Source organism: Nothobranchius furzeri, chromosome 11 (assembly GCF_043380555.1).
Source record: "Nothobranchius furzeri strain GRZ-AD chromosome 11, NfurGRZ-RIMD1, whole genome shotgun sequence".
Taxonomy (NCBI): domain Eukaryota; kingdom Metazoa; phylum Chordata; class Actinopteri; order Cyprinodontiformes; family Nothobranchiidae; genus Nothobranchius; species Nothobranchius furzeri.
The window spans coordinates 25,667,849-25,812,027 of NC_091751.1; the positions used below are offsets into that span (position 1 = coordinate 25,667,849).

The following is a 144,179-nucleotide window of genomic DNA, read 5'->3' on the forward strand; positions in this document are numbered from 1 at the left end:
CTGGAAGAGCTAGCCCAACTGGCTGGGAAGAGTTTGGGCCTCTCGGTTTAGGCTGCAGCCCCTATGACCTGTCTCCCGACTGTATATATGTAGAGGCTCCTACATGGTGAATAGTTGGATGCATGGTGAATAGTTAAAATTTTGCAAAAACTAGACAATTTATTTTAGGTTCCCTGCTGAGAAAAAAACAACATAGACTAGCACATGTTGTGTTTTGGTGCTGTTATACTGGTCCAGCATCCCATGAGCGATGTACCCATGGGGGATGTGGGTGTTTAAACACCCACAATTTTCCCGCAATTTAACTCAAAAACTTTACTATCAGTCCGGTCCCTCTGAAATGTTTGCCCACTCCCCCTGGCCTACCATAAATAATACAAAATAATGTTTGGAGTGGCCATGAAAGAAACCTTTTCATTTTGAGATATAAATTCAGACCTTGTCATGTAATAAATTATATTTATTTTGCTTAATTTGATCATAGAACAGAGTAACAACAGCAAAGTAACCTAGTCTGACAACTGACCCGACAGCGCTCCCTTCAGTTCCGGAACGTAAGCGTAGAAATTTCCAAATATGGTATGGGTCCGACAAGTGGCCCGACACCGCCCCTTTCTGCGTGCTGCAGCCAGGTGTACTTGGCAAGCCAACCTATATATGTGAATATATAGAATTTGGTCGAATTTACTAGGCTACATATTCACGCCCTGAGGTGCGTTTTGAGACTTTAGCCCGCCACAGACATATGGTGCCCGCCCCCTACAAAGGAATGCGTCGTCACGTCGTCACACGCACGAACGAAGTCCTGCTACGTGAGGCGTGTTCGGTTCGGCAAGGACACACGTTTTACCAGTGACGGTTGTTGTTAACTGGAGTCATTGGGCTACCTGGACCTGCTATCCTCATAGCCGGGACCCGGATTCTGGACCTGATATTCAGCAGAATTTTGAAGGTGAACGTATTCCGGAAGTGGAGTTTTCAACACCCTACTGGTTGTTTGCTAGCTCTTGCTAGGAGCTAGCAGCCGTCATTGAGTATCACCTTTGCTGTCTCCCAGCGGGTTGATGTTGGGTTCTGTTCGTTCCAGATCATAAACTGGAATAACCTGCTGCTGTTTCTGGCTCTTCCAGAACCCAACCGAGCTGCAGGTGATAACCGTTTAAAGATCTTATGTGTTTATACCTGTGCACCTAGAAATCCTGTCCATAAACGTTATAATTTATTAAACGGGTTTAGTACGTCGCTTTTCTTTTTCTACGATTAAACAATTACACTTGTACTGTTTATCATAGCCTCTAGGATCTCTACCCGGTTCTTTCGTTTGTGCCTAAGGCTTAAAACGCAGTTATGTCTAAATACTGAAGGGTCAGAGGTCAGATTTCTCCTGTCAGATTTAGACCCCAAACCAGAACTGCACAAAAAGTGGTCCTGCCCAGTTCAGACCTGGCCCAGATTGTAATTTAACCCATAAAAACTAATCTGGTAGGTTCTGATCTTGACCTGACATAAAGGATCCAGCAGAATGAGTCTTCTCTTCATCCCTTCATCAGCAACATCATGATTTAGAAGAAGAGTCTAATTCTTAAACCTGAGATTTTATTAAAATTGTTTAAAAGATGGAAGTGGCATGCCCAAATGAACCACCAGTTATCAAACAATACCGTTTACAAATAAATCAGAATAAATCACAAATATTAAAAAAGCAGCCACCTTTAGGTGTTTCTGTATCTCAGGACATGTGGACACAGCTCGGCTAACAGAGAACACCTCTGTTTCTGATCATTACAGAATGAGCTGGAAAAGCAACAAGGCCCTTTGTTTCAAATCAGTTCAGTTGTTTAAAAATGTTCTTCCCCACAATCAACATCCAGAGCATACAGTCAAATCCAAGTGCACACAGATATTTTACACAACCGTGTAAGTAAAGGTTTGCTAAATGATGCAGCACACAAAGTGTCAGTTTTATTAAGGTGGATCAGTTTTAATATAAAAATCTGTCAGCAGCTATTCAAATTTTTACTATCAAAGTAAAAAAAAATGCTACATTTGGCAGGACTGATGCATTTAATCATTATTTTAGAGTCCAAAAAAGAAATACTAATTAACACCCACATTATCTCAACTAATTCCCCAATAAGTGCAACTGTTACATGTAGTAAATTACTGTTTTATACGTTAGCCGTTTTCCTTTATTTATTTATATTTTTCACAGAAAGGGAGCTCTCTCAGGTGAACGTATCTGATCTGACAGGGAGATGATAAAGTGATGCCAGACAAATCAGGTCTGGTCTGCGTTTAATGATCAGCTCTTTATTTCTTGGTGCAAAAAATAGTCGACACATAATTAGACCTGAATTAGATCTGATTCACACCCAGACCAAATGGTGTAAAATTGAATGGACACTGAGAGCTCCTACTCATTGGTTCCACTCTCTCTTCCCACAGGTGTGTTTGGCTACTGGACTTCTGGACAGGTGTGAAGAGGGACTGACCTTTGCCGTTCCGTGGTCTTTAGGGGATGGTCAGTCAGTGACGGGTGGTGCAGATCTGTGTGGTGAATGGCTGTGAGGAGAGGAGGCGTAGCATTCTGGGTGGGTTTTGTGTGCAGCCACAGCGGAAGACAGCCCATCCTCAAACGAAGCTGGATTCTCAGTCAGGTAATCAGCTGGCACATATCACCTGTAGAGCTCAGTAGCAGAGTACAGGAGAGCAAGAAAGTCACTAAACAAGACTACAGGGTCTCGAGGATTCTGTGAGGAATTCTCTGGCTCTTCTGTCTTGCCATTACTGGACTGCCTGAATGTTGTAAAGTCCTGGCTGTCATAAAACTGAAAGTAAAAGTTTCATGCAGATGTTCCTCCTTTACTAGTTAAAAAAAGACCTCACTTCACGTGAAACCTCCGTATCCGAGGTAAACAAAACAGAAAAGAAACCACAGAGCTTTTTGGAAAAATGCTGCCATGTTCCCCCTTGCTTGTTATTGTGAAAACTGGCGAAATCACGTGTGATCATGCAATTCTTTGATCATTGCGTGACCAGCTACGTGGAACGCTTTCGCTGCTGTTTTGCATCTGAAACTGTCCAGGTGAGGAGGGGGCTTGCAGGTTAAGTGCATCTATTACGTTATGCACTGCATACACATTCAGTAAAACGCACGGGTAAGATCTTGGACTCTATAATATCTCAAATTTGTTTCAAGTGTGAAACAAATGTCCCACTGCTGCTCCTTCCAGGTGGTGAACGGGACATGGAGCTGTCGAATCCGTCCACTGAGTAGTGCTCCCTGGACCTTGGCTCCTCCTAACAGCCTGAGGTACCGGACCACCCCGCAGCCCCTGCTATCCCATCCACTGCATCATGCCAGCAGCCAACAGAGAAAACCATGCTACAAGGAGGACTGGGAGGGGGCTCTGAGTGTGTGTGTGCTGGTGCCTTCGGGCGAATCCAACAATGTCCTCTCTCTGCTGGAGCTCCCTGTGGTCATTAAGCCAGGAGACATGCACACTCTTGGAACTCAGCTGGAGTTTTCTTTCCCAGTGGCCATTGTGGATGGCAGCAGGGAGGATGACATCACGGTGGAAGAAGACATCGTGGTGGATGAGCTCCAGACACAACGTGGGCACCTCAGAAACCTGTTGGAAGCCGAGCGTAGTCCTGCTCCTGTGCTGTACGGCTCTCGGCTTCTCCACTGTTCAGGCTCACACACGAAGCTCCACAGGGTGGCAAAATCCAGCCAGGCAGGTGATGCCAACAGGACTGCAGAACTTCGGCTGTACTCAGGCAAAGCTGAAGAGAAGCTCCGCGAAGGGGAACATGAACTAGAGGAGAACTTGGCCCTGATGTATGAACGACTGAGGGTAGAGGTAAGGCCGGACCAGGTGTGAGCCCAGAAGGACCTGAAAAGGGGTTATAGCAGATTGCTGGTCTGTAGTTTTTAGGGCGTTCAGTTTTTTATTTTTCTTCAACAAACTTTTACCAACAAACTAGCAGTTGTGGCAGAGGAGTTAAGATCCCGCCCCGTGACCAAAGGGTTGAAGGTTCACACCCTGCTCAGTCTGTGTCCTTGGGCAGGACACTTTATCCTCCTTGCCTTGTGCTGGTGGTTAGGGGACCGGTGACAGTTAGAGGGACCGGTGGCTTATGTCACTGTGCTCCAGGGCAGCCGTGGCAATGATGCAGCTCATCGCTTTTAAGTCCAGGTCATCTATCATCTGATCCACATGTGTAAAATACACACATTTCTAGGGCTAAAACGAATATTCAAATGGTTCAATTCAATAAATTCCTTCAGTTGTTTTTGTCAGGCTTTGTTAAAGGCACACTTGGCTGTTTTGCTTGCTTTTAGCACCCCCTAGTGTCCGTTAATGATTCTCTGTGGTTAAACCGGAAATGAAACTTCTCCTTTCTGTGCGCTCGTCTTTTTAACACCTTAATCTACCTGCTGAAATGCTTCCTCCACCTTCATTAGTGTCTACAGGAGTGATTCATCACTTAATGAAACAAATTGGCTGTTTTCATGGCTTAAAACATGCAGGAAACATGCTGGAACCAGTCTGCAGTGCCAGGTGTAACATTTTTCTAAGTTAAAGCAAAACTAAACTGTTTCCAGCTTCTTCCCCCTACTGGTTGGAAGTGGAATCATGACTGTCACAACCAACCCTGCTGCAGCCTGCTGTAGCTAGCGCTAACGAGCTAACGCTAACATGAGCCAACTGACAGTAAATGTCATTAAGTAAAAACATCCACACTGTTGGACAAAAAAGGTATTACTACTTACAAAATCAGTAGCAACAAAGCCAGGTCAACAACAACAGCCTGTGATTTAATAGCCTCTTTTAGTTCCGCCAGGTAGCCAGGTTTAGCTCTTTGCTTCGCCTTCGTGATCTACTGTGATCTGAGATCAGCTGAGCTGTCAGGCTGAAAATGGAGTCCTTAAGAGCTTTTCTGGCTTTTGGGTCTCTGGGAGCAGGTAATGGGCCATTCCCATCTGTACCGGGTCGGCCCGGGCCGGGTAGCGTAGGTTGTTTACATATCTGGGTGGCCTGGTATTTTTCCGGGCCAACCAAGGCTCATTCTCAGCCCTCTTCTCGAGGGGGTCTGCTTCAGGCCGACCAGGGCCAACACACCCACTGCTGACAGCAAATTCACACCTTCCATTAGAGCAAGCCTCTGATTGGTGGGTAGAATCAGCCCACATGGGCTTTAGACAAGGATGTGTGGAATCAACCGGGCCAGGCTGGGGCCGACTGGGGCTACCCGGCCCGGGCCGACCCGGTACAGATGGGAATGGCCCATAACATGCATCGGTGGGCCAAGCGTTCTACAGAAAGGATGATTGCAGAGGCAGAAACTCCAGGAGGGGGTTCAGACTGCCAGATTACTGAAGATGAGGTTGTAGAATTGGTTCGACATCTCTACAGGTTCAGGTGTCTGGGGCTGGATGAGAGTTGCTCTGGGTTCTTAAAGGGCCTGGATGTTCCATGGAGGTCTTGGTAGACACGCCTGTTAAACATTGTACGGAGGTTGTGAAGAGTACCTTTGGATCTGCAGAATGGGGTGGTGGTCTATGTCTCTTCAACAAAAGAGAGGGAACTGACTTTCTGTGTGAACTACAGCCGCGGTAGTTTCGTGTTCTCAGCTGACAGAAGTGACACCTGGTGTGGTCTTCTGCTGCTGGAGTCCATCTGGAGCAGCTGTTGTGCTTCAGACGCTATTCTGCAGACCTTTCTTCATCTAGAACTAGTCTGACCATTCTGACCTCTTAAGACATTTTCATCCACACATTTCCTAGGAACAACACCCTCTAGTGGACACTTTGCAGCAGCACAGCTGAAGATTCTGTTCTCTGATTGGACCACAGGATCTCTGAAGGTTCTGTTTTGTGTTGCAGCTCCCAAATTTTTTCAGGACAAGCCATGACTACACAATGTATTCCAACAATGTGGAGTTCATCAATGGTCTCCTAAACACCAGGACCAGGTGAACGTGCATGTTTAGCGTGCTGCTCTGTGCTGCTCCGGTGAACAGATCTAACCATTTTAACGGTTCCTGTTGGTGCAGAGGTCGTTTGGTGTACCAGGTCATGCTGTCCTCGTGGCGCTTCTTGTGTTTGTGTTACTATGCTGACGCCCGGCTGGATGTTCTGAAGCTTACCAAGCACATGGAGGACGGGTCCATTAAAGCTCGCTGGAGGATCAAAGGTCTCCCCTTTCACTCCCTACTGCTGCGCTTCTACCGCAAAGAAAGATCTCACCTGTACAGGTAATGCTCCAATGGGTGGGGCTTGTTGACTTTGAATAATTATTAATAATTAAATGTATTTACAAAGCACCTACAGTGGGTATGTGAAGTATTCAGACCCCTGTCAATTCGTCACTATACTGCAGCCATTGGCTAAAAATAATTAAATTATTTTTTCCTCATTAATGTACACACAGCACCCCATACTGACAGAAAAAAATCAAAATATTAGAAATGTATGCAGATTTATTAAAAAATTAATAAGAATACAAATAATAACGATATATACAACCAGTGAAGAAAGTCCAAAGAGTTGGACACCATTAATAAACTGATTAGAAATACTAAAGTCAAGGCAATAATAAAAATGGATGAAAAGAGAAGTACTAAAAAAAATAAGGTAACCTTTCAGTACAGACAGTGATTAAGAAAATACATCATCAGACATGATTTTTAACTTTGCAAAGGGGAAATCTGCCTTTTGTCAAGAGCAGGGGTGTCCAATCCTGGTCCTGGAGGGCCGATATTCAGCAGGTTTTAGTTTTAACCCTTCTTCTACACACCTGAATTCAATCAGCAGGTGATTAATAGGCTCCTGTAGAGCGAAGTGCTGCACAGGTGATTCAACCTCTGAATCAACTGTGTTAGAGTAGAGAAATCACAAAACCTGCTGGATACTGGCGCTCCAGGACCAGGATTGGGCACCCCTGGTCAAGAGGGAACTGAATCCAGTCTCAGTGCAACCATGATAAATGGTGATAAACAGGTTGGTCCGGTACCTTCTAGACATTTAAAGCTACAATGGCAATTCTATAAAACAAGCTAGCTGAAGACATTTTTTAGTGGCTCTTAACAACGTTCTAACATAATATAGCTAGACATATACTGTAGAGATGAAACTAACAAAAAATGAATAAAGTAGTTCTCTCTCATTTGTCTAGAAATATCCACCAATAACACGACTCGGGTCGAATGCAAATGTTTGTTGTCTGTCTCACTGAACCGCTGCACTTCTGCATTCACCTTGATCCTCCACTCATCCCGTGCTTGTGCATAGTGAAACAGTGATTCACTAGGAATTCACTGTTTTGCACTTAAAGCTGCAATGGCAAATTTGGAAACCAGATTAGCCTAAAACACAATTTTTTCCAGCCTCTTAACAACATTCTAACACAGTATAGCTATAAATTTATTGTGGAGACCATTTGATTGCATTAGTCTAAAAACCTCCACCATTGACACGTTTTGGACCAAAATCAATTATTAGACCTTCTGGTTGTCTCTCAACCAACTGCCACACTTCCCTGGGTTCTCCACTCATTACACAAATTTATAAACAGAACACCACTGGTGTGAGAAGTTCATAAGTCAATAATATCAGAGAAGGAGAAACAGCCGGCTGCTACCACTTCAACTTTAGGACAAACTACCAGAGTCCCAAAAAGAAAACACCATTTGAAGTCGAGGACAACAAATGACATTTGGACCTAGAAAGCGGCGACTGGTGTTTAGCACTATCTCGTTTACTTTGGCAACGTGCATTCCCACATCAGTTGGATGTGGCCTAGGGATGATGGCCAACAGGAGGGGTGAGAGTTCCGTGACCGTGTTTGCTTTTCAAAGCTAGCTAGTTCTGCAGATTTGCCATTGCATCTTTAATAAACGTGTACTGGGAACCATCATAGCAAAGAAAGTGTCGGAGTTGCATGTACGCTGTACACTGTGGGGTAAAGTGCTTTGGAGTCCTCTGACTCTGAATGGCGCTGTACAAGTACGGGTCATTTATCATTTATGTTTGAACTTTTTAACCCCAGCAATAAACCTGGCTGCAGAGTTGTGCTCTATTAGCAGCTTTGAGTGTAATGCTTAATTTAGCCCTTATTACAGTGAACTGCAATAGCCCAATCTCCACAGAACAAATGCGAAAAGGTCAGCTTTGGAAAGCAGTGACTTTGCGCTTCTTCAGCTTCTGATAAAAAGAGACGGTGAAATGCTAGGATTTGAAAGTCCTCACATATCAGTGAATTTGCATTCATGGCCTCGCCCGTCTTGGCTCGCGCCTGCCCGCATCAAGGTTTTTTAAGAAAAAATTAGCAGCAAGGAGAGAGAGCGGAGAGTGTTTTCTTCGGGATAGCGTGGCTGAACAAGTTGTTAGCCAATCAGAAGCAAGTTGTGTGCATATCATTAATACATTTTGGAATACTTTTTTTGTTGTAAATGACTCATAAGGTGCTGATTTACACTCTTTGTTTAAAAGTGCTTTTCAGTCCATCGGTCCCAGCGTGCTCTCTATAATTAATGCTTCTCTGGTCTCTGGTAAGGTCCCTGCTTACTTTAAGAACGCTGTAATCCACCCGCTTCTTAAAAAAACGAGTCTTGACGCCTCTCTCCATAGCAGCTTCAGACCCATCTCTAAACTTCTGTTCATCTCCAAGATCTTGGAAAAGGTTGTGGCTAAACAGCTCACAGCTGCTCTTGATGAACATAACATCTATGATAGCTTCCAGTCAGGTTTTCGTAGAGCTCATTCTACTGAAACAGCTCTTCTTAGGGTCTCTAATGACCTTCTGACTCACAGTGATGCAGGAGACTGTTCTGTTCTGGTCCTGCTGGACCTGACTGCAGCCTTTGGCACTGTTGACCATCACCTGCTACTGGAGAGGCTGAGAGACTGGGTAGGCCTATCAGGATCTGCTCTGGAGTGGTTCTCCTCTTATCTTTCTGAGCGCTCCTTTTCTGTGGCCGTCTCCAAGTTTAGGTCCTCCACCACCTCTCTTACCCATGGTGTCCCACAAGGTTCTGTGCTGGGGCCTCTGCTCTTCCTCTATCTGCTTCCTCTTCAGCACATCCTGAGCTCCTTCAAAGGAATCTCCTACCATCTTTATGCAGATGACATCCAACTGTACATCTCCTTTAAGCCCCATGAGATGTCTAAGCTGCAGCTGTTACACACCTGCTTAGACTCTATAAAAACCTGGATGGCTGGGAGCTTTCTTCAGCTGAATGAAGATAAGATTGAGATCCTCATCTGTTCCCCAGACAAGCTGGTTCCCAAAGTCAAAGACTCTCTTGGTCAGCTTGCTTCTCACACCAAACCATCTGTCAGGAATCTTGGTGTGACCTTTGACCCAGCTTTCACCCTGGATTCTCATGTCAGTTCTCTTGTTCGCTCTTCCTTCTTCCATCTCAGGAACATTGCTAAGCTGAGTCCCATTCTGTCCTGCTCTGAACTTGAGACAGTTCTCCACACCTTCATCTCCTCATGCTTAGACTACTGTAACTCTCTTTTCACGTGTCTGAGCAGAACCTCCCTGAACCGTCTACAGGTGGTTCAGAACGCCTGTGCTCGGCTTCTGACCAAGTCCTCCAAACACACCCACATCACCCCGCTTCTCCTCCAGCTTCACTGGCTGCCAGTCAACTTCAGGGTTCATGTCAAGATCCTGGTTCTGGTCTATAGGGCCTTACATGGACAAGCACCATCTTACATCGGTGATCTTCTTAGTCCCTACACCCCCGGCAGGTTCCTGAGGTCCAGTGATCAAAGCCTACTGGTTGTGCAGCACACCAGGCTAAAGACCAAAGGTGACAGATCATTTGCTGCTGTGGCCCCCAGACTCTGGAAATCTCTCCCCCTGAGCCTGAGATCAGTGGACTCAGTGGTCTCCTTCAAAAAGCAGCTGAAGACTCACTTGTTCAAGCTGGCTCTTGTGTGACCTTCTTCACCACTCTCTCTTTATTCTGCTCTCCCCACCTATTCCACCTTCCTCAGGATCCACTGATTTCCCTCTTTCCTATTCACTCTCTCTCTTTCTTAACATTTTTTAATCACAATTGTCTATTTTTTTGCTCATTTTAAATATATTTTTAACAATTTTCTAATTTTTTTAAATATTTTTACATTTTTTGTTTTTGTGAAGCGCCTTGTGATTTTCATCTTGAGAGGCGCTATAGAAATGATATTGTCTTTCTTCTCCTTCTTCTAGAGAACACTGCAAATGTATTGAATAAATGAGTAAACCACACCTTTAAGTAACACAGTTTCCTCCTTCTTCCTCCAGCTGGTTGAAAGCAGAATTACAACAGTTCTAAACAACCCTGCTGCAGCCTGCCTTTCTTCTTCTTCTTCTTGTACTCTTTATTGGCGGTTGGGAAACAAAAAAAGTTAACTACTAGTCCTGCATTGGCTCCCGGCACTGTAAACAGTTAACAGCCTGTTAAAGAGGTAGAGGTTTCGAAGCACCAAACTGTAAGTGTCGTTACTTCACCTCCATAAGCCGATTCATCATCATCTGAGACAAGTCCAACCACAGTTGTGTTGTCAGCAAACTTATTCATGGCGTTGAATTGATGCAAAGAGCGCATTCATATGAACACTAGTAGCAGACTCAGTACACAGCCTTGGGGAGTGCCTGTGCTCATAGTGATGGTAGATGAGGTGTTAAGGGCCAATGTTTACTGGCAGGGACCAGTTTTTCAGAAAGTCTTTGATCCAAGAGCAGATATTCTGTGTAAGGCTCAACTGTGTCAGCGTAGCAGCTAGAATGTCAGGTATAGTTGCATTAAAAGCCGAAGTGAAGTCATTGGACATTATTCTCACATAAACTACAAGCCAAAAGTTTGGACACATCTTCTCATTCAATGTGTTTCCTTTATTTTCATGACCATGATCATTTACAAAGGGGCCGACAAGTGCTAAACATCTCTGGGAACTCCGTCAAGACTGTTGGAAAACCATTTCAGGTGACTACCTCTTGAATCGAGAGAATGCCAAGAGTGTACAAGGCAGTAATCAGAGCAAAGGGTGGCTTTTTTTAAAAAAAAAAAAAAAAGAAAATAGAATATAAAACATGTTTTCAGTTATTTCACCTTTTTTGGTCAAGTACATAATTCCATGTGTGTTCACTCATAATTTTGATGCCTCCAGTGAGAATCTACAAAAATAAATGGTCATGAAAACAAAGAAAACACATTGAATGTGAAGGTGTGTCCAAACTTTTGGCCTGTACTGTAGCTCTGTTCTAACTGGTCTGTAGTTGTTGGGATCCTGTTTTTGAGGAGTGGTGTTATAGTAGCAGATGGTAAGCAGGAAGGGATTCGGGGTCTGTCAAATGAAAAGATTGAAGATTTTTGTCAAATCCTCTGCAAGCATTTAAGCTAATGATGTGGTTCTGGGTGTCGGCAGCGGGTTTTATCTGGGTTCTGTTCCTGGCTGGTTATGGATCTGATAATGACCATGTATAAGTTTAATGTCTCATCCAGACCGTGTCCTCTTGCAGGTCCTTTGATGCCTTCTCTACATTCTACATTGGACCTGATGGACTCATCCACTGTCATAAGGTGGAAAAGGTAAACAGGACTCAGGTTCTGTTGGTTTTGTCCAGCAGAGCAATCCGGCCTCATGTTTATGTACTAAATGGTAGATGTGAATGGGCTGACCTGATGAGCATGTGGACTAACTAACCCATCCTTTTCTTTATTCCAGGTGATGCCAGCTCAGCCTCCTGTCCTCCCCAGATTCCCGTCCCTCCTAACGGGGGCTCTGGTGGCTCTGGGAGTTCAGGAGCACCGACCTGCCCTGAACCTGCTTCCTTATCTCCTCTTCTCTCGTCGTCGGAACTGAAACTGAAGCCATGGCAAGCAGCCCGGGGATTTTGGTCTGTTTCAGACCCAGTTATGTTCGGATTAAAGTTAATGGTTAAACTGTGTTTCTGTTCTGAGATTGGGTCAGGCCTCTGTTTGGAGTTTGGATTTTAATTTCTGCAGTTCTTAACAGTCTCGAAATTCAATGTAAAAGTCATCTAGATCAGAACCACGGGTCCACTTACTCAGTCCAGCGGCCATCATATTAGAACCAAAGGTCCAAACCCATCCTCCCCCACAGCCCCCACTCTAGACCAGCACCTCGAGCCTTGGGGTAGCTTGAACTGAACATTTTCTGTCTGTGACCATTTGTGACTGAAAAGTCTGAAGGCCATCGGTTATTTTGAGGGATTGCAATTCAGGTAAGTTGATAAAAAATTTAACAAGGCCAGACAAATGGAATCAGATGTTTTTGTTCATCTAACCAGTGTTACCATTAAGCTACACATTCTCTCCACACAGCAAATCTATGATGCGCATGAAATGAATGCTAACCTGTAATATGAATAAGATCACTTTATTCAAAACCACTTTTCAATGCAGCCCATTACTTAACGGGTGACAAGCTGTAACTACAGTTTAACAATGAACTGATCAGTCAATAAAATGACGTGGTTCACATGCAGCCAATCAGTGCTTCCTGTCCAATTACTGTAAGATGGACCATCCCTCCGTGATGCCACCCGTAGGTTTCTGAAGAGCCACATTAAAGCCCAGTGGGCATTTCCCACTGCCACCATCTTGGTTGTGTAACGCACCTTGTCACTTCCAGACAATACAAAAATGGACAAACAGCATGGATGGGAGCCTTCATCTGTCATCCATCAGAGGGCGGAAACACGCTCCTACACCGTAAAACCCTGGTTGGAATGACGCTCAGGAGGAACAGGAGACATCAAGAACATTCTCCCATTTGTTCAGAGACACTCCCATTCATAAACAGTCTGGCTCTGAAGAACAATGTCCTACTGAGACTCCAGATTAACAATGTTACTCCTGCAACTGTGGGTAATCATGTTACACACGCAGTGGCCTGCCAGTCAGGTTGAGTGATGATGGACACTTGCTGTAGTTCATGTGCTTGTTTAGTTGTGTCTTGATCGTAGTTAAAATATAAAAAGACTCAAGAGGAAGTTAAGAAAATACACTGACATTTGAAATGTTTAAACTGAGTATTGACATCATTACACAAGTACTAATAAAAAAGGAAGGTTATATAAGTTAGTTGTTTTGCATGGTTATATTAACGAAATTTTGTTCCATGAGTATAAACCAAAGTTTTGGGTCAATACTCAGAAGTAGGGTTTAAAAGTATCAATTTGGACTTTTTACTTGAATTAAAGTAAAAAAGCACTGGTCTCAAAACTACTTAAAGTATAAAAGTGATGTAAGTAAAAATAATGCCATTAAGGACAAAGATTAAAGGCACAATGTGATGTTTTTCTGGAGTATTTTTATTTACTTTTTGCCATTTTACTTGAAATTCCTAGAACTGCACTTTTCTGGACTGAGACATCTGATGTTTTTCCTGGGATCTACTTTAGTCACTCCTCCAGTTTGGGGGTTACTGCCCCGATGACCACGGGCACCACCGATGTCTTCACTCTACAGGCATTCTCAAGTTCTTCTTTGAGGCCCTGGTACTTCTCTAGTTTCTCGTGTTCCTCTTTCCTGATGTTGCACCACTTGGTATTGCCACATCAGCCACAACGGCTACCCTCTGTTGTCTGTCCACCACCACAATGTCTGGTTGGTTCACCCTCACCATTTTATTGGTCTGGATCTGGAAGTCCCACAGGAGCTTGGCTCTCGTTCTCTACCACCTTAGGGGGTGTTACCCACTTTGACCTTGGGGCTTCCAGTCCATACTCTGCACAGATTTTCCTGTACACGATGCCAGCCACTTGGTTGTGGCATTCCATGTATGCTTTCCCTGCAAGCATCTTACACCCTCCAGTTATGTGTTGGATTGTCTCAGGGGCCTCTACACAGCCTACACCTTGGGTCTTGTCTGGTGTGGTAGATCTTGGCCTCTGTTGCTCTGGTGTTCAGGACCTGTTCCTGGATTTGGAATGCCCCTTCCTGCACTCAATGCATGGTTAGGAGCTTCCGTGTCTTAAAATCTGGTCTGTATTTCTTCCTTTGACCAGCTTATTCATGCAGGAAGGTGCAGCTGTTTATTGCGCAGATCTTGTTTTTGCCATTGGCTGTGACTCCTTTCCTTGCGGCTTCATCAAGGTTGCCATTTGCTTGTGGGATACCAAGGTACTTGTAGCTATCCTCAATGCCTGCTATTGTTCCTTCTGGGAGTGAGACCCCTTCTGAGTTGATTACCTTCCCTTTCTTTGTCACCACCCGACCACACTTCAAGTCCGAATGACAATCCAATGTCAGTGCTGTAGATCCCGATGGTGTGGATCAGTGAGTCGATGTCTTGCTCGCTCTTGGTGTACAGCTTTATGTCATCCATGTAGAGGAGGTGGCTGATTGTAGTTCCATTCTGTTGGGGCGACGGTGGCACAGGAGTTAAGTGCTCGCCCCGTAATCGGAAGGTTGCAGGTTCGAGCCCCGCTCAGTCTGTCGCTGTCGTTGTGTCCTTGGGCAAGACACTTAACCCACGTTGCCTGTTGGTGGTGGTCGGAGGGACTGGTGGCGCCAGTGCTCGGCAGCCTCGCCTCTGTCAGTGCGCCCCAGGGCAGCTGTGGCTACATTGTAGCTCATCCCCACCAGCGTGTGAATGTGTTTGTGAATGGGTGAATGACTGATTGTGTTGTAAAGCGCCTTGGGGGGGTTCCAGGACTCTAGAAGGCGCTATATCAAATACAGGCCATTTACCATTTACCATTCTTGAGTCAGTGTCCATAGCCAGTCTTGTTGATTATTTGGCTGAGAGGATTCAAACCAATGCAGAACAACAGTGGGGACAGGGAGTTGGTATATGCCACATTTGATGGAGACTTTTGCAACTGGCCTCAAGGGTGGTTTTCCATATATGTATAATAATTTTATCACCTCTGAAACATAATGTTGGAAAAACTCATCCAATCAGTTCTTAATAATCGGACCATAATCCATCCATCAATCCGCCCTCTGAAAGTCTCTGCCCCCTCTGCACAAACCCCTCTTTTTGCATAAGTCATGAGTTCTCAGCTTGGAGCTGCTGAAAAGCAAGTGAAGCCAGAGCTTTGCTTCCTAGTGTAATGGAATGAATGTTCCATTCTGTTTGCAAATCTCATTTAAGGAGTTTTGGTAGCTTTGGGTAGTGACTGATAGAATGAGATTGCAGGTACAAGCGGCCAAATTGAGTTTTCTCCGTGGAGTGTCTGGGCTCCCCCTTAGAGATGAGGTGAGACCCTTAGCCATCTGGGAGGGGCTCGGAGTAGATCTGCTGCTCCTCCACATCGATCTGTAAAGTTGCTTATTGGGAGAAGCAGAATAATGTTTTTTTGTTTTCCAACAGTTACTTTGAATTCTCATATTGGACTAAGAGCCACTGGATACCCAATTGTTTACTTAAGTAAGGAAACAAAGTATTTGTATTTAGTTTTAAGACACCTTTGTCTATTCTGGAAAGCAGCATGTGGTATTGTACTGAAAATCAATGAATGCTGTAATGACTTTGACCACTAGGGGTTGCTAACATGACTTAAATGTTGTAATGTTACTTGGTGAAGACAGCTGGAGCCAAACTACAACATCTCGGCCTCCGCTACATGACCAAACTCACATTCGAGCCTCTAAAGTTCAAGGCTACAACAACGAGCTGCGGTAGACCAGTGCTTCCCAACTTTTATCATGAGGACCACCCAGCTTGTCCCCCCCAACTCAATCTCTTACCCACACACATAAAAATGAATCATTACAAACTCTTTGCACACAAGTGGAGTTGTAACTATATAGAGCTTTGATTATAATATTGGATGTGCTTTGGGGAGTTTAACCCTTAAGAACCCATGGTGATGCTGGTGTCACAGCCTATTTCAAACATCTGCAAAATTGCTTTTTGAGTCATAATCAAGTTTGACAACACCAAGTGACATTATATCCAAACATATATCAAAAATTATTTTACTTTGTTATTTTTTTACTTTTGAAGTAGGTCCCATTTATACCAATCTGTTTTCAGTTTTAAAGGGTTTGAGTTCTTAGGGGTTAAATTGTAATTTTTACAAATACTCTTACTAACCTGCCAACCTCAGCACTGACAGGGTTGTGGGGACACCCTTGGGGGGACAAGGTCCCTAGATTGGGAACCACAGCGGGTCTTATGGAGCTGAGGCCCCGCCTTATCCTTCTCGGTACGCCCCTTGTCCAGCGGAGAGCTGAAGTGGCGGAAGCCGTGCACGTGCGTGTGTGTGTGTGAGACGACAAGTTGAAGCAGGCTGAAGGTGTGGCGGTTGAGTGCGCGAGGAGGAGCTCGTTCTGAGTCACGGAAACTTCTGATGTTGTTCAGATTGTCTACGTCAGAACGACCGGAACCAGGACGGAGCGTTCAGCTGACCTCTAGTCTCCAGCTTTGAGGTTTTGGACTTCTTCTGATCCGCGACTTCAGCAGGAAGCGGGTGGTCTGTGATGGGTAGAACCTCCTGATCCTGGCCCATACAGGTAAACAGCATCCGGTTCTTATGTCAGCAGCGGCAGGGCGGGTTTACAACCAAAGCCTGATTAAACCACCAGACGGTTGGGCTGAGCTGGAGCTGCTGAAACTGGACTCTCGGAACCGGAGCTTTACCCCGGACTTAACCTGAGAGAGTCCGGGTCCAAAAACTCAGCGGGTCGTTGTGAATACTTATTCTAAAGTTGTCCACACATTTAGATTTGCAGATGCTGATTAGTAAAGTTATTTTTATTGGAATCAAGTCTTTATTTAAAAGCCATGCAGACACAAAATAAAACAAGACTTCGTTCATAACTATAAAACCAGTTGAACTCGTATGACGGAGCTGAGCAGATAATCAAAATACAAAGTTAGAAAAAGAGAAATCTCCGTTCTTAAAGTAAATTATTAATACGGACGATGACACTTGGCACTTCCTTAAACTGTAAACACGGCTGCTCTTTAAATCTGTTGTGAAAAGATGTAGCCGGGAGGATGAAAGTGGTGTGTGTGTGTGTGTGTGTGTGTGTGTGTGTGTGTGTGTGTGTGTGTGTGTGTGTGTGTGTGTGTGTGTGGATTGCATTAAAGGACAGCATCTGATGCCACTGAGTTAAAGAAGGATTTGTATTAAATTATGTTTAGTGGAAGAAAATGCATTGAATCCATTATTTTGAAGATGTTTCCTTGGAAAAGAGTGACTTAGGCTACTGGTTTCCTTAAATTAGCCTTTAACATAATCTGGTAGAGTTCAGTAATGGAGTTTTTCTCATTAATTAAATATTAAACAACATCATTTCTGATCACAAATGGTGCTTTTGGAGTAACTGCTGAATAAATGTCATAATAGGCTTTAACACTCTTGTGTTTTCTGATAAAAGCATAATCTGATAAAAAGCAGCCATAAGTAGGATCCACAGTTAAAATATGGTCTCTTGAACTTACTGTTCCGAATCTTTTCCTTGCATTATGAGCTACAAAAAACAAACAGTATGTTACAGTAAACCTGTTCCTTATTTATTAATCATTAATGAATTATCTTTAGCTATAAATTACTTTTTAATTATTGACTATCTCTAGTGCTACTCGTATGTAATAATGGATGTCAATATTAATAAATCATTTTAATATTGCCCCCTACATCCAATGACTTTCAATCAGCCCTTTCAAAATAAAAGCTTTAGCTGCAGTCTTACTTTAACAGTTAATAAACAGTTATGAACCAATTTAAATATTAACTGTTATTTGCACCACAAAAACCTTAAAACTTCCTGTTCACGTGAGATTTGCATTGGCCAGTGCCAGTGTGGGGATGTAATCCCACATTCCTGCAACCCTCCAGTTAAAGGACAGGCACTTAACTCTCTGCCACTGTCTCTCCCAAAAAGAACTAGTAAAAAATGTTTCTCTGTCAACTTGGCCTTTAAGGTGAATAAACTCTCTCTTCCAAGTTGTCATGAGAAACACGTGCTAATAAATTTGTGATTTATTGGACAATGTTTTCTTTTTTATTCAACATTCAGACATTTTTAGAAAGACATTTTTTGTCCTCATAAATTTTCTAGGGGACATTTCAGAGTTTATTTATTTATTCCAGGTTTGGCGTGTTTATAGAGGCAGTAGGGAACCATACAGCAGCACAAAAGATGTAAAAGGTGACTTATGCTTAATATGTCTCCTTTAAAGACGGCCCAAAAAGGCTCAGGCAGAAGCATAAGCTTGGTACCAAAAACGTGCATGATTGGTTCATTAATCAGCAGCCTTCCATCCATCCATCTTACACCTTTTGAAAGATGGGGATGTGTTACCACTCCAGGGCGGCAGCTTAGACCTCTATCTCCCAGTGACGCTCTTAAGCTCCTTCTGAAAGACCCTGATTTCTTTTCAGACTACAGAGGATAGTTAACTGTTCCAGACAGGCCTGGGTCTTTCCCAGGGTCTCCTCCCAATGCCCCCAGAGGGAGGCAATCGGGTGGTTTCCTAATCAAAAGCACCTCAGATCACTCCAGCTGATGAGGAGGAGCAGTGGCTTAGGGGAAGCTGCTCCTTCGATCTCCCAGGCTGAAGCCAGTCACCCTACTGAGGAAAATCATTCTAGCTGCTTGGATCAAGGATCTTTTTATTTTTTGTCATATAGTCTAGATTTTCGAATCTTAGCTGATGCTTGAATGTAGACGGACCAGTAGGTCCAGAGCTAGCCTTTTCAGGTCAGCTTCCTCTTTATCATGACGGATCGGAGCACAGTCGACAGTGTTTTGCTCCATCTTGTTTTCACTCATGAACTCAACACCAAGATACTTGAACCCCTCAGACATCCATTCCTAACTGAAAGGGAGAGATCCACTCTTTCAGATCAGAGGAACGGTTTCTGCATCACATTTCACAGCTTCCTGAAGATCATCGCTTGTATTACAGCTACAGGGGGTCACACTTCCTAGGTCTGCCTGGGTGCTGGAGAGGAGAGTCCTACTGGAACACTCCATTGATGCTTTGCAAGAATATTCTCAGAATAATTAGGAATGCAGATGTTAAGGCTATATTCTTCACTTTTGGAACATCTCTGATCTTTGACCTGTTTTTCCACTTCTGTTGCAGCTGTTCCTGTCCATCTGTTTGTCATTACTCTCCTTTACCACCATGCGTAGATTTAGTTCTGAGAGCTCCCTTTTGGATTTGGATTGCACACCGTGGAAGAAAGCACAGCTGCAAAACCCAGATCATGGCAACAGCCTGAAGTCTGGAAGTTACACACAAGTAGATAAAGGGGTGAGTGGTGTGATTCCTATAATCCAGGAGCCACAAGCAGCTTCCAGTAGAACCAGAAGAAATCAGTTTATCAGAAAGATTAGTATAAGTGCAGAAAACCTGAATGATCTGGGGAAACTGGACAACAACCACCTTGCAGTGAGCACAATCAACGAGAACTGCAGGGCATACAGCGACAGTAAGCTGGGTCCGGATGCCCAGAATGGAACAGAGAGTCTGGAACGAGGCCAAAAGCCTTCCTCATCTTCATCAGCCTACAGAAACCTGCACAAAGCCAAACTTTCAGCTGCTAAACTGCACCTCAAGAGCCTCTTTGGACAGGTGAGTTTGATAATTATTTAGTCTGAGCAGCTCCAATAATTAACAGACACCAGCCTGATAACTTTTAGTATACACAATTTATTGTGGGCAGTATAAGGTACACCTGTGCACTACTCATGATGTCAGATCAGCATCTTGATGTGGCACACCTGTGAGGTGGGATGGATTATCTCAGCAAAGCAGAAGTGCTCACTGTCACACATTTAGATTGATTAATGAATAATGTTTGAGAGAAATGGTAATATTGTGTATCTGGAATGAATTTTAGATCTTTAAGTCCATCTCATGAAAAATTGGAGCAGAAACAAAAGTGTTGCGTTTTTGTTGAGTGTAGGTATGTTTTGAGTCTTGATTTGAAAAGTGGGGAAGAATCAGTGGTGCAGAGGTAGGGTGGATTCCAGAGGTGGGGAGCAGAGCAGCTCAATGCTCTACTCCCCATAGTGACGAGGGTCAGGTCGGGGAGAGCTGAGAGGTAAAGAGTTGAAGGAGAATGAAGTAGACAGGAGAACTGATGTGAATGAGATCAAAAATGTAAGTTGGAGCCTTGAAAGTGATGAAGGCAGTGGAATTGTTGCAGGATGGGGTGATGAGATGAGTTGTAGGGTTGAGCTGAGTCTGTCTGACCTTTTGAACATCACCTGGGTCAGCAATGTTGCTGCACAGCCTGACAATCCCCTGCTGTGTGATCTTGGTTTTACAGGTTGAAAAAGTCCAAACCAGCAGATGAGGATAAAAGTCGATTTATTATTATTGACAGGGATTTAATTTCACAGTGTATGATAAATCACTACATCTTTTAACGAATTATTTCAAATTTCTAACGCATACTCACGTAAACCCCCGAGCTTTGCATCTCTAACGGGAACAGATTTCTGAAGATGTTCTCTCCACGATCCCCGGTTAGTGTAAAGGGCAGTCCGCCCAGAAGCCGTACGGAAACTGGACCACGTCCTTTCCATACTTGGTGTAAATGAGGTGTGAGGCAGGAGGTGAGATTTACAACACCAGAACAGCAGACTAGATCCAAAATATGATCTTTATGTGGGTTGGAAAATTTATGGATTGTTGCAATCCACTTTTAGATTAGGGCTGTTTCTATATTGTTTTATGATCTATTGATTTAGGAGCGGCTTTAGAGTTCTCAGTTTCAATCTGAACCCAGCCTGAGTGAGCCCAACTGGTTGGGCCAACTCTTTATGTATTGTATTGTGTAGATCAGCCCAAGCTGTTGTGTTCCACCTGAGAACTTTATACCTCTGTTAGTGAAGACCACCTGTTGTTGACATCTTCTAACCCTGATCAAGGCTTCAGCAACAATTATCTCTGTTTCAGAGTCCACCATCATCAAACCCCAACCTGTCTAATCCAGAAAGCAAAGAGAGGTAAGATCCCCCATGTCCTGTCCTGCTTGTACCGAGTTTAGTCTCCAAACCTCCAAATGAAGCAAACAAACTCAATGATATTGTGAAACAGAGTGTTCAGCTTTGATCACTGTTGAATGCTTCCTTTGGTTTGTGTGTTGAGAGCCGCCCGTCTGTGTGTAGTCCTACAGAGAAAAGATCTCGTCTGCTCTTCTTGCACCAGTGGAGTCCGGCGGGCCACAATAAGAAGGGGAAGATCAGCCGAGATGAGCTGGAGAAGTGGACGGTGTCTCTGAACGCCCTGTTAGCCAGTCCAAGTAGGCTCTTCTCCCTTCTGGAGTTACCACTCTTTAGTTACCTGACAAGTTATTCTATACATATAAATATATGGCCTGACCACGAGTCATTGAAACAACTCAGTGGTGGTATGTACAGTCTATGGTGGTGAGGCAGAATCCTCGGTTGTTCTTCAAACTGTCTCCACACGCAGTCGTACAGTAGGACCATTCAGAGCAACACACAACATGACACAGTCAACGGGGCAGTCTGTCTTCCACAAATAAAGAAACAAATACATCCTTTTTCAGAGTAAATGACCTTTATCTGCTCATGTGTCAAAGAAAAGCTCAAGTTTAAATAGTTCAAAGCTGATGCATAAGCCATTTCAGACATGTGCTGTTCCTGTTGCCATCTTTGTAGTTTTTTTCTCCATCCCAGCTCTAGGGTTAACCAACAAACAAAGTGCTGAGATTGGTGAGTCACAAAACTGCTCAGGCCAGTGGTAGACCTGCTGAGGCTACAACGATGGACCCGTCTGCTACTGTTCCGACTGGTCTAGATTTCTATGCTAACACTTTTATTCTCATCCAAAATAAAAGTAAAGATACAGAAAACCAGGCTGCAACAAGAACAATATATGTAGTTGTGAACAAACTGAAGGAGACATTGATCGTTTTATTTGTTTAGAATTTTTTATTTACTCATTTTGTGTATAATCAGCAATGCAATACATGGCCACAGGCTAAACTCTCCCAGAGTTACCACAAGGACCAATTTGGTGTGCCACCCCAAAATTTTCTTTGGCCTCGTCTGGCCACCCCTATCCAAATTTTCTGGAGGCGCCCCTGACTATTGATTCCAGGAATCAGAGCAAGCCATTTGAAAATGTCCCTTATTGAGCCGTAATTATAACTAGCATAGGAACACCCCTCTCTTCCCCACCACCACCATCTGTAGACACTTAGGGAGGCTTCCACTCTGGACATAGAGGAGCAGCGGCTCTCCTCCAAGTCACTCATGGGTGTCTGAACTCCCCAGCTTAATGCAGCCAATAAGAGGATGGGTAGGCGTAGCCATTGCTTGTTTTCCTTAAAGAGCAAGTTCAAGTGCCCGTCATCCTAGATAGCTTTGCTCCTGTTTCTTTGCCTGAGTTAACCAAACTAGTTAACTCTATGAAGACCTCTGCATGCTCCCTCCCCATCTTACCCTCATCTTTGTTTAAAGGTGCTTTTCAGTCCATCGGTCCCAGCGTGCTCTCTATAATTAATGCTTCTCTGGTCTCTGGTAAGGTCCCTGCTTACTTTAAGAATGCTGTAATCCACCTGCTTCTTAAAAAACCGAGTCTTGATGCCTCTTTCCATAGCAGCTTCAGACCCATCTCTAAACTTCTGTTCATATCCAAGATCTTGGAAAAGGTTGTGCCTTAACAACTCACAGCTGCTCTTGATGAACATAACATCTATGATCCCTTCCAGTCAGGTTTTCGTAGAGCTCATTCTACTGAAACAGCTTTTCTTAGGGTCTCTAATGACCTTCTGACGCCCATGGTGTCCCACAGGGTTCTGTGCTGGGGCCTCTACTCTTCCTGCTCTATCTGCTTCCTCTTCAGCACATCCTGAGCTCCTTCAAAGGAATCTCCTACCATCTTTATGCAGATGACATTCAACTGTACATCTCCTTTAAGCCCCACAGTGAGGCAGGGGACTGTTCTGTTCTGGTCCTGCTGGACCTGACTGCAACCTTTGACACTGTTGACCATCACCTGCTACTGGAGAGGCTGAGAGACTGGGTAGGCCTATTAGGAACTGCTCTGGAGTGGTTCTCCTCTTATCTCTCTGAGCGCTCCTTTTCTGTGGCCATCTCAAAGTTTAGGTCCTCCACCACCTCTCTTACCCATGGTGTCCCACAAGGTTCTGTGCTGGGGCCTCTGCTCTTCCTCTATCTGCTTCCTCTTCAGCACATCCTGAGCTCCTTCAAAGGAATCTCCTACCATCTTTATGCAGATGACATTCAACTGTACATCTCCTTTAAGCCCCATGAGATGTCTAAGCTGCAGCTGTTACACACCTGCTTAGACTCTATCAAAACCTGGATGGCTGGGAGCTTTCTACAGCTGAATGAAGATAAGACTGAGATCCTCATCTGTGCCCCAGACAAGCTGGTTCCCAAAGTCAGAGACTCTCTTGGTCAGCTTGTTTTTCACACCAACCCCTGTCAGGACCTTGGTGTGACCTTTGACCCAGCTCTCACCCTGGATTCTCATGTCAGTTCTCTTGTTCGCTCTTCCTTCTTCCATCTCAGGAACATTGCTAAGCTGAGTCCCATTCTGTTCTGCTCTGCACTTGAGACAGTTCTCCACACCTTCATCTCCTCACGCTTGGATTACTGCAGACTACCTCCTTGTACCGTCTACAGGTGGTTCAGAATGCCTGTGCTCGGCTTCTGACCAAGTCCTCCAAACACACTCACATCACCCCGCTTCTCCTCCAACTTTACTGGCTGCCAGTCAACTTCACGGTTCATTTCAAGATCCTGGTTCTGGTCTATAAGGCCTTACATGGACAAGCACCATCATACATTGTTGATGTTCTCAGTCCCTACACCCCCAGCAGGTCTCTGAGGTCCAGTGACTAAAGCCTACTGATTGTGCAGCACCAGGCTAAAGACCAAAAACCAGACTCTGGACCTCTCTCCCCCTGAGCCTGAGATCAGTGGACTCAGTGGTCTCATTCAAAAAGCAGCTGAAGTCTCACCTGTTCAAGCTGGCTTTTGTGTGACCTTCTTCACCACTCTCTCTTTATTCTGCTCTCCCCACCTATTCCACCTTCATGATCTACTGATTTCCCTCTTTCCCTCTCTCCTATTAATTTTCTCTCTCTTTCTTTACATTTTTAATCACAACTGTCTATTTTTGCTTATTCTAAACATATTTATAATCATTTTCTAAATTATTTTTTACATTTTAAATTCTTTGTTTTTGTGAAGCGCCTCATGATTTTTATCTTGAGAAGCGCTATAGAAAAGATAGTTTCTTCTTCTTCTTCTTCACTGTGAAAACAAGGAGAGAGAATTTTTCCTAAAATCAACGACCATTTCTTTAGTTTTGTTAGGGTTGATGTTCAGACAGGAAGACACCAGTCAGTAAAGTCTTCCTCCACAGGTCTGTGATTGGGGTCATTGCTACTAACTAAGTAAACAATAACAGTCATCTGCAAACTTTACAATACTACAATTTTCTTGCTTGCTGCAGCATTCATTTGTTTATAGGAAATAAATGAGGAGTGAACACAGGCCTGGGGTGACCCAGTAGAAGAGATAAGAGTGTCTGACTAAACACCTTAAACTCACACCATGGGGCCTCCGAAAAGTCAATGCTGTGGTAGTCCCTCAGGCGTTCTGCTAAAATATGCGGTCGAATGCGAATAAAAGCAGGTGAAAAATCAATGGCAAAAAAGGTGTGCAAAAGACCTGCAATGTGCGTACTGCATCCTCAGTACCTCTGCCTGACCCATGGGCAAATTGCAAAGGGTCCAAGTTGTACTGAACCGGTCTAAACCCATTAAAGTGACAATGTGTAGTTTTGAACCATTAATTTTTTACCCTTACGGCCATCTGTTGGTAAGGTTTTACTCAAACACAAAAATACCGCTAGCTTGCAATGATTTAGGTATGAACTGCCCCCTTTTGCCAGGGAAAATACACACCGTCCCTTTAAGTGTTTTAGGAGATGCCAATTTAGGTACTGGAACAATAACAAAATCTTTCCAGAGTGAGGCAACCCTGCTGAGCTGGAGAGACATAAAAAATGAAACTGAAAATATCCGCCAGCTGAAAGCACAGTTCTTAAGGACGTGACCCCCAATACCATCAGGGCCAGAACTTTTTATCTCCTTAACTCTCTGAAATAGTTTAACAGGAACCCACTCTTACCTCTCGACTCAGGCCTGGGCATCAACCAGCCTGTGCTCCAACCTGAGGACCGTAAACCACCTATGCCCCTGGTCTTTGGACCTGACACTGACAGGTGTCTGTGTTGATTTAGAGTGTCACTCTGCAACTGATGTTCTGAACATGTCTGATAGGTCTCTTGTAACTTCCTGGTGGTTTACCTTTGAAGCTGCTGCCACTGTTGTGTCAGATCTAGGTGTCATGTCCTACTAATGTTCCTCGTCTTTCTCCCAGCTGGTGTTACAGTGTTTGGAGCTTTTCTGCGCTCCGAGTTTAGTGAGGAGAACTTGCAGTTCTACTTGGCCTGTGAAGAGTACAAACACTCCTCCAACAACTTCAGCCTGCACAGGAGGGCCAAAGATATCAGCACGATGTACATCCAACCAGGAGCTCCACGTGAGGTATCACAGCTTGATCACTCGTTACGCCATAGACCGAGGAGGAATGCTGTATCTGCAGGGGTTGGCTCCACATTAGGGTTTTAATTCAGTTAGAGTTTTAATGCTTGATAAACAATAAGTTGAAGCTTGAACAACGCATGATGCTGCCACCACCGTGTCTGACTATAGGAGTAGTGTTCCTGATGGTGAAGTGTTGGATTTACTAAGGTTCTAATCACAGAACTTCCTCCTTCATCTTGAAGATGTTGTTTTTTGTAGCTGCGTTTTTCTATAGTCCAGCTCAGTGGTCCTTTGGGCTGGGTCGGGGCTCTGCCTGTTTTTTTTTCTCCTGCTCCCCATATCAACTCAAAACTTGGTCTACCCTGTCTTTTGTGCTGCAGGTGAACTTGGACAGTAAAACCAGAGACCAGACCCTCCAGCTACTGCAGGCCCCCAATCACACCTCGCTGCTTCCTGCTCAGAAACGGATCTTTTCCCTGCTGGACACAGATTGTTACCCTCGCTTTCTCCAGTCCAACATCTACCAGACTCTGTTGCAGGAGGCTGAGTAGAGGTCACAGACCCAGAGGGACGGACGAGCCAAGCACTGTGCAGGACCGACTGGTTCTCTATAATAACACTGTAAATAATCAAGTTAAACGTGTCGAGCCACAGAACTGCTGCACATGGAACAAATATTTGGGTCTTTGGAACACATTAAGAGTCAACTGCTGAATGGAAATAGAAACTTTTAGTCCTAAGGTGAAGTGAGTCAGATGGAAACCTTCAGTCAGGACCCACGATAGTCCGGTTTATTGAGGAGAGGGCCTGGCCGCTGGTCTTGGTCTGGTTAATGCTGAGCTGTGTGATTCCTAACAGACAGGCTTTCATTCCCACATGAATGAAAATGTAAATGTTCTGAATAGTCTGGGCCTTCAGGTGAATTGGGTCTTGTTAGTTTGGTAACAAATGTGTACCGTTGTTAATAATATTCTTATATTTCTGTGTGGATCTATAAAAACCATGATCAGCATCACTGTTTTGTACAACCTGACTGTCAACATCTTCCTGAAATCAAAACAAACACCCTTTCTGGTCCAAAAGGCTCATTGCTTCTTATTTGATCTGCAGGATTTATGACTGTGGGTCACAGACCAGTTAGTTCCTGGTGCTGGTTTTAATTTAGCTTCCTGTTTTTATCAGATGATTTATTGTTTGTATTTTTCTACTACTGAGATTTTTCTGTGTAGGTCAGTTTCTGTTATTCTGTTTGTAATTCAATGTCTGAAACTAAATAAAACTGTTTTCATTTTTACTCAACTCCTTAGGTTTACATTTGTTTCTGAAGGGGGTGTTGTATGAAATACCATTTAGTCAAATCTGCATCTACAAATGCTTTTCCCATCTTTGATTATTTTGTGTCTTCAATTAGCAAAACAGACTTTATGGGACAACAGAGGCTCAGGAGTTGGGTGGTTGTCCTGTTGCCATGGTGGGTTGCCAGTTAAACCCCCTGCTCAATCTCAGTCATTGTCTTAGAGCAACACATTTCATTTTCTCTGCCTGCTGGTGGTGGTCAATGTGCCCCAGGGCATCTGTACCTATAATGAAACTTCACCACCAGTGAGTTAATGGTCTAATCACAATACTTGCAATTCCACACTTGCGCCCATAATGCGCACTCCCATCCACGGGTGCAAGTGCTTGGGGTGTCCCGATTCTCAAGTGTGGACCCCTTTTGCACCCTTGATCCGCACTTTGCCAAAGTCTGCATTGATCCAATCCATTGCTGCATGGTAATTTTGACAATTTCATTTTCCGAATTTATGTAGACTATTTTGCAGTTTAAATGTATTGTGTACATATGTGATTACACTCCTATGTTTCTCCGTTGAAGAGATGAATTACAAGTCCATTGAAAAACGTTAAATGATAACGATGTTGGTGTGTAATTTTTTGGACACGACATGCTAACAATGTAATCACTTGTTTTAATATAATTCAGTTTTAAAATAGTTTCAAGCAGCAAACAGTGACCAGCATCCCCAGTTAGTCAGACTCAATTCTGACTGTCCCAATTCTGCAGTTATTTGCACACTTGTTTATACGCACACAAAGCCCTACATGTACTTCCTCCAAGTCTACATTGCAGAGGACAATGTGGGTATTGGGACTGGGCCTATGTGTATGAATGGGTGAACACTTGAGTGTCCGTGGTCAATTAGTTATTTTAATATGCACACGAGGCAATCCCACTGGCACATCTTCCAGTGTGGAAACAGAGCCTGGGGTCTTTGGGTTGGACTCCAATCTCTGGGGCTTAGGTCAATGAGATTGTCAAAACACTCCTTGGTGGCAAGGCTCCGGGGGTGGATGAGATCCGACCGGAGTTCCTTAAGGCTCTGGATGTCATAGGGCTGTGTTGACTGACGCGGCTCTGCGATATTGCATGGACAGGGGCAGTTCCACTGGATTGACAGACCAGGGTGGTGGTCTTCCCATTTAAAAAGAGGGACCGTAGAGTGTCTTCCAACAACCGGGGTATCACACTGCTAGGTCTCCCTAGTAAAGTCTATTCAGGAGAGGATAGTCTGTTGGATAGTCGAACCTTGGATTCAGGAGAAGCAATGTGGTTTTCTTCCTGGCCGTGGAACACTGGACCAGCTATATACCCCTAGGGGGTTCAGGAGGGTGTGTGGGAGTTCGCTCAACCAATCTATGTGTTTTGTGGATTCAGAGAAGGCCGCGTCCCTCGGGGGGCCTGTGGGGGGTACTCCAGGAATATGGGGTACCAGGCCCTTTGATACAGGCTGTTAGGTCTCTGTATGACCGGTGTCAGAGCTTAGTCCACATTATCGGCAGTAAGTCGGGCTTGTTCCCAGTGAGAGTTGGACTCCGCCAAGGCTGCCCTTTGTCACCGATTCTGTTCATAACTTTTATGGACAGAATTTCTAGGTGCAACCAAGGTGTGGAGGGGATCTGTTTTGGTGGTCAGAGGGTCGGGTCTCTGCTTTTTGCAGATGATGTGGTCCTGTTGACTTCATCAGAACGTGATTTTCAAAATTACAATAGAACAGGATAGGAGATTGAGATAAAAAATAACTGAATAAGAAATTTCACAGGCAATTAAGCGACTAAAAAATGGAAAGGCCCCGGGGGCTGACGGGTTTAACTCTGAATGTTAAAAGAGGATGCAGGACCAACTGACCCCAACATTATTAGATACATTCAACTGGGTGATTGAAAAGAAAGTTACCCCTCCCTCTTGGAATGAAGCAATAATTTCGGTAATCCCCAAAGAAAACAACGATAGGTTGGACTGTGGGAACTATCGTCCTGTAAGTGTACTCAATGTTGACTACAAGATATTCACATCCATCTTGAGCAGACGTTTAGAACTAATTTTACCGGGGATTATACATAACGATCAAACAGGATTTATTAGAAAAAGGGCAAACACAAGACAATATCAGGAAAACACTGTTAATTGTAAAACAGATCAGGCATCTTAAAATAGAAACCTTACTACTAAGCTTTGACGCTGAAAAGGCGTTCGACTCAGTATGATGGGAATTTCTATATAAAACCATGTCTGCATTCAGCTTCCACCCCAGTACCATTGAAATATTCTCTGCACTCTACAACAAATCCACGGCAAGGATTAGGATAAATGAAGAGGGGAACCCGTCAGGGTTGTGGAGTTTCACCCTTACTTTTTTCACTTTTTATTGAACCACTGGCACAATATATACGGCGGAGTACTGAAATTAAAGGGGTCACCTTAGAATCTAGGGAACAAAAATTGGCATTGTTCACTGACGATATATTACATTTTTGACTGACCCCACTACATCGATACCTAACTTAATGAAAATAATGACTGAATTTGGCTCTTATTCAGGTTATAAAATAAACATCAATAAAACACAAGTGCTAAAACTAAATTATGACCCCCGTACACAAATTAAAAATAAATACAAATGGAATTGGGATGCTGATGGCATTAAATACCTGGGGACCATTCTAATGGAAGATCCAGCTCGATTACTCAATACAAATCATGGACCCTTATCATTGGCATTGAGGGCAGAATTACAGCGTTGGAATAATGTTCCCTTATCTCTCCACTCTCGTGTGGAATCAATTAGGATGAACATCCTTCCTCGATTTCTGTATCTTTTCCAATGTCTCCCAATCCATATAACCCAAAAGCAGTTTGATGAATGGGATAGAATACTGGCAAAATATATCTGGCAACACAAAAGGGCTGGGGTCAAATTTTCAACAATGCAATTGAAGAAGGAAAAGGGCGGAATGGGTCTACCCTGTCTCCGGGATTATTATTACGCAGCCCAACTGAGACCCTTGGTGTGCCTGTGTTCCTCTTTTTATAACGAAGGCTGGAAAGAAGTAGAAGGGATGGAGGTAAACGATTTACCAATTAACACTATATTAACAGACAAGAAATTACAAATTTTAACTAATTTTCCCGACGACTTTATGTACTACTCCCTATTAAATTCTTGGAATAGAATTTTACAGACGGGTAAATTGGAGGGATTGTCTAAGATTTTACGGTGGTGTGCCTACGACTCCGATTTTAAACCAAATGTTAAGAGCTGGATTTCAAAAGGACTCAATACCTACTACTCATTTGTCCACCAGGGGGCATTTATGAGCTTTCAAACATTACAACACAAACCTAGATTAGACCAAGACTTTTACAGATACTAACAAGTTAGACACCACATTGACCAAAACATAAAAACAGCATGGAGGGGAAAGGAAATGGGGGTCTTACAGACGGTGCTCCAGCTGACCAACACGAATTTTAATAACAAAGTGATATCAAAACTTTACAAAGCCATTCAACAAGGTAAAGAGGTGAACACAGAATACATTAAGAAGCGATGGGAAATAGAAAGTAATAGCCAATACCCAAATCTCGAAAGAAAACTGGGAGAAAATTTGTAAAATACAATGGAACTCCACAAACTCCAACACATGGAGGGAATTTTGTTGGAAGAATATGATCAGGTTCTTCATTACACTAGTCCAGCAGAAATTTCAGGGGAAAAGGGTTACATGCTGGAGACTATGTAACTCTCTACAGGCAAACCATTTCCACATATTTTGGAGCTGTCCAGTTTTAAAAGGTTACTGGCCACAAATATGTGAACATATTAATAATGTTTTCAACAGAGATATAAGGTGCAATTTTGAGAATCTATATTTAGCTAATGTGGACGCTACAACCTGGACAATAACAGATGGACAATTGCTTTCGATGCTCTTGGCAGCGAGTAAGAAGACCATAACTCGGAAGTGGCTGAAACCGGAACCTCCAACAATTACTGAATGGGTTGATGTTGTTCAGGAAATTTACACGATGGAAAAACTCACATCCATCATTATAAACCAAAGGGACACTTTCTTTGAAATCTGGTCAAAATGGACTGAGTATGTGAAACCTGTAAGAAGCGACTTGGTACAACCCAATTCTTGTAAACACCATCTCTGTAGGCGGGATCATGAGGTAACGGTGCTCCTCCGGTTCGTTGCTTCCTTTTGTTTATTTTTTCTCTCTCGGTTGTTTGACACTGTTTATAATCTGTTTTATATTCTTCCTTAAATGTAAAAAGCTAAGACAAACATAAAAATAATAATAAACCAAAAAAAATAAACGTGATCTTCGGCTTTCACTGGAGCGGTTCACAGCCGAGTGTGAAGCAGCGGGAATGAGAATCAGCTCCTCTAAATCCAAGACCATGGTCCTGAAATGGAAAGGGGTAGAATGCCTTCTCTGGGTCAGGGATGAAGTCCTGTCCCAAGTGGAGGAGTTTAACTGTCTTGGGGTCTTGTTCACGAGCGAGGGAAAGATGGAGAGCAAGACTGATAGGCCCAATGGTGCTGCGTCTGCAGCGATGCGGGTGTTGTACCGATTTGTTGTGGTGAAATGAGAGACGAGCCAGAAGGTGAAGCTCTCGATTTATTCTATTTTGATCTATGTCCCTACAGGAAAACTGGTAGGTACTGTAAATACAAGTCAGGTTTATTTATAGATAACTTTATCAGAAACAGCATGACAGCTGATCGAAGTGTGGCGCAAAGGAGTTAAGAACACAAAAAAATATAAACATATAAAAACACTGCCTCATTGATATCAGGCACATCACTGAAGGACAAGACTAAAGCACTAAAATGTATCCGCCTCAATTACCAAAAGCCAGTTAAAGAGGCGATTCTTCAGTTATGGAAGGGGGGTGTCTCACCACCAGTGGTGTATCCAAAATACTTTATTGATGCCAAAGAGAAATTAAATGCAACTCGTATTATTAAAAAAACAATAATAACAAAAAAAACTTGTGTTATTGAAGGTTCTTCAGAGGCTAAATATGCTGATGGCTGTAGGCAGGAAGGGTCTCCTGTAGCAGTCTGTGTTACAGCAGGTCTGAAAAAGCCTCTGAATGAAGATGCTCTGTTGTTGCATACGTGTTATGAAGAAGATGCTCAGGGTTGCCCATAACTTTTTCCATTTTATGAAGAATTCCTCTCCATTGGTTCCACAGTAATCCCCAGAAGAGAACCAGCCTTTGAGTATTTTTAGGCCCCTGGCTCTGATGCTGATGGCCCAAGAGATCACACTCTCCACTTTTGACCAACAAAAGAAATGCAGAATCTTGCTGCACATCTTGAAGGACCTGGGCTTCCTCAAGAAGTACAGTCTACTCGAGGGGTGGGAAATCCTAGTCCTCCAGCGCTGCTACCTAGCATGCTTTAGCTGTTTCCCTGCTCCAACACATCTGATTTTAATCAGTAGATGATTAACGGGCTTCTGCCGAACTTGATGAGCAGCTGAACAGGTGATAAAACATTGAATGAGGTGTGTTGGAGCAGATAAACACTTAACACATGCTGGAGAGCTGCACTTTAGGACTAAGATTGCCTATCCCTGCTCTACTCTGTCCCCTCTTGTAGATGGCTTCACTCCAGTTTAGCCTGTAGTTCAGGAGGACACTGAGGTATTTATATTCTTCATCCACCTTCTCTTCATCTCTCATGATACAAATGGAGCTTGGCCTATTCCTGTTCCTTCTGAAATCTACAATACTCTACGTTGTTTCATCCACATTCAAGATTAGGTGGTTGCCCCCACAGCATGCCCCAAAGTGCTTCACCAGCTCTCTTCTTGAGCATCGCTGAGACACCAGACACCTGCAGAATCATCTGAGCTTTCTACAGAACCGTCGTGATGTGGGATATCAAGGCAATAGGTCTATAGTCACTGATGAATGATGGGTGAGTTAAAAGACCAATATGACATCTTCCATTTGATCAAGTGCAAGGGCTGCATGGTGGTGCAGTGGTTAGCACTGTTGCCTCGCAGCACGAAGGTTGCAGGTTCAAAACTCGGCTGCGGCCTTTCTGCGTGGAGTTGCGTGTTCTCCCCATGCATGCGTGGGTTTCCTCCGGGTACTCCGGTTTCCCCCACAGATCACAACATGCCCTATAGGTTATAAATTGTAAGTCCTTTGGATAAAGGCGTCTGCTAAATGAATAAGCATAAAGTGAAATGACTCCATGTCACCAAGGACGGGTACTCCTTGATGCCAGCTTCCGTTTCATCCATTGGGCAGCAGTGAAGTTTGCTTCAATGTTCCACAAACCAACCTCTTGCAGAGGCTCCTGGTTACCATCTAGAGAACTTTTCATTACCTGGATTTCCTCTGGATCTCTACAGAACCCAGGAGCAAAATCAAAGTACCTGTGTGTGCTGCCTAAGGAGGTCTGGCTGTAGACACTTTTCCTGTCAAAGATAAATGTAAAAGACAAAGGGAGAGGGTCATGGTAAAAAAAAAAAAGAGTGGACGTAAATGGAAGGACCACAGAAGGAGAAGTAGACGATGCAAAAAAAAAAAAAAAAAAAGTAACAGATAAACATACATGAGCCTAAACTGCATCACAAAAAGCACAAATCCTTACTGAAAGGAGACGAGCCCTTTCAGATCTCTATTGGCCCATTTACACTCGGGTCAGCTTGGTCTGGCCCTGGTAGGGTCTTTGGTCTCACAATGACGTTGTCCAAGCTCTGTTTATACTGAGCCGGCCCACACCCACGTATGGACTGATTGGCCGGCTGAAGGTAAGTCACTCCTACTAGACGGAGTCTCTGGTTGGCACGAGTAGAATCAGCTAGTGGCGGTTTCCAGGATGTGTAAGTCACTAACAATCTGTGTGCAGTGGGGTAAACATCTTCTCTGACTGCAGATCGGATGGGCCGCTCCGGCCACGGGGGCAAGAGGACTGACCGTCTACTGTGAATGCTCATGGCAGCACCACTGCTAAATGAACGAGTAGGAAGCTGTGTGCTTCATGTCAGTCTCCAAAAGCAAAACTGCTTACACCCACTTTTGTTTACTAACTTGTGGCACTAAAGCCTGATTTATGCTTCTCCGTCTGCGTCAGTGCGGAGACACGCAACGCCATTATCCGTCCTTGCGTAGGGCTCCGGCAGGCCTGCAAGTACGTACGGAGTCGAGCCCACTTTTTTAAACATCCGTAGAACGAGACGGATTACGCAAGCTTGTGATTGGTCAGGACGCTGCTGTTGTTTACAGCGCCGCCATTGCAAAGAGAGCCGAGGATAACTAGCGGCAGACACGGAGAAGCTTGAAGAATACCTCGTGAAAAAACTCTAAAAATATGAACGTTTCATCCTCCCGTGACTGGAGGAGTGAAAAGATGTGCAGCAAGCGTTTTATTTGTGGACGGAAATGACAGGAAACGTGGGTTTAGAGGTGGGGAGCGCATGAAGAGGTGGGAGAACGAGAGACAAATATGTCTGTGTTAAAAGTCTCTCATGTACACAAAAAACACAATATAAACACACGATCTTGGACCGATACATGACAGGATACCACAGAACAGCGCTACGCCCTCTGTTGTCCTGCCGGGCAATTGCTTTGCAACACTCTCCAGGAGACGGAGAAGTATGAGAGCAAAACGCTTCCGTCAATCCGTGCGTGTCTGTCCCTTGCGGAGCTGATGGAGAAGCATAAACCAGGCTTTAGAAATGACACCATGGACTCCTCTGTGCCTTTTTAGCGGACCCGCCCATGTCCACGTTCCTGAGAGGGCTGTGTAAGCACAACCTGGCGGCAAGAAGGAGGGCTTGTCCTTACCTGGCCCAGGCTGAGCCAACCAACGTGTAAAAGAACCCTTTCTTTATTAGTCTTTCTCAGTGATAACTGACCTCCATCATTGGTTAACTAGACCTTTATCAGTGGTCAATTAAATCTCCATAAGAGAGGCCAACCTGTGTGTATTTAAGAATTCCAGTGAACCTTTTGGATGTACTGCTGGTCTCACACCTGAGGAGGCACAAAAAAAAACAGGTTAATTAGAAAAGTGACATGAAAACAATTGAGCAATGACTGAATAACAACCTAACATTAATCACAACAACACATCTCAAATGGTATTACAGATAGAATTACTACAGTATTACAGTATGCAAGCTATAAGATTCTTACCGTTATTCAACACATTCCACACCCGAAGTGTTGAAAAATGACGATGGGTGACCAAGCGTTTGTTTCCGGCACGTCGGGAGGCAACGCTCTGGCACAGAGCGTCGTTTTCTGATTGCCGTGGTAAAACAAAGAGTTCACCAAATTTTGACCTTTACCCTCTTGCTATTTAACCTTCCCCTCACCCCCATCCCCTCACCTTAACCCTTCTGCGCATGCACAACTTTGTTTCTAGTTGTAATGTCCCTTTCCAACACGGTTAACGAGAAGTTTAGAAAGAGAAACTGGGTTAAGGTTAGGAGAAAGTTAAATAGCAAGAGGTTAAAGGTTAAATGTAATATGTGCGTTTTATCGCGGGCGTCAGAAACCAATACTCTGGCACAGCGCGTCGCCCCCCGACACGTTGGGACTCCCAAGTCGTCGGAAACAAATGCTTGGTCACCCATCGTCATTTTTCAAGGCTTTGGGTGTGGAATGTGTTGCATTATTCCAACATGTACTGTATATTTTAATATTTTGTGTTTCATTGTCCATGTATTTTGTTTTATTCTGCTCTTTTCCAAGTCACTGCAGTAAATTAAGCTGAAATTAAATAAAATATTTAGAATAAAACAGGTAGTATTCTGGAAAGTGTACTTGTTCTTAATCTAGAGAATGAAACGCTGAGATATGATACGGTCATAGAACCCACTGAAGAACCAGTCAAACCTTACCTGAAGCCTGCCTGTCCAGCAGTCCAGTGGTTGTGCCATCCATGTGCCGACTGTACAGTTTGGACCTGGCAGCTAAACCTTGCTGGCTGTCAGAAAGTAGAAAGGACAAGAAAAAAAATACAAAAAACAAACAGAGAGGGAACAGGAAGGGGTACCGGGGAGATGGGTGTGCAGGCCAAAGGTAGAAAAACAAGAAAACAGAGAAAATGGCCAAAAAAAAACACAACTTAACGTCAAATAAAAAATGTAGTCACGGTTTCAACTAGAGGAATAAACAAAGAGTGAGTGAACCTGGAGCTGGAACTTTTAATCTTAAAGATAAAAAGTAATTTTAGTGGACAGTCTGTGTGTTTTCACGTGTCTGGGAGCAAAGTAACAACAGGTTGTCTGATGTTTTGTGGCAGATAATTTAATGGGTTCTAAAAAAAGGCAAGAAGATAGTTCCCCTGGGCTGGTCCAATAACGACAACAAGAAAAGGAAGCATTTACTCGTTGTCTCAGTCAAACTTTTATTCTAACAAAGTAGCAGGAACACAGTGAGTCTAAGGTGGTGCCACCGCTGGAATGTCAGTGGAAGTCCAGCTGAGATCTACTAAGGGAGCTGGGAACGTATCACCGGACCATGATGGCAGTGAGCAGGAGACCAGGTCCAGAACAAAAAGGGGTGGATGAAAAGGGCAAAAAACATGAAGGGAAGAAGAAAAAAAGAGAATGTTAGAAGCAGTGATAAAGCAAATCAAGCAACAGCTGATTGTTCTGCCTGAGTGGGAAAAGGAAGAGATGGAGGAAAAACCCTCAGAAGGTTGTTGGTACAACACCTCATTAAAACTATGAAGAAAACAAAATCCAGTCATCTAAAAGCACATGTTCAGGCAGGTGAACCATCTACTGCAGTAGGGCTGCTATTAATGATTACTTTGACAATAATCTAATCACCAGTTATTTTACCGATTTGTCGACTATTTGGATCAAGGGATAATTGTGGATTATCGACAGGAGTTTCCTCTGCATCAGGAGTACGTAGTGGGCAGGTAGCGCAGATCCACTGTACTGCACCTCGTTTCCTCCTAGATGAGGAATTATGTTTTAAATGTGTAAAATTGGCCAGCAGTAGCTCAGGAGGTACAGCGGATTGTCGAGTAATCGGAGGGTTGTTTGATTGACCCTGGCTCTCGGCAGAGAACACTGCTGTTGTGTCCTTGGTCAAGACACTCATCATCACCAGTGTGTGAATGACCTACTGTGTTGTACAGAGCCTTGGGAGTTGTGGAACCCTAGAAGTCGCTATTTCACACAAGAAGAACTTTCCCTAATATGAGGATCATTTTGTTCACCCTATGTGGAACCATTCCCATACTGCGATGGTGCTATCCGGGGCACCACTGCAGACACATCTCATCTTCAGCCTTCCAGAAGCCACACGTCCACAGACGACCAGGGTAAGCAACGAATAATTGATGGTTTATTTATTTTTTTTGCATCTTCTCTTCTCTTTATAACATAAAGAGCTGATGGACCAGTTCAGCCACACCAGAAGCTTTTGTCTGACCACTTCAGGGTAGGAGAAGAAGAAACTTTCAAGCCTCCCATGGCTGGATTATGGTCACAGCCATGGTTCTGACTACTGGCATGCATGAGAGAGATATAAGGAACCACCCTTCGTCAAACTTGACAGGGATATTACACACACACACACACACACACACACACACACACACACACACACACACACACACACACACACACACACACACACACACACACACACACACACACACACACACACACACACACACACAGGACTCCTTTCATCCGGCCAACCCCCTCTCCTCACTTCCTCGGCCACAGCAGCAGAGAGCTGCTTTAATCAAGCCCAACAGGTGACACAACCAATACCGGTCACTGTGCACGTCAAAGTTATCGTTCAACAGAAGATAATCAATAAAATGATGTGTATAAAACGGATCCAGAAGATGTATTCTGTCTCTGCCTACAATATTTTGATATTTTTCAATCTGTTAGTGGTTTTACAGAGCAGGTGCCACTTTTGTCACACATCTCTCCTTTTAAAACATGATTAAAATGTTCAGAATGCAAATCTAGGCTCTGTCACTTTGGAGGGGGCTCGGAGCGCGTCGCAGAACCAGAGCGCGTGAGGGGGAGATTCGGGGTGCCGACCCCCTTACATTCAGACACTCCCCTTTTATTCAGTTACCCCCCTCTCCTCTAGTGATTTTTAGAGATCCTTTCCAAAGACAAGAAAGGCGAAATGAGTTTTCATCTGAAAAAAAACCACAAGCTAGTGTGCCGTGGTAAAGCCACATACAGGCTTTGAAGAAGAAGAACCAGTGGACACAACAACACCTGTCCCCCTCCAGCTCGGCCGTGTGACTGCACTAACCTGTCCTGTGTGACCCTCACCATCAGGGTATATGCAGAGATCTCAAAATTAAATTTAAGACTTTTTCAAGACTTTTTAAGACCTTCTAAAAATAAAATTAAGACTTTATCGCAAAGAACTAATCAGCGGTTAAACACTCATATATTGTCTTTACATACTGCATTGCTTCGTTTTCTTCTTCATAACGGGTTACGTTCATCCGGGACAGCGAGGCTGTAGCAATAATACGTAAAGCCACATGGTACAAAAATGCAAGCCATGCGCATAGATGAACAAAAAATTATTTTACTAGTTTGCATGCATCTATTTTTCATACCTGCAAACTCAGAGGCTGTGAAAAAAGTGACAACTAAATTTACCCCCCCAAACAAGGTCCTTGTGTGCTGCAGATTCTATTCTTTACATTTACATACATTTATTTTATTGAGAATAATAAAAAATGTTATGTGATTTATTTAGCAAATTGCTAGCTATTTTCTACCAGTCGAGGGGAAACCGGCTTGTTTTTTTTACAGTAATTTAAAACGGACACTAGAGGGCGCTAAAACAAGCCAAACCTGACTAGAGTCCCTTTTAGATCCACTCACTGAACTGCAAAAATCAGTAATTGTCCATCATGTGGTTCTGGAGGGAATTTGAATCGTTTTGACGTCATTAACATTTTCCCTGAATGTCTACCAACTGTCGCTGATTGGTCAATAGAAATGTGCGTATGTCAGCCAAACGCTCAGTTTACCATCGATACCTCTGGTGTTAAGGTGGAAAGGGGCAGCACAGGATTTAGTGAGAATGCTGGAGGCCCCTTGAGTCTGATATACTCGTAGGGGATCTTAGAACATTTTTCACTAACTGACAACTGAAAGAACTTAGAGCGTAACCTCATTTTATTTTGTGGCATAGCGGTAGAAATTCCAACTTTTATTTAATTGAATTCCAACTCTTAATCTTAAGACATTAGCAGCCCAACTAGAAAGCAGGTAAACTGGGTCAACTCCTATACCTGCTGCGTTTCTCCCTGTAGCGCTCAATCTGGTCCCTGCTACCCCCCAAGGGAGATGACGGGGCCACTGGAGATGACGCCCTGCTGGGGGAGAACCCCACTCTTACAGGATGGGAGCACTGTGAAGGTACTGATCGCTGGGGGGACTGAGGGGGAGCAAATGGCCACGGAAGAGTCCTCTGCTCCCGATGTACCACTGGAAAAATAAATAAAAATCATTATTTATATTCATATGTAACATTCTAACACAGTATAGCTGTAAATATATTGTGGCGACTGATTGTATTTGTCTAAAAACCACCAAAAACACACTCCGGAAAATCAACCATTGGACCATCCCGTTGTCGGCCTCGCCGAGCCGCCGCACTTCCCTTAGTCCCCCACTCATTACACACTCGCGTATTCAGCAACAGAACACAGCTGGTGTAAGAGGTTCTCTGCTCAATAATATCAGAGAAGGAGAAACAGCTGGCTGCTACCACTTCTACTTTAGGACAAACTAGCAGAGTCCCAAAATGAAAAACTGAAATCGCGAACAACAAAAGACATTTGGACCTAGAAAAGGGTGACTGCTATTTCGTTTCCTCTGGCAACACGGGTTTCTGGTTCCAGCAGAAGCATCTCGGGGAAGATACCCGAGGAAAGGGGTGAGTTTTCCGTGACCGTGTTTGCGTACAAAACCTAGCTTGTTTGCAGATTCGCTATAACTGCTGTAAAACATTAACATTCAAATCTTGTTTAAACTGTAAACATTGGTTTCCTCTGGTGAACGAGGTGAGGAGAAATCCTCTAGACTAGGAAGCGTGCTACCATTTCTCCATCCGAGTGGGGTGTGTGTGTGTGTTAGAAAAAGAGTGTGTTAGTGGATAGATTTCTCAACAAAGAATCTCAGAGCAGGGGTTTCTGAAAGAATTAAACCTTTACCTTCTCTCGCTACCATAGAGTAAGGCTTGATTTCTCCATCTGGCTTCTTGAGAGGAGTCCGTCTCAGGTGGACTGCTGATGTGTGTGTGTGTGAGAGAGAGAAAGACAGACAGAGAGAGAGAGAGAGAGAGAGCGAAAGAGAGAGAGACAGACAGACAGAGAGAGAGACAGAGAGAGAGAGCGAAAGAGAGAGAGAGAGAGAGAGAGAGAGAGAGAGAGAGAGAGCGAAAGAGAGACAGATAGACAGACAGACAGAGAGAGAGAGAGCGAAAGAGAGAGAGAGAGAGAGAGAGAGAGCGAGAGAGAGACAGATAGACAGACAGACAGAGAGAGAGAGAGCGAAAGAGAGAGAGAGAGAGAGAGAGAGAGAGAGAGAGAGAGAGAGAGAGCGAAAGAGAGACAGATAGACAGACAGACAGAGAGAGAGAGAGCGAAAGAGAGAGAGAGAGAGAGAGAGAGAGAGAGAGAGAGAGAGAGAGAGAGAGAGAGAGAGGAGAGAGACAGAGTTCAGTTCAGTTCATTTATTTATGAAGCACTTTAAAACACCCAGCATAGGAACAAAGTGCTGTACAGAAAATACATTAAAACAACAGAATAAACAGAAAGCAGCAAAGAGAAATAAATAAAACACAGGAGACATAAAATTAAAACAGCCCAATAATAAGAATAAAAACTAGATAAAAACAGCATTGAAACACACAAAAACAGCTAAAATAAGTAAAAAAAAAAAAAAAAAAAAATAGTAACCGAAAACTCACATGGTGTCAAAAGCAAGCAAACAGCAAATGTATATTTTGGCATGACTGCAATGTCAACTGGTGGTGCGAGTGATGCAATTGAGCTAACTGTTCAACTACCTAACCGATGACTACGTCAAGCTACTCTGGGATAACAGCTAGACTGCTAGACCCAGTTTTAGGCTACTGTAAGCTAGCATCTAGTCCAGGGGTGGGCAACTCCAGTCCTCGAGGGCCGGTGTCCTCCATCTTTTTGTTATTTCCCAGTTCCAACACAGTTGATTCAGCAGCTCATCAAGCTGCAGAAGCCAGCTAATCTGCTGAATGAAATCAGGTGTGTTGAAACAGGGAAAACAGTAAAACATGTGGGATAGTGGCCCTCGAGGACCAGGATTGCCCGCCCCTGATCTAGTCCAACCAAATAGCTTATCTGAGCTACTGGCAAGTTTGGGCTTATCAGCGGGAACGGCTAGTCCAAGGTACCTACTAGTCCAAAAACGATGGCAAGCCTAAGCTAATTGGTAGATCTGGGTAATGTTTGGACCAAGCTAAATCCCTAATCTGAGCTGCTGGTTAGCAAACACCTATGCCAAGCTTGGCAGCTGGTCACAAGTAACAGCTATACAAATCAACCAACTGGTCCAAGTTTATTGCTAGTCTGAGTAAGCTAGGAACCCGACAAATAGCTGATGCAGAGCCAAGACTTATGTGGATTAATGTCATCTTTAAACATCTTCTTTGTAATTACTGTCAGAGTGGTTTATGAAGCACTATTCTATGGAAGAAATTTACAGGTGAGACTAAAAAAAGCATTATGGTGCAAAACTCCATTAATTTCAGTAATTTAACTCAGACTTAGAGACCATCAAAAGGCTCAGGAACCCTCTGCAAGCATTTTGCATTCATCAGCTGATTAGAGTGTGACACTCTGAGTCTTGAATATTGAACCTTTTCAAAATATTTTGATTGCGTGAGATATTGAATTTGGGGTTTCATAAGCTGTAAGCCATAATCATCACAGTTATAACAAATAAAGGCTTGAAATATCTGGCTTTGCATGTAAAGAGTCAATCTGAAATAAATTAACAAACTATAATGCACAAGATTTAATGTTTCTGCGTAATGTTTTCTTATTTATTTATTTTTTTAATGCAAAATAAAACATTTTCTAGCTTGAGGTTTAGATAAGTCACTCTGCTCAGAGAAAAATACAACACACACACACACACACACACACACACACACACACACACACACACACACACACACACACACACACACACACACACACACACACACACACACACACACACACACATGCCACATCGTAGAAGAAAGACAACAACATAAAATGCATACATTTCTTAAACTGTTACCTGATCTGTTTAGGAAGAAGCCTTCAAACACAACAAAGTTATTGACCTGGACAAAATGATAAAACACAACATGTAAAGAAATCTTCATCTGCAGGTGGAATTACCCGTTTACTCAGAACCAAAGTGCTCTTCCTTGGGCAGTTCACCTCATTTGTGCGGGTGTAAAAGCTCACTGAACTCCGGCGTGGCCAAAACAAACCAGCTCTGGTTCTTCTGACAATGTGATTCAGTTCCCCAGCACTTGACCTCTAGCGCAGGTCACTCACAGTATGAAAGCAAATGGACTAAACAAAGACTGAGTGTGAACTGGGAGAGGGAGCTAGCAGAACTCCTAAGTAACAGTGGTAAACAAAGAAAATGTCATGGGCACTGATGTAGTAAGTGAAAAGGTCTGAGGACTAAAGTTTACAGGCATTGCGGCTCCAGTGTTTTATCCAAAAACAAGTCTTGAATATTACGCCCCAGAATGGCCTGACACCTTTAAACACCTTTAGGTCACATGACGTGCCACATAGGTGGAAGGCCCCACCTGCATATAAATACACCTACCCCCACGGTCAAGCTCCAGCTAGGCCTTCACCTTGCTGAGAACAACTCTTCATAAAATCCTGTGCAACACTAGCTAAAGTGCTAGTGTTGCAGCCCACTGCCTGCTGGTTAGTGTTCCTGCCCTCTGACCTCTAGTGTTGCTACAGATTTGGTTTATAAACCAGAGCCAGTGAAGCAGAAGTCTGATTCCCCTGTCCTCAGAAGTGCTTCTCGCTTCATGAAAAGGACCTGCAGAAGTCTTGATCTGTCTGTTTTGGAATTTCTCATGCCAGGAGAGCGTTGATGGAGCTAGACGCATTTGCGTTTAATCACCAGCTTTGGTGCTTTATGCTAATGTGCCGAACATCAGCCTAGAGCAGGGGTGTCAAATATGCGGCCCGCGGGCCGAATCTGGCCCGCAAGCGGGTTAAATCCGGCCCGCGAGATGGTTGTGTAATCTTTATTTTCATACTTTACAATGTAGAGTTAAAATAAACTTATCTTTGTGAGCAAGTTTCCTCTGTAATGAGTATAAATAAAACAAAACTGCGCTCAAGGCTCACACAAGAACTTGAATCATATCCTGAAGTTGGCCGCCACTCAGGATGTGACTTCTGATGTTGATGTGCTGGTGAAAGCTAAAAGATGTAAAGTAAAATGAGTCAAATATACTTTAAGTGCTGCATGAAACTGATATAGCCATGCGATCTGTAAGCTCTTTGAATCAAGAAGGAATGTTTTTTTTTAATTAATTTTTATTTTTTTCAAATTTTCAAGTACACTTCAGGTGTTGTACTTGTATTATTTTGGATACACTGTCCTCAGGCTCCAGCCTTGTTTTATATTGATTGTATTAAAACAAAGAAAACATACCGGTCCGGCCCACTTGAGACTAGATTTCCCTCAATGTGTCCCCTGAGCTAAAATGAGTTTGACACCCCTGGCCTAGAGGGTCATTGTCTGTCGGAGGAAGAGAATATTTCTGTGGCTCAGTGTGTTGTGGCAACCGCCACCGCCTCTCAGCCTTTTAGACGGAGGCAGAGCTGTGTGCTGGCAGCTTAACAATGGTATGATACTTCCTGCTTTGTTACTATAGGAGTGACAGTGGCAGAGGAGTTACGTGCCTGCCTCCTAACCGGAGGGCTGCAGGTTCACACCCCTCTCAATCTATTGTTAAAACCTTGGACAAGCCTCTTCACCCTCCTTGTCTACTGGTGATTATCAGAGGGACCTTGGTGCCAATTATGTGGCACAGGTGATATACCCCATTTACATTCTTTATTAAAATAGTTTTTATTTAAAACTTGTAACTGACCCTTGTGGAACACTGAGTGGGCAGTAGTGGAGAATGTTGACATGAACCCAGACTGGCATACACAAAATAAACAAATGTCTTTTAACCCTCCCACTGTCCTAATGGGTGTGACCCCGTGAGGAAAGTTGACCACTGAGCAGGATTGATGGTTTATCCCTTGGGTCCACGTGGCAGGGATGAGGAGTGAGCAACACCTCACCCCTGCAATGTGGACCTAAAGGGATAAACCATCAATCCTGCTCAATGGTCAACTTTCCTCACGGGGTCACCCACAAAGACAGTGGGAGGATTAATAGATGAACAACGTTCCTGCAAAACAGTTTTTTTAACTTGAGCTGACTTTAGCGCGTTTATTTGAAATGTACAACTATCACTCTTAAAGTCATGTAAGAGAACTTGAAAGATCTTTCTTGGGGTCATGCAGAAGAAAGATATGAGGTCTTACCTGAGGAACGCTTTGCACCAGGCAGTAATGTTTTGCTAGAAAAGCCAGGAATTTTTTCGAGGGCCGATCATACGCCATCAGCACCGGTTCTACATTCTTGTGCTAAAGATGGATAGAAGAGTGAGATGTTGGCGACCGGAACCACTGCAGTTAGAACACTGATACAGTTTGAACCTTAACACAAAGGGTCTCAGACTTCTGGATAAAGGTGGGATGAATCGCTTTGACAGCAGGTCAGTGACATCCTTACTGCTGACTGTGTCCATGTTTGACTATCTCATATTCCATGTCTCCTTCAAAAATCAATCAAGTTTTTAAAAACACCTTTGAGGCTAATTGACACAATCAGAACACGAATCAGATCATGGTCCTGCATGACCCATGAAAACATATAAACAATGAAAACTGGTTTTCACAGAGCTGCACGAATCCGGTGCCACGCTTCAAATGCTTCAAACTACACATTAGAGTTCAAAATGTTGATATTTTTGTCTTTTTTCACCTTTCAAATCTCTTAAGAGTGCAGAGAGTGAACACCCAACCTTCCATAGACTCATTAGTTTTGAGCTGTCTCTCCTCCCAAACTGGAAATGACGGGTCTGATGTGGTCTGAGGTCACTTATAAGACACTACAGTTTGTAGAAGTTCAGTCGTCGAATGTTGCACATTCTTCTAAACACTCCAAATTAAACAAAATATTAATTTTTCTCATACAAATTGTATTTCACAATTGAAAAGAGGCGACTGATGATTTTACTGACTACAGGATCTGTCAGAATAAATCTATTGAAAGCTTTAGTAACTAGGTGTTGCATCTGTTTAGGGAGCCTAAGGCCTAGTCCACAGGTAGCCGGGTTTTTTAAAAACGAATATCCGCCCCTCCAAAAACTTGCATCCACACCACCTCGTTTTAAAAAGAAACTGTCCACACGTACCCGGATAAATACGTTGTTAAGGACATGCCAGACCTGTAGGCGGCAGTACTTCCCCCGTTCTTAACCACGTCCTTCGTCTGTGGTCTTCCGCAAGGAGCAGTAATTCCACTTGCAAAAACAAACAAGCAAAAAGCGCTTGGACAATTGATAAAGCGAGCGCAGCTCTGAGGGCATCCATGCTGCAGGTCGCACACGTGATGTCAGCATTTTTTCGTCACGGAAAGTGACGTTGCGGACCTTAAAACTCTGGTTTTGTCTATCCACACGCAGACACCCAAAATGGAGAAAACGCAGATCTTCACTTTGGCCGGAGTTTTTAAAAAGATCCGTTTTCGTGTGAAAAAACTCCGTTTTCGTGTGGATGACAGGCCAAAACGTAGAAAAATATCTACGTTTTGGCAGATCCCCGGCTACGTGTGGACAGGGCCTAAGTCACGCCCATCTACTTCTGGACCACGGGTCCCTAGAAGAACGAAAAAATGAATGCAAGTCAACAGGGCTAAAAACGTTATTTTCTAATTCCGTTAGTTATGCGCCATGGATTTCACATATGATGTCTGTGAGTGTTAAAGACGCATTTTTAAACCAGGAGTTGAGGACGAAGCTGTCTGCTGAGGGGGTGTGGTTCATTTCATAAACTTCAACAGAGACATGGGGACAAAAACACATGACACAATGAAAAACTACCTGCAGCATAAAACTAAACAGCTCCAGTCCATAGCCATGCCGCTGCAAATTTTCTGCAATGTAAAAATCCAAAACGCAGAGTGGCTCTGCCTCAACGTGCACACCGTGTTGGTCCTACAAGAAGAACCCATAGAGGGAGCAAAAGTTCAGACAGAACACAGCTAGAACAACATGTAAACACACAAGATCACAAAACTCACCAGCAGAAACAACTTTTTGTAGCCAACCTTCAGAAATCCCACCGCAGAACCTCGTCCTCTATTGGAGACACAAGACAAAGCAGGCCAGACAAGAACCATCAGAATGCTTTTCATGTCCTTCCAGTTCAGGTTCAGCGAGAACAAAGGCAGTGAAGTTCAAACCACCAGGAAGTTCTTTATCATTCCTTCAATGCAGTCAAATGTTTCTGTGATTTTTATAAAGACACTTGCAAACAAAATGTGATTTCACCTGCTCATCCGGTAAAACACAAAAACGCTCTAAAAACATAGATATGTTGAAACATAATGGAAGTAATTTTATTACTAGACTCAGAATAGGTCTTTGGTGTTTTTACAGTCATCCTCGGGAATAAACTAAAATAGACCCTAATACCACCAAACTCATTTTTGGCTGCATTCATGCACTTTACTGTTTCAGCTGCAAATTTTGAACTTTATTTTGAAATTCCTGAAACAGCCTAATGTATAGGTTGTACGCCACTCAATCTTCCTGCTCTCAACATCAGGCCCTGCGCCTCCCCCGGAAACTAGTCTCTGGTCTGAAACCCATCTCCCCTGGCCAGCTCAGGATAAGAGGCATAGGCAATGAGCACCATGGAACAGACTTGGTAGTCTAGTGGTTAGAGTGCTGGGCTAGCATGCAGTTTAGTGCAGGTTCACATCCTGGTCTCAGCAGTGACTCTGTTCTTATGTTTTAGCTACACTTGCCAGTATGATATTTTCAACCCTTTACTGGTAAACTGTTTAAAACATAAAGGACTCATAACGTTTCGTTTTGCTTTCTTTGTTTATTTAGCCAGTGTGGGTCCATGTGAGGTGAGCGGAGTCAATCGACTCTAAATTCAGGTGACAAAAATAACGCGTAATGACATTTTAATAGTGCCAATGGTAATATTTTATCATATACTGTGCCTACCTTGGTTCTCAGTGGTTTAAAACAGCAGGATATGAAATCTTTAAGAGTTTAAACCAGACAGTACAAGTAGAGGTAGAATAATAAATAACATGATGTTGGGACAACAGGCTGAACGTGTAGATGCTGTGGGTTGAGCCCAGCAGCTCCAGGTACAGCTGATAAGTGTGTGAGACATACCCGCCGCTCTCTCGGTCTTTCAGCAGGTACAGCTGGTGGTTCTGGCTCTGCAGTTTGGAGGCACTTGTTACTGGTGCAGCCAGCTGTTGGGCCTGCAAGCAGAGGACAGCAATGTATCAAACATCTTGGATGCTGCTCCTCTCCAGGACTAAAAGAATGTCAGCTCTCAGGTTAACCTCGCTCTAGATTAATCTGAATGATACAGCTCAACAATGTTAACATTGTACTTGTTGGTGTCTCATCCATCCAGGGCATGGTAGTCATAAGTCAGAAATAGACAACTGGAATTCTCTTGTTATTCGAAGACACTTTTCTTCTCATGTGAAATACTTCTTTAGCTCTCATCGAGCATTGGACCATTCTACGAGTCACTGACATCCCACCTCCAGGACACTCTAGGTCAGTCAGCCCCAACTCCATTCCCCAAGGGCCGGTGTCCACCATGTTTTACATGTTTAGTTGTTTAATCTGAAGGTGATCCTCTTCCTCACTGGTTTTATCCTGCTGGTTCTACCAAATCTGTCTTTCTCAGGATCCCGTGACTATCTTTTTCTTTTTAATCTTCATGTTTTTTTTTGTAATTTTTTTCTTTTCCCCCATTTTTTTATTATATTTCTTAATCGTTTTTATTTTTTATTTTGTTTTGGGAAGCGCCTCGTGATTTTTATCAGGCTCTGCAAAACACAGCTCGTCACTGCAACAACGATGTGCCAGAGGAAGAGAATAAAACGTTTTCCCATGCCTCTACATCACTAAAGTACTTCCATTTCAGTCTCAGTGAAACAGCATTTTAGACCCCTCGGTTGCCACAGTTAACCTTGAAATGACAAAGATCATCCAGCTTATTCACATGCAGAGAATTCATAAAGTATTTTGCATTGACTATTTATGACAAAGTGTGTGCTGTACAATCCAAAAACACCTGAACACATTTCTAGGAGGAATGTGATTTATAAAGCAGCAATAGCATGCAGCTGTGTGTACGCAGTGTTTGATTGGTCATATAATTGATTTTTTTTTGCTGAGCTCAAGTAAAGTTTTTATAAGCATTCTACACACAGTTTTATAAATGAAGCCCCGTTTCTGTGCTCGTCCCTAACCTTTATAATTAGATATGCTCTGATATGAAACCTTAACTGCTCCACTGAGACCAGCCCTGGCTAAACGATACCATCTGTGCCACAAAGCGTCACTTCAGACGTCCTCTGAGAGACTACAAAGGACAGGAGACTGGGCAACGGTGGCTCAACATAACAGGTTGCAGGTTCAAACCCAGGCTCCATTCATGTCAGTAGTTGTGTCCTTGGGCCAGACACTGCACTGCCCTTGCCTTTGAAAATGTCTATCTCGGGATGAATTTACCAGCTCCCGCTTGTTGATTTATGAGGCTTTAACTGATCTTTTCAACCTGATTCCAATCATCATGTGATCTGGCCCGATTTCAGATTAAGAAATTGGAACAGCACATCCTGTTTAAGAAACTGCAAAATCAATAAGCTGGCTTCCTTTACTGTAACTGAAACAAAAGGCTGAACTATTGGAAAAAAAAAGATTTTTTATATATTAAGGAAAATAACTTTCTGCATTTCCTTAAGAGCAACAATAACAGGCAGTGCCAGGATTTATTTCTCCTGCAGTTGCTTAGTGAGGGCAGGTTAGCTGCTCTCAGCTGACTGAAGGGGGGTGGGGGCTGTTCAAGAGTTGGGGTTGCTAAGCCGCTGCTTGGCCAAACCTCGCCATTGCTTTAGAAACCCAACCAACCACGGGATGCTGCCCATTAAGAGTTCCATCTCTCAAATGTATTAAAAGCCACCCTCTTAATTGTCTAAATGTTTAGAGAGCACACAACACTTAGAGATGTTGGAAGCAAATGACAGTTATAATAGAGCGGTTGCATGATGTAACTATAAGCTGTATTTACACCAGGGTCTCAATAGTTGACTAATAAAAAAAAAAATAAAAAAATAAGGTGATTAGTCAACTATAAAGTGTGTCGTCGTGTGGGTGAGCGATTTGCTGACATCATTGTAGTGGCGTGGGGTTATGGTACGCGCAGGCGTATCTTATGGACAACAAACACAGATGTATTTTGATTGGACAGAGATACCGTGATGAAATCCTGAGGCCCACTGTTGTGCCATTCATCCACGACGCACGGCTCCATAGTGAAAAGATCTGTACACGAATCCTGGAAGATTAAAAACATCCCAGTTCTTGCATGGCCAGCATACTCATGGGATCTTTGGTGTGTTCTTGCAGTGTTGAAATTCTAATTCCATCTTTTAGTTCTTTTTAAAACACAGAAAGGTTTTATTTACCTACAACGTTTCGTTGCAGCTGCAAACGAAACGTTGTAGGTAAATAAAACCTTTCTGTGTTTTAAAAAGAAGTAAAAGATGGAATACTCATGGGACATTGAGCCTGTTTGGGAGCTCTGGTTTGGTGTATGCGACAGCGTGTTCTTGGGCTGGGCGATATGGCCTAAAATCAATATCACGATGTATTGAGGAGTTCACCTCGATAACGGTAAATGGACGATAACTACAGGTATGCACACAGACAAAAGTTGTCCACTAGGTGGGGCTGTCACGTGTATTACCTTGAGTCACATTTTTACGTGACTCAAGGTAATACAGCTTCTTAAAGGGACATGAATGTTGCCAACCTACACACATCTTTTCATTTTTGTATTATCAATTTTATTGATGGGGAAAAATTATCTTGATTAGATTCAGAAATTTCGATAATGATAAATGTTCAATTTATTGCCCAGCCCTAGCGTGTTCTATGTTCAGATACTTCACACAGCTTCTGAAGAGGAGTGGACAAACATTCCACAGACCACAAGCAACAACCTGATCAACTGATGATCACTGGATTTCTTCTGATTGGAGTGGGAGGATATCTGGTTTTCTGGAAATTTGGGAAGACGGGAGCGATTGGAGGGCGACCCGCACCCACGGAAAGCACCGTCCGTGTGGAGACCTCACAGACTGGGATGTTACTCGAGGTGAATCGTAAGCTGGTCAATGTTCTAGCTGCGATACCGGTATTAGTGCGCAAAATGGATGTTATCTCGGGAGAGGGTCACTGGACGGTGTGGACATGTTTAAAACCTGACTTGGCTTCACTGGAGGACTTGAATGATCAGTTACAGACTTCAAGGCAGAGAGGAAAATTATCTCTGCCTGACCCAAACAAAGTCTTGTTATCCGAATCTGACGCCATGGCAGCCTTGTGAATGCCAACAACAAAACCCCCATGAAGGAATGCAGACAGATGCTGTGAAAACCCGACCTACCCCCCCGCCTTCGGATTGGTGGACTTCAGCCTAGCGTGGTAATCAACCTGCAGGTGTCAATGTGCTCTGCGCTCCTCCCAAGATCTCCCTCCCACTTGTGGCTACAGTGGCTGAGCGCCATAGGGCTGCACTTGCTGGGGAAACAGGATCCCAGCCCCCACCCCCACCCCCGCCTTCTTCTCGGTGTCCCATGTTGTGAATTGTTGATGTTCGTGCTTATATGTTTGAGGCGTGTTTTTTTTTTTTGCATAGTAAAGCTACGCCCTGCCGGGAGTAACTCTGGTATGCCTTTTTTTCCCTCCCCCAATTTATCCTCATGTAATCCCCTTTTCATCTAATTAACAGTAGCGCGACTCTTGTTGCGAATGAACACAGTACCAATTCTTCTGTTCTGAAACAATTGCCCCTCGGGGATGATTAAAGTTTTTTTTAATTGATTTGAATTGAACTCTACGCCACGGAAGAGTGTTGAACTGTGTGAGGCAAATGATGGCCACACCAGATACTGAATGGTTTCTGTCACCACCGACCCAGTAAAGCAAAGCTGTGCACATTTCAGAGTGACCTTTTATTGTGGCCAGTCTAGGGCACACCTGAATCATACTTTCTTTCTTTCTTTTATAAAATAGGCAGGCTGGATGCCCAACAGGCGCAAAACCGTCGCACTCAACAAAACAAACGACCCCACCCCCGTGCACTCACAGTGCTGCCACCAACACCCCCCCCTTCCGCACTCACCCCAGTGAACACACACACAACCTTGTAAAAAGACTTACCCCACTACTACCACCCACATTTTTCACCAAGGACATCCCACTACCCACAGCAGACCCAGACCCCCCAACCCCGGGCGAACACGCAGTCCCCCAAACCTCCTCGGGGGACACGTCCTAAATCATGCTGTCTAATCTTGGCAAAGGAGAAGTGCTCACTAACACAGATTTAAGCAGATTTGTGAACAATATTTGTGAGTAACAGGTCTTTTTAGACAATCTTTTAGATCTTTGAGTTCAGCTCAAGAAATTTTGGAGCAAAAAAAACATGTTTTGTTTATCTTAATTTTTATAAAATGTTGAATCCAGGTCATCTTGAGTTCTAAAACGTAATTCAATGTAAAGTTAGAACCACCCACCTTTATGGTAAAAAACTGTAAGTTAGACACACACACACACACACACACACACACACACACACACACACACACACACACACACACACACACTCACCTTGGCCGAGGCTCTTCCAAGTTCATCAATCACAGCAGAGATCTGGACCTGGAGATCCGGTCTATAGCGTTAAACAGAACCAAACAGGATGAATTAAATCTATAAAGTAGGGCTGGGCGATATGAACTAAAATCAATATCACAATATATTAAGGATTTCACCTCGATAACGATAAATGAACGATAACTACAGGTATGCGCAGAGACAAAGGTTGTCCACTAGATGGGGCTGTCACGTGTATTACATTGAGTCACATTTTTACTGTGACTCAAGTTGGTACAGCTTCTTAAAGGGACATGAACATTGCCAACCTACACACGAAAAAAATTATTATCAAATTTATTGACATGGGAAAAATTATCTCGATAAGAGTAACAAATTTCGATAATGATAAATTTTCGATTTATTTCCCAGCCCCACCCTGACCAAACAGGCTTGACATTATATCTATTATTATTTTTCTTTATTAGTACAATTTTTTTTAACCCCATTTGATTACATGCTTGTATGTTTTAATTTCAGGCAGTTTCATTGACTGATTGCATAGTGTAGTATGGTATGGTGTAGTATGGTATGGTGTGGTGCAGTAAGGTACGGTGTGGTGTGGTGTAGTATGGTGTCATATGGCATGGTGTAGTGTGGTGTGGATCTGGGACCTGGAGCGCAATTTTCGAACGAGTACTTGGTCAGTACACCTGAGCATATCGCCTGCTGTAATGGCTGCTTGTCTGCTGCTCCTGTTTTTGTTTCTTATTGTTGTGTTTACAAACTGCTGGATTACCGAATCCAGTACTGTTATCTCATATGACCGACTAACCCTCGTCGATCTCTGGCAGAACCTCGGATCTCTTCAGTTCCACAGTCGTGAGTTTGGAAGGTCTTTTGGCTCGCTGTTTGCTACGGTCCCAGCATTTCTGCTCAGCGCCCTGCGTCCAGTATGGTTCCGAAAGAGGCGCAGCCGACGCGGCAGGCAGGGGGGATGCCGAGCGAAGCTAAGACCTTCACCAAGGTCCTCATCTTTGATAACTATCACTCCTCTGCAACCGGATCCTCAACTCTGTCACTGGCAGGCGGAGTCCATTCAAACTCTCTCGGAAGACCCCCTGAGAGTGATCGCATGAACGGTGGCTTTCGGCAGCGGCGGTTCAGTGGGGCTAACTTGGCCTATCCTAAGGTGATTGGCTCTGGCGTACGCTCTAAACCCGGCTCCAAGATGTCTGCTTCACTCCTCAGGATTGCTCTCATGGATGTCCAATCAATTGGGAATAAAACGGCTTTTCTGAAAGACTATTTCATCATCATCACCATTCATTTCTTAATAAAGCTTATAAAAATATATTTTTTTAAAGTTTGAATTATGGAACACTTTATGCAGGGCGGGCATGAAAAAGACAAATCAGTTCCTCTTTCTTTCTTCTTTTCATTAATTCACAGAATGGACAGTGATGAAGAAGAAAATTAAAAAGCAATTTAGATGATTGCTGTATCATTTTAATTGTGAGTCACACTAAGCAGTTGTAAAGTGAAAATGAAAATGCATTTCTGCTAATGCATTTGAATTTTCTGATTTGACATATAAAATTGAATTTTGTTACACGTTTGCTGGATTATCATTTGAAAATTAAATCGTAAATGTTTTTTCTTTATACTTTTCATGTATGGGGTGCCATGTGTAAAGTCAAACAGTCATAATCTAACAGCAATATTTTTGGTTATTTAGAATATCATAAGAGAAAAAATTGGGAGTTCACTTTTTTGAAATCATATTTTCATCATGTTATTCATACATTTATAAATGTTAAAGTTTCCAAATAAATATTTAGTTAGCAAGCAAAATATTTAATTTGTAGTTAAATATTTATTTTGCAAACTAAATATTTAGGTCTGATCTAAATATTTACTTTGTAAAATAAATATTTAATTCACTCACTAAATATTTAATTTACTAATTAAATATTTATTTGGAACAAAATATTTAATTTGTAAATTAAATATTTATTTTCCGAAATAAATATTTAGATCCCAGCTAAATATTTATTTTGGAGCTAAACATTTAGTTTGCAAAATCAGTATTTGGGAAATAAATATTTAAGTCTGAATCAAAAAATATAAAATATAGTGTGGAGCTAAATAACGTCGTGGAAAATAAATATTTAGCAGGTACTTAAACATTTAGCTAATATGCAAATTCGCTTGCCAATAAGTGGAAGTTGGTTACCAAAATAAAAGCTGGATCTCGCTAACTTCTTTATAAACTCTTGCTCCGAACCAGAACTTGTTTTATCTCCAGTTCTATTCTTCTGAACATATCCGACGTATTGGCTGAAGAAGAATATTTTTGGGTCAGACTTAAATATTTATTTCCCTAATACTGATTTTGCAAACTAAATGTTTAGCTCCAAAATAAATATTTAGCTGGGATCTAAATATTTTTTGGAAAATAAATATTTAATTTACAAATTAAATATTTATTTTCAAACTTAATATTTAATTAGTAAATAAAATATTTAGTTAGTGAATTAAATACTTATTTTACAAACTAAATATTTAGATCAGACCTAAATATTTAGTTTGCTAAATAAATATTTAACTACAAATTAAATATTTAGCTTGCTAACTAAATATTTATTTGGAAACTTTAACATTTATAAATGTATGAATAACATGGTGAAAATATGACTTCGAAAAGTGAACTCCCAATTTTTTCTCTTATGATATGCTAATTAACCAAAAATATAGCTGTTAGATTATGACTGTTTGACTTTACAAATGGCACCCCATATCCATGAAGTAACAGAAAAAGCAATGATGAATAAGACAATTAAAAAGCAGTTTTGAGAAATACTTTTTCATTTTGATTATGAGTCACACTAAGCAGTTGTGTAGTGAATATGAAAAAGCATTTCTTCTAATGCAGTTTAATTTTCAAATAGAATTTTGTTACATTTTAGCTGGAGTGTTATTTGAAAATTAAATCTTAAATGTTTTTTTTCTTTATACTTTTCATTAAGTCACAGAATAAGCAATGATGAGGAAGAAAATTAAAACGCAGTTTGGAAGATTGCTTATTAATTTTATTTATGAGTCATATTTGGCAGTGGTAATATGAAAATGAAATATAATTTCTGCTACTGCATAATAAGATTTTTGTTACACATACGCTTCTACAGAAACTAAGCTAAACCCCAGAAAAGCCTGCGAGGGGTCCCAGTTTGTGCCTGATTAAAATGTAAGGGTGTCCTGTATGTTGGTGATGGAGAAAAACACCGTCCATTTACTCACCTTTCCATAGACCTACGACTTGCAGACAGGTTCTGATCCAAGATGGAGATCCTTTCAGAGAACAGTTGATTAATATCAAAAGGAAAGTCCATGATGATGACCAGACAGCTCGTTGAAGTCAAAGAAACAAGGCGGTTGCTAGCCAGCAACCTAACGGCTACTGCAGTGTCGTTCGGTTTATCGGTGACACACTGGTACTGGTTACAAAACGGAACCTGATGATTACAACATGTCAGCTCCGCACTGACTGTGGGATAGTTAATCGGCACGGAAGCTGCTACAAAAGACAGCTATAATTTATCCATTAGCTCATTATTGTGTCGCTCAAGACACAGTTCACTACTTGACACCACAGACATAAATGAGTTAGACGCCGTGTGGTCGTGAACTGGAGCTGCACCGTCATTTAGAGCTCCCCCGTCAATGTCTCCTACATGTCAAGCTCCGCATTCGCGTCTAAAATTCCGGGCTGCGGAAAAAAGCATCCACAAGCAGCTGATGTCTGCAGCCAGGTCCTACTCGAAAAAAGTCCATGCAAGCTCGCTCACGCACATGACAAGTATATTAATGTCGGTGTTACCAGCACACACTGCTCGCACACACGGAGGCTACAGTAACCGTGAAGGTTCAAAAAGCATATTTCACCAAAGTAGATAGACACTTGGGATGTCTTTTCCATAATGAAGATGCTGCAGGTCAGACTGAGTTGAAGGTTCTGCTCAGTCAGATCACAGTTAACACTTGACTCTGCACCACACTTACACACTGCCATTTGTAAAGTAGTGCATTTTACAAGTGGAAAATAAATTATATTTAACATCTTAACAGCTAAGTGTTTATTACATTGATTTTCTCATAGCAACAAAATGGGCATTAGCATCATTTTCATGGGTTTTCCGGCCTTTCAAAGATTAAATGTTTAGTTTTTACTGTTTTCCGCTAGATGACGTACTTTCTCCACATATGACGGCGAAGACTGAAACTGCATTAAATTTGAACGAATTTGTTATTTTTCTTGTACCTCTAATGCACACTATAAGACACATTTAGCACAAAAACTGTTTTTTATTTTATTTTTATTTTTTTTTTTTTTGCTTTTAATAGATACCGTACAATAATTAGCACTTAGAATTTTTGGTAATTGTGTTCATTATTCTGGTCCATTCTCATTGTTGAAAAAAATATTGGAGCAGATTCAGGATTGAAAAAGATCGGGGCTTAGCCAAGATGAGTGATTTCCTTCTTTTAAACGAAACATTTCAACTTTCACATTTTGACCTTCTTAAAGCATACAAAAAGCACTAAATGACACTTTTGAACCGATATAATGATATAATAAATGTGTTGTTAGCTTCAGTACTATGACAACAAATCCTCTTTAAGAATTTACATTAGGATTTGAGCCATGTTTATACAGTAATCCTCACATTTACATATACTTCCATTAAAAAACACTGAATCAACAGTAGTCACTGAAATGATTAAAAACCCAAAATATAGCATTAAGAAAATATCTTAATTATAATAAGACAAAATAATCAGAATTGAAAAGTTCTATACTGCCATTGTTCAACAACAAGAAGTGCTGTTGGCACAATGAAACTGCGAAGATCCTGGTCCTAATATTTACTCTGGAGTAAAGAAAAACGAAAAAGATGCTGACAAATATTCTGCAGTTCTGAAATAAAAACAACAGCCCACCTAGCTTCAGCACCGTGGACAGCGGACGGCCTAGTTGAGCTGCTCCTCTCCGACCTCCCGAAGCCTCGGAGTCAACAGCGGCAGCCAGTTTTATGGGGTTAGGCCCGTGCCAAAACCCGTCCACATCGCGCGTGTGAACGGGACTCGCGAGTGAAAATATACATGGCGAGAGGCCATTTGTGCACTGAGATGGAGCAAACTGTGTCTGTGAGCGCACAAGGATGTGTACAAGTGACTAACCTGCGTGCGCGCGTTGCCAACGAGAACACGACAGAGGAAAACGTGCACGGGCAGCCTCTCTGCGTGCTTGGTTTCTGACTCCGCTCGCTCGGCTGTTAAGGGGTTTTGGCACTCTGGAGGTGTGGCCTGTGGCAGATCTTCTCTGTCCTCTGATTGGTTAGTTTTGCCCGCACTTTACCCTCTACCTCATTGGCCTGTTGGCTTCCTGTTGGACCAAAATGATGGCAGCTATATAAAAAAATCTGATATTCAGTAGTTGTTGTCATAGCTCAGCTGATAGAGCGGGTGACTCTCCCCCCGCGGAGGATCCAGGTTTGAGTCCGGGCAAGGAAAATAGAGTAGGTGTTATGCTATTTTTTCCTAATTCCTGTGATATTATTTTACAGTTGTGACCGTTCAACTGTCATTAAACGTCCGAATGTTTGCTGGGCAGTGTTTTAAAAAGTGCACATAAGCTAGATGGTTTTAACCATATAAAATTATATTTTTTGTGATACTGGAAAAATACATAGTGAAATAAAACTACTGATTGAAAACGTTATGACTGTGGTTGTACAATATTTGAGTCACTAATACACTGCAAAGGCCCTTAGAGTGGGGCTTCCAGAGAGAGAGAGAGAGAGAGAGAGAGAGAGAGAGAGAGAGAGAGAGAGAGAGAGAGAGAGAGAGAGAGAGAGAGAGAGAGAGAGAGAGAGAGAGAGAGAGAGAGAGAGAGAGAGAGAGAGAGAGAGAGAGAGAATTTGTATTCTGTTAAAGTTGTAATATTACTTCAGCCACTCTTGAGAGGAGACTCCAGGTAAAATAGACTTGTGGGTGTAGGTATGTTCAAGTTTAAAAAGTTCTTGCCTCGTAAATGTATTGTTTATTTTTTTCAGCATTTAATTGACAAATTATCCTTTCAAATAATTAATTGATGAGTTACATAATTGCCCATTTAGAATTGTTGAATGGACTGAGTCAAGTTTGGTGCACTTTATATATTTCAAAACATGTTTTTATTTTATTTTAATGATGCATATAAATAATTTAAATGTTAATTTAATGAAATATTTCTATTTTTTCATTACCTCACTCTTGTTTTGACAAAAACGGGACCTTGCTGGATAATATCATGGAGAAACTATTTGTTCACAGTACTTGGCTCAGTGAGGATCTGTATACCAAAGGAGGAGATACTCAGAAATCTGTCTGCAGTTTGTTACAACCCAGAATGGAAGTGGTGGGCTGTAATAAGAAAAGAGACCAAACAGAGGAGTGGGTGTTCAACAACTGATATATTTAACCAAAGAAAGGATTTACAAGTTAGTGAACAGAAAATGGCCATTGAGGACTCTCCACCACACAGGAGAGACCCAGTGAAAGCAGAAAAACAGTAGGCTTTATAGGCAGCACCACACCCTGAGCCCAGGTGCCTCCAAGGCTGCTTAACGAGCTGCTTACAACAGAAGAAAAACACAATTAAACACCAATGAAAGCCCAATGAGACGGTGGGGGCATCACAACACGTTCAGGACTACCCAAACACCAGTAATTCTTGACTGCACTGATCTGCACTGGCCATATTCTCCTCTCTTCCAGAGTCATATATTTTCCTCAAGTTCAACTGCACTCTGAAGAGGCTCCTCACCCTATCTCTAAGGCTGAGTCCGGCCACCCTACGGAGGAAACTCATTTTGGCCGCTCTGTTCTACAATCTTACTCTGCTGCTGAACTCCTTGTCCTCCTGTGTTTCCCTGGTCTGCAGATTGTTATTATTTCAGACAGAGCAAAATCATACTCTCAATTGTTAAATACAAAATATGCTTTATGTTATAACTTTGCGGGCAAAATCTAAATAAAAGCAACAGTTCTCACTGGCTCTAGATGATGTTGGGTCAGAAAGGGCATTCTGCAACAGGGACACCACATGCCGAGCAGCTTCCTGCAATTCTCCCTGTCATTGTGGGCCCACATGACAAAGTAATATTATCACAAAGGTTTCCCTGCTAAAATTCTAATGAAGGCAAAACTGAAGAGATTTATAAGACAAAACGATACATACGGAGACAATACGTTACGTTAATGGTGGTGAAAAAGGAACGAATTTGTGATAGCACATATAAGGCAATTTTGACAACAACGTTTAAGATAGAACCGAGCTGCCGTGGAGAATTTTAGGTCTAACCTGGACACGTTCGTAAGTCATTTTTTACTTTACCTCTGAATCCTTCGACATCTTGTTTTCTCCTGGCTGAGCTTCTGGCTGAGCTAAAAGGCACGGAGAAAGGTACAAAATATGACCAATCAGAGGACAGAGAAGATCGACCAATGAGGTAGAGGGTAAAGTGCGGGCAAAACTAACCAATCAGAGGACAGAGAAGATCTGCCACAGGCCACGCCTCCAGAGTGCCAAAACCCCGTAACAGCCGAGCGAGCGGAGTCAGAAACCGAGCGAGCAGAGAGGCTGCCGCGCGCGCACGTTTTCCTCTGCCGTGTGCTCTTTGGCAACGTGCGCACGCAGGTTTGTCACTTGTGCACAACCTTGTGCGCTCACAGACACAGTTTGCTCCCTCTCAGTGCACAAATGACCTCTCGCCATGTATATTTTCACTCGCGAGTCCCATTCACACGAGCGATGTGGACCTGTGACGCGGAATTTTGGCACGGGTCTAACCCCATACAGTTTGAAGATTGCAGCCGAAGGGATAAAAAGCTGCAGCTGTCAGAATCTCTGGGGCATCCGTTTAAGGAATTTGTTAGAGTCTGGTTGGTCAGATGTTGCTGCTATAAGTCGGAAACGAGCACGGTCTCACTTTACGATTTCATTATGACTATGTCACATTTCGTGCTCATATACACGCTTATTTCTTTTTTTCGTGCAATAGTCATCGGGTGTTTTGTTTTTATGAATCCAGCCAGAGATCCCTGGCGTGCGACCCTCACTCATTACCTACAGGTAAAGAGTTTTACTGGAATAAAGTCGACAGCTGTTTTCAGGTTTATTTGGTCTCCATCAGACTGAACGTTATGAGCAACAGTCAGAGCAAACTGTGTTTTTAAACGATGTCTGGAAAAGAAAACATAGATGCCAACGAAATAACCACAAGTCTGCAAGTCTCGATCAGAAGGTTTGCTGAGCTGGAAAGCACTCGCTTCAGGAAATCATCCAGCATGCGCTCTTCTACTCCTGCAGCTGCTGTGGCCTGCATCCAGTGTAAACCGGCGGCCTTCGGCAACAGTAACCACGGACAGCGCCACTTCATCAGTGAAGCTGATCAGCACCACGAACAGCTCCCGCCCTGGACATGAGGGTTTTTATGGGATTAGATTTGTGCCAATAGGATCAAGAAAAACACTTTGGAGAGCAAACAAGTTTTAAGACATTGAGAGAAAAAACATTTGTTTCAAAAGAAAAACTTGAGATCTGAATCAGATTCTTAAAATGACCAAGAAAAACACTGGTCAAACAAAAATTAAGAAATTGACAGAACAAAAATATTGACGTCTCTCTGGAACAATAGACCATTGTCCTGAGGCTAGCACAATGGCTTGCTTAGCAGCTAGCTAATGAGCTAATGTCTGGTTAAAACCAACTTAAAAAGTGGCTTAACTTACAGATTAACTAAGAAAAGATAAAATATATTATCAATACTCACTTTAGATCCTCCGTAGACACCACAGACAGCAGAAATAATGTGTTTGGGGCTCAAAATTCATATTGTTGACCGAGGTGGAAAAAAATGTCTTGGAGGCCACATCACTTCCGGGTAACTGAACTGTCACTCAAGAGAAACCACTGTCCTATGGGAGAGGACTTCTCAGAAATCCCACCCACCCGAAAGGGTTGTGTCAGAATTGCAACCAAAAACTCAGGGATTGCAAAGGAGAAAGCCAGAAAGTGTAAGTGCAAATCTGGTAGTGAGAGCAAAGCTGTGAGCAGCGAGAACGAAACTAAGGAAACTGATAACAAAAACACATAGAGGCAAACAGAAAAAGGAAACATACTTTGTTACTCATTTTAAGAAGTTGAGTCAGATTGTAAGTTTTTCTTTTGAAACATTTTTTTATCTCAATGTCTTAATATTTGTTTGTCTTCAAAGTGTTTCTCTTGATCCTATTGGCACAAATCTAATCCGATAGGTTTTGTTCTTCTTGTATTATTTAAGAAGAAGAAGAAAATATCATTTCTATAGCGCCTCTCAAGATAAAAATCACGAGGCGCTTCACAAAAACAAAAACAAAAAAATGTAAAAATATAAAAAAAGCATTAAAAATGTTTAAAAATATATTTAAAATGAGCAAAAATAGACAATTGTGATTTAAAAGAAAAAATGTTAAGAAAGAGAGAGAGTGAATAGGAAAGAGGGAAATCAGTGGATCCTGAGGAAGGTGGAATAGGTGGGGGGAGCAGAATAAAGAGAGAGTGGTGAAGAAGGTCATCCAAAAGCCAGCCTGAACAGGTGAGTTTTCAGCTGCTTTTTGAAGGAGACCACTGAGTCCACCGATCTCAGGCTCAGGGGGAGAGAGTTCCAGAGTCTGGGGGCCACAGCAGCAAATGATCTGTCACCTTTGGTCTTTAGCCTGGTGCTGCACAACCAGTAGGCTTTGGTCACTGGACCTCAGGGACCTGCTGGGGGTGTAGGGACTGAGAAGATCACCAATGTAAGATGGTGCTTGTCCATGTAAGGCCCTATAGACCAGAACCAGGATCTTGAAATGAACCCTGAAGTTGACTGGCAGCCAATGAAGCTGGAGGAGTAGTGGGGTGATGTGGGTGTGTTTGGAGGACTTGGTCAGAAGCCGAGCACAGGCATTCTGAACCACCTGTAGACGGTTCAGGGAGGTTCTGCTCAGACACGTGAAAGGAGAGTTACAGTAGTCTAAGCATGAGGAGATGAAGGTGTGGATAACTGTCTCAAGTTCCGAGCGGGACAGAATGGGACTCAGAAGCTATAAAGCTATACATTTTTGTTTTCTATTGAAAATGTTGCCTGTTGTGTGCAAATGAATTGTCTGTAATATTCGCTGTGGGTTTGAGTCCATCTCTTAACGGACATTTCTCATTTTTACTTTTCAAGCGACAACTTATTCTCTTCAGCCTTGCATCAAACCACTCTCTGTATATTCTGCCTTTTGCATTGACTTATATTGATATAAACTTTATCAAAATAAAAACCTGGCGCTGCACCTGGTTGCTAAGCAATCGCCAACTGCCAAAACAAAATTATAAGGAATATTAGAACAATATCAAGTGGGGCTTAGTGGCACCAATCGCGAGGCCCTCGCCCGAAAGCCAAAGGATCGCAGTTCGAGTTCAGCTCAGCCCAAGTATGTTATTATAGCCATAGATAGAAAGTATAATAAATTTCTGATCATATATTTCTTTAGCTGCTATTAACCAGTGGCCGTCTTTGTCTCCTCTATTACTTTCCCTGTAAATTTGTTAAATAGTATCATAACCCCTGCCGAATAGCTGTACCATGGCTATATAAAATATTATCCTCCCATCCATCCATCCATCCATCCATCCATCCATCCATCCATCCATCCATCCATCCATCCATCCAATAATAATAATAATAATAATAATAATAATAATAATAATAATTTTTATTTACATAGCACCTAACAAAGGAACCTACATTTATTGCTAATGACTTCACTCAATTTCTGATTGAAATTTAAAGTGTTTCTTGTCTTATGTTTGCTCTGTGTGTTGTGTGTGTGTGTGTGTGTTGTGTGTGTGAAATATTGATTAAACGTGACCAGGACAAAACAGGCATGCACAAGCATACTTTGTACCCAGAAGGTACCTGCTCACACATTGTCTGCTCTGTTTTAACTGCAAAAAAGAAAACCCACAGACAAGGTATGGAGTGTCGGTTCCCAAAAGCTGACCGCATCTTGGCAAAGGCTACAGCCTTGAAACTAAATAAAGGCAGGCGTGTGTTGGAGGGGACCCTTGGCGGGACAGAGACAATCATGTATCCCTCCCAAGATGCCACTCACTTCATTCAAGGTATATTCCTCCATCTGTACGTGAGACACAACCACAGTCATATTGAATCCCTTTGGACTGTCTGACTTTGGTTTGGCAGACCTGTGTCACTGTTAGAGCCACCGGCACAAACACCAGATGAAGCTGATCCAGTGAGTACTCCATCAAAGGCATAGTGTAGGCCTGGCATGTCTTGTCTTCTAGCTTCAAGAAAAAGCCAGTTAAATGTGATAGGTTGAAGGCACCAGGGCAGCAGCAACAGTAGATGATGATGATAATGATGAGGAGGAGAGGGAGACCAACTCTTGGTATTCCAGAAGGCATGAGGTATCAGGTCAAGCCTGTGAAAGTACTTTTCAGTCAACAATGGTGATGAGTCATCATGAGCTCTCACAAACTCACATTTCTGTAACAGAAGTCAGGGGAACCTTCAGCAGTGGTGGACCATCCATGGGGGCATCGACCTCCCTGACTTGAAGGGAGAAAAAAAAGTCTAAATTAAACAAAAATAGATATTCTAATATTTACTATACATGTGCCAGATTTATTTAAATGCATGTGCCAATGAGAAATCTGATTATTTACACACAATATTCACCAGTTGTCTCTCATTAAACAGTGAAATTCTGCTGTTGTGTCCTTGGGCAAGACACTTAACCCACCTTGCCTGTTGGTGGAGGTCTTAGGGACCGGTGGCGCTTGTGCTCGGCAGTCTCGCCTCTGTCAGTGCGCCCCAGGGCAGCTATGGCTACATCGTAGCTCATCACCATCAGTGTGTGTGAGTGTGTGTGTGAATGGATGAATGATACACTGTAGTGCAAAGCGCTTTGGAGTCCTTACTCTGAGAGGCGCTATACAAGTGCAGGTCATTTACTATTCCTCCAACAGACTCCTTAGGTTCACCGCTGGGGTGCTGGGAAAAGTTCATCTGAACTGCAGCTAAACAGCCAATCACATTTAGTTGCTAGGGAGAACTAATGAAATGTGGTCCAATCTGCATCTGTGAATCCAATGCCCCTGGGGCTTAGACCTACACGCCCCGTTACAGAAATCGTCTGGCTAGCATACTAGAAAGTGCTTGTTCTCATTTTCCCCTCTCTCTTTCACTCTATCTCTCTCTCTCTTTCACTCACCCTCTCTCTCTCTCTCTCTCTCTCTCTCTCTCACACACACACACACACACACACACACACACACACACACACGCACGCACGCGTGCACACACACACACACATTGTTGGTTTAAAAAGAAAGAGCTGAAATCATACATAAGATGGTTGTTGTAAATTGTAGTTATTTGTTTTCAATTTTTTGTGATTATAATAAAACATTTTGTCTAAGACTGCCACCTGCTGGCCAAGCTGGGTATTTTGCTGTGAGATGTGCATGCTTTGAGCAGATGATCAATGAAGACACACACAGGCTGCTAGAGACTGAAAACTCAAGGTAGAAAACAAAACTTGGGGGGGAAAATGGAAATAAAACAAAGATGGAAATTGACTGCAGTTGCTCTTAAAGACTCGTGTTTTAGTTGTTTTATTATTAAATTATAATTACTATTATTATTTTTATTATAATTTATCTGTAAATTAGAAAATTTGCTATCTGCTACTTTTTTGGAGAAGGGAAATTAATGACTGTTTCAGAAATATATTATTTTATTACACTTTTTATTTTAATAGTTACAATGTGCTAACAACGTAAATGTTACACATACAGCCCCACCATGATTTGCCACTGGTTATCAGGGACCAGCTGGATACACTGGCCTTCCCTTATGACCATCTAAATAAAAGGTACAGCTTTTCTGCAGATGCCCTCAGATATTCGTGCCGACTGCTGGGACCCAGGATTACACACATCACAGAACTCAACAGAGTGTTGAGGAAATGGTTTGTCTGACTTTGAGCTTTGTTGCAAGCAAAGACTTCCTGTGTTCAGTGGGTTATGCAGAAAAACTGAACAAGGCTACAGCTTGCTGCAATGGTGCCATGTCACACTATGTCACCATTTGCATTAGTTTGGTATCTGAAAAAGATTAACAACCACCCCATATGAGGCCAAAAAGTTTTGAATTGACTCAGCAGATTTAGTAAGAGTCCATTTTTGGGTCGCACTTTGGTCCAATGAGGAGAGCACACAATTTGTGTTGCAGCCTATTACAGTGGGTACAGAACGTATTCAGACCCCTGTCAAATGTTCACTCTGTTACATTGCAACCATTAGCTAAATCAATTAAATTCATTTTAACTCATTAATGTACACACAGCACCCCACGCTCACAGAAAAACAGAATAATAGAAAAAAAAGACAAACTGAAATATCTCATGGTCATAAGTATTCAGACTCTTTGCTCAGTATTTGGTAGAAGCCCCTTTTGAGCTAATACAGCCACGAGACTTCTTGGTAAAGATGCAACAAGTTTTCTAAACCTGCATTTGGGGATCTCCTGACATCCCTCCTTGCAGATCCTCTTCTGTTCTGTCAGGTTGGATGGTGAACATTGGTGGACGGCCATTTTAGGTCTCTTCAGAGATGCTCAATTGGGTTTAAATTGGCTCTGTTGGGGCCATTCAAGAATAGTCACAGAGTTACCGTGACGCCTCCTTTGTTATTTTAACTTTGAGCATAGGGACATTGTCATGTTGGAACACAAACCTTTGGCTCAGTCTGAGTTCCTGAGCACTCAGGAGAAGGTGCTTGTCCAGGATATCCCTGTACTTGGCTGAAATTTATCGTTACCTAAAACGCAACCAGTCGTCCTGTCCCTGCAGCAAAAAACACCACCACAACATGATGCTGCCACCTCCATGCTTCACTGTGTGGACTGTATTGGACAAGTGATGAGCAGTGCCTGGTTTTCTCCACACATACTGCTTAGAATTAGAATTCAGGTGTCTTTCAGTAAACTCCACGCAGGCTTTCATGTGTCTTGCACTGAGGAGACCCTTCCAACGGGCCACTCTGCCGCCCTGACTGGTGGAGGGTTGTGGTGATGGCTGACTTTCTGCAACCTTCTCACATCTCCTGACTGCATCTTTGGAGCTCAGCCACAGTGATCTTTGGGTTCTTCTTTACCTCTCTCACCAAGGCTCTTCTGCCCCAGTAGCTCAGTTTGGTCAGAAGGCCAGCTCTAGAAAGGGTTCTGGCTGTCCCAAACGTTGTCCATTTAAGGATTATGGAGGCCACTGTGCTCTTAGAAACCTTTAGTGCAGCAGAGATGTTTTGTAACCTTGACCAAATCTGTGCCTTGCCACAATTCTGTCTCTGAGCTCTTCAGGCAGTTCCTTTGACCTCACGAATCTCCTTTGCTCTGACATGCATTGTGAGCTGTAAGGTCTCATATAGACAGGTGTGTGGCTTTCCTAATCAAGTCCAATCAGTAGAATCAAAAAACAGCTGGACTCCAATGAAGGTGTAGGACCATCTCAAGGAGGATGAGTAGAAATGGAAAGCACCTGCGTAAAATATACGAGTTTCACAGCAAAGGGTCTCAATACTTGGGACCATGTGATATTTCTGTTTGTCTTTTTCATTAAACCTGCAGAAATGTCTAAAATTCTGTGTTTTTCTGTCAATACGGGGTGCTGTGTGTACATTAATGAGGAGAAAATGAATTTAATTAATTTTAGCAAAAGGCTGCAATATAAAAAAGAGTGAAAAATGGATGGGGGTCTGAATACTTTCTGTACCCATTGTAATGGGTGGCAGATGGTTGAGAAATCATCCCAATATGGTGCACACATGGAAATCAGAACAACCAGATCTCCTCGACTGTGAAACCTGTACACTGAAGTACAATTACATGAAAAGCTCCACAGCTCTCATTTTGACTACTCTCATCCTCTAAAGCAACAGATCACCATATTGTGACTTTATTCTCAAAGTCAGATTATTTTCTCTGTGGCCCTAATATTTCATCATTTTACATATAGTCTCCATGGGAACTCCTGATGATCTCAACATAATCTAAAATCATCAAACATGATTGAATTTTAATGATCACAAACATTTAAACAGTTACAGCGAGTCTACAGTAGTTATATGTGATAACAATATGTAGTGAGCAGTGGAAAAACTATTGGTTTCCATTTGGGGTGATGGGTGACTGAGATGAGGGTTAAATGGATTCTGGAATTTAGCCTGGTCTGGAGCAGGCTAGCTCCACAGTAGCTTATTTCATAACATATCCTGCTGCCTCCAGCCTATTTTCGTGCAACTGGATCACAGATAACTTGAGCCAGGATAACCATAATATCTCAGCTTAATCCCTTATCGTAGTTTTTGGCAACAGGCCCTTGGACTACGGTTATTCTGTCCAAATTCATTCCACTGTTTTGAGCTGGTTTTAAACAGAGGCCATCTGAGGACACTTTGCACAGGAACGAGGCCTAGTTTTATGAGGAGGAAGTAGAGAAGCATGTGACTCTGGGGAGAAAATCAGGTTTCTGTTTTAGAAAAAGGGAGTTTACTTCTTGAGCAATTTTTAGAAACAGGCTAAATGTAACAAGCAGGGTGACGGGGTGCAGAAGAGGGGAATTTATCGATAGTTTTTCTTGAATCCAAATGTAACCAAAGAAGGAGGAAGTTTAGAGTGAAAGTGAGCTATTGCGTGAAAACATCCTGTTTCACATCCTTTGTGTGTTGCTGTCAGGTAGACCCCCTCCCACTGCAGTGTCTTCAGCGTTGGGCAGAGTGGTTAGTCATTTCTCTACAAAGATGTCGCCTTTGGGTTGTTTAACACCAGAGGTGTGACATTGTGGCATCATCAAGTCATCTCCATGTCATGTTTTTGTTCTGCTCAGCAACTGAACCAGGTTAATTTGACTTGATGATGCCAAAACGTCACACCTCTGTTTAGCACATTTATTCCAATCATCTCCCTACTGTGTGTTAATGTGCAACAAAACAATAAAGTTTTAAAGCTGAACTCACCGTGTTGGACTTTGGACCTTTACTAGTTTGCTGTTTTTAAAGGGTGACCGCATGTTTTATATCAAGACAACAAAGAAAAGCATCTGCCTCTCGAAGTCAGACTGCTATCTCATATTCTCATTTAACTGGGAGCTTTTAGACCACTGGCGGCATGGAGTTGGGGCATGTTGGCGAGCGCCTGGTGGCCAGGTTTTCACCCATGGGGCCCAGCCCGAAGAGGAGATGTGGGTCCCACGAAGGTGGGGACCTGAGTAGCCTGATCCTCAGCAACAGCTCTCAGCAGCTGGAATGTCACTTTTCAGGAGGGAAAAGAGCCTGAGCTGGTGTTTGAGGTTGAAGTAGATATAGTTAAATTCACCTTCAGCATGGCTAAAGCATGGCTCTGGCTCTGGAACCAGCTCCCTCAAGAGGGGTTGGCACTATACCACTCTGGAGAACGAGTGTTCTCCATAGAGTGTCTGGGCCCTTAGAGATAGGGCAAGAAGCTTGGTTGTTCAGGAGGGGCTTGGAGTAGATCCGTTGCTCTTACACATCAAGAGGAGCTAGTTGAGGTGGCTCGGGCATCTGGTTGGGATGCCTCCTGGACACTTCCTTGGTGAGGTTTTCTGGGCACGTCCAACTGAGAGGAGACCTAAAGAGAGACTATGTTTCTCGATTGGCCAGGGAACGCTTGGGATTCCCCTGGAGGAGCTGACCCAGATGGCTGGGGAGAGGGAAGTCTGGGCCTCTCGGTTTAGGCTGCTGCCTCCGTTAATTTTTAAGTCACATGGTCCTTAAAAGAGAACTACTTTGACCATTGTTCAACATTTGAGTTGTATTGTTGTATTTGTATTTATAGTTGGGCAAGACACTTCACCCAACTTGCCTGTGTTGGTGGTGGTCAGAGGGGCCGACGGCGCCAAATGGCAGCCTCGCCTCTGTCAGACCTCCCCAGGGCGGCTGTGGCTACAAGTAGCTTACCATCACTAGCAGTGTGTGAATGTGAGAGTGTGTGAAAGCGTCTTTGGGTGTCTTGAAAAGCGCTATATAAGTTCAATACATTATTATTATTATTATTATTATTATTATTATTATTACAGCTATACTGTGAACACTTGAGGACTGTCTCTACTGACAGATTATCAGAACATCACATTTTCAGTGTGTTCTGGAGTTTTCTTCAAATCAGATGTTTGCTTTATTGCACAACCAGTGGGGTAGTTTAGTCACATGTTGTGTGGGAGTGTGTGGCATGTTAGATCTTCCCAAGCTGTGGGTCCCTCTTTATCATTAATTTCCACTTCTTCAATGTGAGTGACATCATGGGAGTTTCCCCTGAAGGAGGAACCTGGTTTTTAAAAAGCCACAATCCAAGTCGGTCACTAGACCAGAGCAGAAGAGGAGGCTGGTGTTTGCACTGCAGAAACCTCAAACCATGGAGTCTGAATGTAAGATAGAGCTAAATGCTGCAGAAGCTGTTAAACTGACACCAACTATCTCCAGAGCATCTCACGGGTCAAAGCTGACCGTGGTCCTGATTGCTGTCTGCCTTGCTGCTGCTGCAGCTTTCCTCATCCTCAACACACACACAAAGGTGAGTCCACACGTCTCCTGCCACAAACTGAGCTGGATCACCAGAACCCAACCTCTGCAAAACCTTTTCTGTCTATCTCTTTTTACACAGAGTCCAGTACCAGATGAAGACCAAAATGGTGAGTTGTTCTTCAGATTCGTTGTTAGAGATTGAAAAGACTAAAACAATTAACGGCTGTGGTTAAAAGCATCGTCCAACAGGACCGGCTTCTGCTCAGGTGGTGTCAAACCAGAGTTCAACAAAATCCTTAGCCTTGTTCCTCTGAAGAAAAAATCCTGAAGATGAACGTACACACAAGTTGAATCCAATCTTTCTCTTATTCACAGCTCTTCACCACAAACTGAGAGAGATTTCAAACGTCCGAGCAGCCATCCACCTCGAAGGTAAAAATAATAGTTTCCCTCAAAGAAAAGGCATGTGACCTACTGACATCTGTGTTGGACTGGAGACCTGTCCAGGGTGTCCCCCACCTTTTGCTCAGGGACTGCTGGAGATAGACACGAGCTCCTCACAACCCTTACTGTTCAAGAAGATGAAGGAGTGAACAATCATTCAGTTTGATAACCTTAAAACTTGATTTTCCTGCGAGGCTTTCAGAAATATACACGGTCAGATGGTTATGAGAAGCTCCCGATGAAATGTATAGGAGTCGTTACGAGAAATCGTACAACCCAACAATCCGTAACGTCTGTTTACCTTCATCTGTCTGCCAAACAGGAGAATACAACCCCAACATGAAGGCAATAGAATGGACAACTGAGGTGGACCAGTCCCATGCCCAAGGAGGTCTGCAACTCATAAACAACGAAATAGTGATTCCACAGACGGGTCTCTACTTTGTATACAGTCAAGCATCCTTCCGGGTCAGTTGCAGCACCAGGAGTGCTGAGGATGTCACTTCAAAGTCCATGGTCCACCTGAGCCACGCCGTGAAGCGCTGGTCCAGTTCGTTTGGGAGTGATGATGAGAAGTCCTATCAAACCATCCTGCATTCGGTTCGAACTGCGTGCCAGAAGTCAGTCGATGAAAACTCCGACTCAGACGAAAGCTGGTTTTCTGCCATATACATGGGAGCTGTGTTCAGCCTACGGAGAGGAGACAGGCTGAAAACAGTGATGGAGGAGAGAATGATGGAGAAATTGGAGGACGAGCCAGGAAAGACCTTCTTTGGAGTGTTTGCTCTGTGATGACATGTACATTCAGGGAAAGGCTTCATGGAGTTTAACAGGAAGTTAAAGAAAGGCTTGTGTTTAGTCTTGAAGGGATGATGACACAGGAGCTTAAGAACCTCAGAAATAAGGGGTCCACCATGTTTTGTACCATGTACAAGGTTCTGTTAGAAGTCTTTTTTCCTGCTGCTAACAGTGTTTTACTACAGGCTCACAAGAGGTTATTCATTTAACTTATATTGACATAGATTTTATTTATGGAAGTATTTATTTATTTATGTATTTATTTATTATATGTATGTTTTTTCCTTGCAATGTTTTGTATAATTTATTTAGAAAACTAAATAAGACAGATAAGACAGATTGACCTCTGGCTGTTTTTACGAACCAGTACTGTTGCTTTCTGCCTCAGGAGAAACACAACGGGTGGGTGGGAAAGTCCTGGAGGAACCCACGACCACTCTGACTGGCTATGAAATGGTGTGATGACATGATGTGTGTGTGTGTCTCACAAAAACATGGTCACCATGGTGACCTCAACAAACCTGGAACTATTATTTTTATTATTGTTATTAATAATAATGTTATTAATAATATTAGAATAATTAGAATAATAACAACAACAACCAGTAATGAAAATCAGAAGATGAAGAAGCATTTTTTTAATATGAAATGCAAAACACTGAAACTGAAACACAAATTGCTTTTCTGGTTTGTAACCTAATGGAGATGAGCACACGTAAAACTTGGTTTCTTATGATCAACATGAGGGGGAAGCCGTGGATCAATGCAGAAGAGAGGTTTCCACTGATAAGAAGGTGTTCTGGTAGATCCCTCCAACGTTTTCTGGGTCATCCTGGGAGCCTACCAGTACCTGGTTTAGGGACCATGGCATCCCCGTTCTTGATTGCCCAACAAACTCACCTGACCATTAAAAAAAATCTATGGGGTATTGTGAAGAGGAAGGTGCAACACACTAGAGCCAACGATTCAGAAGAGCTGGAGGCCACTCGCAGAGCAATATGGGCTCTCATAACACCTGAGCAATGCCACAGACTGATGGAATGCGTGCCATGCCACATTGCTGCAGAAATCCAGGCCAACAGAGCTCCAACTTACTACTGAGTGCTGACCGTTCTCCATACTTTTCATGTTCATATTTTTCAGTTGGCCAACATTTCTAAAATTCCTTTTTTTTGCATTGGTCTTAATTAATATTCTAATTTTCTGAGATGCTGAATTTGGGATTTTCATTGGTTGTAAGTTATAATCGTCGACATTAAAGAAACAAACATTTGGAACATATCAGTCTGTGTGTCATGAATGAATCTAACATACAGGGCCGGCTCTACCCATTTGGTGCCCCAAGCGAGATTACTCGTTTGCCCCCCCCACACACACACCCACACACACACACACACAAACCTTTTTTCTGTGTGCCCCTGACACAAACACATAATTTAAGGACAGCAGCATCCAATTAGTCACAACAGTTCAATTTTAATATTTGAACACCAGCAACAAGAACAAGCAGCACTTTTCCTGCTGTCATGGTCTGCGTCTGCCCCTTCCTTCATGTGCCTCCTGGTGTTCTCCATCCCTCTCTAGATTCCCTTTTGTGTCTCATAGCGCCCTCATGTGTCCTTTGTCTGCATCTCATTTATGTGTTTTCTGTTTGTAGGCATTCGATCATCCCCATCCCCTCCAGTTGTAGCTCCAGCCTCTTTGTCCCCAGCTCTGTGTCTGTCTGGGTGTGTGCGTGTCCATTCCCCAACTCAGTGAGTGTGAGTGTATGTGTGTGTGTGTGTGTGTGTGTGTGTGTGTGTGTGTGTGTGTGTGTGTGTGTGTGTGTGTGTGTGTGTGTGTGTGTGTGTGTGTGTGTGTGTGTGTGTGTGCGTGTCCATTCCCCAATTCAGTGTGTGTGAGTGTGTTTGGGTGTGATTGTGTGTGTGTGAGTCCTTCCCTCAGTCTTTTAGTTCAGTTTTGTGTTTATCTGCCCTCCTTTGGTTCTGCTTCCCCATTTATATAATTGTTGTCACCTGTCTTCCCTCCAGCCCTCACTCCACACACCTGCTTCCTGTTTCCCTAATTGTTCCTCCCAGTCTATTTAAGCCCCGTCTTGTCTCTGTGTTGTTGTCGGTCCATTGTATTTCTTGGTCAGCGTTGTTTTGTTTCCAGCCTTTAGTCTCTAGTCTCAGTCTTTAGTTCTCTGCTCAGAAGGTGAGCTTTTGGATTTTTGTCTTAGTTTAGTTATTGGGCTTTTGCCTTTTCCCCCTTGGATTTTTGGTTCTCCTCCTAAATAAAGGATTTTTTACTTTATACCAACTCCTGCCTCTTGTCATCTGGGCAATCAACACTTTGGGTCCTAACCATCCCCGCAACGTGACACCTGCAGCAAAGGCAGCTATAGTATCATCACATGGTTAGGGTTGATGTTTATTAGAACATGTCCTTTAACACTGACACATGCTGGATCTCAGGCATGTTTTAATCAGCTCTATCAGAAGAAGCTCCTCTCTGCAGCTGCTATCACTGGCATCATGGCAGCAATCCTCAGGACCACCAGCATATCAGGGTAAACCTCATTCAGTTTCTCTCATCCTTTTGTACATTTAAAGTCTCATGTCAGCTGATAGGCCGTCTGTGGACAAGCTCCACCTTAATCTTACCAGACAGGTGAGGTCAGTCAGCAGGTCTAAAGGAGCCTTGAAAGACTTGTGATGAACTTCAGGATGTGTTGACGGGTGTGGGTGTCCTCAGGCTGCTGAGTCTATGCTGTCTGTTCCTTCAGCTGGAAGCAAATCAAACACACGTGTAGACATAGATATTAATCCTTCAGTAAGGTCACACAGTGATGTAGAGATGACAGGACATCAGGTATTAAACACACCTGAGTAACAGTATTGATCACTAACAGGACTTCACCTGTAACTTATTACAGAACTCACCTGTTCCAAGCTAAACCTGCTGATGATGCCTGTTAACTGACTTGTAGCGGTTGTACCGTTCATTAACAGCAATAATAACATATCAGTGTACCTTAGGGTGGTGTTGGTGTGGATGTTTCATCAGAAGCTCCAGCAGCTGTTAGGGTGCATCTAGACACATACAGATGCATGATACTGTACAGTAGTACAGTATGAGACGGGTGAGTCAAAGTTCGTCTAGAGCAGGGGTGTCAAACTCAAACTCACAAGGGGCCGAAATGAAACTCTGGGACGGAGTCGAGGGCCAAACTTAATATTTTTGAAAAAGTGACGGCAAATTAGCACATTTTCTTTATCAACATATATGCAATTTTGAACCTTTAAATTTGGAAACAAACTTATTTCTGCATTAACACTGAATGTGGAATAACCAAATTACACACGAGCAAGTCAGTTTTAAATAAAACACATCAGTGGTATTCAGATTTATGTTTTCTTGTTTATTCATTTTTCTTATTTTTTATTCTCCTGTAATAAGTGTCATCGCTGCTGTGACGTCTAGCTTTCCCCACTGAGGAACAATAAAGGGATTTTCTATTCTATTCATCTATCTGCAGCCTTTCCACTTCCTGTTTACTGTAGGTTAAATATTTTCTCACGGGCCAACAACAAAATAAAACTATCGTTTTATCTTAAATGAAAATGCAACATCTCACCTGTTAACTTTCATGTTTTGGAGCAGAAAAAGAGCATAAAACCAACATATTTAAAGCTCAGTTTGCTCCACTGGTTTACTGTGATGCTCACCTGTTCCAGCCAGATACCTGCATCATGGAGTTGATCTGAGCTGAGGAGGAGACTCCTGTTGTTTTGTTTATCTTCATCATAATAATGACAACATTAGATGACAACAGGTGCTCACATAGATTTGTGCTGATGAACATGTCTGAGCAGCTTGACCACGTTGTTGTGTGTCGGGGAGGAAACACAACGACAGCAACCACAGAGCCGTGCTGGTTTGAGCGTGTCGCTGTTCGCTGGAGTTATGCCAGCTCTGTCTGGACGTTAGTTGGAAAACTTTCTGAACACATTACTGAGCGGCTAGAATCTCCGTTTCTGGGCTTCAACGTCAGAAAACAGCTGAGTGAACTCGGCGCTGAGTGAGAGGAGTGTAGTTTGTCCGAGACAGCGGAGCTGCAGACATCGGCAGCAGGCGCTGGAAAAGACACAAAGGAGGGGGCGCTTCGGCTCTGCGCTAACGCCACAAAGCATCATGGGAGTTGAAGTCTTTGCGGTAAAATCGGCCAGCGGGCCAGTTTTAATATATTTTTGATATTTATCTCGCGGGCCACATAAAAATGCTCCGCGGGCCGCATCTGGCCCGCGGGCCTTGAGTCTGACATATGTGGTCTAGAGCACATTTCAAGGCAATAGTCATAAAGGGCTGTACACGACAACACGCAGAAAAAACAAACAATTAAAACACAATGAATCCATTTCAATCCTGTTTAAAATGACAGATTTTAAGTTGCTTTGTCCTCTGAGGACTGGTCTGTGTCTGTTTAACAGAGGGTTAACCCTAACACTCTGACATTTACATACTAACATTTTTGAAACAATAATCTGTTGCGATAAATAAAAAAAGAAACCATCCAAGTGAATTTTTTTGCTAAATGCAACCGTTTTCTACAATGGAAGTTTAGAAATGTCTCTCAGATCAGAAAAATATAATAAACAGACAGAACTGATAAGAAATAATCAGAAACTTATTAAGGATCATATAACTGTTAGCAGTTATTATGAAACACAGAATTCTCAGAACGCAAAACATGAAAACATCAGAAAATACTAAGATTATCCTAAATATCGTGTCTCAGCTTTAGTGCTGCACAAACATTACAATAGTAAGAAACTAGCTTAGTTTGTCCTAAAGCATCCTCAGGATAACATGATGACATCATTACTGTAACACCTGCCCTTGTTCCTCTACTGTGCACCATCTTGCCACAGGAGTCCCCCAGGGCTCTGTACTAGGACCTCTTCTCTTTGCCAAATACACCACCTCACTGGGTGAGATCATTCGATCACATGGCTTCTCCTACCACTGCTATGCAGACGACACCCAGCTCTATCTGTCATTTCCACCGGACGACCACACTGTCTCTGCACAAATATCAAACTGTCTCTCTGACATATCAAAATGGATGAAATCCCATCATCTCCAACTCAACCTCTCTAAAACTGAACTACTTGTCATCCCAGCAAAACCATCCATACAGCACAATATCTCAATCCAAAATGACTTCCTATCTCTTCAAAGGCAGTTCGAAATCTGGGTGTTGTGATTGCTACCCAGCTTCTGGTGCAATCTACTGTCATCTCCCGCCTCGATTACTGCAATGCCCTTCTAAATGGTCTTCCAGGCTGTACTGTGAGACCTCTTCAAATGGTCCAGAACGCAGCGGCGCGCGTGGTCTTCAATCAGCCAAAAAGAGCACACGTCACCCCTCTGTTCATTGAGCTCCACTGGCTACCGCTAGCGGCACGCATCAAATTCAATTTGCTAACACTAGCATACAAAGTCCGAGATGGTGCGGCTCCCATTTACCTGAATCCTCTTGCAAAGGCTTACGTCTCGGCCCGGCCGTTCCGGTGATCACAGAATCGTCGGCTAGCAGTGCCTACACCACACTCAGGACAATCCAGACTCTTCTCATGCATCGTTTCACAAATGTGGAATGACCTTCCTAACACTACCAGAACTGCGGCTTCCTTTTCAATTTTCAAGAAACTCCTGAAGACCCTGCTCTTCAGAGAGCATCTTCTTAACTAGCACCATTCCTGCACCCATCCCCCCTCTCTACCGTCCACTCCTTGTTCATATTCTCCATGATTCATCATGCTGCCTCACTGCCACCTACGACTGACTGGAAATTGTTTGTTGTTGTTGTTGTTGTTGTTATTGTTATTGCAACATGCCGATTATCACTTGTAAGTTGCTTTAGACAAAAGCGTCTGCTAAATACATAAACATAAACATTTTCTTTTTCCTCCCCTGGACTCCTGATCATTTAGGGCAGGGGTGGGGAACCCTGGTCCATCGAGGGCCGCTATCCAGCATATTTTGGTTTCAACCCTGCATCATCACAGCTAATTTTAATCAGCAGGTGATTAACAGGCTTCTGCAGAGCCTGCTGAGCTGCTGAACAGGTGAATCAACCACTGAATCAGAAGTGTTGGAGCAAAGCCATGTAGGATACCGGCCCTCGAGGATCAGGGTTCCCCACGCCTGATTTAGGGCGTTTTGACATGTTGAGCTAGCTGAATCATCAGAAACTACCATCCTCCCCATGTAGCAGGTAAAGGTAAATTAGACGGAGGCAGCGGGGTGCAGTGGGCGCCAGATTGGCCTCATGGGACTGTGACGTACTTTGGTAAAACTGGCAAGTTATTGGCAGATTCGACATTTACAGCTCAATGACTTCTGATCAGGAGGTCATTTTTATTTTTATTTTTTTACCATGTCCTGTCTGGCTGTGAAGCAAGCAGAATTGATGTCTGAATGCTGGTGACAAGCCTTACAGATTTACTCTCAGGTGGAGCATCAAAGCGTCTGCTTTTAATGTCACGCCTGATACTTAAAACTTTATTGTTACTGTTGTTGAATGCTTTGTAATTCCGACCAGACACGGAGACAGAGGTGAAAGAGAAAAGAAAAGGTGGGGAGAGGGGGGGTGGGGGTTCCACAAAAATAAACAATGAACAAGAGTCTGCTTCTAGACCTGCAGAAAAAGACAAAAAAAAGCAAAAGGACAAAAAAAGGGACACAACAACAATACAACAAGATCTAGCTATTACTGCGTCAACTTGATGAAAAAATATATAATCAACATTGCTTAACTGAAGAATCACGATAATAAATCACAGTGCATTAAGTGCTCACCATAGTCTTAAGACCTGTGTTTAACGTGCCCAAGCCCATACTTTTGAGAGCACAATGTGAGCACCTGTGTGTGTACACGCGCTTGTTTATGTGAGGTTTCTCTATAGGAGCGTCCAACAGAGAGTGTGAGGGACCACAGATCCGCCCCCCAAAGATGCGCAGGAGACGGGGGGAGCTCCACGTCCCAGAGATCCAGGTGCTGCCCCAGAACACAGGAACCCCAAGGAGACTGCAACCAGAAAGGTCCCCGCCCCCCTCGAGAGGCACAGAGGATCGCCCCGGGGGGCCACAACCAGCAGCCGGCAGAGTCCCGGGAGATTTCAGCGGCAAGCCCACAGGCCCGCCCGCAGCCTCCCACCCCCTAGCCGGCCGAGCCCGGGACCCAGCGACCCGGGACCCAGCGACCCGGGACCCAGGGGCGACCACCCCTGCCGGGGACCCAGCAGAGTCCAGGGACCCAGACCCCACCAGGCAGCCACCGGGATCTATCAGGCAGATGCCAAAATCTTAAACCCCCAGACCCGGTTGCAACGAACACTCAGGTAGACCATGGCACAACCCCTCACACCAGGTGTGGCAGGGGGAGGGGGGACAAAGATCTATATCATCAAGAGAAGTTCCAGGAGAGGGGAGGAGTCAAAGGCCCCACCTGACATATACAGTCATACACAAACACAGTCACACACTCCCTCCCTCATGCTCACACATGCACATACAACCCAAGACTTACAAAAATGCACGCCGGACACCCACTCATGCTCCCCATACACACCCTATTCACTCTGGTCCCGGTACTGCTGCACATTGGGTACAACCATCACCGGTAACCAGAGTTTGACCCTTTCTGCTGGGGTGCTGATGAGCAGGCTCCCCCGCCCAACGCTGAGCACAGCAACCCACCACCCCAGACCCCACCCCGGCGGCCAGATCTCCCTCCTAGCCTCCAGCCCCAGGAAGCCAAGCAACAACAGAGGTGGCAAAGACCCCTAGTCTCCCTCCGCCTGCTCCAATATAGTGTTGTGTGATCATGAGGTGTATTCCATGGCTGTCGTGAGTGGGCAGTGCGGGCATCATCCGGCCTATGCCAGCTGATGCCACCGCACCACCCCACTCACACCTTCAGCCATCAGTGTCTAAGTGCGGTTTAAAAATTGGAAGTGGGCACCAGCACCTGGGAGGAGGCTGAAATATCCCCCTGCCAAATGCCGTTGAATGTGCTCACTCCCAAGGCCCTAAGTGTGTGTTTGTGTGGAATGTCGTCAGTGGAAGCGTATAAGGTGCAAATAAAATTGGGGGCAGGTTGCCACAGGAATGCGGAAATGGGGTCCATACCCGCACTCCCTGACTTGCCCACCCCCCAAGGTCCTATGTGTATGTTTGTGTGATTATGTGAGGGAGCAGGAGGAGAGAAATATGCAGGGATGGGGAGGAATGGCTGGTTGGGCTTAGCCCTCCAGGGAGCCAGTTCCCCTACTGGCCCCCTCCAGGTAAGGTTGGGTCCTCCCCCTCCTGGACCTCCCCCTCCCCTGTGATGGAACGGCAGAGGAGCCAAGGTCTACCCGAGGCCTCCGAACCCGGGCCAGGCACTGCTGCGTGTTCCTGCCTTCTTCCCGGCAGCATACATGTCAGGACCCGACCCCCAAGGCCCCGCCCAGATCCCCACACGGGGCCGGCCACCCCCAAACCCCAAGCCCCCAGGCCCCCACCCAGACCCTCCCAGGGGCATTGCAGCCGCCAGGCAGTGACCCATGGCCGCCGCCAAGATCCCCAAGGGGCCCCACTCACAACCGCCAGTAGTCCATCCCCCGAGGCAACCCAAGCACGTCCAGAGGGGGGCAACGGCCCCCCAGTCCCAGACACCCCCAGTGAACCCACCCCTAGGGAACATCCGGATACTCCAAACTCAGACCCCCCCCCCCCACCCCCCACCCACACCATCCCGCAGGACAACATCAACTGCCCCCCACCCTCGCTATGTGATGGAACCGATCAAAGGAGCCCAGAGAGATTCATCTGAAGTGGAAGCAGAGGCTATATCAAGTGCAATATGATCTAACAAAAGATTTCTATACTGGTTAATGCAGAGAGTTTCTCTATTTTTCCAATTCAAGAGGATAGTTTTCTTAGCGATGCATATGGCAGTCAGAACCAGGTGAACCACAGATGTTTCAATCGGGACATCGTCCAGGTTTCCCAGTAAACAAAGAGAGGGGGAAGTTGGGATATGACATTTCAGACATTTTGACAGATCCTCACATACTCTACCCCAAAATTCCTGGACAGGTGGGCAGGACCACAGTGCATGAATGTAATTGTCAGGAATGTTGTTTGTGCAGTGTGTACAGGTGTCAGATGACACAAACCCCATCTTGAACATCCGATGACCTGTATAGTGTACTCTGTGTAGAATTTTATACTCAGGAGGTCATTTCAAAACACAACATATAAATAAATAGGTATAGGTTTGAATGTCACAAGAGTACACATTTTGCTGACTGCAGTTCCTCTAACGGCCACATGTTGTGCTCTCTGCATTCTCTGAAAACGACACCTTAAATTTAACCCAGTTAAAGACTAATGGATTTTAAATGTATTTCCTCAAACATGAATCACGCACTTTGGTTTTGATTCTAGAAAATCCTTTTGTTCAGAATCCTTTATGTCTAACGTTGCCAACAACCAACATCATATCAGTTCCAGAACCGTTGTTGGATCATTTCTCAGTAAAATGTCTCATGTTGAGTTTGTTATTTAAGAACGTATTTTGTAGAATCCAAATCCCACTGTTGAGTCACTTTGATGGAGTCCAACAGGTTTTCTAAGCATTCAAAACGAACCCTGGAATATTTGTCAGCTTTAGCAAAGAACTTTTGGAGAGCTGCTTCGAAAGATGACAGTCAAATCACAGGTTGAGGTGCCAGTATCTACATCAATTAGGTTGCCAAATCCGTAGTTTGGACTACCCTTTTATGAGACATGATCAAAAAACAAAAGGAAGAATGTCTTGATTGGCTGTATTTCTCATGAAAAAGGTGGAGAGGAAGCTGTTGTAGGACCCTGTTTCGTCCCCGACAGGAGGTGTTAAAATGTGAAGGAGAGGGTAACATAAGAATTGCGACAGTAGATTTTAAATGGGTTTAATTGTTGTAAAAGGTTATAAAAACAAGTGCAAACAGATGGTGAGCATTACTAAGATAATGCAAACCAAAAAAAAAAAACCTCTCAAAAAGGTTAGCATTAAAAGAGCAGTTACCAACATTTTAAAACACCTGGTTAAAACTTAAGTTTCACCAGAACAGAAGGTGTTTTAAAACCAAAGTCAATACAATTGCATCACAGACAAAACTAAACAAAAACATGAAAAAGACAAACTTAAAGTTCAGAAAGCATCTGAATAAAAACACCAACCCCCCCCCCCCCCCAAATCCAACTAACTCTGCCAGGGTTTCCCTTTTGGGTCACTTCTGCCGGTCCCAAGCCCGGATTAAAGAGGAGGGGTTGGATTATAACACAGAACTAAATCCACAGTAGAGGGATTTTACTCTTAAGAAATAAAATGAAGGCAGGTTATGACATATACAAATATATTTAGTAAACATTTATAGTTTCTAATCAAACATGTCAAATATAAAACTATTTATTATACAATACAGTACAAACCCAGTTGCATCAGGGCAGCCGACTCTCACCAGAAATGAGTTCGACTAACTGCCGGCAATGCGGACCGAGCTCTGACACCAGTCGTACAGGGTCCTAACAGCCCGTATCAGAGGGCCTGGTACCCCATACTCCTGAAGTACCTCCCAGAGGGTACGGGCTGTTAAGACCCTGTACCCTACCCTGTACCCTACAGGTCCTGTTCTTGACTGGACCTGTAGTCACCTCAACATCTGATGCTGTACAAAAGGAGGAGGACTGAAACTTCAGCAGCGAGCTCTGAAGAAGACTGCAGTAGTAGTTGAACGTGTTAAAGAAGAATGGTGGTGAAGATGACCTCCATCCTACAAAATCCCTCCTACCCACTGCGTTCCACTGTGGAGACCATGGACAGCTCCTTCAGAGGCAGACTGAGACATCCCAGATGTAAAACAGAACGCTACCGTAGGTCTTTCATCCCCTCTGCAGTAAGAGTGTAGAACTCCTCAGTTTAAGCTGTACTGGCATGATCCTGGTACACAATAACACCAATGCAGTATTCAGTATGTGTTCAATATTCGTGCAATACCGGATTTACGTGGTATGTCTGTATCCCTTACAGCATGCTGCATAGTTCTGGAACCCAAGTTTTTCATTTTTATTTGTAGTTTTTAGTGGTCGAAGGTTACAATAATGGCTTACTGCCTATTTGTTATGATTTCTCTTCAAATGATTCTGGTGAGTGCTGGTGCTGCTGTAACAAGTGAATTTCCCCACTGTGGGATCAATAAAGACTCTTCTCTTCTCTTCTCTTCTCTTCTCTTCTCTTCTCTTCTCTTCTCTTCTATTCTATATTAATTTAATACGATCCATCTGGATCACTCAGAGTTAAAACTATAAGAGTTAAAACTCTTCAACTCGAAGGGGTTGAAAACAAAATGAGGCCTGGAGGACAGCAGAACCCCTGCACTGCTGCCTCCCAGACTACTGAAGGCACAGCCTTTTTACCCCAGGTGTGGGTCATCAGGAGGATTCCGCTCAGCTGTTTTCCTCAGCAGCCTGGGAGAGAGGAGGAGGAGGGGCGATGTCGGGCTGATCACCAGGGCTGGGTGATCCTGGCTCCTGCATCCCAATGGCCAGGCTGGTAGCCGTAATTGACTCAAATGCACTAAACCTGGGAGGCAGCTAGTTAAAGCAGTTAAAAATTCTTTAATGGAGGGCAGGAGGGGCACACTCAAGAAACCGACAATGAGTGTAAGACTGAGCTGGGTTTAACTAGACTGAGGAGGTGAGTGGAGACTGGGAACAGGTGTGATGATTACTGATTACAATCATGAGCAGGTGTGACTAGTTAACTGAGTAGAGAAGCAGATACACAAGACATTGAGGATGTTTCCCAATGCCAAGGAACCTCGCCTTGATGTCTTGTCCCGGTTGCCTAGGAGATACATCATTAGGAACCACCAAGACGCGTTCCAATGTTCATGTTTTACCGAGGCGTGTATTCTCCGTTTGTTAGCCGTTTAGCTAGCTAAGCAATGATACACGGGAGGTATCTTATAGCCTAGCCTTGGTCAAAAGTTACCCAGAATACATAGCAGGATTTTCAAAAGAACAGCGGATCAGAAGCCGGCAGCTACCTCGGTGGCAAATTTCAAGTTTAAGAGTAAGTCAGCTAATTTAAAATGTTTTTTTTTTTATATCCAAAGAAGTTATCTATGTTTGGTTAATTGCTTACTAGTTGCAGCTTCGGTGGCTAGCGGGTAGTAACTCAATTATATATTTAATTTAACAAATATTTACACAATTTAAAAAGTGAAAGTCTCGTTATATATTTATATTGAAACTTACACGTATAAAATATAACATTATGTCTCGTGTCACGTGACCGCCACGGAAGCCGCTGTCATGTGATGCAAGTCTGTTTCATTTAACCTTTTTCTTCAACCAAGGAAGGACAGTGTCCTCGTAAGCAAGACGCCTGGCCTCACAAGGCGATGTCTTGCGAGGCCAGGCGTCTTGACATTGACAAACACCCTGGGAGGATAGGAAAATAATGTAACTGGATAATAAAAGAAACTAAAGACAGAAGGAGGAGGATTAACGTAACTAAGACAAACCTGGACGTTACTGAAAGGCTGAGAGGAAATAAGGATAAACTATGAAACTGATGAACCTAAACAGGATCTCACAAATGAAAACTGATGACCAAAGGGAACAAAGCTAAAGTTAACTGAGGAAAACTAAGATTAGGTAACTCCAAACAAAGCTGAGGAAACACAGAGGTCAAAGGTCATGGACACACGAGGAGGAGAACTACACTGAATACCAAATAGGTAAAACAATGCAATGGGAAACTAAACTGCACTGGGAGTGTGGGAGAACTAAAATGAATGCTGGGGGAAAGCAAAGACACTGGGAAAAGGGGAGAGACATGGAAGGGACATGGAGACATAGGACACAGGACATGACAGTTGTAAATCATCGATCCTTTACTAACTTGGTGGCTTTTTAAAAAGTGTTGAATCCCAGTCATCTTTCAACTCACTGTAAAAAGAGCTTAATTCCTTCTGCTTGAAATATTTATAACTGGTTAAAGTCATGAAGATCTCATCCTGACTCAGAACTTTTGTTTCCAGGGATTTCCTCTCTGGCTTTGACCGTTCACAGGAGAGCTTTGGTAAAATGGAGAAGCTTGGAAAAACTTTTGTCAGAATGTATTACCGTATGTTTGCATTCAGGACAGGTCAGAAGTCTCTGCCTTGCAGCCACGGGCATCAGAGCGATGTCTACCTAGCTCGTATCCTTTCTCCCTCTCTCGTTTCTTTTTTTGATTTTGCTTTTAGTGGCAAACAGCTCCAGGCTAGCTGGGTGTCTCTTCCAATGTCTGGACTTCCATATTTATGTCAATGTCAATTTTTTTGAAAAATCACTTGAAAAACAACAAAGCTGTGCCACAAACACAGCACAGCAACAATCAGTAAGACAAGCAGCAGTAAAACAAATGCATTCATATCAAGCATACATATTAAAAGATAAAATAAAGGGTTTTTTAAAAAAGGTGTAAAATATAAAGCAAAATTGGTCAAATCCAGTGAATACAATAGAGCCAGGCTCTACTTGTTAAAGGTCAGGGAGTAAGAGTGTGGGTAAAGATTTATTAAATCTCCGAAGCTTTGAGGTGGATGGTTATCTCATGATTTCTAATTTTAGAGGTAAGTTTATTTGAACAGTGAAGAAAAGACAATTGCTATTCAAGAAAGATATAAATTAATTCACATTTTCATGAAGAAAGATATTTTACAATTTCATCCCATCATAGAAACACCTCTGGTTCCCCTGTGTGTTTTGTGCAAGTAGCAGGTGTATGCTGGGGGTTTTCTAAACTCGTTACCTGTATAAAGAACACCGGTCCATATAAAACAATCAGTCAATCAAAATCTCAAACTGCACCTTGGCCAGGACCCATGAGCTTTCCATGAATGTCAGGAACATGATTGTGAACCTAGAGAAGCCTGGGGTAGGCTACAAGACCAGCTGGTGTGATTATTCACAAATGTAAGACACTGACAGTCCTACTTGGTCTGGAGCTGTGTGCAATGTCTCACCTGAAGGAGTTTCACTGGAAATGAGAGTAATGTGGAACCATCCCAGAACTATTCAGGAGGAAATTAGGAATGATCCCAAGGCAGCTGGGGCTATCGCCACCACGAGAACAGCTGGTAACACTACGCCACGAAAGGCTGAAATCCTGCAGTGCCCCAAGGTCAGTGTGGGTTAAGTGCCCAAAGATAGAATTCTCTCCTGGGAGCCGGGATCAATAGAACTCCATGTCACGCAAAATCCATTATTTGGAGCATTTGTCCATGCTGTTATTCCCTCATGAAAACACCCCCAAAGCAGTTTTGGCTTCACGCATGTGTTTTTCTGCTTCTTTCCTTCAGCTCTGCTAAGCTATTGCAAAAGCTTGGATGGGGCATGGCTGCGTGATTGCGTCGCTTTCCTTCCCATCCAGGTGGTCTAAACCCAGAACCCTCTTCCCCTGGACTGCAAACATCAACACACAGTCTCTCTCCGTGTAGCTGGAGGGGAGTTTAATCTCCACAGTTGTGAAGAAGTCCTCTGGAATCACTATAATGAGATACTATCTCATAATTATAACTTAGATATCTCATTATTATGAGATATCTAAGTTATAATTATGAGATAAAAATATTATTTTTAATTCAGAGTGGCGGGAATGGGCTTCCACAGAATATCTCACTGGCCTCTGTTTTGTGGATAAAGACCCTGGACCTGTTTCCTGTCTCCTGCCTGTCCCCTTTTAGAACAGTTTGCTCATTGTCTCCCTGGTTCTGACCCAAGCCCATCCTCTGACCATACTTCTGCACTACAACTTGAATCATCAGCTGTTTGAAGAGATCTCTGAGCCCTTAAAGCTCTGAGCCCCTGCATCAGCTTCAGGAATAAACATTTAATAAGACTTTTAAACATTGTTCTGTGTGCGGTTGTCTGTTTGGGCCAGCTAGCCTTTACACAGGAAGGTCTAAAACAGCATGATCCAGGCCCTTAAATGATTTGGAGAAGATCTGCAAAGAGGAGTAGGACAACCCCCCCACCCCGACATGTGACTTGTGTCCATTTACAAGACATGTCGTACTTCTGTTATTGACAGCCTGACATGGTTTTGGGGACGAGTTTAACCCAAGACATGCAGAATTACCACTCGCGCACCAAACAGGTAAAAATAAAGTATTTTTATTAAAATAATCGGGAACTGAGGACGCACTGGATAAGGCCCAGTGGATTGCAATGGAACCGCAGCGTGGGGAGCTGGGAGCTGAGGAGTAGGGGAGGGTAGGTGGAGTGCCGGGGTGAATCCAGGAAGGGGGGTGTCCAGGAGAGGGAGCGCAAGGAGAGCAGGAGAGAGGGTCGGCAGGGAGGAGAGGAGAACAGTGAGTGCTGCGTCCAGAAGATTCATGAAGCACAGGTGAGTTTTCCAGCGGGACTGTGGAAAGGTAACTGGGGAGCCACAGGAGAACCAGAGGAGCTTCAGAAGTCCAAGGAGTATCCTGATGTAGCGGAGGCAAATTGGTGATTTTATCTGTTAGGACCACGAAGATGTAATATTCTATGTAAATAAAAATTATTAACCTGCAAGTTCTTCATTGTAATTATTCAGAAGATTCTAGGATTTAATTCAGAAGATCTAGGTTCTTTGCTTTTTCAGTGTTACTTCAAGGAAGAGTCAAGTTTATAAAAGTAGGAATTTATTTTGCAAACAATTTAAATCCTGACTAATGAATTAAGCATTTGCGGAGAGTGAATGTAACTAAACGTGTTGAATGATCCTACGGTATGTGCAAATTCAGTCAGAGCTTCCTTATCAAAATAAGCTGAGTTCTGGTGAAGTGAATTTGGAGTGCGTTAAACTTATGAAGTTGTTATCATCAAAAATACATCAGACGCAATCTCTCCGTGTTCTACTTTCCCTTTGATGACCCTTGTCAGGATCCGGAGGTCAGAGAGGTCAGCTGACCTCGGGGCACCCGGGTCCAGTAGATTGACCGCAAGGAAACCGGCTTCTCCGGTCCAAAAGATGTCACCAGGCAGCACAAGATTGAAATCGGCTTGCGTCTCAGGAATAACTCTTAAGGAGTTGAACAATATCAGCTTTGTTCTGCAGGAAGTGTTTCTCATCAGCTTTGCAGGTGCAAAAAGGTTTGGACGACGTGTCAAAATCTTTGATGGTTGTAGAGGTCTTGCAACAGATGGCCAGTCTGAGCGATTCTCTAGATCTCTCCAGTACTGAAGAATCTCTCATTCTGTTTTAGTTTTAAAGTTTAGTTGTTATGGTTTGAGCAGTCAATCAGAGGCCGACAGGAACTAAGAGGTTACCAAGGCAACTCAGAAACACGCCTTCTTTAATATGGAGGCTCTGATCTAGGTAAAAGGTCAGCTATGTGTAATGGGTTTAACTTAGCTGTATTTGTTATTGTGTGGAGCAGGTGTGAGGACCTTGTCGTCAAAACATGGTGAACACATTGCAGTCTATCAGATAAACATAACATCCACTCAGTTAGTTAGATTAATGAAGCATTTCATTTCATTATACCATAATTACCACAAGTAATAATAAGCAAATGTTTATTTAATGATTAAATAGATCAAAAGTCATAGACAAAGTTATTAATGGTTTATTATAATAACTCTTGGGTTTATCAACTGATCCGCGCTGGGTCTTCTTTCTTCTGGAGCTGAGACCTTGAGGAAAGTAAGTTAATGTTATGATTTAGACTTGTGGAGTCTTAATTCCAGCTGGTGTGAAGGCAGACTTGTTTAAAGGGAACACAAGCAATGTCGTGTCTCCTTAATGACCAGATGTTGAATAGATGGTGGAAGGTCAGGCTGTACCTAAACTGACCATTGCTGGACGCTACACTGAGGAGTCAACATAAGGTCCACAACAATCCAAAATCCTAGGAACAGGTAAGCAGGGTTAATCCACAGAGACTCAAAAATTCCAAAAAAATCACTAGAGTTTAACCAGGAGACACAAAGTGCAGGAACTACCAAGTTCTATTTCGTCTAGTCTTAGCCCTTAAGCTAGCTGCTATTGGAAGGATGATCTCAGCATCAGCCAATCATGAAGAGCTTAAATGTATGCCCACCAATGGTGGGCACCCCTGTGGGTATATAAGTGGAGCGACTCCACTGTTCGCCTCCGTTATCTCTTCAAGCCAAGCTTGAGAGCTTCCTTTAAAGAGCAATTATCCAAGAAGCATTCTACTCACCTACCATGTCTAGCGACGCCAGGACCTGCCCGGCCAGCCAGATGGGCTCCATCTCCAGCGGCGACCTGCACGCCAAGTGTGAGGTCTGTCTCGGGGCTCACCACGCTGGTCTGGCCTTGACCCCCCAGGCCTCGTGTCCGTTTTGTGCCGCTCTGCCCGTGGCTGAAAAGGTCCGCCGGGTCGAGTACATCACCCCCGCCACCGATGAAGAATTTACGGTGGCTGACACGTACTCGCTGGACAAGGCCTTACAGTTCTTCAACGTCGGCCAGGAGCCGGCTGGCTTCAACCGACTGGACGATGTCATCGACAGTGAGGAGTACGACGAGGCTGGCTGCCATAGCCCTTCTTCCCTCCTGAACAACACAGAGGTTGACGAGCCTCGCTCAGCAGGTCCTTCTGCTCCACTGACGTCACGTTCCTCCCTGCCAGCAGTTAGAGCACTGCTCCAGGAAATGCCTGCCATCATCTCCGCGGCTGCGGTCCGCAAGGGGCTAGCTGTGCCAGAACCGGCTCTGCCTGAAGCAGATGATTTGATGGGAATTTTTGGGCGCCATCTGGCCGCGCTTCCCCGCTGCCATGTGCTGCTGGTCCGCCGCCTTCTCCGAACCTGCTAAGCTCAAGGCGACAATTTCCACATATGCATCCATTACCAAGGTCGAGGGCTTCTCCGAACAAGGCTGGCCATCCTTTCCTCCACTGGAGCCAGACTTGGCCTCGCTGTTTGGCGCCAAGAACCACCTCGCTGACCCGCGAGCAGTTCCCGCTTCTAAGCATGACCAGCTGCTGACGCGGCTCACCGATCGTGCACACCAGTGCGCCTTCCAGACCGGCGCTGCAGGAAATAACATCGCCCTTCTTGCCTTTGGCATTTCCAAAATGGTGGAAGAGCTTGACGCTCCTGACGAGTCAAAAACCATCATTACTAAAACTGCTGATGCCATCCTCAATCTGTGCGCTGCTGTACTCACCGGTTCTGCTCGCATTGCTGCCTGGCAGACCCTTATCCAGCGGGCCTTGTGGCTCAAGGCCCTGCCCTCCATTCCTGAACACCTGCACAGGGAGACGCTGGAAGACCTCATCACCTCTGACATTCTGTTTGGTCCCCATCTTAGGAGCGTCACCGAGAGGGCTCAGAAGACAGCTGAACTGTCAGCCACGGTGCGAGACCTGGTCCACCCTCGGTCAGCCTCTCACTCCGGCCGTTCCTCCAGAGGATGGGACGAACGGCGCGGAAACTTCAGGCGCCCAGCTGCACCGCCTGCCCCGCGGAGCCGGTCTCCCGCTTCGGCTCCACCTCAGCGGGACCAGAGAGTTGGCGGCCAATGGTTTCGAAAGAGCAGACACCGTCTTGGCAGTCAGTCGCAGGAACCTCGCCGAAAGCAACCACGAAAATGACTCGTTGGGGGAATGTGTGTGCTTCTGACTGTAATAACTCTGTGAATGATTTTGGTTTTGAAATAAAACCCAAAAAACGTCACATAGAGAGCACAATCCTACAGTCCTCTGCAGAATCCTCTGCCGAATCCTCACACATGTTCCCCACACCAAGCACTGCGACACATCTGCATGTTCCCGCAGTCAGTCATATTACACGGCCAGCTGTACGGGTGCGCTCAATTGCGCACCGGCCCTAGCTTCCAGCCAGGCCCAACACATTCTGCTTCCCCCACAACGTTGGGTGGGACGGGATGTCATGGCGCTGTCGCAACCACGCGCGGCGACACAGTGCGTGGCTCCATCCGCTGGAACTTTGTCGTTCCCGTGCACGGGCCCGGCTCCCACTCGTCCTTTAACTTTGGACTCCACGCTCCGCGGTGCGGATCAGCCTCTTCCAGCTGTTTCACACTCTCCCTTTCGAGCGCAGCCCTCCATGGGTCGCTCCCAGTTCTCTGGTGTGAGCAACGGCGGTAAGGGCGCGAACCCAGTCCTCAGACGTCGTTCACGTGACCTCGAACACGCGTCCGCTGACGGAACACACCCAAGAATGGCACCACCTTTGTCTCATGAGCAAATGAATATCGGAGACATTCATTACGGTCACACACTCCATTTTCAGTGCGCTTCTCCGCCCTTCAACGGTATCGTGGAGACGACATTTACGTCACAGGAACATTCTCAGGCCCTGGAGCTGGAGCTGCGGGAACTTCTGTCCAAGGACGCCATTTCCCAAGTCCCTCGCGGACAAGAGCTCTCAGGCTTCTACTCCCGCTACTTCGTAGTACCGAAGAAGTCGGCAGGAATGAGACCAATTCTCGACCTTACCCTGTTCAACTGCTCCATAGCAGTGATGCATTTCCGCATGTTAACAATGACGCAAGTCCTAGAATACGTGCGCTCCGGGGACTGGTTCACGTCAATAGACCTGAAAGACGCATACTTCCACATCCCAGTAATTCCCAAACACCGAAAGTTCCTGCGCTTTTCATTCAAGGGAGTTCAATACCAGTTCAATCGTCTCCCTTTCGGCTACTCGCTAGCCCCGCGCACCTTCTCCAAATGTCTGGAGACAGCTCTGCAGCCATTGCGCACGGCAGGAATGAGGCTTTTATTTTACCTGGACGATCTGCTCCTATGCGCCCGGTCCAAGGGTGAGGTGTCAGAGCAAACCAGGAAGTTAATAGAGCATCTGTCAACCCTGGGGTTTTCCATAAACTGGGAAAAGAGCTCCATCCTTCCATCCCAGTCGATTGTGTTTCTCGGGGTGGAGCTGAACGCCTCCCTAATGAGAGCACGTTTGTCTCCGGCGAGAGCGGCAGATCTCACTACGGTGATCTCCCGCGTGCAACCCTGCAAGTTTGTGAGAGCCCTGTTAGTTATGAAACTTCTGGGCATGATGGCTGCAGCCCACGCTGTGGTGCTGTTAGGTTTACTGCACACGAGACGCCTACAGCGTTGGTTCATCTGCCTCCGGAACAGACCTTGAAGGTCCCCCTTCAGTGGGCGGGGACCTCGCTCACTGGGGGAATCCCTGCATCCTCTCACACGGGGTCCCCATCGGACGTCCTACGTCACACGTATCTGTGTTTACGGATGCATCACTGTTGGGATGGGGGGGCACATGCTTGTCCCATACGGTGGCAGATCGCTGGCCCTCCCACACGCACAAGCACATAAATGTGTTGGAGCTGATGACAGTGAGGAATGTGATCAGACACTTCGCTGCCCTTCTCGAGGGCCGTCATGTTGAAGTTTACACAGACAACCAGGTGGCGGCAGCCTACATAAATCGCCAAGGGGGAGTTCGATCACTCCCACTATTGCGCGTCGCCACAGATTTACTGTGTTGGGCACATGTCCACCTGCTGTCCATCAAAGCCACCTACATTCCGGGGGTCCTGAATGTAGCAGCAGACATCCTGTCGAGAGAGGGACCCCGCGACTCCGACTGGCGTCTGCATCCCACACTGATATCACAGATATGGATCAGGTTCGGGGAACCCTCTGTGGATCTGTTCGCAGCTCGCGAAAATGCTCAGTGTCGCCTGTGGTTTTCCCTGAGTCCCCGGGACCATCCCCCATTCGGAGCGGACGCCTTCTCACACCAGCCCTGGCCTCAGACGCTCCTGTATGCGTTTCCACCAGTCCCACTGATTCCCTGTCTACTGGACCGAGTTCGGTTGGAACAGCTCTCGGTAATTCTGGTGTCTCCCATTCGCTTGTCCGCGTCATGGTTTCCAGACCTGCAAGCGCTAGTGTCCGGCTCCCCATGGAGGCTCCCGTGGAGGCTCCCGTGGAGGGCAGACACCCTTCTCCAGGCGGATGGGATAATCAAACATCCTCCAGAAATAGGCCAACGGCTGTGGGTCTGGCCGCTGAGCGGTCACGCTGCCGCATGATGTGGTCGCCACGATTCAGAGTGCGCGGGCGCCTTCTACGTCACATTTTATGCTGCTAAATGGGCAGCTTTCCAGAAATGGAGCACAGAGCAGAATGTTCAAGCGCTCTCCTGGCAGCTGGCGGATGTCCTATCATTTCTGCAGACACTAATGGACAGGGGCCTCGCATTCAGCACTATTAAAACATATGCTGCAGCTGTCACCAGGGTTTTGGAGATAGATCTGTTTTCAATCATCCCCTCACAAAACGTTTTATAAAAGGTGTCAGAAGGAACAGACCTGTGTTCCGCCCGCTATTTCTCCAGTGGGACCTAATGGTAGTTTTACGCGGCTTATCTGAAGCCCCATTTGAGCTCTTGGACCAGGTCTCACTCAAGTTCCTGTACACTCAAAGCTGCCTTGCTGCTGGCGCTGGCATCAGTCAAGAAAGTGAGCGACCTAACCGCCCTCTCAGTGGCTCCCGCATGCCTCAGGATCCGGGAAGATGGCGGGTCTGCTGTTTTATGCCCCAGCCCAGCCTTTGTGCCCAAAAACATTAATACTTCCTTCAAAACCAGGTCAATTTCATTGGCTGGACTTTTTCCTCCTCCCCATAATTGTGAGGAGGCGGCTTCCCACCTTCTCTGCCCGGTGCGCGCGCTCACATGATATGTGTCACGCACTTCAGGGATTCGCCGCTCATAAAGCCTGTTTGTGCACTACAGAGACTCTTCCCTTGGGCAAGCGCTGTCGACCCAGCGTCTTTCATGCTGGCTGTGTGACGCCATTTCACTCGCTTTCACATCATCAGGGCGGGATCCTCCTGAGACACTCAGGGCTCACTCAGCCAGAGGGATTTCCTCTTCTATGGCGCTCCACAGTGGTGTGTCGATGGAAGACATTTGTCAGGCTGCTTCATGGGCTTCACCCTGTTCCTTTACTCGTTATTATTTACGAGATGTGTCTTCAGGATCCATCACTCATTCAGTGCCTGGACCTCAGCAGGCTGAGTGAAAGCATTATGGCACCACATCAGCCCTACCTGAGTGAATTTCATCCTCTTGGGGATGATATTTTTAGGGGGGGCCCCACTCTTCTCTCTGGCTGCCTCAGCCTTTTAAGCCCTGGGCTGAGGCTGAGCGACCCTTGTTAAAAGGAGACATGTTGGGTGTGTCCATTTGGTTGAGCTAACCAGTGTGGTGTAAACCCACCCAGCTGCGCATTATTCCAATAGCAGCTAGCTTAAGGGCTAAGACTAGACAAAATAGAATGTTGGTTACGTATTGTAACCCCAGATTCTATGAGTCTAGTCGCAGCCCTTAAGCCACTGGCCCCACTGGTTCTGTTAGGACCAAGAGCCATCGGAGGCAAACAGTGGAGTCGCTCCACTTACATACCCACAGGGGTGCCCACCATTGGTGGGCGTACATTTAAGCTCTTCATGATTGGCTGATGCTGAGATCATCCTTCCAATAGCAGCTAGCTTAAGGGCTGCGACTAGACTCATAGAATCTGGGGTTACAATACGTAACCAACGTTGTGTTCTCCTCCTCCTCTTATAGCTGGACCCGCTGATTGTCAATGAGCTGCAGCTGGATCCTCCCTCTCCTGAATCACAGCAGATCAAAGATGGAAACAATGAGAGGAGTACTCACCCCGGCACACGACACAACCAACTTTTTCCACCAAGTACTAAAGCATGTTTAGCAAATGGATCAAATACTCTTTTCTTTCATGAGATGGCAAATTAATACATTTTAAATGCATTTTTGGTCTCACTGTTCAAATGCACCTGCCAGTGAAATTATGGTGTTATCACATTCATTTTGCAATAATTTAAGTGGAACGTACAGTAGTACTGACCTTTAACTATTATTTTGTCATGAAAATACAGAAAGGGAGGAACTTGTTTCTGGGTTGAACATTTTGTATTTTGTCCACTGGCATACAAAAATCTTGAACAGGTTTTCACTGAAAGTCATTTAACTTTTTGACTTTATGATTTCAAAATGAAACGATCCTAATTCCTTCAGCCCAAAAAATGAGCTGCTCTGCAGGAGGAGAAGGCTTGAGGCAGGAACATCACAGAGGGAGTTTGCCTGCCACCCTTTGACACACAGATGGTAGGACTAATGATCAGCGAATATGCCTGCAGCACAAAGAAAACCTATTATAGTTTAGGAGAGAGTTTATGAACCAAAGCAAATAAACCTGCCTGATTTTCTTTATCAACTAAATTATTTCTAATCTGGTTTTAAGTCATTTTGATGAAGTTACATAGAAAATTTAAGCTTGAAACACTGTTTTCTATTTGTGATCACCTCAACTATGTTAAAATGATTGTCAAAGACCTCTTTATCGGCAGGGAGCACATGAAAATAAACAAAAACCAAAATAAGGAGTGTGTTGTTGAAAAAAAGAAATAGTCTGTATTTGTATAGTGTTTTCTTAGGGTCCTGCAAACCCCTAAGGAGCTTCACAACACAATCAGTCATTCACCCATTCACACGCTGGTGGTGATGAGCTACATTGTATCCACAGCTGTCCTGGGGTGCACTGAAGACGAGGCAGCCGAACACTGGCAACACCGGTCCCTCCGACCATCACCAGCAGGCAGTGGCGGGCGGTGCGTTCCACCCCTGGGCCTTCAGTGATTTCCTATTCAGTCCAATCTAATTTAATACACCTTAAAATACCATCAATAGGACATCACAGCTGAAGAAACCACACACACACACACACACACACACACACACACACACACACACACACACACACACACACACACACACACCAGTGGCTGGTCAAGACAAGTAATTTCCGAAGCCTTTAAAATCAAACTCGCATTCCCAATTGAGAGTAGGAAACTAAGACCACAGATACTGTCGAATCTCAAAAATGAAAGACGGGTTTAAGAGATGAGACAATAAAATAAATAAGTAAAGCAAACACATTATTTGCAATTGTTTTGGAGAAAATGGCACCGCAAAACAATGTTGGCGCAGCAGCTTACACCACGTCATACACAATATAAATTGCATAGAAACAGAACACAGAAAAATTTCAGTTAGACATTTTATTTCGTTACCATTTATTGATTATTAACAAAATAAAATGGCAAAACATTAAAAAATACAAATAAAATGTTTCTACTCACCAACATAATTGTTCAGCATGGATCTCCTCCTCTTCTGCTCATTAGAAAATAAAATCCATCCTTCTTTCTTTCCTGAGGAAAACCTCAATGGCTCTGTACAGTTTATCTGTGCACTTCAGGTCCATGAGTAGGTCCTTTTCTATGGACATGGAGGCTAACGCTGAAAGACGTGTCTGCCCGGTCGTGTTTCTGGCGTACGTTTTAACGCGCTTTAATGCTACCAAATCCATCTGATGCGAGCAACAGGCATTCCCAGCTGAATAACCTGCAGCGGTTCTCTGAAGCTGTTTGCCATGGGTACCGTTCATAGTTGCTTGCCTGAAAATGACGAACAAACCCCTTTCTCCTGCTGGGACAAGCCAGCTAGTGTTGGAGTCAGACGACCTGTTCTCACAAGATCCTTTTTTTCTTGAAAGGTCCGTCTTGAAAATGGTGTGGCAAGTTAATCTGCAACCAAGTCTGTCTCTTTCAGCCATCATGTGTTCAAAAACACACCGATAGCTGCCTATAGATACAAATCTCCGTATTTAGTTTTGATATTTTGCTTAATGCTGCTAGAAAAGTTCTAACTACTGCTTATCCAATCACAGGATGCCTTCATGTCAACTTTTGCGTGAGGCCAGCTAGCTGGCCTGAGCCACGCTGACTCGTGAGCTGATTGGCTATCACAACTATATCGTCTCTGTTCACTTACAGCGGACAGTGGGCTTCTCGATTGATTCTGAAGGCCTGGGCAGACTTAATCTGCCTGAAAACACAAGCTAGCTTAAATCTGATTGGATAACACCCAACCTTGGTATTTTAACACTGGAAGCAGTGCGGCCAAGTGGGTATAATAGGATATAAAGAAAATAGACAAGTAAACATTTTTTTTATTTAAAAATATTTACCAAAGGAAAAAAAAAGACATTTATGCTTTTGAGTACTTTTAGGCCAGCAGAGAAGGCTTTGCTGGCCCTGACTGCCCACCACTGCCAGCAGGTGGCTGGTTACGTGTCATGCCCAAGGACACAACAGCAGCATTCTTTGGTCGAAGCCAGGATTGAACCTGCAACCTTCTGACTACTGGACAACATCTACCTCCCTTTAAATATATGTAGAAAAACCTTGTGGACATAAACATCACATCTTCTGCTGATCATGAGACACAAGAGAGGATAATTCTGAATGGATGTGGACTGGAGACAACATTTTACAACAGCCCAGATAACAATTTCACCTCTGTCTTATATTGATTATATAGGTTGAAATTCCCATCTCACCCTCCACGGGTGGTCTCAGGTCCTCTACCAGAGGCCTGGGAGCTTCAAGGTTCTGCAGCATTAGTGAAGAAGATGGGATTTCTAGTGCATCTTAGCAGGGAATTGAATTGTCATTACAAAATGACTTTCATGAGGTGCAATTAGGTGTACAACTTGGTAGGCACAGATCATAACCTCTCTTAACACCAGATGAAGGCTTCACACATTTTCTGGACGCAAAGTCATCAATGGGGTCATCTGATGCTGTGCTACATTTGAGTTGAGCTGAGCTTATGATCCAGGCCACTCTAGTGATCTTGTGCCATCGAAGAGCCTCAGTTTGAGAAGCTTCATTCAGCTGAAGCAACAGGGAGAGATAGGACTGACTTCAAACTTCAGCCTCGACCCTGTTTTCACCAGAAATCCATCATACAAGCATATTTGAATTTGTTTCGATCTAAATGGGAAATTACACTATTAAATGTATGTAAATACTTCTACAACTTAAACAATTCTCTCTCTCTCTCTCTCTCTCTCTCTCTCTCTCTCTCTCTCTCTCTCTCTCTCTCTCTCTCTCTCTCTCTCTCTCTCTCTCTCTCTCTCTCTCTCTCTCTCTCTCTCTCTCTCTCTCTCTCTCTCTCTGGCCCGCGGGCCCCAATGGACTGCGCCAGCTGCAGACGGACCCTTCACCCGTGTGTAACCCCCAAGCAAAAAAGTGTTGTCAGGTTGACTGCACCTTGCTTCAAAACTGTCTAGAATCTGAATAAAAGAAAGCTTTGTAGGAGAAGCACACGTTGCCTTAAGTCCTTTAATGTGTCACCTATGAACCAAGTCTCTACCCCTTTTAAGCCTCAGGAACTCTGTCCAAGCCTTTTACTTTCTAACACTGTGGATCAAAATACACATGTCTCATGCTGTTACATCATTGTAGCTACAAAAACAAGAACATTTTTATAAACTAGTACTGGCATTGATCCATGTGCAGACATTTCTTATCTTTGGTTATTGCTTCTAACTTTTTTCATATATATATATATATATATATATATATATATATATATATATATATATATATATATATATATATATACAGCGAGAGAGAGAGAGAGAGAGAGAGAGAGAGAGAGAGAGAGAGAGAGAGAGAGAGAGAGAGAGAGAGACTTTATTGATCTGTAGTGGGAAGTTCACTTGCTACAGAAGCACATTATCTGGAGAAAAGGAAGTTGAAAAACAATAACAAGCTTGCAGGTAAACACACAAATGCAATAAGCTATTATTGTAACTTTCAACCCCTAAAAACAACAAATAAAACAGATATTGCACAAGTATTGAACACATACTGAATATTGTTATTGTGTAACAGGATGCCAGTACCAGTTAAACTGAGGACTTATACACACTTACTGCCGAGTGGATGAATGATCTAGTGTGCTGTAGTAATATGGGATGTCTCAGTCTGCCTCTTAAGGAGCTGCCCATGGCCTCCACAGTGGGATGCCGTCGGTGGGAGGGGCTTTCCAAGATGGAGGTCATATTCCCCACCATCCTCCTTTCACACGTCTCCTCAACCGAATCTAGTTGGCAGCTCAGAACCGAGCTAGCTTTTTAAACTAGCTTGTTCAGTCTCTTTCTGTCTTGGTCAGAGCTGCCTGTACTCCAACAGACTACAGCAGAGTGGAAAACAGAGCCAATAACAGAGTGATAAAAGGTTTTTATCAGATGGGAATTAACTCAGAAGGACCTCAGCCTTCTCAGGAAGTGGATGCAACTTTGACCCTTCTCATCCAGAGCATCTGTGTTGTAGGACCAGTTCAGTTTACTGTTGAGGTGAACACCCAGGTGCTTAAAGGTTTCCACCACCTCAATGTCTGCTCCCTGGATGTTTACTGGTGAGTGAGGAGGAGTGTTTCTCTAGTCGTCAATCACCATTTCCTTTTTCTTACTGGTGTTCAAGCGAAGGTGGTTATGCTTGCACCAGTCCATGATGCACCTGTCCTCCTGGTCATTCCCCTCAGACACACAGCCGACAATGGCCGAGTCACCAGAGAACTTCTGGAGGTGACAGCAGCTGGTGTTGTAGGTGAAGTCCGAGGTGTAGAGGGTTAAGAGAAAAAGTGAGAGCACCATACCCTCTGGAGCTCCAGTACTGCATACAACCACCTCAAACATACAGTTGTGCAGCCTCACGTACTGTGGCCTGTTGGTGAGGAGGTTGATGGCCCATGCAGTCAGATGTTTGTCTGACTGGGAGTATATGGGAGTATAGACTGGTGCTTTAGGTTTGGCAAGCTCAGTGGTTGTGCTTGTCATGCATTCTATGATGGCTGGAAGATGAGGCCATACTGGGTTGGGGTGAAGAACCTGGTTGGTGCCAAAACGTCCTGCCAGATCATTCAACCATGGCAGGGTAGGCTGTGGGACAATGATCACAAACTCTGAAATACTTGAAGCGGGGTCGGTTAGCTTCTACTAGCCAAGAGGTTTTCTGCTGTTTCCTGGATGCTAAACCAACAACAACCGCCTTCCCTGTTACAAGTCAAGATGGATGAGTCCATGAATGTTAAGTGACAGTGTGACGTAGATCTGTCAAGCTTTTCAAATCCTATCTATTTTCTTTCAGAAGCTAATGTAGGAGATAGGTGTAGGAGAACAGTTTAATGTTCAGCCTGCATGAAAAACACAATGAACAATTAAAATCAGACGTAATAATTAAAAATGGGGTTTCAGTGTTCCGCATTCACAAAAATCTCACCGCTTCTGTTGGCTATCATCCCTAGGCAGAAGCAGACTGGCCATCTCTGGGTTCTGAAGAATCCAGACCCTAGACGGCCGGCAGCAACATGGCTGCCACACCAGTGTATCATGGCTGTAGGTTTGTTTGCACAATGCACTCATCCTGTTTTATCCCCTGATAATCACACCACTGTCCTGTAGGTGGCAGCTGTGCACCTTAAAGTTAGAGGCAATGCCACCATCGGCTTTGGGTGCAGAAAAAATAATGAAAAGGAAAAGAAGATCCAACTGTCTGAAGCCACATGAACAATGGATGATACTGGTAAAAAAGAAAGTAAAGAAAAGGGTATGGGACAGAGAATGCACGGGAGAAAAATGAAAGCTGTATTTAGAGGGTGAAGCAACTAAATGCTTCAGACTTGTTTTTGTACCCTTTATGTCCTCTGGCCTCCCAATAACATTAAAAACTCCCAACACATAGATTATCTCTCTGCAGGTCTTTTAGCAGGAATACAAATCTGACATACACATGTTTTAATTAGTCTACTGTCAGGAGATTTACAGCACCCATCTGAAATGGATGGTTTGGTGTTTAAAGTAAACACAATTAAATTGTCCGGACATCAGGAATGTCTGTGTCTATATGTTTAATTAAGTCACTCGACACCTAAGGAGGAGTTTTATTACCAAGGTGAGTGAGACATCCTGATCAGTGACCAAACATGTTGAGTCTTCATTAATTTAACCCCTTAGCAACTGCATTTGTATCTGAGTGTGTGTACTTGTCTCCACATCGTAGTGAGGACCAATGACAAGCTTTTTACCTGTAAATTGTGGACATTAGTACCAAAGTGAGGACATTTTTCTGGTCCTCACTTTGGTACTAATGTTACAGAGCTCTACTCGTTAGTTTTAGAGGTACGGCGTGAATTAAGTTTAGTTAGGGTTAGGAAAAGACTAGTTAGGGTTAGACAAAATCCAGTCACTAAAATGAATGGAAGTCAATGACGGTCCTCACAACTAGATGAGCATATGCGTGTGTGTCTCCCAGTGTGTGTTGTTTGTGTGAAGATGCTTGTGTGAAAGTGAGGAGTAATGCCTCCAGGTGTCACACCATATCAGACTCTCTTCTTATTAGACCCTGACAGCGGTGAGTAATTAACTTCCTGCTGAGAACATGTTTAAACCTTGGTTGGAGACGAAACAAACGTCTACTATCCAGCCTCCAGAAAATTGTGCTTTTCCATGTACAGAAAATGATAATAAAACTGTGTGTGTGTGTGTGTGTGTGTGTGTGTGTGTGTGTGTGTGTGTGTGTGTGTGTGTGTGTGTGTGTTCTCTACTGGAAGGCAACAAAATGTCCTAATTGTGCTTCATGGACAGGGTTGGATTAGACTTTTTTATTAAAGGCACACTTGGCAGTTTTGCTTGCTTTTAGCACCCCCTAGTGTCCGTTATTAATTATCTGTGGTCAAACCAGAAATGAAACTTTTCTCGTCGCCGTGCAATCATCATTTTAACACCTTCATCCAACTGCTGAAATGTCTCCTATCCTTCATTAGTGTCTACAGGAGTGATTCATCACTAACTTAATCAAACAATGACATAAAACATGCAGGAAATGTGCTGGAACCAGATTGCAGTGCCAGGTATGTCAGCTCCAATTTTTCCAAGACCCAACAGTCTGAAGTTGCTAATGCGATATTCTGGACACAGAGGGCGTTGGGGGTCTGATTGACATTTCATTACCCTTGAAACGGGTCATTTTAGAAAATACAGGCTCGTGAAAATAAGTTAAAAAAATTAAAAAAGTTTCAAAGTATGGCTTTAAATCCTTTCAGCAAAGTTGTGATACCTGGCTGGGTTAAAGTGGGCTTTGGAGACATGGATGTCTACAGGTTCATGGCTGTACTGCAAATACTGGATTGTTTAACAAACAACAAAATGTCACTCAGATCTGTCAATGTGAAGGCAACAGTGAGATAGCCTCTTGTAAATGCTTTTAATTATTGTTCTAGTTAGAGCTATACTTGTGTAAAACTGAAAATAAATGATCTTTCTACAAACAAATTGATTTGAATCAAAAATGGTTTTGGTCAGGGTGTGACTATACTGCTCAAGTGAGTTTTACAGTCAGGAGAGAGCAGAGCACGCCTCAGCTAGTAGACGCTAACTGTTAGCAAGAGCATTTCCACAACATGGGAGAACTCCTTCAGGCTTGTTTTTTGTGGAGATAAAATAACGTGTCTATAAAGTTTCAAAACTCTTGCACCCATTTACGCGCTCAATGTTTGACCCATGTGGTGCTTCAGCGCCAGTCAAACACTGAGCTCGTAAATGCGACACGCATGAGGAAATTTTATTTGTCAACACCATAACACAATGCAACACATTTCTTAATAAAACATCAAGTTTACAGAACTGAGGCAGTTGGAGAGTTGCATTCCTTTAGCCAGTCAGATATGATGAGTAATAATAATGAGAAAGACTCCAAATACTGCCATTTTCTGCCCCCTACTCCTCCGGCTAACTCCTTAATCCTGAAACAGGAAAGTGAAGAAGAAGAAGAAGAAGAAGAAGAAGAAGAAGAAGAAGAAGAAGAAGAAGAAGAAGAAGAAGAAGAAGAAGAAGAAAATATCATTTCTATAGCGCCTCTCAAGATAAAAATCACGAGGCGCTTGACAAAAACAAAAAATGTAAAAATATTTAAAAAACAATTTAAAAAATGGTTAAAAAATATTTAAAATGAGTAAAAAAAATAGACAATTGTAATAAAAAATTAAGAAAGAGAGAGAGTGAATAGGAAAGAGGGAAATCAGTGGATCCTGAGGAAGGTGGAATAGGTGGGGAGAGCAGAATAAAGAGAGAGTAGTGATGAAGGTCATACAAAAGCCAGCTTGAACAAGTGAGTCTTCAGCTGCTTTTTAAAGGAGACCACTGAGTCCACTGATCTCAGGCTCAGGGGGAGAGAGTTCCAGAGTCTGGGGGCCACAGCAGCAAATGATCTGTCACCTTTGGTCTTTAGCCTGGTGCGCTGCACAACCAGTAGGCTTTGATCACTGGACCTCAAGGACCTGCTGGGGGTGTAGGGACTAAGAAGGTCACCAATGCAAGATGGTGCTTGTCCATGTAAGGCCCTATAGACCAGAACCAGGATCTTGAAATGAACCCTGAAGTTGACTGGCAGCCAGTGAAGCTGGAGGAGAAGCGGGGTGATGTGGGTGTGTTTGGAGGACTTGGTCAGAAGCCGAGCACAGGCATTCTGAACCACCTGTAGACGGTTCAGGGAGGTTCTGCTCAGACATGTGAAAAGAGAGTTACAGTAGTCTAAGCGTGAGGAGATGAAGGTGTGGAGAACTGTCTCAAGTTCAGAGCAGGACAGAATGGGACTCAGCTTAGCAATGTTCCTGAGATGGAAGAAGGAAGAGCGAACAAGAGAACTGACATGAGAATCCAGGGTGAGAGCTGGGTCAAAGGTCACGCCAAGATTCCTGACAGAAGGTTTGGTGTGAGAAGCAAAGCAATTGGGTTGCAAGCTTTTTCTGACGTTTTTCACTAAACGATCATCTAGTAGACCTACAGTGGTTCCAAATGTTTTTTCCTTGAGGACCCCCTTGCCCCCCTCCTGGCAAGCCCCCCAGTCTGAAAGAAAACCACTTCCCAACAAGAAAGCAAGACAAGCCAACCCCAACTCCTACATGCATTAAATGTGATGCCAATCAGAGCAAAAAAAAAAAAAGTTGTAAATGTCTAAATGAAACATCGAAAAATGGTTTGAAAACAAAAAGAAACAACATTATTTCAGACCATGTTCAGTATAAAACCTTATAAATGTCACATAGTGATCTTTGAATCATACACAGTAGCATCATTTAGATATCATCACCTCATCACAGTGGTCCTGGACTCTCAGTAAATTGCTGTGACCCTGCTGACTCAACTAAAAGCATGCTGCTGTTTTCATAATGACTAATACTGGAACATCATCCTGTCATGGATGACCTTTAACATAATGAACTGTACAAAGCATACTCCAAGCTGTGATTTACTGGCCAACTCCATTCTCAGATGGCGCAAAGAGAGTCGATAAGCTAACAATTTCTGTTTACATTTGAACTAAAGGGTACAGAAGGGTAGAAATAGTACAGGATAAATGCAATGATTAGAGTAATGAGCAGATCAGAGGATCTGGGGCCATTATAGCAGACAGGTGGGTGGCAGGGCAAAAAATGAGAACTAATAGTAGAAATTATTCCAGTTTTGTTTTACTAGACCAGATATATATATATATATATATATATATATATATATATATATATATATATACATATACATATTTATACTGTATATATATATATAAGAAAGATTGTAGTTGAGCTCCACTATTTGTTTAAAAACTCTAATGGGTCACACTGCTCTCTCACATCACCACCAAAGACCATGACTTTTAGAAGAGACAAAGTGAAAAACAGGAGAACTCTAAAGTTCGGTGACTTGTATGTAAACTGGACTTGTCCCCATAGGTGGCCATGTTGGATGAAACGTTTTCCTTAGATTTTGGATGGTTGTTCTATTTTATCTGAGAAAGGCTTGTGAGGCCTTGGGCTTGGACAAGGTTTTGTGAGTTGATGTGAAGACTGCTTTTATTGTGAAGAAGTAAGTCAAGTCAAGTTCATTTACAAAACACATAAACTGCATGGCAGCTGACCTAGATGCTCAACAAAGCAATCGGTGCACATAAAAGATGAATCCATTTAACAGTAGGGGTGGTCGGTACAGAAAAATTTAACTGATATCTGATACACCAATATTGTCTAACTCTTACTAATATGTGGGGTCCCCCAATAAAAAAAACCATAATAATTTAAGCTGCTAACATTACATTTATCCCATCACGCATACCTGAGTTTTTAACATTACCTGTGCAAAACGACGACTATTTTAATTTAAATTGGTAATAGGAAAATGTGCCATGCCTAATTTGTCTCCAACAACAGCCGAATCACTGTCCGTGAAATAATCCTGATAAATGCTCTTTGATGCCTTTAGATCAAAATCAATTATTAAATTCATGATGGAAAAAGTTTGATTAGCAGTAAAGGAGGAGATAAGCTCAGTCAAGTTCGAGGGTGCCAGTTTTTTGGAGGGATTTAACGACATACAGGAGGATTTTGAACCTAATCTGGTATAGAGCTGGTGGCCAGTGTAAGTCAGCTAATAAGCATTCCATCTTCCTGTCTTCACCTGGAGGGATCTCAGACTGGACGGGTCCTATCGGAGCCATCTACGGGTTCCTGATGTCAGAGGTTCCCTCCACCGGCAGTGACCAGCATGACCCCCTGGATTGAACGAGGACCTCCACACAAAGGGTGCGTAGACTTGGCACAGATTGCGTCGGACGGTTTTAAAATTAAACCTTCTCTAGTTATAAACAACAACAAATTCTTTTACAGCTCAGACTTCACATTTTCTCTCAGACACAAAGGTTTTGCTAAAACATCTAGCTTCCATTACATCATTTCACACATCACATTAAATCACTCCATATCCATTACATCACATCTCATTATTCATATATTGTCATGCATTATTATTGGTTTAGGAAAAATAATTAAATGAATTTTATAAACTTTACACCTGACTGAATTGATACGAAGTGAGTTTATGGTCCCTAAAGAAGCAAAGACCCCTAGAATCTTCTGATAAAACATTCAAAGCTCTATCAGGTTGAGATTCCATATTTATATGGAATCATCACATCTTATTGGTCATAATTAATATGTAGTGATAATGTCAATCACGTTACAAAGTGGCACGCACTACACCGTCATATGCCCCCTCCATCTACCCTCCTGCCTCAAGGTCCACCCAGTCTTTCATATCTCCCAGCTCAATACCCACTTCAACTTTCCAGTGGACCCTCCTCCTGCCCATCCACCTCATTTCATGGATGGCAACCAGGTCTACGCTCTCCAGCGCTTCCTGGTGAGAGTTTTCTAGAATCCGTCCAGAGGCATAGGTTGATGGTGGAGAGCCAGACCTTGTCGCCAGTTTGAAAGGATAATCTGGGACGGTGGCGACATATTGAGTGTTGGCACAGGTGATGGATGCCCCTGCCTTTATCCAGGCCATGTGACACCATCGGACCAGAGTCTGAGCTGCAGGTACCTCTACCTCTGGTTCCTGGTGATTGAAGAGGGGAGGCTGGTAGCCATAGCAGACTTCAAATGGGGAGAGCCCTGTGACTGAGGAGGTGACATGAAATCAATCCCCAAATGAGACCATGGATGTTCGGGCACAGGGAGTGGATGGAGATCCCCTGGGGAAGGCTAATTGAAGGTCTTGGGGAAGGCACATATCTCACAGGCAGTGGTGAACTCCCTGATATCCCGCACCATGGAAGGCAACCAGAAAGCTCATTGGAGGAGCTTGAGGGTGCAGGCAATGCCCGGATGCCTGACAGAGTGGAGAAGTGTGCCCAGATGAGAACTTCTTGGCAGCGAATGGTTGGAATGTAGAGACGGTTTGACGGTGCCTCAGGAGGCACTCAGTTGTTGAGGAGAGCGGCTTGAATGGCATCCTCCAGAGGCCATTGGAGAGGGGCCAGAAACAGACAAGCTGGCAGGATGGGACCTGGGTCCAGAGAAGAAGATAAATGAGTGAACTGCTGGGAGAGGGTACCAGCTTTACGGTTCTTGGAACAAAGGCGCTAGGCCATTTAGAAGTTATGGGAGTCAAAGAAGTGGGCCCAGTCGGCTTGCTGGGGATTGAGCTGTTTTGCATACTGTCTGTGGATCAGATTCTGTTGGTCCTGGGTCAAAAAGTTACCCGGCACCATGACACTGCCGTGGTGGACATGGACTGTCTCAGAGCGGGAGTAGATTAGGATCTCATCTAGGAAGGTGAGCACCCAACGACACAGCATGTCGCGGAAATCATTATTGATTCGTCGCTGAAAAATTGTGGGGCTGTAGCACAGGCTGAGAGACATGACCAGATATGTGGGTGTAACAAAAACCATCTTCCACTCATCACCCTCTTGTCGGTCATTATTGGTAATCTTGTTGAGACATTTGTAACCGATACAGGAAGAAGCCAGCTGTGCCTGGTGATGATGACAGCCAGATGAACCCCTGCTGGAAGGCCTCTGCAACATACTTATCCATAGCTCTGGTCTTTGCAGGGATGAGGGAAAAGAGGCAGCCACATGGAATCGCAGTTTCAGGTAGGAGTTTGAACTCCATGTTGTATGAACGACAAGGTGGGAGCACAGCGGCCCACTGTTTGTCGAAGACCTGGGCCAGATCATGGTATTTGGCTGGAACAGCATCCAGATCGGGGCACTCTGTGTTCCAGGGTTGAGCTAGAGGGGTGTTGGTGGTAAAACGTTGATGGTGGCAGTTACGACTCCAGTTTAACAGGTCATGGAGGCAGAATCAAGAGTGACCCAGGAAGACAAGAGACGGGGGGGCTGAGGCAATGAGGAATTGGGTGACCTCTTGGTGGTTGTCAACTTTTATCTGGATCGGTTGAGTTTGTTGTTGAATTGGAAAGGGACAGAGTAGACGGCCATCCACAGCCGTAACAGGGATAGCTTAGCTCTAGCTGCGTTTGCAGTATTTTGAGTTAGGAGGCCAGTTTTTGGTCCGTGAAGCTGTCGAATGCTCCTGTATCCAATAGGGCGTTGGCTTCAACTGGTCTGTGGCCGAGCTTAAACAGGAAAGTCCTGTCATTTATCACACACACTGTTGTGTGGTGAAATTTGTCCTCCGCCTTTGACCCATCCCTGTAAGGAGCGGCAAGCTGCAGACATGGCCTCGCTTGGGAACTATTTGGTGGTTTATTCCCTCAATCCAACCCTGAGCTGAGTGTCAAGCAAGGATACCATGGGTCTCATTTTTAAAGTCTTTGGTATGACTCGAATGAGAGTTGAACTTGATTTGGACTAGAGATAGAGGATGGAAGGGGACTCAAGGTGAATGGAGCAGAACGGGAGCGAGACTTTACCCAGCTGGTCAATCTGTAGGACTACATGCGGATCCTAGGTTTTTGGGGTGCTCCCGTTCAACCACCTTGTCTCTAATGTAGCTGACTAGCCCCTTGAAGAAGATTTACTTGAGAGTAGCATCTCCCCAGCTCAGCTTGGCTGCCATGGTGCAGAATTTAGAAACTTAGTTGTAGACAACACATTCCCGTTGACATACAGGAAAGATGTAGGTGCTGTGTTCTGGCACCAACCTCCCCGTTTGGGGGAACAAAGGTTTTCCTGAGTTCCTGAATGAATGGTGGATCATTATTTTAGGCTGAGGACTTGTAGTAGAGGGTGGTGGCCCATTCCTGAGCTCTCCCAGAAAAGAGGGAGGTGAAGAAGGCCATGTGGGAGCAAGCAGTGGAACGTTTGGAAGGTTGGCATTCAAAAATCATGTCCAGCCTGGCCTGGAGACCCTTGGGGCTACCGTTGAGCCAGTCCCGGTGTTCAGGCAGAATAATTCACAGGTCTCCCATCACTGATGAGGAGATGCATTATAGCGTGGTGACATAAGCGGACAACTGAAGCACATTGTCAGTGAGCGACTCTAGTTGGGTATTCTGACCATCCACAACGGTTCGGAGCTGGATCAACTAGGAGCACATCAACTCGAACTCTACTGGATCTATTTATGACTCAGTCATCCTGTGAGGTTTGATCTTAGAATGAGCTGAGGCAGATCAAGGAGTTTATATGTAACATGTTGGTGAGACAAAAACACAGAAGTATGAGTGCTGGGAGCTGCTCACATGCAGTTAATCTAGGAATGCCGCTTCATTTTCCAAGGGGAAACAAGAAATAATAATAATAATAATAATACATTTTATTTCAAGCGCCTTTCAAAGCTCTCAAGGTCACTGTACAAGACAAAATATAAGGAACAGCAAGCAATACAAACAACAAGAAATAAATGCTAAGAGTATTTCCCAAGGGTAGAGTCGGAGCAGTGCAATGGATAATAGACTAAAAAGAGTAGATGGAAGGAGGACAGTTACAGTGAGTAAGCCAGGCGGAACATGTGAGTTTTGAGTTGAGACTTGAAGGTTGGGAAGGAGGTTATATTGCGGAGGTCAGGCGGTAGAGTGTTCCAGAGTTTTGGAGCTGAGTGTCTGAAAGCTCTGGCTCCCGTAGTACTGAGACGAGTGCGAGGAACAGAGAGGGAAGGTGAAGATGATGATTGGAGAGAGCAAGTGGGAGTGACAATGTGGAGGAGATTAGAAAGATATGGGGGAGCGAGATTATGGATGGCTTTAAAGGCATGAAGAAGTATCTTATAGTCAATTCTGTATTTGACAGGGAGCCAGTGAAGTTGTTGCAGGACAGGGGTAATGTGGTCAAAAGTGGAGGTCTTGGTGATTATCCGGGCAGCTGAATTTTGGACTAACTGTAACTTGTTGAGTGATTTTAGAGGGAGACCAGAGAGGAGGGCATTACAGTAATCGATGCGACTGGTGACCAGGCTGTGGACCAAAATAGCAGTGGAGTGCTGACTGAGGGAGGGGCGGAGCCGATTGATATTGCGAAGATGAAAATAAGCAGTTTTTATTGTGTTGTTAATATGAGGAATGAAGGATAAGGTGTTGTCTAAGATGACACCCAAGCTCTTAGCTTTGGTGGTGGGGAGAAGTGTGGTGTTGTAGAAGCTGAGTGAGAATGAACTGGTCTTGGATAGAGATGGACTGGTGCCAGTGAGGAGGATCTCAGTCTTATTACTGTTGAGCTGTAGAAAGTTAGAAGAAAACCAGGATTTGACTTCGGTGAGGCAACTGAAAAGGGAGGATGAAGGGAGCGGGGGGTTTGGTTGGGTAGAGAAGTAGAGCTGGGTGTCATCGGCGTAGCAGTGAAAATGAATATTAAATTTCCTGAAGATATTGCCAAGTGGGAGTAAGTAGATTATGAAGAGAAGGGGACCTAAGACTGAGCCCTGAGGAACTCCAGAGGTAACTGGCTTGGGGTTAGAGTGGACAAATTGAGTGCGATTAGATAGATAAGATTTGAACCAATTTAGAGGAGTTTTTGAAATGTCGATGGTGGATAGTCTATGGAGTAGAACTGTGTGTGAGATGGTGTCAAATTTTGCACTGAGATCGAGTAGGATGAGGATGGAAATCTGGCCTGAGTCTGCTGCAAGAAGGAGGTCATTTGTGATTTTGATCAGAGCCGTTTCTGTGCTGTGGTGGGGGCGGAAACCAGACTGGAAGACTTCGTAGAGGGAGTTGCTGGATAAATGAGAGTGTAGTTGGTTAGCAACAACTTTTTCAAGTATCTTAGATATAAATGGTAAGTTGGAGATGGGGCGAAGGTTATTGAAATTGTTGGGGTCTGAGCCGGGCTTTTTGAGAAACGGGGTTAGAGCTGCAGTTTTAAAGGCTGAGGGAACGATTCCAGTCCAGAGGGAGGCATGAATGAGGGAGCAAATGAAGGGTGACAGGGATGAGAGGCAGGATTCAACCAGGGAAGATGGGAGTGGGTCAAGCTGACAGGTGGTGGGCTTGGATTTGCATATTAAATCCAAGATATAAGAGGCATCAGGAACTGTGAAGTCTGAGAAGGATTCAAAGAACGTGAGATCGTCAGGGGGAAGTACGTGGGGGTCAGCCGGGCTAAGACTCTGGTGGATTTGGGTGATTTTGGGGCAGCAGTAGCTCAGGTGGTAGAGCGGGTTGCCTCATAATCGGAGGGTCATGGGTTCGATTCCAGCTCCTGCCAGGGGTGTCCTGCTGTTGTGTCCTTGGGCAAGACACTTCACCCAACTTGACTGTGTGGTCAGAGGGGCCGACGGCGCCAAATGGCAGCCTCGCCTCTGTCAGACCTCCCCAGGGTGGCTGTGGCTACAAGTAGCTTACCATCACTAGCAGTGTCTGAATGGGAGAGTGTGTGAAAGCGTCTTTGGTTGTCTAGAAAAGCGCTATATAAGTTCTATGCATTATTATTATTATTATTATTATTATTATTATTATTATTATTATTATTATTATTTTATGGTTAAAAAAGGAAAGGATGCTATTACAGGTGTCAGTGGAGTAGAAGTGAGGGGGTAGTAAAGAGGGAGAATTGAAAATTTTATGGAGGACTGAGAAAAGAGTTTTGGAGTTTCCGTTGTTATAGTTGATGAGACTGGAGTAGTAATCTGATTTGGTATGAGAAATAGAATCCTTATAACGGGCTAGGTGGGCGATGTACAGGTCTTTGTGTATAGAGAGGCCCGTCCTCTTGTAGAGGTGCTCCAGCTGGCGTCCTTCAGCTTTTAATGATCTGAGGTTAGTTGTGAACCAGGGGGCAGAGGTGGAAAAACAGACAGTATGGGTTTTTAATGAAGCCAAGGTGTCAAGGATGTTTTGTAGGCTGGAATTGTAGTGGTTAGTCAGTTCATCGGGAGAGGGAGAGAGGATGAGAGGAGAGGAAAGTGCAGGTGTTACAAAAAAGGGTTAATATCTGACTTACTAGTCAAATGAGTGAAGGGTTGAACTTGGGGCATGGATTAGATGAGTAGCGAGTAAATGAGTTGACTTCCATTTATAATTTGCATGATCACGTGGGGGTTACGTGGCACACTGAGGCTGATGGGAGTTTCTGACACTGAACAAGATGTTTCTAATCTTAGCAGTATTCCAAAGGTTGAAGAAGGAAATCCTACAAACCTGTTTAACGTGGGATTTGAATGACATGTCCTGGTCAAAGATAATGTCGAGGCTCAGGCTCTGGCACTGAACTTGCACTGGAACTAGCGCAGTGAAAAAACCCTTTATAGGTCTCCAGCTAATCCAGACTGAAACTGCCAGGGTTCTGAGAGCTAGGAGGACAGAATAGATTTATCCAGCATCTTTAGAGATCTTCTTGTTCTAGATGTTCTCAACAGAGCACTTGGCTCTGAATACTAGAGTTTCTAAAAGTAAATTGAGAGGCAGAGCTTCCAGTTTCCATCCATCAGACAGACATGCAAAATATGACAAGAGCCTGATCAAACCCAGATTGTTGGGTTTAGATTTTTTTTATGGAGGGTACCTCTAATATAATGAACTGTACTTGATCTTTAATCAATCAAAATCAAGCAGTCCCATAGTCCCTAAACCAAATTATCAATGACACCTGGCAGATTCCCTGTTCCTCAGGGTAGCAACCAAACCACTGCACATTGTGTAGCGTTGCAAACAATTAGCTTTGACATTGGCACAGGTTTTCCCATTTTCTCTCTGCAGTCCAAACATGCCTCAGCCTAACCTAACCACATCAAGAGTCCAGCCCAACCTATCGGCTAATATTGAGAACACTAATAAACACAACTCTGCTGTCTAGACCAGTATAAACACCAGTATACTGTATTAACCAGACACCAATCCAACACTTGGACCACTAAAGTCAATAGATCACTGTCTGAACCAGTTAAGACACAAATCCTCGGTTTGAACCCGGTCGTTAGTAACTTTCACTAAAGTGTGCTGTGTTGATTTATGTCCTGACTGGAATTACTGTTGTCAACAGTGGGGATGGAAAGGTGCTAACTTCCACTGATGATATAGTTGGGTCATGGAAAAATGACTTAGAGCGTTTGAGCATTAAAAACATTTAAAAGCAGATATCCTTGCAAAAAGAAAAAAAAAATTATATATGCATTCGCGCGCACGCACGCACGCACACACACACACACACACACACACACACACACACACACACACACACACACACACACGCACAGGTTAATCTTTAATGAGGTTTCCAGCAACGGGGAGTGAAACAAACAATGAAGCAGCTTGGTGATGATAGCAGTCTTTAGTTAATTAAAAAGCTTGTTTGTCACACAGACTAAGCTGACAGAAATGTGTGAGTTAGACAACACAGCAGCTCATATCATAAAAATTAGTTCTAACATATAGAGCTTCTAAAATTTTATGCAAATTTTCAAGCAAATAGCATTTTCATTGACACAACTGTGTTTAAAACTATAAATGCTGACATTAAAAACATAAAATAGTTAAACCATCATTTGCATGCATTGCTCATCCATACCTGCCTCAGCTGAGTATTTTCAGTTGAATGTAATAGAATCCTGGCTGAAAAATCCCATTAAGACAAAATTCTGGCCAACAGATAGCTGTAACTGCAATTAACATCTAATAAAACAGAATTCATTCTAAAAGGACAATAATTCCAATTTTCCTTAAATAGGGTGACAGTGGAAAGGAAAATTGGCTCTGAACAGAAAAAAATACTTCCAGCAGATCCAGAACGACTGGCCAGGACCAACTGGGCTCTGAGATGACAGGAAAGAGGCAAACACAGAAGGACTGGCCCGTCACAATTCAGTGTAAACAAGGTTATTGGCAGTGCAGTGTCTACAGTTCATATGAAAGAAAAAAAAATTTCTTAAAATTTCCACATCTGCTCATCCAAAGTTCAACATGACACACCCTAACCCAAACCAAATCATTGAGTAGAAAAATATCCTTATCAGGAAGACTCTTAAAGGGTCATGGGTAGGTCATCATGGGGTCCTGGATCTTTTATTAAATGTAGGAAGGTTTAATTGGAGTAGCAAATTACGTTGTAAAGAAATGTATAAAAGATGTGTTGGAAGTCTCTGACTAAGAAACAAGAAATTACAAAATTCTTAGTTTATCATTCATTCATTCATTCATTCATATATATATATATATATATATATATATATATATATATATATATATATATATATGTATATATATATATATATATATATATATATATATATATATATATATATATATATATATCACATTTTCCCCTCTATTCCAACCCTTGACATCCAAGCTGTGTTCTAGGTTTATTTATTTTGTGAAAGGAGTTAAACTTCCTGACTGTGTCATCTGGATCATATACTTCTGTGTTAATCTGCATCTTGCTCTGAAATTAACTCCTATGTGTGAAGAAATCCTCTGAACCCGTTTTGTACTATAACACCAGCTCGTGCTCATGGTTCTGGTCTTCTCTCTCCTCCCTTACTTTTGTCTTTGGTGACGTCAGCGATGGAACACCTTTAAATGACAGCACTTTGTTCCAGAACTGGTAGCTGACGCTGATAACTTCAATTCAGCCCGAAACGCTGGATCAAGCTCGTTGGTCGGTTCCTGTCGCAGACGGACCGAACTGTTCCGCCACCTGGGAAGCAGCGGGGAGATCCGGTTCGTTTTAATTTGGACCCTTCCAGAAACACCGTCAGAACCCTGCTTGGAGAACCACAGAGGTGAGCGCGCGCAGGGTTTTTACGGTACTTGGCAATACTTCTACAAATGGGCTTATGATACGTATAATAGTAGTGATAAATAAATAAAAAATAAAAAAATAACGCCGGTTCAAACACAAAAATTTTAGATAATTACCTGTTTGAATCCAAAACTCCTATAGAAGACAAATGCTTTAATGCAGTTTGTTAAAAATAAATTAAAATAATTAGAAGTTGGCGTCAGCAATCTTTTCATTCCGTTTCATATTTAGCTTTAAATTATGATGATGATGATGATGATGATGATGATTATTGTTATTATTATTATTATTATTATTGTTGTTGTTGTTGTTGTTGTTGTTGTTATGGTGTGCTCAATGTTCCGTCCCCAGTCCATGGCTGTCTTCCCTCGGAGCCGCTGCTGGTGGGTTCTGGTTCTGGTTCTGGGTTCGTGCGTGTCTCTGGAGTTTGGAGACGACAACCGCGCGGAGCGCGCGCTCTGTGCTTCGTGTCTGCAAGGAAAACAAACTGGTTTCTCCACTCTGGTAATGTCTGCATATATGATCTATGTTTCTTCTCTTTTACATCAAAATCAGAAATAACTGAAGAAATCATTACATTTAAACCCTGCAAGCCAAACAAGTCTTGTTTTTATTTCTCATAAACTCGTATATTATCCGACATAGCCCATCCCAATAGCCAAGTTCTAATAATATAATATTTTTACATCATTTAGCCATGCATATAGCCTACATATTGAATTTCATAAATAATTTTGTTTATCCTTTACTGTTTTATTCTCTTACACCTTCTTACGTTCAAATGTTATTTTTTCTTTTTGTTAATTTCAGATATTCTACAAAATAGTTTTCCAGTAATTAAAGTTATTTAGTGACTAATCACTATTAAAGTCACACAAGTCTATTTGATTTAATTAATGTAATTGTTTGTATCTGACATTCTTTGTTCCTGTTCATGGCTTTGATTCCTTTTTTAAATATTTATAACTACTGTGACATTATTCACTTAATTTGTAGGTTTTAGAAAATGAAGTATCCGTGTTCAACTGACCTGAGACTGCAATCAATGGAGAGAGATATACTCTTTATGTCTAATAACAAACTTTTTCTTATTGACAACTGTGCGATCAACTGCTGTAAATTTTCCCTTGTATTAAAATTTGACTAAAAAGCCATACTTAATAATTCTCCTCATGCATCTGCAGAATAGTTTGTACTAGCAGAGGCTGATGTGCGCCTCTGTCTTTGGCTCAATTTTCCTCTTCAGTAATTCTGTCTTCATAAACCAGTAGCACTACAGTGTCAGCATTTATTTTGTCAGTTCCATCAAACACAACCTTCTGGTGGCTGTTTTAAGTGAAATCCAATAATAGAAATGGTTAAAGAAGCAACATTCACTGACAGGGTGACACTTCTGGGCAAACAGCAACATGGTGGAATTACACTTTAAACCCCAGGGTCCCAAAAAGTCTCAAAGTTAGTTATGAGCTTGTCAGGATTTTATAAAATTGTAAACTATTTATATACAGAGCTCAGCATAAATGAGTACAACCCCTTTAAAAAGTACAAATTTTATCAGCTCAATAAACAAAAAGACAATTTCCAGATTTTTCACAAGGCTGGGTTTTATTGAACCCTTCTTTAACTCCATTACATGAAATTAAGGTTAATAGACCACAAAATCTTCAGTTTTACTAAAATTACATCTAGTATTTTTATGACCACCATGATTTTCAAGGACAGCACCAAGTCTTCTAGGCATGGAATGAACTAGTTGGCGACATGTTGCGACATCCATCTTTTTCCATTCTTCAAGAAGAACCTCGTTTAGAGCCTGGATGATGGATGGAGAGTGATGCTCAACTTGCTGCTTCAGAATTCCCCACAGGTGTTGGATTGGGTTCAGATCAGGAGACAGACTTGGCCGTTCAGTCACCTTCACCCTGTTCTTCAAAAATGCAGCAGTAGCTCCAGATGTGTGTTTTGGATCATTGTCGTGTTGGAAAAAGGCACGATGACCAAGTGTAGGGAGTGATGGCAGCATCTTCACCTTCAGTATAGAGCAGTACGTTGTTGAGTTCATGATAGCAATGAAATTCAGCTCCCCAACACCAGCAGCACTCATGCAGCCCACATAAGGACACCGCCACCACCGTTTCACTGCAGGCACCATGCATTTCTCTTTGAAACCCTCACCTTTACGACGCCATACAGTTTGGAAATCATTAGTTACAAAAACAGTGATCTTATGGCGCTTTCACATCTGGGCCAGCACAGACTGGAATGGGTGGCATCGAGCCAGGTCCCGTACCGGTAGGTTTTGTTCACACACACTTCTCAGGAATGGGAAATCTGCGAGCACGTGGGCAGTGCAAAAGATGGACGGAATGTCTATGGTGTCTCCCTTAAACGACGGCTGTGCAGCTCAAGTCACGGCAGCACTACCTCTCTCTCTCTGTGTGTGTGTGTGTGTGTGTGTGTGTGTGTGTGTGTGTGTGTGTGTGTGTGTGTGTGTGTGTGTGTGTGTGTGTGCGTGCGTGCACATGCTCCTCACTGCACTGCGGAGAGACGCAGCTTCAATCAGAGGTGACGTTGACTTCTCAGTATCCATAATGGTATTTAATCGTGCATGTGATTTAAAAGCTGCTTGGTCTGGTCTGTGCTGGCCCAAATGTGAAAGTGCCATTTGTCTCATCACTCCAGAGTCTAGAGTCTAGAGAGTAGTCTTCATCTCTTTCAGCATGGGCCCTAGCAGATCCTAGGTGCGTTTTTTTGTGCATGGGATTTAGGAGAGGCTTCCTTCGTGGACGATACCCATGCATGCCATTTCTCTGCACTGTGAGCTGTACGGTGTCACAGGAAACGATCATTCCAGTTTGGCTTTCTACTGCTTTAGCTAACTGCAGTGAACTTGCATGTTGATTTTCTTCAACCCTTCTCATCAGGTGACGCTCCTGTCTAGAAATGGCTTTTCTTTGTTAAGTAATGCCCTTTTATAGTCACCTGTCTGCTGGACACCTCTTAAATGAATCATTAGACTCACCTGTGGTTGAATGCCTGTTAATTTGAATTTTGTAGTCTTAAGTGTGGCTTTGCAACATGGGCTTGAATGGTTTCATTAGGAAAATCACTTGTGTGTGTGTGTGTGTGTGTGTGTGTGTGTGTGTGTGTGTTGTATTTTATCATAGTTCTAAAATGATGGTTTGATCGGAGCAAACTTTCAATAGATCTGACAAACAAGACTGGCTATGGCTACTGACTCTTTAATGGAACCATTATCAGCCACCTTCTCTACATGGATGACATAAGCTGTATGCCAAGAGCGAGTGAGACATCGAGTCACTGATCCACACCATCAGGATCTACAGCACTGATGTCGGAAAGTCATTCAGACTTGAGAAGTGTGGTTGGATGATGACAAATAAAAGGGAAGGTAGCCCACTCATAAGGGGTCTCACTCCCAGAAGGAACAATAGCAGACATTGAGGACAGCTACAAGTACCTTGGTATCCCACAAGCAAATGGAAATCTTGATGAGGCCACAAGGAAAGGAGTCACAGCCAAATACCTACAATGAGTAAGGCACGTCCTAAGAAGTCAGCTCAATTGCAAGAACAAGATCTGGGCAATAAACAGCTACGCCCTGCCAGTAATCAGATGTCCTGCAGGAATAATAAGCTGGCCAAAGGAAGAAATACAGACCACAGATTTTAAGAAACGAAAGCTCCTAAACATGCATGGAGGGTTCCATTCCAAATCCAGCACCCTGAGACTGCACACTAGCCACAAGGAAGGCGGTCGAGGAGTGCGAGAGCCAAGGTCCAGGATGAAAAATCCAAGATCCATAAGTACATCAAGGATAAGGTCCCAACAGATGGCTTGCTCAGTGAATGTCTTAGAGTAGTAGCTCAGGAAGTAGAGTGGGTTGTCCAGTAATCGGAAGGTTGTAGGTTTGATCCCGGCTCCGACCAGAGAATGCGGCTGTTGCATCCTTGGGCAAGACACTTAACCCACCTTGACTGCTGGTGGTGGTCGGAGGGACTGGTGGCGCTAGCGTTCGACAGGCCTTGCCTCAGTCAGTGCGCCCTAGGGCAGCTGTGACTACACTGTAGCTCATCGCGAGATCAGGACGTTGTCGCCCTCTGCTGCCCGCTCTCCCCTCTCGAAAACAACAGATGAAGCAGATGCTAGAGGACAAAAGTACATACAAAATACTTTAAAAATACTCAACAGAAAACATTAAGAAAAACATGAAAAAATTACTGAAGCCACTACGAGAAAAAGGCAAAATAACAGAAAAATGTACAAACACTGGATTCCTACAGCAAGCATAATACCAAGAATCTATGGAACTCCAAAAATACACAAACAAAACACCCCACTTAGACCCATAGCAGATAGCATAGGTACACCAACATACAACATCAACATTGCAAAAATAGCATAGAACTGGCAAAAGAACTAAAGGAGATTACCATAGAAGACAACGGCATACTCATCTCACATGACGTCACATCGCTGTTCACAAAAACACCAACCCAAAAAACCATAGACATAGTAGTTAACAGAATCAGACAAGACAAGACTTTACACAAAAGAACAAACCTCACAGCAGATCACATAGCACAGCTGACAAGACTGGTAGCTAACTCCACTTACTTCACATACGATGACACAACATACAAACAACTGGAAGGCTTCACCATGGGTAACCCGTTATCAGCCACCCTGTGCGAGTATGGAGGACCTAGAGCAAAAAGCCATAGACCCCCCCCCCCCCACCACCACCCCCCCACCCCAACTGCAAAATGAAGTTAAGGAAACGCTACTGAACGACATACTGGAAATCATACCAGAAGGACAAACAGAAACACTAACACAACACTTGAATAACATTGACGACACAGGCAGCATAAAGTTCACATATGAGTCAGAAACAGAAGGCAGTATAGCATTTATAGACATGAACATAACCAGACAGACCGACGGGACCCTAAGCATAAACACATACAGGAAACCAACACACACAGACCAATACTTATTATGGACATCAGAACACCCCACCATACACAAAATGTCAGTAATCAGAACATTATATCACAGAGCAAACATGATAACAGAAGCGAGAGATCGTAAACAAGAGGACAAACACATACAACATGCTTTAAAGACCTGCGGATACTTGACATGGGCGATAAACAAAGGAAAACAACAAACAACAACAGAAAGAAAAGAACAACCTAAGCAAAGAACCAGAAACCCAGAAAGACAAGAACCAAAACCAGTGATAACCCAACCATACATCAAAGGCATAACAGAAAAAATAAGAGCAACAATGAAAAAACACAACATAAACACACCAACAAAGCCATACACAACAGTTAGAAACAGACTAGTGCACCCAAAGACAAAATATCAGCTGGACTTAAATGTAGAGTCATTTACGAAATCCCATGCAAACTCTGCAATAAAACATACATAGGAGAAACCGGACGCCAACTCAACACACGAACAATAGAACATAGAAAGGAGTGCGAGAAAGAGGCAAGTCGAAAACACACGAGAGCAGCAAAAGAAGAAGCAGAAAGCACAATAAAGAAGTCAGCCGTAACAGATCACTGCACAAGAGAAAACCACATAATGGACTGGGACAACACAAGGATCATAAACACCATCCATCCATCCATTTTCGGAACCCGCTTGTCCACGTAGGGTCGCGGGGGGAGCTGGTGCCTATCTCCAGCGGTCAATGGGCAATCAGGCAGGGTACACCCTGGACAGAGTGCCAATCCATCACATGGTAACACAGAGACACACAGGACAAACAATTATGCACACACACACACACACCTAAGGACAATTTAGACAGACCAATCAACCTAACAGTCATGTTTATGGACTGTGGGAGGAAGCCGGAGTACCCGGAGAGAACCCACGCATGCACAGGGAGAACATGCAAACTCCATGCAGAAAGATCCCAGGCCGGGAGGCGAACCCAGGACCTTCTCGCTGCAACAGCTCTAACCACTGCGCCACTGTGCAGCCCGATCATAAACACAGAACAACAGAAATACAAAAGATGGATAAAAGAAGCAATAGAGATAAGGAGACGTGGATGTGGGACTATGACCAGAGACAATGGGGTCTACACACTGGATCACGCATGGGACTGCATCATCGGAGAGGGGAGAGCGGGCAGCAGAGGGCGACAACGTCCTCTGCACGCCACCATCAGCATCAGCTCTGAGGATGTTTGCAGACGGAAACGAAACCGTCAGCAAGGTAAAGAGAAACCTTATCTGTGTTTTAAAAAAAGAACCAAAAATGGAATTATTGGTGCTGCTTCATGAGTTATGGTGCAGAGGGAGTTGCCATCGAGGTATGACATGGTCAAAGGTGTAGGTAGACGATGAGTAGGGAGTTGCAGTCTGTTCACTATGGCGGGGTCCAGCAGGTTGCACTTGCAGCCTAAGTCCAGGAGGACATGTGAGGTGACTGACGGTTAACAAAAGGAGAGAACACAGGTAATAGAGCATCATCATGAAAACTACCCACCAGTAATCCTGGTGCTACTGGCAGGCTGCACCTTTTGACTGTAGTGGGCAGTTGTGTACGTAATGGCTGGTTTGGCCGCAGTAGAGGCATAACCCGGCACTCAACCTTCTTTGCCTCTCTTCCGGGGAGAGACTGGTCCTGCCGACCTGCATAGGTTCCTCGGAGGGAACAGGTGCTGTCGCCTGTGGAGAGACTGGAAGGAATGGGGTTGGTGAAGATGAATAGTGAGTACCTGTGTTAAGCTCACGCCGTCATTTATCAATGTTTTGGGCCAGCTTGATGAGATCTTCCAGCGAGGCAGGTTCAGGACAGAGGGCTAGTTAGTGACTTTGTCACTCAGACAATGAATGAAATGATGGAATGTAAGCTTAGATGTTTTGTAGCAAAACCTTCTTAAGTATCTGAGAGATATTTTGATGTCTGGGTTGTAATATCATTCTGATTGTATGGTTTACCAAGCTATTAATTACTCACGAAAAACCATCCGATGCCAGCGTGCAGGTCTAAGATACCCTTGTGTGACGGCAGCTCTCGGTGGTCCGGAGGAAAGGCAGCCAGATTGGTGATGTCACCGGAGTGGAGTGGCCCCTGGAATCTAAAAGAGTCGTAGTTCCCTTTGAATTCAATTATCACCAGCCATAAGATGCTACCAGGGTCTGCTAGTTAGACGTTCCACATCTGAGTTGATGCGTCTGTTGCCACTTGCAAGCATTGCAAAGACTTTGACCTTGAGTCAAAAGAGAGGTTCCAAGTGCTTTGCTCAAATGGTCGGCCGAACTGGCAAGCGGCTGAGAACCGGCTAGTCCATGAAGTGAACTAGCCTATACTAACTAGTGTTTACAAATTTAGACAAATCAGAGTTTGACAAGTTTAAAGGCGTTACCAAAATATCTCGGCGACTATTCCTTAGTGTAAAGTAAAGTCTTATTAAACATTACTGTGAATAATAATATTATGTGTGAATATAGTGATAGCTTAACATTATCAAATTCGACAATTACTAATTTTGTGTAATTTAAGATCTGAAATAAATCATTACAGGAAAATAATTCATGTCAACCCATCCTTCATTAATGTAGCGTATTGGACACCTTATTAAAACACTTTGGATTTAAACAAATTGTAATTTCAACAAAATATGATTATATAAAACTTCTAAAATTATAAAGTCATTTATGAGCCAGGAAAAATAAACTTAATTCAAAGATGATGTGTCAGGGTCTGAGGTGAGTGGTCCTACCATAACCTGTGAGTGCTTAATTACAGGTTGGTGAAGCCGAGGAGAGGCAGCTGTAGCTGATTCTCCATCACTCAAACAACTGTTTGGCTGTTTGTTTAAAAGTTGTTAATAAAGGTTTTTGAATAAAGTATCACAGCGACCAGCATCCCGGAATGTGTTGCGATCGATGACGCAATGCTCTGTAATGAGTGTTAATTACAATTAATTAAGGACCACAAGACATTAAAATTTCATATCTAGTACGAAATCCATCTTGCGGACACTGGTTTATTTAATAAGAAGATTGGATCTTTTTAAGGCAGGGATTTAGATGACACCTTGTATTAACTGAGAGACAAGAGAAGAGAGAGAGACCTTCAAACGTTTAAGATAGTTTATTACAAAATAATTTTAAACAATTGAAACAAGACTAACTCTGCTAATGATGGATGCTCTGTTTGAATGAGGTGTGAGATGGTTGGTGTGTGTGTGAATGAGTGTCATTCAGAACCCTCGTACCCGGAGAAACAAGTCTGAGCGGGAGATGATGTTTTGCTTCTAACTTATCAGAGTAGCTTCATAACCACATGAGACGCCATTTTGTCGCATCCACATACCCTCAGAATTGAGACCTCCGTACAGATCCGGATGCCAGGTCCAAGACACTCTTCTGGTACTGGAGCCGATGAAACAGCGTCGACAGTACGACAAACCAGTCTTTGGATAGACTCCAGGTAAAAAGCAACAGGTGGTTCACAGCATCAAAAAGGGGACCCTCCTTGGGTCAGCGAGTTCAGCTTTTATTCTGAAAGGTACCTTTGCTTGGTTGGTAACAAACAACAGAATTTTCCCAGCTTGAATGTTCTCAGCTTAAAAAGAGAAGCACAGAATGGCCGGTCCGATACTTCACTTAGCATGCGGTGAACTTCATGGGATCTTGAGAACTGACTTAAGATGGCATTGGAACTGTTTTATTAATCTGGATGTTTTTGATTCTGGACGAATCAAAGCTGGTAGATTTATAAACACAACAGAGACTATGGCTGTGTTCGAGATGAGCCAGTTCTGCGCAGATTAGACCAGCGGTGATCGGCGAGCAGTGCATGCCGGTTAGATTTGTGTCCGACTTGACGCCGACTTGCTCTGACGTCATGCATACGTAGGCAACGATAACCTCGTGAGATCAAGGCGGCCGCAGGTTTTGGAGCAAGGCGCTGCAGTTGCTCTCCACCGGCTGCAAAACCTAGTGTCATGATCGCAGGAAGCTTCCTGACCCACATGAAAGAATCACCACAAGGCAGGAGGTAAGAAAATATGAATTTGATTTTATTAAATGAAAAAATAATAATAACGAAGGACGCAGCTCCAAACGGGTGCTGGAAAAGCCAACGGGAACTAAGGGCGAACTTAGACGAAGCGGAAACCGGGTCGGGGTCTAAAAATAGAAACAAACACACGGAGGTTAAACCAGGAACGAGAGAACCAGAAACAATAGAGGGAAGGGAGCTCTTACGGAGCCAGAACAGTGGATGAATGTGAGGAGAGGGTAGGTCAGGTCTGGTCGATGGAGAATTAGGTTGAGGCTGGATGGATGTGGTTGACGAATATCCAGAGCAGGTGAACGGCGGAGAGCAGATGACCAGGGGAGAATGAGTGGCAAGGCTGAGGTACACACTCCAGGACAGAAGAGAACTCAGGCTGAGACTTGGTAGTAGAACTGGGGGAGGCAGGACAGGTAATTAAACAGGACAAGCAGAGCAAGATTGCAAAAATTGTACAATTTCAGGACAAGGCTGGAAGCTACCCAGGTGAGAGTATCAACCGGCGCTGGAGTGTGGACACACCACTCCTTAAATCCCCTGGCCTTGCTGATGGGAAATCAGCAGCAGCTGAGGCTCTCCGACACGCCCACCTGCAATTAGACTCAGAGGGAAAAACAGCAGACTCATGACACCTAGGGGATGACGGGAAACGCCTGGCTCTCACCTGATCTAAGATCTGATTGGTTCATATTTTGATCCAAACATCCGGTGGTAGAACATGAAATGTTAGTTGGTCACATGTGTTCTGTAAATCATGTTACGTTGATGATGACAACTATATAAGCCATAAAGAGAAATGCGATTTGTGTTCTTTTGTCATGTTTCCTATGAGCACACTAAACCTACAGCTGATGACCTTTACTTATTATTACAGTCAGGTCTTCATATACAATATATGATATCCACAAGCACGTGAGGATGTGTTTCAGCTGCTAACAGGCACCAGAATTAAAATAAATAATTAAACAAGTATGAACGCTACCGCGATATCTTCGTCCGCCGTCATCCGTGAGCTACACATGTAGGGAAATCTGTACGACTTAAATGCCGGCTTTCAGCCACTCCCCTGCTGCTTCCGTCTGTTTTCCCGGCGAGGCGCAGCTCAAGTCGAACACGGCCTATGCCACGCTTCAGACTAGGATGGTTCTGATTGGATCAGCAGCAGCAATGTGTCATGCAGTTGTTTTCCTTACGTGTGTCAATGTGTCTAATGAACTAGATTAAGTCATATTACTTATTCAAACATATTAATCATAACATTGTGATTTCACAGATCGGTCACATTGTATTATTGACCAACAGTTGTTTTGATTAGCTTTATTGAAAATAGAGTTCTTTGATTTAATAAAAGAAAAGAGTCTATTCATCTTCTGTCTTCATTGCTGGAAAGTAAACAGTTTAGAAGCACTATGCATGACCTTGAGGCTGTTTCATGCACTCTGGCGCCGTGTCAAAAACAACTGTGGAAAAAGGGTAAATAACCTTGGAGGAATAGCTCCTTCATCACGTTACAGCTCCCTGTCTCAATCCTGCAGTTATTTGCACACTTATATACTACACACTCAAAGCCTTACAGCGTACGTTCTCCAAGTGCACTTTGCTGAGATCGGGCCTTTGTTAGGTGATGTTCAGCCAGGGTGATGGTGCCCTGTAGGCTGAAGGGGCGATGACAGCGCACCACTCCTGGGTACCTGCTGGGAGCCCCTCTGTAAACTGCTCCAGCACAACGAGCTCAAACATGGATAGTTCCCCCAGAACATCAATGAAAAAAGAAAAAACGGAGTTCCCCAAAAGAAGAAAAGACAGAAAGGTGGAGTCTGTGAAGTCTTTCTGGATTTTTATTGCTTGAAATGCTCTTCATGTATTGATTTGTCCAAAAGGGAATAATTTTGATAGCGTCTGAAATGTACAGTCCAGGAAAATCCTCGTCCAATCAAGGTGAACATCTTTTTCTAAATGATTGGCTCATACATTCATCGAACTGTTCCTTTTGACTGTCCCCCCCCCCCCCCCCCCCCCCGTGCATACCTCTTTATGTGTTCTTGGTTGGAGAAATGTAGATGATGGAGTTGTTGTCTGTGAAAGCAAAAAATAACTCTGATATCGTCTGATCTCATTGGTGCAGCGATACTGACCTCTAGTGGCAAATTACTGAAACACTTAGTACAAACTTGGTGGTGATTAAATACACTGTACTTTTAAAAAAATCTGAATCAACTTATTTCTCCTCTCTGAATCTATAAATATAAAACTTAAAGACTGCAAGAAACCCTGAATGTAAAAATATTTACAGACACTAATATTGTTTTATTTTCTGTGTCCCATCCCGCAGTAACGCGATCAAAATAGCCAAAATCAAGCTTTCACAGATTGAGTGTTACAGCTTCTGTTATAATCCTCCACCTGATGTAAAACTTAATTAGAATTTCATCCCAACTAACATGAAGATGGAAATGAAATGGACAGAAAGAAGAAGAGAGGTCGGGGAGAAAGTTAATGAAAAGAAAGAATACAAGATGTACAAGCTTCTAGACAGGCAGAGAGAGAGAGAGAGAGAGAGAGAGAGAGAGAGAGAGAGAGAGAGAGAGAGAGAGAGAGAGAGAGAGAGAGAGAGAGAGAGAGAGAGAGAGAGAGAGAAAACACACAAAATAACAGAAGAAAGAATACACAGTTACTAACAGTACATATGTATGTACATAGGCCTGTACAGCTGATACTGGAGAGCAAACAGATAATATTAATTGAAGTATTTTGTTCCAAAAACAGGACAAGTTGATGTGTCTGAGAACACCTGAGTCCGTGTGTGTGTGTGTGTGTGTGTGTGTGTGTGTGTGTGTGTGTGTGTGTGTGTGTGTGTGTGTGTGTGTGTGTGTGTGTGCAGGGGAGCTGCCAGAGATTTTGGGCCCCATGAAAAAATATCAAGTTGGGCCCCCTGGGGGCTCGTCCATAGCTGGAGCTGGGGTTCCACCCTCCCAGATTCGAAAAGAGAAAAAAATATAATATATTTACTTTATATTAGTGTTTCAGTTTTGCTTAATTATGTAGGTCTACATGCATTCTTACTTATTTACATATCATTTTCACCAGCTGTCTCTCATTAAACAGTGACTTTCCTTCAACAGAATTAGCAATATCACTGCTGGAAAAAGCAGGAAATGCACATGCTGAAAGGTGTTAATCTCCTTTTCCCTATTACTCCCTTAAAATGTGTTTATTTATTCTAAAATTTTATGTGATGATAAAATTCAAATTTGGATATCTAATTAAATTTCCATGTTGTGTCAAAGCTTTACATAACTACATTTTCAGCTGTCTTTCCTCTTGAAATCAAGTATTTCTGTATGACTGACAAAAATTAAGGATTCACTGCTGACAAGGTGACTTCTTTATTAAGTCTCCATGGCTTCATCATAGACACAAAATGAATAAGCACACAGATCAAACCGGAGTCAGTTAGGGTTACATAAAATTTTAATGTTGGACAACTTTGCATGAATATGTATATAAGTCTCTAGAAACCCATTTTTCTCAACAACAAAAAACTGCTAAAAATATATTCAGCCTTGATTGTACACAACAAGATTTATTATTTACAGTGATATAATTAATAATGCTCCTGAGTGACATATCTTGTTTTTGATTTGTTCAAAGCAGTCACCATTATTTTAGCAGCAGAATAAATAATGACGAGTTTTAGAAAATTAAGTTTATTTATTACAATTATTAATAGCTTTTGTTTCATTTTTGCTCTCTGATGAATTATTTGGAAATGACTGATTTTTGGTTTGTGTTCTAAAAGCTACATAAACAAATTACATCTTGTAAAACCTCCCATAAGTCAGTCAGATTCAAAACATTTCATTTCAAGGTGTTTAGTAGATGAAGAGGTTTTTTTTTTCTTGTATGGTGCCTTCAAAAAAGTGCTTCACAGTAATAATCTCACAGTAATTTATGTTACATTAACAGACTAAATGACAATGCTTCAACCTGCCCAGCATCCAAAACAATCTATACATTTTTACTGATTGATATATTTAATTATCATTATGTGGAAAAACAATGTGTTTATCACCAAAAATAGCCTTTTTATATTCCTTTGTAATAGTACTGATAGAGAAGAGAGCCTTAAGTGATTCCCACAGACCCCCTTAAATGAGGCTGCTAGCTAACATGCTACATTGCTCACCTTCTTGAGGTTCATTGGGTTGTGAGGGGACACCTGCTGACATATCATCAGCTGCTGATTCTGGTAGGGACAAGGACAACAACCCATTTACCATGATTATATGAAACATAGTTCCTCTCACTGTGGATATCAGAGCTAGCAAACAGGTTGAATTTAACCACTAACTAACTAAACCCACATTTCTTTGAGAAAAACTGTGTGACATACTGACACCCTCTCTTCTGCCTGTCCTCTTTCTCCTTTCTTTCTTTCCTTTTCTGTGACCCAGACTTTGTTAATGCAGACATATTTACTGCAGCCTTGGTGCACTCCGCTGTCTGAGCTGGCCTCGCCTGCTACGCTGTCCCTCAGCCAGGTGGACTGTACCATTTCACACCATTAGGGGGGGTTCCAAATTAATTAGTCATAGGGACCTCTGAATAAATATACATTTCATAAAGACTAAAATATTGTTTGTTTAATGTCTTAAATGAGAAAAAAATCTGCAAAGTACTTGTGATTTTTAAACTTTATTTTTTTTATTCAACTTTGAAACATTTTTGGGCCCCTGACAGCTGTGGGCCCTTGGAATCTTTCTAATCTTTCACCGCTTTACGGCGCCCCTGTGTGTGTGTGTGTGTGTGTGTGTGTGTGTGTGTGTGTGTGTGTGTGCGTGTCTGCTCTGAGAGTGGAGAGTTTTTCCTCTCCACTGTCACTACATGCTTGGTTAGTATGAGGATTGTTGTAAAGACAGGGACACAACAGATTTAACGCTGAAAGTCACTCAGTGGGCACATCTAAATTGAGCTATGACAATAATTATGTTAACCGGATTGGGAGCCTCAATCTGAGGTGGCAGAGGTGCCTGCCTTGTAATCAGAAGGTTGTAGCTTCAAGCCCTGCTCAGGCTGTTGCAGTTGCTGTGTCCTTGGGCAAGATACTTCACCCACCTTGCCTGCTGGTGGTGATTGGGGGGACTGGTAGCGTCAGTGTTTGGCAGCCTCACTTTTGTCAGTGTGTTCCAGGGCAGCTGTGGCTACAATGTAGCTCATGGCCACCAGTGTGTAAATGTGTGTGTGCGTGTATGTGTGTATGGGGGAATTGCTATATGTGTTGTTAAGCACCTTGGGGTTGTAGAACCCTAGAAGGAGACGTTTGACGGCACAATGGTAGGTGATAACAGTCTCCATTTTGTGATGGCAATCTTCCTGTTCATGTCCGCCTACAGCAACACACACCACCACCACCCCGCAACCACCTCCACCCAGCCAGTCTCCCCCATCCCCTGAACTTACACCACTCCACACCATCTCCCCCCACTATCAACCCCCCATGGCACCATACCCTCCCTCGCTCTCCCCTCTCACTTACATCAGACCAGGTGAGGAGAGAACTGAGGCGGCCAACCCTAACCTGTCCAAACTCTACACACAGAAACATTTTGTGGTCATTTTTAGGAAGAGTTCACAGCATAATTCTCAATGAGACATTCTAATGCTTCTGTTCTAATGTTCTGTTTGTTTTTATTCCCAGAAATGCTCACTTAAGTGCAGAAGAGCGCTGGATAGCCACAGACCGCACATGTGCCAGAATTTACTGTTTGAGGAGGATAACAGCCTTTCTCTTGATGCTGACCCTCACCAACAGCTAGAACAGGAAGCAGTGGGTGCCTTGATGCCTTCTGATGATGATGCAACAAGTCCAGAACATCAGCTTGTCAAAAAGTACGGTGGCTTCATGAAACGTTATGGTGGTTTCATTTCTCGTCGCTCCTCCCCACAGAAGGTAATAAAAGACATGAAAAACCTGGATGAGGAAGAAAACATTCGCTTCAATATCCTAAAACTCCTTACTGCTGCAAAACATGATGGTAACATTGAAGAGACTAATGGAGAGGAGATTGTGAAAAGGTCTGAAGATCCCATCCATCACTCTGAAGAAGAAATGGCACCAGGCAATCTGTTAGAGGGAGTGTTAAGTCGTGGGCTGAAGAAGCGATACGGAGGGTTTATGAGGCGTGTGGGCCGGCCTGAATGGCTTGTGAACGGCAGCAAGAGTGGAGGGGAGCTAAAAAGATCTTGTGAGAATGGGAGTGGGCTTCAGAAAAGGTATGGGGGGTTTATGGATTAGTGAGTACTTTTACCTTTGAAGCTTTTCTTCTCAGCTAACCTTTTTAGCATGTGGACATGTTGGCGTTTGCATTGACTTCCTGACTTCTGTCATGACTTGAATGTAACACCCATGTTTGTGCATCAGCCAACTATATCTGTTCAGTTGGTCTCAAAAGAAAAAAAACTAAAATATTTTGCACTTCCTTATATTGTTTATCTGAAAAATCTGTTCATTAAAATGTGTTGGTTGAGTGTTTAATTTCAATAAAATTTACTATTGAGTGTGGCCTCTTGTGTCGGTTCTGAGTTGTCAGACATTAAGAGGTCATATACTACCATAAAATTAGCAACTATAATTGCTTATATCTAGTTCAGGGAGAATACAGTTCTGATCAAAAATTTTAAGACCACTTGAAAAATAGACTAAAATCATGTTTTGCATTGTTCTTGAGGTCTTAATATTTCAAGTAGAGCTTGATGAACGAAGCTTCACTCTATTGGCCCTGACAATAAAAAAACGTGTCAATCATCCAAACTGACCAATCATTCATGACTATAGAAGTCAATGGCTGTGTTCGAGATGAGCCAGTTCTGCGCAGATACTGGGTGTTTCTCAGTGTCAAGGAATCTTGCCTTGATGTATTGGTCCCACCCCGGTTTCCTAGGAGATACATCATCAGGAACCACCAAGGAGTGTTCCAATGTTCATCAGATCAAATCAAATCAAATCAATCTTTATTTATATAGCAATTTATATACAAAGCATGTAACTCAAAGTGCTTAACAAATTAAAATGGCCCCACATACCGACATTCCTTCCCATCCCCAGAATTTAAAAACAGTCTGAGAATAAAAACCCCTTCACAACACACACACACACACACACACACACACACACACACACACACACACACACACACACACACACACACACACACACACACACATGCCCCCAAATGGAAAGAAAACACCATGAACTGAGTTTAGATGAGCCAAACCAGCTAAGATAAGGAAACGCCATCAGGGTAGTCATCAAACCCGACAGCAGTAGATCCACAGCAGCAGCCGAGGCACTGACACAGGGTGCCCAGAGCAGAGAGGGCGGAGACCCCCACCTCCACCTAGGCACACCTGGAAAGCACCCAGGCCACCACAGCCGACCACCGCCCCCCGGGGCAGAGGGCTCCCACAGAGGAAACACTGGAAAAAGGTTAAATTAAGGTTAAAATATAAAACAGTAAGAGCTAAAACGAAAATTGTAATGTCAAAAGTTATATAGATATTAAAATAATGTTGATCATAAATCTATGGTTTAAAAGAAATATATATATATATATATATATATATATATATATATATATATATATAAACTCTGTTTAAAAATACATTAAATAAATAAATAGATAAACAAATAACCCAATTAATTAATTAATTAATTAATTAATTTAAAAAGTGATAGTAATAAGTTAAAAGCTAAGCTAAAATGATGGGTCTTGAGCCTATTTCTAAAAACATGAACGTTCTCTGCGGCCCTGAGGTCCCCTGACAGCTCGTTCCAGAGGCGAGGACTATAGTACTGGAAGGACGCCTCACTATGAATATGAGTCCTGACTTTAAGGATGGCAAGGAGATGGCTGCCAGAGGAGCGCAGAGACCGCATGGGTTTATACGGTAAAAGCAGTTCTGAAAGATAAAGGCCCAAGACCATTAAGACACTTAAAAACCGTTAAAAGTATTTTAAAATCGATCCTGAAACATATGGGGAGCCAATGCAGTGATTCCAAAACTGGAGTGATGTGCTCCCGCCTCCTGGTCTTCGTCAGGACACGAGCTGCTGAGTTTTGTAAGAGTTGTAGACCTGAAATTCTCTTTTTAGGAAGACCAGAAAGCAGGGCATTGTAGTAGTCTATCCTACTGGCGATGAAAGCATGCATCAGCATCTCTGTATTGGCCCGAGAGAGAATGGGGCGGACTCTGGCGATGTTCAAAAACTTATTTTGGTGATATTTTTAATATGATGGATAAAAGTCAGCTCAGAGTCAAAGATGACACCCAGGTTCTTCACTTGTGATGTTCTACCAAGGAGTGCATTCTCCGTTTGTTAGCAATTTAGCTAGCTGAGCACGGATACATGGGAGGTGTCTTGTAGCCTAGCCTTGGTCAAAATGTTCCCAGAATACACTGAAGTATTTTCAAAGTGATGGCAGATCAGACACCTACAGCTACTTTGGGGGCAAAGTTCAAGTTTAAATGTGTAGGGTTTGGTAAATTGAGTACTTTAAGAGCTCAATATATATTACCTCTACTTATGACCAATAAGCTGTGATACTCTATCTAAATACAGAATATCACCCTGCCTGGTCTTTATTGTGCTTAAATCAGAAGATTCTAGGAGTTTTTATTTATAAGGGGATTGTACACACTTCTTTTTGATTCAGAAAACAGTCAGGTGTATAAAAGTAAGAATTTATTTTCAAACAATTAAAACATGACAATTTAACTAAGCATTTACTGTGATGGACGGAACTAGTTGTGATGCATGAAACCTACGTGTGAATGAGATTTTAATCAGAACTTTCGTATCTAGGAGACGCCTTTTTCGGATCCGAGATGTTGGGGGGGAGGAGTCGGAGACCCCACGTACCGAAGTCCGTAGATTAACTTGCAGAACGACCAGGTCAGTCCAGAGTCTCCAGGCAACAACAGTTGGAACTAGTTTGCGTCTCAGGAATAACTCTTAAGGAGTTGAAAAAATCAGCTTGTTCTGCAGGATCTGTTTTGTTGTATCAGCTTTGCAGGTGCAAATAGGTTTTGACAACGTGTCAAAAGCTTTGGTGGGTTAAAGAGGTTTTTGCTTCAGGTGGCCGGCCTGAAGCTTCTCTAGAACTGAAGAATCACCAGAGTGATCTAGTTTTTATGTTCTCATGTAATGATTGTGTAGCCAACCAGAGGTTGACAAGTTTGAGGATATTACCAAGAATCTCAGAAACACGTCTTCTTTGATCCGGAGGCTCTGATCTGGGGCAAAGGCTAATTATGAATCAGAATCTGAATCAGAATAGGTTTATTGCCATTGTCAGTGAACAAACAATTCACAAACTAGGAACTTGCTTTGGTACTAATGTGCTACATATAACATGAATAATAAGATTAAAAATAGAATAAAATATAATTAAAAAAAACTAGAATAAAACTTTCAGCTATAAAGAATGGCAGGTAATGGTAACATGGCCGATAACGTGACGTTGAGTCGAGTACAGAAGACGAGCATGGTTGTGTGTTTATAAGCTGTTCACAAGTCTAACGGCAGATGGAAAGAAGCTGTTCTTATGGCGGGAGGTTCTGGTCCAGATGGACCGTAACCTCCTGCCTGAGGGAAGCGGCTCAAAAAGTCTGTAACCCGGGTGCGAAGGGTCAGCTGCTATCCGACCTGCACGCCCCCGAGTTCTGGAGACGTACAGGTCCTGGAGAGATGGAAGGCTGCAGCCAATCACCTTCTTAGCAGAGCGCACAATGCGCTGCAGTGTGTCATGGATTTAACTTTACCTTACTTTGTTCTTGTGTGAGTGCAAATGTCAAGTAAAGATGCTGAAACATATATCATTGAGCACAGATTAATGAACATTTAATTATTTTATAATTATTATAAGTAGCAATAAACAAACGTTTATTTAATGACTATCTAGCTTGTACATTTTAGAAGTTCATATTTAATTTTAAAAATCTTCTTTCTTCTGTTCTTCTGTGAGCCAGGAGACTTAGATAAAAGGGGTGCTCTGTGAGGGACCTTGAGGAGAGAATGTTATTGTTATGATTTTGTTATCTTTGTCAGAGCTGCAGGCTCTGAGCTCCAGCTGGTGTGAGGAAGGCAGGCTGATTTAAAGGGAACACTAGCAGTCTCGTGTTGCCTTTTTGACCAGATGTTGAATGGTCAAACAGTACCTAAACTGACCATTGCTGGAGGTTACATATCCCCCTTTTGCAAGGGCACGGGGTCCTGGCGAAACCACGGGCAGTTGCACAGTCCCAGAGGCCTAAGGACTCAGTTGAGGAAGCACAGGTTAGTTTCCAGGCAACAGGAGTGAGTAAAGCAAACCCGCACACCAGAGAATGAATAGTTAATGTAGCTCCTAAACTTAAAAAGGGTAACTCTACTTATCATAATCCTCAGGAAGGAAGCAGATGAGCAGGGACTGGACGAGGTCCCAGGCAAACCGTAGAACTCCAGCAACCACGGCAGGAACCACAAGACGTCCAGACCCAAGAGAACCAGACCCTCAGGCGGCAAGCAGCCGAATCAGGCAACGGTGCAGAGAGGTCCTCCCAGGCAGCGACGACCACAGGCGAAACCCAGGAGAGGAGAAGAGCAGACACAGGGCACTTCATTGTAGACACACGTAGATTGCGTCTGATGCAAAATAACAAAATAAAAGAAACTTAGCACTGTATGTGCCTATATGTGCTATGTGAAGCAAATTGTGTGAATGGAGTTCAGGTGAAAGAAATGAAATGCAGGAAATTACTTGTACTGGAAAAGTGTTGCAAAAAGAACAAAATCAACATAACCCTATAATAAATGTAAGGGAAAATCAACTCTTTTGAGCAAAAATGTTATCAAAACAGAAGGGCAAAATTATCTGTAGCCCCTAACTGGTAAAAATCAAAATAAAATGGATCATAATAGAAATGACGAAAAGAAATCAGCTGCAATGAAATAATGCAGAAATGTATATCTTTGAATATATCTTTAAAAGAAGTAATAACATAAGTACTAGTAATACTAAGAAGAAGAAACACCAAATTTCAAATCAGTGTTGTTAGTAATCAAACCTATGTGTGAATATACCCCATAAGGAATTATAGATTAGTAGATAAAAAATAAAAAATGGAATTTGGATAAAAACAACAGTTTGTGGAATACTCCCTTTTACTGTTAAGACTTAACCATTATAAAACTCTAGGAACCCACTGATAGGTAATTAGATTTATCCCATATTACCTTAAAGGACGACACCCAGAGAGAGAGTAAATTGATTATTTGTAATGTCCATGTGGGCGAATCAACATGCGAGGAGCTGGACTCAATCAACCAGCCCCCACTCTGCTCCAGCCTCAAAGCCTTCACCTCACCAGCTCTGCATACCCGCATTCTCCATCAGGAGACCAGAATGTTAGGTAATATTTAATCTCCATAACCCTGGAACCTGAAATAAACACACATGACAACAAGGAAGACATTTTACCCTGAGTCCCCAAAATATGGAGAGTTAACGCAGAGCAACCTCCTCCGAGGCTTCCCCACGTCACTCCCGTGTGCTCCTAGTTCGTCAGAGGCTTTATTCACAATGGATGGAGGAGAAGGCGGGCCTTCTCAGGTTACAGAGGTACAGTTTTCAGTTGGAAACCCACAATCAACATCCTTGCTCAACCTTTCATGAACAGCAACAGTTGGCAAAAACAGAGATTCATGAAGTGTTAATAACACAAAATGGGCATATTTTAGGCCTCAAAAAGGTACAATTATAAAAATACCCAACACCCACAGCCTGACCATCTCAAGTCAACCCAAGTCTGCATGTCATGTATAGACAGGAAGGACAACCAGGCACACACAAACACAAACAAATGTGTGTAACCTGAAACAGAGAACTATGGGACAGGCGATGGAAAATTCACCCCCCTTTTGGTTCGATGCGAGTTGGGTTATCAGAGTCATGGGTTGTAATATCATCTAAATTTGCGAAATCCTTGTGCAGTTTGATCTGGTTCCTGTGGACCCACTTATGGACGGGGTCTTTGTTTCCTTTGGTGATCTTGATCTGATACACGACCGGAGAGAGTTTTTCAGTTATCAGGTATGGACCTGACCACTTCGGCAAAAGTTTCTTAGCCAGTTTACCAGAGGTTGCTTTTGTGTGACCGGAATAGGAGCAAAGATGTAGAACCAGGCCTCATCACCTACGTTGAGTTCAGAATGTGAGGCCTTCTGATCATCATAAGCCTTCCTGCCCTCAGCTGATTTCTCCAGATTTGTCTGTGCAAAAGAAAACACTGCAGGCAGATGGTTCTTCAGGTCCTGCAAATACTGCTCGCTAGTGTAAGCTGGAGCGGCACTGGGCTGAACTGACTGATACAGCAAGTGAAGCGGCAGAGTCATTTGTCTACCCGTCATCATTTCAAACGAGGAGACACCTGTAGACTCATGAGGAGTGGCCCGTATGGCCATAAGGACCAACAGAAGCTTCACATCCCAGTCTCTGTGACTAGAGGACACGTATTTCCTTAAAATGCTGACAACAGTCCAGTTCATCCTTTCCACCTGGCCGGAAGACTGGGGCCGGTAACCAATGTGGAAATTCACCTTGACACTCAACGTCCGCTAAAGATGTTCCATCACTCCAGAGGTGAAGTGTTGTGTGTCGGGGTGAGTACTCCTCCTTCTCTACAACATCTTTGTGAGATCTTCATTCCAGGAGAGGGCACTCACCAGCTGCGGGGCATTACCAATCAGCGGCAGCTGCAGCTCCTCAGATCAACCGCAGCAGAGCTCTATTTAAGAGGAGAGGGAACTACTTCACATCGCTGGATGATTAGCTACTCACGGTAGTATCTTGCCTCTCTCAAGTCTTAGGTTATGCTTGGTCTCTGCTCAGACATTTTTGCTGTCGCAGTATTTGGATGTATTTGGATTTTTTCTTGGATTCTTGTGTTTGGACCATTTTGGACTCAAGTTTGTATTCCTCTTCAGGATACTTGGGAATGCTGAACCATTGATGGAATATACCTACCTGGAACTCACCATAACCTGCCTGGACAACAACTCTCACGGTTCGCCTCTCCTCCTGTTTCTCCTATCCTCTGCCGCCATCATCTGGCTCCCTCTCCTGGACGCACCCCGTCTCACCATCTGCCCTCCCTACTGACTTCTGGACTCTTTCTGGCTTCATTGAACTTGGATATCTCCAGGACACTTTTAGTTAGGTTTAATAAATCATTGTTTGAACTTTCTGCCGTTGTTTTGTGATGATTCTTCATGTCGTGGGTTAAACACCTTCCCAGGGACATGACATGGAGTGAGTTTCCCTATCCAAGTTAACGCGTGCAGGGAGACCGAACCGGGAAAAGATGTGATTCATCAAGAGGACAGCAGTTGTTTGAGCCATGTCGTTAGGTGCCGGCAAACATTCAACCCATTTGGTGCAGTGTTAATTTTGACAGGAAATTTTAATTTTATTTTAGTCTTGGTCTTTTGGCTAAAAATTTTAGTTTTAGTCCCATTTTAGTCGATGAAAATAAGCAATTTTAGTCAACAAAATGCATATATTTTTTCTAATGAAGTAATTTCCTACTTTTGTACAGAGTGCGGGAAAAACTAGTGTAATTTAATACACAGGGTCCAAACTCTTAACCACCACTGATCGGATATAACACACACAGCTAAGAACATAGAATATTTGAATAATAAAAACACTTCACATGTTTAACACTTACGTGTTTAATAAAAAACAAAAAGCACACTGGAAATTACAAAGGTGCTCTTTTTTGCAATTGCACAACAAGAATTTACAAGAACAGCAAATTTAAACATGTTAACCCTGAGTCTGTAGATATTCACTTGTTACAACACAGGCTCAAACAAACAGTGAATATTTATTTGGTGCGATTCATTTTGAGAAAAGCACTTCGTGCTAGTGTGACCTTTGCTCGGTTGCGTTTCCCACAGTAGGATTGAGAAAGCAAGCAGCTGCTACAAGTGGGGAAAACTTGTCATCTGAGGGATCAAGTACCCAGGCAAAACGCTGGTTCACATTCCCTTCCATTTTACGTGCTAGAGCAGCAACATCTCGACTTGTGTTTTGTTCCACATCTGCCAGATGGCTGAGTAAATCAAAGAGAGCAGGGAGTATTAATGACATAGACATTGTGTCACTCTGAAGAGTTTGTGTGTGTTCAGCAAAAGGCTGCAAAAGTTCTTGCATTGACTTCAGCTTCTGCCACTCACTTGAGAGCAAGCAGTCCCATCCCATCTCGTTTGCTACTTCACAAACAGATTCTTTAACTTTGAGGAGACGTGCAACCATTTCTTAAGTACTTGACCAGCGTGTGGGGCAGTCATCCAAAATCTTCTGTGTTGCGACTGATGACTTGCGAAAAAGTTTCACGATTGATCGGACTTGTTCAAGACTCTGTTGATGCTTTCCTCCTTGTTTATCATGTGGACAACAAGCTGCAGCATATGGACGACACATGGCATCCTGTACATGCCTAGGTCTTGACACTGCAGTTTTCTGTCTCCTTGGAATCACTTTCACTTAGGATGGATGCATCTGGATCATCGGAGCTGGAATCTTCATCTTCTGGAGCACTATGTTTGAATGCTGCCACCATATTGCTACCGTTGTCTGTTATTACGGTGAGAACATTCTCAGTTAGGATCCCCCATTCTTGCATGCACTTTTCCATACAAGCACATGGTCAAGTTGTTCAAGAGCTAGCAGTAAGTGTTCTGGTTTTTGTTGTTCAACACAGAAAAAGCAGCAACTTATGCCAAGGAATGATACTGTCAGTCCCTTTTTAGTCCACACATCAGTCCCAATACATACTTTTCTGGCACTAGACAGTCTTTTCTTAAATGTAGCTTTTTTATTTTCATAGTGTTTTTCAATTAGATTACTTATCTTGGTTTTCTTTGGCACAGTAAACTTCTTATCCAAACTTTCCATCATCAGAATAAAATCCTCATCTTCTACTGTTGTGACCGGCAATCCTGTACATCTAATCCATGTAGCGATAGCCTCTTCTTTAATTCGTTGTTCTTTGGCATCACTCTTGTACTTTGTAGTACTTGTAAATGCGTCCTCAATGTTCTGGTTGGACATTTTTGCCTTTTTGGTAGCTGGTTGGCCACCACCAGCAATGGTTTTCTGCAACTGCAAAAAAATAAAAATACACAATTAAAACATTGACTTTCTAAAAATGATTTACCTGTTGCCTTTTGAGATTTCATACATTATATATATATATATATATATATATATATATATATATATATATATATATATATGTGTGTGTGTGTGTGTGATGTCGCTAGCCATGAAAAGGTCTTGATATTTAACGGGCTTCCGGTTAGGGGTTAAGAACCCATTACTTTTCCAAGAAGGTAGATGACAAGTGAAACTGAGATGCGCGTAGTCCGAGTCTGTGCAGATCACCAGCTTGCGGACACCACGGTCAGCAGCAAGTTGTAGCACTATCAAGATCCCAGCCACTTCGGCAAACTGTGAGGTCTTAGGACCCACATGGTAACACCAAGAGTCTTTCCGGTTAGCGTGTAACCTAACAACACCCACGCCTGAACGAGGTTCAGCACCGTGTCGAAAGGAACTTCCATCAATGTACACTGTTGGCAAGTCCACACAGAGAGCCTGGTTGAAGTAGTGGTGGTTGGGGTTCAGCAGAGTCTGGGGAGGGTTAGCCGGTAGAACCGATGCGACAGCGACGTCCGAGCAATGCTGGCATGCAGCCAGACCCATGCCAAGAGGACTACGGCAATTTTGTGCGTAGTGTACTTCAATGTCGAAGCTCTGAAGAGCAAGCAGCCATGACACAATGCGTGTGTTGGTCACCACACCATCTCTGATGCGTTGACTGTTATGGAAGGTCACTGGCTGATGTTGAGTTTCAATGATGATTTTCTGCCCACCGATGTAGCTGGAAAAGTGTTTAACTGCCCACATGGTGGAAAGCAAAGCTTTTTCACAGTCAGAGTATTTTAACTCAGGACCGGACAAGAGCTTATGGATAAGTCAATGTTTTAATTTAAATATGGGTTTTGCACACTTTTAAATTCAGAATGAAGTAGCTGGACAGTTGATTAGAATTCATCAGTTCTCTTTGGGGTGTAAACATCAGCCCATGCTTCCTAAATTGGTAGAGATAACATTAATGTTGACACAGCTGCTTGGGCTTGCTCACTTTAGAATTAGGAGAGATATAAAGTTATGTAGTTACTGACTGAATCACAGTATTGGTAAAATTTAAACCAATTAATGAACAGATTTATTGCTGAACACATCAAATAGTAAATTTTGTACATAACCACATATTTTAATTTATTGTAGGACAGGCAGTATGATATTGCCTACATTTCATAACTTGGATTTCATAAAACATGATAAAGTTTAAAAATCTTTGTACATACCTAAATTTACTTTATAAATAGGATTTAGATGATGAATGAGTGATTCGGCTTTTTCTTACTAAGATTTAATTGTTTTGTTTTTTTAGCGTGACTGAGTGCAATTATGCCACTTCTCAGGGCCACATGCCCTGAAAATGAAAATCCCACTGTTTCCTTATCGTAACCCAAACAAAGGAGATTGCTGAGCCACGCTGACCTATTCAGACAAGAGGAATCAGGCGTCCTTCTTCGAGTGAGGTAGTTAGCTGATTCCTCTTGACAATCTGTTAACTATCTGACACATGTGCGTCTGTTGAATACCAATAACACTTGTTTATGAGAATAAACAAAGAAATATTACGCAGAGTGTAACCTCTATTAGGAGATTAAGTGAACAGTATCGAAATATCAAATTTAGGAGTGATGATAAATGGGTTTTTTAATTTTTGGATTCTGACTTACCTTATCATTAGGACATAAGGGGTAATGTGTGATGTCCTAGACTTTCATGAGTACTGATTGTGCCCTCTTAAATTATCATCTATGAATGACTTGGTTCGCTCCCTCGAGCAGATTCTTAAATACTATCATTAACCCAGTAGCATTAGAGATTACCCAATATCTTCAAAAACACTATCTATTGTAGATAGATGGATTTTTAAGTTACCATGGGTTATTTTCTTTTACATTATGGTGTTACCATATGACATTAGACATCTTAAAGGCCAAGACTATTAATCGAACCGTGGGTTAAAGTCCATTTAAAACCTTGAAACTTTCCTAACAAATTAGTCTTCTAAACAAATCTCCCTGTTTATGACTGAAGTTACCTGAACCTTGATTTAGTGTCTATGACTTCAGCAGCATTGATTAATGATCAGTTACTTCTATATGAGGATACCAAATGAGCTGCATATTTGCAGAATCTAGTTCTCTGTGGGTTATTAAGAGAATGGAAGTTATGTAAATACACCTTGTGTTAGCCAATCTTTCTCGTTTCTAAATTAACTGTTTATGTAATTACTATTGAACTCCTCCTGTGTAGGTTAGTGAATATTTTCTGTCATTTTGCCCCTACGTTGGACCTAATCAGCTCCCACTTTTTTATCACCTTCTTAATTCAACAAGGACAGAGCAGCAGCTCATTGAACAGCTCTCACCCTTGACTTCATCATTGTTTGTTTTTTCCTGGACAAGCACTATAAGCTGACATGACCCTTAGATTTGATCAGTAGCATGATGACCTGACAGATGTTCTTTAATGGTCACATTAATTTGAGACTGACCTGATTACATATGTGTCTAGTAGTTCTTACATTTCGGTCTTTTATCTATTTTTTTGTTTATTTCTTGTTGTTTTGTGAGTATAAATGCTTTAGTTGTTCATAATCACACTTAGTTATACTCCTCTGCTTGACCCTTGAGCTACTTAGGGTTCCTCCTCAAGCATTTCTTTGTTTCCCGTAGTATATCCATTTTATACAAAGTACACTTTTGTAAATTATTAATTATTTCTTTTGTTTAGAACGTCTTTTCCCTTCCTGAAACAATTATCATCTTTTCAAACACCTTTAGGGTTGTGTGTATCTAAGAACACCATCAGCTGTTTTATTTTTGATCGTTCACTGTCTCTATGTAGAGCCTCGCCTCTGTCAGTGCGCCCCAGGGCAGCTGTGGCTACATCGTAGCTCATCACCATCAGTGTGTGAATGTGTGTGTGTGAATGGATGAATGATACACTGTAGTGTAAAGCACTTTGGAGTCCTTACTCTGAGAGGCGCTATACAAGTGTGGGTCATTTATCATTATGTGACAGATGAGTTTTATTTTCATTAGACAATTCTGATGTCCAATTTAACTTACGGAGTTTTACTTTAGCAGTATTTATCTCCTGTTGACAAATTTGACACATTATTTGAGTAGCATTATTGAGTGACATTGGACATTGTTGATGTACTCTGAAGCAACCTTACCCTACTGAATCTATGTGGAGTTGAAATATTATTTTATAACTAGGACTGGTTTCGTTGTTAGTTCATTTTGTTAGAAGCAAAGAGATTAAATTAAGAAGCCACTAGAAGTGAAAGTTTCTGGATTAATGAGAGCAATTAACACATAGAGTCTATGATATTTTTATTTTTTAATATGAGCTTGGGGATGTTGACAAGCTCACCCTTTTTCCCAGATGGGTTCATTCTTTTTGATTTCATTAGATTACAATTTTTGCTACAGCTGTTTTATTACAGTTTCTCCTGTTACTCCTAGGTTACGTAAATAACTTTTTGTGTTTATTTTCTATTTTCTTTACACGGATTATGGCTTTTTTGTTAGTTGTTGGTTTGTTTTGGGTTGTTTTGTTGTTTTATGCACACTGTGTTGCACGACTCTGCCCCTTGCTGACGTGAACCAGTAATTGCAAGTTCCTTGGGACTGTTTTTTTTTTCACGTTATGTGAGGTCCAATTTTAACATCGGGTTGGCGCAATGCTTGTCGGTATCGGACCCTTTTTTGTTTATGTTTTGTTTCTGTGAGCCCTGAGTTGCCTCATGCCTCAAGAGGAGGGAAGGCTGATAATAATGACTTCCTCACATTATTACACTGCCTGGATGGAATTACCTTAAATATTAGATGATAAGGATTGTTGCTGAAAACAATTCAAAATCAACAGGGATCTCCCAGAATTTTCTTATGCTTTTTTGCCACAGGTCGTGAAACCAGGAAATTGGGTTTTGATGAAGGTGCTAAAGCGAAACAGATGGGGCAGCCAGAGGTCCATTAGAAGTACTCCTCATCACTCCCACTGCTGTGAAGATTGCTGAGAGGCCATCTTGGATTCATCTATCCCACTGGAAGCTGTTTTGGACACCCGAGTGAAGAGAGGGGCGGAGCTGTCAACTGATCACCACCTGGTGGTGAGTTGGATCAGATGGCAAGGGAACATGCCGCGTAGACCTGGCAGACCCAAACGCATAGTGAGGGTCTGCTGGGAACGCCTGGCAGAAGAACCTGTCAAGACGGTCTTCAACTCCCACCTCCGGCAGAGCTTTGACCACGTCCCGAGAGCAGTGGGGGACATTGAGTCCGAGTGGGCCTTGTTCCACTCTGCGATTGTCGAGGCGGCTGTGGCTAGCTGTGGTCGTAAGGTGGCCGGTGCCAGTCGTGGTGGCAACCCCCGTACCCGCTGGTGGACACCAGAGGTTCGGGGAGCCGTCAGGCTGAAGAAGGAGGCCTACAGGGCGTGGCTGGTCTGTGGGTCTCCGGAGGCAGCAGACAGGTACCGGATAGCCAAGCAGGGTGCAGCAGTGGCAGTTGCCGAGGCAAAATCTCGGGCGTGGGAGGAGTTTGGTGAGGCCATGGAGAAAGACTATCGATCGGCTCCAAAGAGGTTCTGGCAAACTGTCCGGCGCCTCAGGAGAGGAAGGCAGCAACTCGCTCACACTGTTTACAGTGGGGATGGGGAGCTGCTGACGTCAACTGAGGCTATAGTCGGACGGTGGAAGGAATACTTTGAGGAGCTCCTCAATCCCACCAATGCGCATTCCGAGGAGGAACCAGAGCTGGGAGGCCTGGGGATGGACTGTCCGATCTCGGGGGCAGAAGTTGCTGAGGTAGTCAAACAACTACACAGCGGCGGAGCCCCGGGGGCGGATGAGGTTCGTCCTGGGTATCTCAAGGCTATGGATGTTGTAGGGCTGTCATGGTTGACACGTCTCTGCAACATTGCGTGGTCATCGGGGGCAGTTCCTAGGGAGTGGCAGACCGGGGTGGTGGTCCCCATCTTTAAGAAGGGTGACCTGAGGGTGTGTTCCAACTATAGGGGGATCACACTCCTCAGCCTTCCTGGAAAGGTTTACTCCAAGGTACTGGAGAGGAGGGTCCGATCGATAGTTGAATCTCAGATAGAGGAGGAGCAATGTGGTTTTCGTCCTGGCCGTGGAACTGTGGACCAGCTCTATACCCTTGCAAGGGTGATGGAGGGGGCATGGGAGTTTGCCCAACCAATCCACATGTGTTTTGTGGATTTGGAGAAGGCTTATGACCGTGTCCCCAGGGGCACCCTGTGGGGGACGCTCCAGGAGTATGGGGTGGGTGGCTTTCTGTTAAGGGCCATTCAGTCCCTTTACCAGAGGAGCGTGAGTTTGGTCCGCATAGCCGGTAGTAAGTCGGACCTGTTCCCAGTGAGGGTTGGACTCCGCCAGGGCTGCCCTTTGTCACCGGTTCTGTTCTTCACTTTTATGGACAGAATTTCTAGACGCAGCCGTGGTGTTGAGTGTGTCGAGTTTGGTGGCAGGAGAATCTCGTCCCTGCTTTTTGCGGATGATGTGGTCCTCCTAGCTTCATCCAGCTCTGACCTTCAGCTCTTGCTGGGTAGGTTCGCGGCCGAATGTGAAGCGGCTGGGATGAGGATCAGCACCTCCAAATCTGAGACCATGGTTCTCGACCGGAAAAGGGTGGCTTGCCACCTCCGGGTCGGGGGAGAGGTCCTACCTCAAGTGGAGGAGTTTAAGTATCTCGGGGTCTTGTTCACGAGTGAGGGTAGGAGGGATCGGGAGATCGACAGGCGGATTGGTTCGGCGTCTGCAGTGATGCGGACGCTGAACCGATCTGTCGTGGGGAAGAGGGAGCTGAGCCAGAAAGCCAGGCTCTCGATTTACCGGTCGATCTACGTCCCACTCCTCACCTATGGTCATGAGCTTTGGGTAATGACCGAAAGAACGAGATCGCGGATACAAGCGGCCGAAATGAGTTTCCTCCGTAGGGTGGCCGGGCTCAGCCTTAGAGATAGGGTGAGGAGCTCGGACATTCGGGAGGGACTCGGAGTAGAACCGCTGCTCCTCCGGATCGAAAGGAGCCAGTTGAGGTGGTTTGGGCATCTGGTCAGGATGCCTCCTGAACGCCTCCCCGGGGAGGTGTTTCGGGCATGTCCTGCCGGCAGAAGGCCCCCGGGTCGACCCAGGACACGTTGGAGAGGTTACATCTCCAATCTGGTCCGGGAACGCCTTGGGGTCCTGCCGGAGGAGCTGGTGGACAAGGCCGGGGAGAGGACGGCCTGGAGCTCCCTAGTTGGGATGCTGCCCCCGCAACCCGGACCCGGATAAGCGGAGGAAGACGACGACGACGACGACGACGACCACTGGAAGCTCATCAACGTCAACTAACCGCTCTAGCGCGGCAACGAAGTCCGACTACAAAGGGGTGGACCACCACTAGGTTGCCGCCTCTCAAACTGGTGAAGATAAGATCAAGATAAAGATAAGATAAAGATCTACTTCGAGCTTGCTGGGTTCA

General features: G+C 43.5%; 5 protein-coding genes across 9 annotated transcripts; 4 read left to right on the plus strand and 1 right to left on the minus strand.

The window, feature by feature from the left end:
• Positions 1–811: 811 nt before the first annotated feature.
• On the plus strand, positions 812–11,948 carry c11h6orf136 (chromosome 11 C6orf136 homolog). Of its 5 annotated transcripts, none has more exons than XM_015955784.3 (8): positions 812–952; positions 1,131–1,148; positions 2,446–2,657; positions 3,234–3,863; positions 5,891–5,979; positions 6,061–6,261; positions 11,520–11,589; positions 11,726–11,948. In XM_015955784.3, exons 3-8 carry the CDS (start codon positions 2,559–2,561, stop codon positions 11,861–11,863), a joined length of 1,227 nt encoding a protein of 408 aa, XP_015811270.1. In that variant the 5' UTR covers positions 812–952; positions 1,131–1,148; positions 2,446–2,558; the 3' UTR covers positions 11,864–11,948. The 5 variants fall into 5 exon arrangements, with proteins under 5 accessions (XP_015811270.1, XP_015811274.1, XP_015811269.1 ...); XM_015955788.3 differs by having other exon boundaries at positions 2,516–2,657; XM_015955783.3 differs by having other exon boundaries at positions 817–952; positions 1,088–1,148.
• Positions 11,949–16,305: 4,357 nt separating this feature from the next.
• Positions 16,306–26,852, plus strand: si:ch211-152p11.4 (regulator of G-protein signaling 1). Its single transcript, XM_015955789.3, has 6 exons — positions 16,306–16,488; positions 19,073–19,564; positions 20,897–20,946; positions 21,109–21,242; positions 25,387–25,553; positions 25,934–26,852. The coding sequence occupies exons 2-6, from the start codon at positions 19,115–19,117 to the stop codon at positions 26,102–26,104; spliced, it is 972 nt and encodes a 323-aa protein (XP_015811275.1). The 5' UTR covers positions 16,306–16,488; positions 19,073–19,114; the 3' UTR covers positions 26,105–26,852.
• Positions 26,853–32,965: 6,113 nt separating this feature from the next.
• On the minus strand, positions 32,966–55,568 carry atat1 (alpha tubulin acetyltransferase 1). The gene is made up of 12 exons (XM_015955790.3): positions 55,247–55,568; positions 51,965–52,025; positions 47,438–47,529; positions 46,324–46,381; positions 46,124–46,237; positions 44,502–44,603; positions 42,214–42,259; positions 40,101–40,175; positions 39,177–39,372; positions 35,776–35,861; positions 34,849–34,903; positions 32,966–33,339 (listed from the first exon to the last, which is right to left on the minus strand). The coding sequence occupies exons 1-12, from the start codon at positions 55,336–55,338 to the stop codon at positions 33,117–33,119; spliced, it is 1,200 nt and encodes a 399-aa protein (XP_015811276.1). The 5' UTR covers positions 55,339–55,568; the 3' UTR covers positions 32,966–33,116.
• A 13,868-nt stretch (positions 55,569–69,436) lies between these two features.
• Positions 69,437–71,202, plus strand: tnfa (tumor necrosis factor a (TNF superfamily, member 2)). The gene is made up of 4 exons (XM_015955792.3): positions 69,437–69,672; positions 69,763–69,790; positions 69,999–70,055; positions 70,390–71,202. The coding sequence occupies exons 1-4, from the start codon at positions 69,514–69,516 to the stop codon at positions 70,857–70,859; spliced, it is 714 nt and encodes a 237-aa protein (XP_015811278.1). The 5' UTR covers positions 69,437–69,513; the 3' UTR covers positions 70,860–71,202.
• A 41,923-nt stretch (positions 71,203–113,125) lies between these two features.
• LOC107383267 (proenkephalin-A) lies at positions 113,126–128,996 on the plus strand. Its single transcript, XM_015955793.3, has 3 exons — positions 113,126–113,339; positions 113,711–113,863; positions 128,133–128,996. The coding sequence occupies exons 2-3, from the start codon at positions 113,714–113,716 to the stop codon at positions 128,727–128,729; spliced, it is 747 nt and encodes a 248-aa protein (XP_015811279.1). The 5' UTR covers positions 113,126–113,339; positions 113,711–113,713; the 3' UTR covers positions 128,730–128,996.
• The last annotated feature ends 15,183 nt before the right edge of the window (positions 128,997–144,179 follow it).

Bases quoted from the DNA above. Each gene is read 5' to 3' on its own strand.
- c11h6orf136 (XM_015955784.3), top strand. From the start codon at position 2,559: ATGGCTGTGAGGAGAGGAGGCGTAGCATTCTGGGTGGGTTTTGTGTGC. The intron at 3,864-5,890 runs GTAAGGCCGGAC...TTTGTGTTGCAG, and splicing joins ATGAACGACTGAGGGTAGAG to CTCCCAAATTTTTTCAGGAC. The intron at 6,262-11,519 runs GTAATGCTCCAA...GTCCTCTTGCAG, and splicing joins GAAAGATCTCACCTGTACAG to GTCCTTTGATGCCTTCTCTA.
- si:ch211-152p11.4 (XM_015955789.3), top strand. From the start codon at position 19,115: ATGCGTAGATTTAGTTCTGAGAGCTCCCTTTTGGATTTGGATTGCACA. The intron at 19,565-20,896 runs GTGAGTTTGATA...TCTCTGTTTCAG, and splicing joins TCAAGAGCCTCTTTGGACAG to AGTCCACCATCATCAAACCC. The intron at 20,947-21,108 runs GTAAGATCCCCC...GTCTGTGTGTAG, and splicing joins AATCCAGAAAGCAAAGAGAG to TCCTACAGAGAAAAGATCTC.
- atat1 (XM_015955790.3), bottom strand. From the start codon at position 55,338: ATGGACTTTCCTTTTGATATTAATCAACTGTTCTCTGAAAGGATCTCC. The intron at 47,530-51,964 runs GTGAGTGTGTGT...CTCTGCTTGCAG, and splicing joins TTGGAAGAGCCTCGGCCAAG to GCCCAACAGCTGGCTGCACC. The intron at 46,238-46,323 runs GTGAGTTTTGTG...TTCTTCTTGTAG, and splicing joins ACAAAAAGTTGTTTCTGCTG to GACCAACACGGTGTGCACGT.
- tnfa (XM_015955792.3), top strand. From the start codon at position 69,514: ATGGAGTCTGAATGTAAGATAGAGCTAAATGCTGCAGAAGCTGTTAAA. The intron at 69,673-69,762 runs GTGAGTCCACAC...CTTTTTACACAG, and splicing joins TCCTCAACACACACACAAAG to AGTCCAGTACCAGATGAAGA. The intron at 70,056-70,389 runs GTAAAAATAATA...TCTGCCAAACAG, and splicing joins AGCAGCCATCCACCTCGAAG to GAGAATACAACCCCAACATG.
- LOC107383267 (XM_015955793.3), top strand. From the start codon at position 113,714: ATGGCTGTCTTCCCTCGGAGCCGCTGCTGGTGGGTTCTGGTTCTGGTT. The intron at 113,864-128,132 runs GTAATGTCTGCA...TTTTATTCCCAG, and splicing joins AAACTGGTTTCTCCACTCTG to AAATGCTCACTTAAGTGCAG.